Source organism: Phyllopteryx taeniolatus, chromosome 19 (genome assembly GCF_024500385.1).
Source record: "Phyllopteryx taeniolatus isolate TA_2022b chromosome 19, UOR_Ptae_1.2, whole genome shotgun sequence".
Classification (NCBI taxonomy): domain Eukaryota; kingdom Metazoa; phylum Chordata; class Actinopteri; order Syngnathiformes; family Syngnathidae; genus Phyllopteryx; species Phyllopteryx taeniolatus.
This window is the reverse complement of record NC_084520.1, coordinates 18402744-18524639: the sequence shown is the minus strand read 5'-3', so window position 1 is coordinate 18524639 and position 121896 is coordinate 18402744. Positions and strand designations below refer to the sequence as shown.

General features: G+C 49.2%; 13 protein-coding genes, 1 long non-coding RNA gene and 1 pseudogene across 46 annotated transcripts in view; 10 read left to right on the top strand and 5 right to left on the bottom strand.

Annotated features, from left to right (window-relative positions):
- The first annotated feature begins 356 nt into the window (after positions 1 to 356).
- On the top strand, positions 357 to 8383 carry trim16 (tripartite motif containing 16). Of its 2 annotated transcripts, XM_061757172.1 has the most exons (7): positions 357 to 647; positions 1761 to 2092; positions 3667 to 3996; positions 4893 to 5064; positions 6545 to 6640; positions 7004 to 7378; positions 7839 to 8383. In XM_061757172.1, exons 1-7 carry the CDS (start codon positions 512 to 514, stop codon positions 8060 to 8062), a joined length of 1665 nt encoding a protein of 554 aa, XP_061613156.1. In that variant the 5' UTR covers positions 357 to 511; the 3' UTR covers positions 8063 to 8383. The 2 variants fall into 2 exon arrangements, with proteins under 2 accessions (XP_061613156.1, XP_061613157.1); XM_061757173.1 differs by lacking the exon at positions 6545 to 6640.
- A 926-nt stretch (positions 8384 to 9309) lies between these two features.
- Positions 9310 to 11959, top strand: tvp23b (trans-golgi network vesicle protein 23 homolog B (S. cerevisiae)). 3 transcript variants are annotated; one of them, XM_061755415.1, is made up of 7 exons: positions 9432 to 9555; positions 9922 to 10001; positions 10113 to 10257; positions 10346 to 10435; positions 10514 to 10639; positions 11388 to 11516; positions 11606 to 11959. In XM_061755415.1, the coding sequence occupies exons 1-7, from the start codon at positions 9544 to 9546 to the stop codon at positions 11630 to 11632; spliced, it is 609 nt and encodes a 202-aa protein (XP_061611399.1). In that variant the 5' UTR covers positions 9432 to 9543; the 3' UTR covers positions 11633 to 11959. The 3 variants fall into 3 exon arrangements, with proteins under 3 accessions (XP_061611398.1, XP_061611397.1, XP_061611399.1); XM_061755414.1 differs by lacking the exon at positions 9432 to 9555 and adding an exon at positions 9310 to 9355 and having other exon boundaries at positions 10346 to 10639; XM_061755413.1 differs by having other exon boundaries at positions 9427 to 9555; positions 10346 to 10639.
- Positions 11960 to 12102: 143 nt separating this feature from the next.
- On the top strand, positions 12103 to 24816 carry exoc7 (exocyst complex component 7). 11 transcript variants are annotated; one of them, XM_061755352.1, is made up of 21 exons: positions 12103 to 12614; positions 12756 to 12821; positions 13902 to 14086; positions 14162 to 14267; positions 14709 to 14931; positions 15451 to 15618; positions 17787 to 17879; positions 18661 to 18729; positions 19742 to 19887; positions 20772 to 20924; positions 20998 to 21096; positions 21294 to 21356; positions 21429 to 21495; positions 21831 to 21869; positions 21987 to 22052; positions 22135 to 22255; positions 22342 to 22437; positions 23787 to 23850; positions 23927 to 23968; positions 24032 to 24165; positions 24648 to 24816. In XM_061755352.1, the coding sequence occupies exons 1-21, from the start codon at positions 12555 to 12557 to the stop codon at positions 24748 to 24750; spliced, it is 2163 nt and encodes a 720-aa protein (XP_061611336.1). In that variant the 5' UTR covers positions 12103 to 12554; the 3' UTR covers positions 24751 to 24816. The 11 variants fall into 11 exon arrangements, with proteins under 11 accessions (XP_061611336.1, XP_061611335.1, XP_061611342.1 ...); XM_061755351.1 differs by having other exon boundaries at positions 18658 to 18729; XM_061755358.1 differs by lacking the exon at positions 17787 to 17879.
- Positions 24817 to 26144: 1328 nt separating this feature from the next.
- Positions 26145 to 29458, top strand: LOC133469646 (uncharacterized). The gene is made up of 3 exons (XM_061756942.1): positions 26145 to 26165; positions 26414 to 26754; positions 26844 to 29458. The coding sequence occupies exons 1-3, from the start codon at positions 26145 to 26147 to the stop codon at positions 27295 to 27297; spliced, it is 816 nt and encodes a 271-aa protein (XP_061612926.1). The 3' UTR covers positions 27298 to 29458.
- A 5928-nt stretch (positions 29459 to 35386) lies between these two features.
- On the bottom strand, positions 35387 to 40610 carry kcnj2a (potassium inwardly rectifying channel subfamily J member 2a). The gene is made up of 2 exons (XM_061755390.1): positions 40352 to 40610; positions 35387 to 37541 (listed from the first exon to the last, which is right to left on the bottom strand). The coding sequence occupies exon 2, from the start codon at positions 37376 to 37378 to the stop codon at positions 36146 to 36148; it is 1233 nt and encodes a 410-aa protein (XP_061611374.1). The 5' UTR covers positions 37379 to 37541; positions 40352 to 40610; the 3' UTR covers positions 35387 to 36145.
- Positions 40611 to 41158: 548 nt separating this feature from the next.
- kcnj16a (potassium inwardly rectifying channel subfamily J member 16a) lies at positions 41159 to 45050 on the bottom strand. Its single transcript, XM_061755395.1, is given in 3 exon segments — positions 41159 to 41620; positions 41623 to 42689; positions 44746 to 45050. Coding segments are annotated over 3 exon segments (1161 nt in total). The 5' UTR covers positions 44780 to 45050; the 3' UTR covers positions 41159 to 41560.
- An 8960-nt stretch (positions 45051 to 54010) lies between these two features.
- Positions 54011 to 61238, bottom strand: map2k6 (mitogen-activated protein kinase kinase 6). 3 transcript variants are annotated; one of them, XM_061755391.1, is made up of 12 exons: positions 61004 to 61238; positions 58889 to 58952; positions 58289 to 58337; positions 58095 to 58208; positions 56826 to 56945; positions 56637 to 56753; positions 56513 to 56564; positions 56313 to 56440; positions 56156 to 56233; positions 55930 to 56069; positions 55803 to 55848; positions 54011 to 55722 (listed from the first exon to the last, which is right to left on the bottom strand). In XM_061755391.1, exons 1-12 carry the CDS (start codon positions 61224 to 61226, stop codon positions 55642 to 55644), a joined length of 1212 nt encoding a protein of 403 aa, XP_061611375.1. In that variant the 5' UTR covers positions 61227 to 61238; the 3' UTR covers positions 54011 to 55641. The 3 variants fall into 3 exon arrangements, with proteins under 3 accessions (XP_061611375.1, XP_061611378.1, XP_061611377.1); XM_061755394.1 differs by lacking the exon at positions 61004 to 61238 and adding exons at positions 60257 to 60452; positions 60533 to 60984 and having other exon boundaries at positions 58289 to 58952; XM_061755393.1 differs by lacking the exon at positions 61004 to 61238 and adding an exon at positions 60257 to 60984 and having other exon boundaries at positions 58289 to 58952.
- Positions 61154 to 62107, top strand: LOC133468958 (uncharacterized). Its single transcript, XR_009785589.1, has 2 exons — positions 61154 to 61292; positions 61386 to 62107. It is a non-coding gene; the product is annotated as an uncharacterized LOC133468958 (long non-coding RNA).
- A 121-nt stretch (positions 62108 to 62228) lies between these two features.
- On the bottom strand, positions 62229 to 67774 carry btbd17a (BTB (POZ) domain containing 17a). Of its 2 annotated transcripts, XM_061755381.1 has the most exons (4): positions 67524 to 67774; positions 64940 to 65228; positions 63989 to 64691; positions 62229 to 63271 (listed from the first exon to the last, which is right to left on the bottom strand). In XM_061755381.1, the coding sequence occupies exons 1-4, from the start codon at positions 67624 to 67626 to the stop codon at positions 62900 to 62902; spliced, it is 1467 nt and encodes a 488-aa protein (XP_061611365.1). In that variant the 5' UTR covers positions 67627 to 67774; the 3' UTR covers positions 62229 to 62899. The 2 variants fall into 2 exon arrangements, with proteins under 2 accessions (XP_061611365.1, XP_061611364.1); XM_061755380.1 differs by lacking the exon at positions 67524 to 67774 and having other exon boundaries at positions 64940 to 67516.
- On the bottom strand, positions 67656 to 70746 carry LOC133468942 (E3 ubiquitin-protein ligase TRIM35-like; annotated as a pseudogene).
- Positions 70747 to 70926: 180 nt separating this feature from the next.
- Positions 70927 to 75952, top strand: gprc5c (G protein-coupled receptor, class C, group 5, member C). Of its 4 annotated transcripts, none has more exons than XM_061755383.1 (5): positions 70927 to 71082; positions 72269 to 73292; positions 74312 to 74415; positions 74518 to 74655; positions 74824 to 75952. In XM_061755383.1, exons 2-5 carry the CDS (start codon positions 72290 to 72292, stop codon positions 74857 to 74859), a joined length of 1281 nt encoding a protein of 426 aa, XP_061611367.1. In that variant the 5' UTR covers positions 70927 to 71082; positions 72269 to 72289; the 3' UTR covers positions 74860 to 75952. The 4 variants fall into 4 exon arrangements, with proteins under 4 accessions (XP_061611367.1, XP_061611369.1, XP_061611366.1 ...); XM_061755385.1 differs by having other exon boundaries at positions 74749 to 75952; XM_061755384.1 differs by having other exon boundaries at positions 70930 to 71082; positions 74827 to 75952.
- Positions 75953 to 82014: 6062 nt separating this feature from the next.
- Positions 82015 to 83907, top strand: oxld1 (oxidoreductase-like domain containing 1). The gene is made up of 3 exons (XM_061755419.1): positions 82015 to 82197; positions 82734 to 83047; positions 83690 to 83907. Exons 1-2 carry the CDS (start codon positions 82147 to 82149, stop codon positions 83028 to 83030), a joined length of 348 nt encoding a protein of 115 aa, XP_061611403.1. The 5' UTR covers positions 82015 to 82146; the 3' UTR covers positions 83031 to 83047; positions 83690 to 83907.
- On the top strand, positions 83747 to 88369 carry pde6gb (phosphodiesterase 6G, cGMP-specific, rod, gamma, paralog b). Its single transcript, XM_061755420.1, has 4 exons — positions 83747 to 84391; positions 86054 to 86236; positions 87100 to 87140; positions 87733 to 88369. Exons 2-4 carry the CDS (start codon positions 86091 to 86093, stop codon positions 87807 to 87809), a joined length of 264 nt encoding a protein of 87 aa, XP_061611404.1. The 5' UTR covers positions 83747 to 84391; positions 86054 to 86090; the 3' UTR covers positions 87810 to 88369.
- A 2728-nt stretch (positions 88370 to 91097) lies between these two features.
- Positions 91098 to 105227, top strand: nploc4 (NPL4 homolog, ubiquitin recognition factor). Of its 3 annotated transcripts, none has more exons than XM_061755365.1 (17): positions 91098 to 91281; positions 93240 to 93320; positions 95028 to 95137; positions 95219 to 95485; positions 95824 to 95872; positions 96179 to 96273; positions 96869 to 96992; positions 97762 to 97941; positions 98321 to 98407; positions 98494 to 98565; positions 99913 to 100039; positions 100124 to 100284; positions 100354 to 100425; positions 101661 to 101753; positions 101822 to 101938; positions 102018 to 102120; positions 103119 to 105227. In XM_061755365.1, exons 1-17 carry the CDS (start codon positions 91267 to 91269, stop codon positions 103280 to 103282), a joined length of 1917 nt encoding a protein of 638 aa, XP_061611349.1. In that variant the 5' UTR covers positions 91098 to 91266; the 3' UTR covers positions 103283 to 105227. The 3 variants fall into 3 exon arrangements, with proteins under 3 accessions (XP_061611349.1, XP_061611351.1, XP_061611350.1); XM_061755366.1 differs by lacking the exon at positions 91098 to 91281 and adding an exon at positions 91332 to 91745; XM_061755367.1 differs by lacking the exons at positions 98321 to 98407; positions 98494 to 98565.
- A 3490-nt stretch (positions 105228 to 108717) lies between these two features.
- The window catches only part of cep131 (centrosomal protein 131), a 22090-nt gene continuing 8911 nt past the window's right edge, over positions 108718 to 121896 (top strand). For 8 of the 12 annotated variants that reach the window (XR_009785587.1, XM_061755338.1, XM_061755333.1 and 5 more), the window contains exons 1-17: positions 108718 to 108877; positions 109792 to 109987; positions 110064 to 110155; positions 113250 to 113337; positions 113421 to 113536; positions 114305 to 114652; positions 115273 to 115390; positions 115488 to 115595; positions 115947 to 116115; positions 117023 to 117096; positions 117174 to 117302; positions 117742 to 118029; positions 118138 to 118302; positions 119299 to 119481; positions 120251 to 120391; positions 120475 to 120600; positions 121728 to 121844. Coding sequence is in view for 11 of the 12 variants with exons in the window: in XM_061755338.1 (XP_061611322.1) it covers positions 109793 to 109987; positions 110064 to 110155; positions 113250 to 113337; positions 113421 to 113536; positions 114305 to 114652; positions 115273 to 115390; positions 115488 to 115595; positions 115947 to 116115; positions 117023 to 117096; positions 117174 to 117302; positions 117742 to 118029; positions 118138 to 118302; positions 119299 to 119481; positions 120251 to 120391; positions 120475 to 120600; positions 121728 to 121844 (2457 nt within the window). In the remaining variant the exon portion in view is untranslated. The remainder of the gene's footprint in view (positions 108878 to 109791; positions 109988 to 110063; positions 110156 to 113249; positions 113338 to 113420; positions 113537 to 114304; positions 114653 to 115272; positions 115391 to 115487; positions 115596 to 115946; positions 116116 to 117022; positions 117097 to 117173; positions 117303 to 117741; positions 118030 to 118137; positions 118303 to 119298; positions 119482 to 120250; positions 120392 to 120474; positions 120601 to 121727; positions 121845 to 121896) is intronic. The other 4 variants (XM_061755340.1, XM_061755339.1, XM_061755334.1 and 1 more) reach the window with 2 other exon arrangements.

Genomic DNA, 121896 nt, shown 5'->3' with positions numbered 1-121896 from the left:
AAAAATCCCGACTGTCCCTGAAGGCAACATTGGGATGTGGAAACAGTTAAAAAAGAAAAAAATACTTTGGTGAGCCAAAGCCACAAATGTTTCTTAGCCGTCTGATGCTAACCTCAGCTGTGAATGAAACAACCGTCGTCGTTTTGGGTTGGCGTCACAGCCACGCGATGATGTCACCGATGAATGAGGCCTGCTGGGCGTGGCTCAGACAGGAAGTCGAATTGTCTTCACAAATATCTGCGAGTGGATGGGCGGGGCAGCTTGGAGGTGATTGCGGTACTGCCAGTGTGCGTGTGTGCGTTCACGTCTCTTCCACACAAGTACAGGAATGCGAGTGGAATCTTCTCAGCTGGTTTGGCAGGGCCGGCTCCACCAGGGGCCGCAGAGGAGGAGGCGGGCCGGGCCCAAAGGCCCCCCACCTCCTCTCTGACTCACTTGTTTGAGGTGTGGCTCCTCGCTAGCGAGTCAGGAAGGCAGAAGCGCTGCAGACAGCCAGCGGGAGCGCAGCGACATGGAGAACGCTCCGGATGAGCCCCAGCAGGAGGACGCCGTCCCCCCAGTGAACCCCGGAGGAGACCCTCAAGGAGGCCCAGAAGGAGGCCCTGAGGGACGCCCCCGAGCGGAAGAAGCTCCCGACAAGGACCTGGGTGAGGAGCAAGAAAGTGCTAGTGAAGGCGGAAAACAGGAGGACTATGCATTTATTCCATGTTCTTCCTGTCCAGCTTTAGCTCCATGTACTAGTACAAACTAGTAGAACAACTCCGTCTTATTAGTCATGTTTTTCGACTACTGTTTGCCATTTCTGTGCTCTGGTAGGACAACTTTGGCATTCGAGCACGACAACTCCGTGTTACTTAGGAGGCAAAACTGTGCACTAGTTGACATCTACACGGTACATTTACAATTTCTCTAATAGTACTCGTTGGAGCACGCAGTTGTCAACTAGTGCAGTTTTGCCTCGTTATGAACATGTAGTTGTTCTACTTGTATCCCAGAAGCCGTTTTACTAGAGAGTACAAGGAGTGTACTAGTACATGGACCTTAAGCTGGTTATCAAGGATATGGAATGCACACTTATACAACAAATATGTATTTCAATATTTTCCACTACGAGTGCAGCTTTTGGCCTACTAGTCCGGAAATCAACCGAACTAGTAAACTACTACGCTGCACGAGTAACAGTACTAGGCCCCCGCTGGTAGGCATGCATCACACACTCGTAGCCTCTTTTGAAGGCAATGCAATAAAGGGTTTCAGTTTCCTTGATGTGCAGCAGAGAGTCCGTGTACTAGTACACGCTTAGTCCTCACGAGACAAGCCAAGACAATTCAGTGCACCAGTAGAATGACTGTTACTCTTACTAGTAATGTTTTTGTCCCCACTATATGACATCACTGCACACAAGTAGGACAACTGAATGTTACTAGTGAGACACAAACATTTTGGTGCTACAAGTCGGGTCCAGGAGGCTACTAGTGCATGAGTCGTCTTACTCATGCAGTTGAGTTGAATTGGGTACTAGTTGGCCAAAGGTGACACTAGTAGTGGACACAGATGTTCTTCTAGTGTGGCCCAGTCATTCTACTAGTGCGCTGTTTTGTCTTACTGGGGAGGACAAAGAGTGTACTAGTACATGGACTTTCTGCAGGATATCAAGGGTATCCAATACTATTTGAGCGTTTATTTGCAGCGCACTAGTTTTGCTTCATTGTTCATGGCACTAGTAGGATATGGACTAACGCCGGGCGGTGTTTCCGCAGAGGCGGCGGCGCGCGACCAAGTTTCGGCCGAGGACGCGGTGGTGTGCGACTCGTGCATCGAGAGCCCGCGGTGGGCGCTCAAGTCGTGCCTGACGTGTTTGGTGTCGTACTGCGAGGCGCACTTGCGCCCTCACCTGGAAAACGCCAAGTTCCACAACCACCGGCTGGTGGAGCCGCTGCGCGACATCGAGAGGCGCACCTGCGAGATCCACAAGCGGCCTCTGGAGCTCTTCTGCGACGCCGACGCCTGCTGCCTGTGCCGGGACTGCGCGGGCGAGGAGCACCGCGGGCACAACACCGCGCGCGTCGCCGAGGCGCGCCGCCGGGTCGAGGTAGGTCGCACGCGCACGCGCGACAACGGCCACGTGCCCTCAAAAGGAAAAAAACCAAAATATCTCAACACCAAAATGTTCAACCAAACCGTATCCTGTCCTCTAACCGAGCTCCGCTAGATTAATGCTAACACATAATGTGAAATTCTATAGACAGGCTAACAGAAAGTAGCATCGAGGTAGCAGTAATGTTAACCCTTCAAACTACTGCGACTTCAACAACACGTACCAACGGAGCATACCATCGTACCCACTGGCAGATTCTCTCTGCCACATGGGAACGACGACGAACATGCCAGCTTAGTTGGGGACCTTTTCTGTCTCTTCTTCTTGCTGTTAGTTAGGCCGCATGTTTTCCAGTCGAGCGCAGTGCTGCCTGGCATGTTGTGGCTCCGCGTGGTACTGCGCTGAAGGAACACAACTCCAAATTTGCGTTTGCCCGTACAATGGGGAAAGAAATCTGCGATACGGCGAGGGCGGTCCACTGTCGTAAAAAGTTCCGCGACAAAACGCGCGTACCGACAAAGCAAACAGAATACAATAGCAAGTCTTTATTGTCATTACAAGGGGCAGAAACAACAGAAACTCCAACTTTGTGTTTGCAAAATAAAAAGCCGTGAACACTATTTAAAACGCGACACTAAAGCCAAACGACATTATGCAGCGAATAAATGAGCATGAAGGCACGGTGGAAGAAGAAGAAGAAGAAGAGAAGCTGAAAGAGAAGACAAGAAAGAACAATTTGACTTTATCTTGTTTGATTTATTGTTCAGTGGATTGACGGCGTGATTGCGTTTTTCTTTGATTGATTGTTTGATTGTTAGCTGGAGTGATTGTTGAGTGCACGGAAGCCTCCGGTAACACAACCCTGCGGCTCACACGGCGAGATCGACCTTCGGCTATTTGCGTCCCTTCGGACGCTCGCTGACCTCACGTCACCGCCAACAACACGCACGCGCGCACACACAGGGTGGCTTCAATGAGGATTGTACCTCAAATTGTGTTGAATCAAAGTCGTTTTGATTCCCACTTGACATCATCAATTCACATTGCCGCCAACGTACCATGAAGCACTGCCTAAAAACCAAAAACAAAAACCCCCCAAAAGCGACAAAACGTAAGGTACAGCTGTGTTTTGCGTTCACATTTTCCGTGTTTGCAAGTTACGAGGAGCGCAAATGTTATCAGTGGGTGTGTTGTTGGTTTTTTTAAACCGTACAATATTGTTGAGTCCAATTTTTCTGCACCAAGAGGGTTAGGGTTAGGGTTTAGGAACAAAAGGAACTTTGGTGTTTTGTTTTGTTTCGCAGTGGGCTGCAACAGACTGACAGCATTGGCTCTCATTTCAATAGGGAAAGGCTGAGAAGATTGTGCCAGTCGAGGCGTCAGGAAGGGAAGATCTGGAAAAAGAGAGCGAACAAATACATTGAGCAAGAAACATGAAGCAGACACGCCTGGGAAAATAATGCCGCCAGTTTGAGTTTGACACCCGCGTTCTCGCCGGCGTGTCAGAGAGTCGCGGGCCGGCCACAGGCGGGGAAACTCGCTGAGGAATTCTTTTTTGTGCTCCGCAGAGGGAGCTGCGGGTCAAACGCGGCGACATGACCAAGACGGCGACGGCGGCGGAGAACGCCATCGACAAGCTGCAGCTCAACGCCGTTTCCATCCAGCAGTCGGTCACCGAGGTGCGCGCCGTCATCCGGGCCCAGTTCGAGCAGCTGCGGGCGGCCGTGGAGAAGGCCGAGAGGGAGGTGGGCGACATCCTGGAGGGCGAGGAGAAGCAGGCCCTCGGGCAGGCCGAGGGCATCCGCGCCCACCTGGAGCAAAGGTGCGCCGAGCTCAAGAGGACGCAGGCGCAGGTGGACAAGATCTCGCGCCACAAGAACGACGTGGACTTCCTGCAGGTAAGCGAGAAGCTCACCATGTCGAGAAGATTTGCATTTGCAATTTAGAGACCACCGGAAAATGTTCATTGTTTACAGTCGACCGTTCCAGAGAAGTGAAATTGCTTCAAGCTGTTTGCTATTGCTCACTCCCAGTTGACGTTCGCTGTAAAACGGACAAAACGAAAATGAAACATTGCATCTTCAAAGACCAAACAAAAGTCTGCTATTGCGCTGGCGATCGGTCTGTACAAGGAGACCAGACCATCATGCTTCCATCTATAAACAGCCAAATGTTTCATTCCATTCACTCTCTCATTTCGTCGAACGCAAGTACGCTAGCCTAATGCTAGCATAGCATGCAAAACACCATAGACGAGCTAACAGAAATGAGCATTGACGTGATGGTAAAATCAAGCGCTACTTTAGCACGCACGGAGTGGAACCAACTCCTCTGACTGGAGCTGAGGCGGGGCCCTTCTCTGCCTCTTCTTCTCGCTCTTAATGACGCCGCACGTTTCCCAGTAGAGCTCAGTGCTGCCCGGCCTGTTGTGGCCCAACTCCGAAATGGGACGTGCCTGGATCTTTTGAAAACCCGCGCAAAATAATTGTCACCGTAGCAGATACACGAAGGACCAAGCGCAATTTCGCTTGGAGTCGCAATGAGAAAAACATTCAAATGAGCATTAAGTACAATCTTGAATGCGCATTTCCGCATTCCCGCAGTCGAGTTTCCACACTCAAGCACAATGTTTTTCGTCTTGATGAATTTCTTGGCCTATTTCTCTTAGGAATTTACACACGTCATCTGCATTGCGTGGGTTTCTCGAATATCCGTTCTCGTTGTCAACACCCCAAAAGAAGAAATCCAGAATTTGACCGAAGAAGAAAAACAATGTCTCTGACTCTCTATCCAGGAGTATTCCGAGTGGAAGAAGGACGCGTCTGACATTTCCTTGCCCGGCGTGTACATCGGACTGATGGATCGTCTCAACTCCGTCGGCCGCGTGATCGCCGACGCCACGCAGGAGCTGTGCGCCGCGCTGGCCACGTCCTACATGGACAAGGTCCGCGAGACCTGCAACACCGGTGAGTTTGGGCCTCGCGGGCGCAAAGACCGACAAAGCACTCCTGACGATATTAGTCGTTACTCGATGAATGGTTTCAGCTCTAGAGTCAACTACTGCATGTAGAAATCCTTGTCTAAGGTTTAGGAAGTTAGGCACGAGTCGGTGATTAGCAACGCGGCGATTATTTAGTTAGACTCCCTCGGCTTTATTGTCCATCATTCGATTCGTCGTCAAATATGTCGTCCGTGACATTCCAATCTCGACAATGTGATCCAAGAGTAGGAAACGAGTGAATGATCATTCAATCACTATTAAGGGACTTTTTGGGAACTCACTCGATCTGCGAAAGAGAAATCCTGACCTAATGATTACGGCATTGGGAATGATTCCGAATGCAATTCCCTCATTGCTGACTCGCGAATCACGACAAAGGGATATCTCGTGGAAAGGTTGTGATCCATCTCGGTCCCCGATATACAAATCCCCGTCTGGTGTTTTGGGAAGAAGCGAGTGATTCCCAACACAGCTTGAACCTCTGCAGGCGTGTTCTCACAAGTGTGGAATGTTCCGCCTGCGTGTCACGGGCGACGCTCGGTTGTCCAAAAATGTCTCGTCGCCCCGGTGAAAAAGCAGGAATGTTTCCTCGCGAGATTGCCAGCCGTCCAGGTCACGGTCATTGGCAAAGGTTGAATGGAGGTCAAGCGGAGCCGAATTTTCAGCTGCGTTCATTTTGGCCCAATCCGATGCCTCTGCAACGCCTGAAGAAGTTCTCCGTAGTACCCAAATGCTCCTTTGGCTTGTATGCATATGGGAAGCGCTTGTGGGTGCGTACGCACTTTAAAATCATGCTTTTCGATGCTAATTTGACAATTTAGCATCCATTGTGGTGCCAAATTGTACCTAAAAGCAGTCCAAGTCCAAGCCCAAGAAGCATTTGGCTACCTACGATTTAGCACCACAACGCGTCACGGAAGTACCATTTGGCACCTATTCTGCTACTACAATCCGAATGCCAACCAAGCCACCGTACCGCGTGGAACGTGGGAATGAAGAATATTATGTGACGTTACGAAAAAAACATGGCGAGAGACAAGTGCTGGACTGTTATGAGAATAAAGTTGGATGCTTTTCAGTCAATCAAAGATGTTATCTTTGCAAAAACAGAAAATATATTTTGGGGGGATAGTTGTGCTTTTAAAAGAATCAAGTTACAATATTAGGATATTAAAGTCCGAGTTTAAGAAGGAAAGGAAGACATATTTTAACAAGTGGATTTCAAAAATACTACGTGAATATTAAGCTTTGTCACCTGGAAAGGACGCCTTACTTCTCTCCAAAAATCTCACGACATTCTCTGAAAAATAGGAATCATTTGCAATCGTTTTCTTGTAGAAAAAGAAGAAAGACTTGATTGATTTGGGGATGTGATAATATGTCAGCTTTGCCAGAAGTGTCGCGGGCGGCGAAAGTGTGAGCGTGCGTGTGCGCTTGCTTTTCAGACAAGGTGGGCATCAAGACGACGGTCCAGGCCATCGTCTCGGCCGGACACGACGCCGGCGTTCCCGAGCCCGTCACGCGGGCCGACTTCCTCAAGTGTGAGTGTGCCGCAGCGAAGCACAAAGTTGGCGAACAACAACGCCAACCATGAGGCGGAAGTGCAATAAACACAAAGTGGAGAGCGAAGAAGCCAAAGACGGCTGTGTTTTTTTTTCTCTCGGCTGTCACATTTCACCACTTTTCATGTTCCACATGAGACTTGCGCTTTCTCCCATGGGGCCATTTTGACTGCGAACATCGTATATGAAATCTGCATACAGTCAGCTCGTCGTATCCTTATATATCCAGCGCCTCTGTCTTGATGGCAACGAGACGCTTCTGTAGCTCTCTACTCCTAATATTCAACATTTCAGCCAATGTGACAACAAAATGCTGTTGACAATTGTCGCTTACGCCCGTAGATGGCGCTCAGGTGAGCTTCGACGCGGACACGGCTCACGTCTTCCTGCGTCTGACCGAAGACAACCGCAAGGTGACCAACACCACGCCCTGGCAGCACTCCTACCCGGACCTCCCCGAGCGCTTCCAGGATTGGCGGCAAGTGCTGGCCGCCGAAAGTTTCTACCTGGGCCGGCATTACTTTGAGGCGGACATCGGCGGCGAGGGCACGCACGTGGGCCTCACCTACAAGAGCATCCAGCGCAAAGGCGGCGACAGCAGCAGCTGCATCACCGGCAACAACTTCTCCTGGTGCCTGCACTGGAACGGCCGGAACTTCTCCGCCTGGCACAGCGGCGTGGAGACGCCCCTCAGCGTGAGGAAGTTCACGCGTGTCGGTACGTATGGAAACACAAACACAAACACAAACACCTTGCGCCGTTGCCGCTACAGATACACAGAGATTTGATAGACGCACACGCATACATACGGTGGCCGACGGGTTAGCGCATCTGCCTCACAGTTGTGAGGTTGCGGCTTCAAATCCGGCCTCGCCTGTGCGGAGTTTGCGTGTTCTCGCCGTCGTGTCTGCGTGGGTTTTCTTCCACATCCCAGTAACAGGCGTGTGCTAGGTTGATGGAAGACTCTAAATAAAGTGCTTGTTTGTTTCATTGTGTCCTGCGGTGTGCTGGCGACCAGTTCACGCACACTGTCATGTATGCCAATCGATCTTTGAATATTTGGTTTTGTTCAGGACCAAGAAAGGCTCCATTTACTTCTTTTAGTCTTGAATTGAGATCCCACTCGTAAGGTGGACATCGAAACTATAACCTAAATGCGCCACCTTGTTTTCCGCAGGCGTGTACGTGGACTCCGCCCGAGGCCTCCTGGCCTTCTACGGCGTGGACGAAGTCATGACGCTCATCCACCGCTACGAGGCCGAGTTCCTGGAGCCGCTGTATCCCGCCTTCTGGTTGTCCAAGAAGGAGAACGTGGTGGTTCTGGTGCCGCCCGGCGAGCCCTTGCCCCTCAAGAGCCCCTCTCCTCCCGCGTCCCCTTCTAACGGCGTCCCTCTTCCGTGAAGGCGAAGCGGCGCCATTCCGTCTTCCCGGAAGCTTCCAGCCGCGTGTGACGCTTATTGTGACGGGGCGGGAAGCGTCCGTCCAGTTCTATCCTGTCGCCGCACGCCCAACGCTTTCTGCGTCTCTGCGTGGAATTGCTGCGAATGCGCATCCGTCCGCAAACCTTCAAGGACAAACAAACTCAAGAAATTAAGAACGCGTGTGCATATAAACATATATTTGTATGTCAGTGTTGACATGGCGATGAACAGAGTCAATAATTGTTTGACGTTAACATACGTGAACCTGGAATGAACTCATTAAATAGTTTACACTGCCAAATGGATCTTTATTCATTTTTAGTAAAACAGCTCTTTTTTCCAAATTTTTATGAATAAAAGAAAGATTCAGCTTCAAGATGACACAAACAACAATTATACAGCGATGACATTCTGTACTTTTAGTTTCTTGATGAACTCATTATGTTCCAGCATCTACAGAAGTCATCAAAGTCTCAGTTAATCACATATTGTATGTAAGCGAGACGTGACCAAAGACGGGCAAGGAGGCGAATATCGATTCATATTTGTGAATTCAATAACAATGTAAAAAGGTTTTTTTGTTTGTTTTTTATTTTTCATAATTAGATATTTTTTAATATATTTTTCTTTTTTTATATAATTAGAATTATTGTATATGTTTTCTTTTTAACTTATTTTGTTTTATGTTTTTTAAAATTGTTTTATTTTATTTTTTGTTATTTAATTTTATAAACATTTTCACAGTTTAAGTTCATTATCCCAATAACTTTAGCACGCAAAGGTCACGTGAGCACGCCGGTATGACAGTAATCGACATAACACTACACACGCCCCGCGCTGTAGCAGCTGGGCTATCCAACGTGCCTACGTAGCGGCCATGTTGGAGAGGTCGTCATTCCTATAGAAGGAAAAGTATGGACACTAAAATTAAGTCGTGGTAACGTGCTCATTTCTCAACCGATTTTCATTAGCACTACTGTTTTGTCAATGCCAAAGCGTACGCTATTAAGAAACGCAATTGGTAAATATAGCATAAAACTTTAATACTAATACTTTTTCATGTGAAAGGAAGTCCCAGTTCCCTTGTACCTGTACGGCGTTTTACACAACAGTATGCTTCACAACGTACCGCATTGCATTCTTGGTCTTTTGGGTTCATTGTCGTTCACACACATGGAATGCGCTGACGACTTTGCCCTCCCTAGCTTAGCGTCGCCGTCGGCATGGAACGTAACCAGGAAGTGATAGCGCGAGTCTCAACATGCAAACAGACGTAAGAAACACGTTTTGTGTTTGTTTTGAATGAAAACAGGTACAACATAAAAATAATATTTTCCCACAGTCTATTTGGTCGTCCGTCCGTTACTTGAAAGTACGTAATTCACGCGCAAGTCACGTGACGTCGTCTAGTGACGTGTCCTAATTAGCATGTAAGCAGGAAGTGTTAGCTCGACTGTCAACATGCTAACAGACGTACGTGAGCATTTAAATGTTTCCGAAGAGAGCTTGTGTGTGTTTTTAATGAAAAGCGATGGTTATAACGTTTTGAGGAGATTGACCTATTGAAGAAGCTCGTGAGCTAGCGAGCTAATGTTTATTAAACGACGCAACATAACGTTAGAAAATGTCGTGTTTTGAATTCTGCTTTCTAAAACTCGAGCTTGCATTTTTTTTCCAGAGTTAAAAAAAACAAAACAATCGTTTGGTCATTCAACTTGGATGTTTCTTGTTTGAGAAAACGGGGGGCAAAATGTAAAAATGCCTTATTTGGGCATGCAGTGAAGTTGTCATGATGTTTTTCGAGCTGATTTGTGTCTTCCTTCCTTTTTGGTCCCTCAGGAGAACAACGATGAAGATGTTTCTCTGTTTGACGCCGAGGAGGACGCCGGCCAAAGATTGCCCAAGAGGACAAACATGAAGTTAGTCACTTTGCTTGGTCGAGAAGGGATGGGGATGATGATGATGATGATGATGATGATGATGATGATGATGACGATGACGTGACGTGACGACGCTGCTGACGTTTCCAGGCATCCGGTGGCGTCCTTCTTCCACCTCTTCTTCAGGGTTTGTGCCATCTTGGTCTACTTGCTCTGCGAGAGGATCAGCAACGGGTTCATCGGTGGCATGGTGGCCATCATCCTGTTGCTCTCGTGTGACTTCTGGACTGTCAAGGTGGGGGCCCGTGTGTGCGTGTGTTTGCCCGTTTGTGTGTGTGTGTGTGTGTGAGTGAATGACGCGTCAATGGTGTGTGCGTGCGCAGAACATCACTGGCCGACTGATGGTGGCGCTGAGGTGGTGGAACCAAGTGGACGAGGATGGCCAAAGTCACTGGGTGTTCGAGTCCCGGAAGGTGACGATCGTGATTGCGAGCACGCCAAAAGGTCACGAGCGCTCTCCGGCCGCTGACGACATTTTTCCTTTTCTTCAGGGGATGAGGAAAAGGCAAAGTTCAGACTCGGAATCTCGGATCTTCTGGCTGGGTCTGATCGTATGCCCGCTGGTGTGGGTGCTCTTCGCCTTCAGCACCCTCTTTCAGTTCAACATTAAGTGGCTGGTGAGGAATGCCACGGCGGTATTACGGGGGCGTTTATTATTTTTGTGAGTCTGCGGATGGGCACGCACGGCCGCTAACTGTGCCGGACCCGGATCGGAACTATTTTTTTTAAAAAAGTATTTTGTGTTACCGTAGCGACGACACCGTTTCCCAAAAACTACGTATAAACTCCCATTGAGAATAAACGGGCTGCCCACGAGGTCCACATTCAACACTTTTCACATCATTTCCTCCTCCCCCAACATTAATTGATCGAGTCAAACGCTGCAGCTCATTCTCATTCCTAGGGCTGCAACTAACCATTACTTGAATAATCGATGAGTCTGCATAAGCGCTCTAGAAAGTGAAAGGGGTGGAAAAGGCTAAAATTAAGAAATGTTTTATTTTTACCTGTAATTACCACATTTCTTGACAGATTCAAACCATTCCAACTTCAAACTGTTCAGCTCGTTCCCATTCCAACAACTGTGCACATTTTCAAAATAAAAGCTGAAAAACGGTAATTTATTTATTTATTTATTATTTTTTTTACACACATGTACATTCTGTACTCATTTGAAACTAGACAATCCAAATACTTTCCTTCTCATTGAGAACAAAGTTTAAAATAGTTCCACAGGGCCAACGCAACTGCCCATAATGCGGCCTTCAGACTTGCAAGCGTCGGGAGGCCCGTTGGAAATTCCCGCGGGAAGTTGTTGTCGTTGCGGTGATGTAACTGATGGGAATGTGTCGGTCGTGCGTGCAGCCTGTGGTGCTGATGGGGCTGGTGCTGCAAGGAGCCAACCTCTACGGATACATCAGGTGTAAAGTGGGAGGGAAGACGGACTTCAAAAATATGGCCACAAACTACTTTGGCAGGCAGTTTCTCAAACAGGTGATTGGTTGATTTATCAATTAATTGATTTACATTTTTTTTCCCCCTTTCCTGTAACAAGTTGACCCGTGTGTTTGTTTCCACCGCAGACTCTGTCCAAAGAGGAGGAATCTTAAAAGTGTGGCGACTCTTCTGCTTCGGAGTTCATTTCCACTACAAATGCAAAACACAGTTTTGGTTTTGATTTTAATTTCTTTTTTAGTTGTTTATTTGTGTTACTTGTCTGATGAAAATATCCTTTTATTTCCTCATGACTCCAACGCTTCAGTGTGTATGATAAAGTTGTTGTGTTGTTTATCAGGACATTATTTATATAAAAACAACAACAACAGTTTTGTGCATATACCTTTCAGAACTTTATTATTTATGAAAATCGTAGTAATATGATTCAATGTCTTACATTGTGTTTACGCCGGCATTAAAAAAATACCGAGTTGTTTGCATCTACTTTTTATACATGACCATTCGCTTGAATTGGCGACCCCATGTGGAGGAGCTGCTTACTGCATGCACAGTCGGAATTGTACACGATCGTATTTGAGTCGCTTTTACTATCATCTTATCACTAAGCGACATAGTTAAAACTAATGTCAGCAACTTATGTTAGAGAATTATTTTTAATCGTTTAAAATGTACACAAGAGCGTAACATGTCTGAAGTAGAGAAACGCTTCCTGTCGGAACAAAGACCATCATTGTTCTTTCAAAATAAAATTGGATATAAACACGCTACAACAATTAGAAATGCCTGGTCACAGATAATGAATCGTACCAGCAGTTTCTTCACTTTTAATTGAAATCAGTTAATTAGTTAAAGCAATTAAGTAGCGTACCATAATTTTCATATCAAACAAACTTGTTTGACATTGAAGTTGAACCCGGAAGCGTCTCAAACTCAAGCTAGCTTGAGCTGGCTAGCCAATCACGACGCAATCTTCGGAACAAATATTGTGGAATTTAGTCATCTCAGGGGACAAATTTGTCGCTTTTAACCGTCAGGTGGTCTTCCTTGGAGGGGCGGGGGGGTGTTGTTGCCAAGATGATTCCGACCGAGGACGCGTCCGCCAGGAAGAGAGAAATTGAGGAGAAACTGAAGCAGGTCACACGCGCTTTCTTGGTTCTGATCAGACGCAAAACAGACAGACCCCACGTCACATCTGGGGACGACTTCACTGTTTAGCTTGTAGATTTTGTGCATTTTACAAGCTAAACAGACGTGACTCCGTGTCTTGTTGTACAGGAACAAGAGACGCTGTCATTCATCCGCGAGAACCTGGAGAAGAGTGATCAGCTGACCAATGGCATGGTCAGACACACACACACACACACACACACAGCACAACTGCTTAACTGGATCTTTTTGCGGAAATTGCACGGTGTCCTAGCGGTGAGCACGTCTGTCACACACTTGTGGGGTTCATGGTTTGAATTTGTCCGTGTGGAGTTGGGTTTTGTGCCAATAAGTTTCCGCTCACCCTAACGTGATGGTAACGACGGCAAGTGCGCTTGAGGGGGCAAATGTCAAATTTGGCGACCAAGTTAATGTACTTTCTGAAAATGTGTCTGTGTGCGATGGCACAACGTGACTAATTAACATAATAACCACGCCTCCGCCCAGTTTCTCAGCCAATGACTTGGCACCAAGGGCGGACGTTTCTATTGGTCAACTCGAATCCAACCGGTCGCCCAATATACCCGTTTTTCAACGGGTAGGTGTGGAAAAGGGTCTCGCTCAGCTTGTATGTGAAATTCAAGCTTCGGGATCACTGTCATGACGAACAGGCGTCAGTAGATGGCGGCGTTGTGCCGCTTTTGGTTTGAGATCAGCGCAGCTTTTAAGGAGACGATGAAGACTCGGCGGTGAATCGTCGATAATGAGGCAGAGAAATGCCAACACGTTTGAAGTCGCACAAATTTAGGCTTCTCACACCTGAATAGAGTGCACAGACATGTGGTTTATAAGCAGTGTATGCGTGGCGGTGGGTAGTAGAAAGTGTGTCGCAATCGTGAGAAAAGATGACGCAGTTCGTGGAGTGAATGAGGAACGCCACGTAAAGAAGACCACGCACGTTCAGCTGGAGTCGTGCGCTGAGTCAGCGTTGCTCACCAGTTTCAGTTTCTTAGTGGTATATCTGTAAATAAACAATTGTTATTCTGCCATAAAAAAAAGCCAAAAATACCAAGTTCACTTGAGATGTTACTTTTTACAAAAAGCTTGTTTTCGCCGCTCAATGTTTTTGTGTTCTCACTGGTGCTTGCTCAAGAACGGAAAAAGCTAGAACAATTTTTGTTGTTGTCCCAGAAGACAATCTTGTGCGAGCGGGTCTTGACGGATCCGTCAAAAGGTGTAAGAGCACGTGCGTGTGGTCTTTGCGCATTTTGCCAGGTGTCCATCCTGTCGTCCTTCGAGAGCCGCCTGATGCAGCTGGAGAACTCCATCATTCCGGTCCACAAGCAGACGGAGAACCTGCAGCGTCTGCAGGAGAACGTGGACCAGACGCTGTCCTGCATGGACCACGTCATCAGCTACTACCACGTGGCCAAGGACACGGACCGCATCATCAGGGAGGGGTAAAGGGGGTGGGGGCTCTCTCTCGGGAGGGGGCGGCTCTCTCTTGTCCCGACGCCGACGTGTTTGCGTTCCAGACCGACGGGCCGACTGGACGAGTATCTGGCCTGCATTGCCAAGATCCAGAAGGCCGTGGAGTACTTCCAGGACAACAATCCCGACAGCCCCGAACTCAACACCGTGGTACGGCCAACGGCGACCCTTTTTGTTAATGGCTTCCAGTTTAGGGCTTCTTTTGTTGTTGTTGTTGCGGTTCCTGACAACGCAGACGTTCGGTTGCCACAAAGTCTACCCCTTTATAGTCGCACATTCACCCAGAGGAGTAAAAGTAGTGCTCTGGTGCCGTCGTGTGGTCCATCCATCCATCCATTGTCGGTGCCAAGGAACAATGTTGGCGTTGAAGAGCTTTATTTCGACTAAAGTAGTGCTTTGCCACCGTCGTCTGGCATCTAGAGGAAAGAAATCCAAAATCAAACGTTGTTTTGAATTGTCTTTGTGTGAAGTGGTAAAACATGGATTCCGAATAATACTTTATATTTTGGTGATAAAACGGGAGTTGTTATTTTAAGGCGAGCCGTAGTAGAATGTTGCGTAAACGCCGGCGTGGGCGTGGTCCCGCCGCAGAAAGGCCGCTTGGAGAAGGGCAAGGAGCTCCTGGAGGCGGAGTTCCGCAGCCTGCTGACCCGCTACAGCAAGCCGGTGCCGCCCGTCCTCATCCTGGACGCCATCGGCGCCGACGAGGAGCTGGACATGCAGGAGGACGTGGTGCTCGAGCACCTGCCCCAAGCCGTCCTCCACGACATCATCTGCATCGGCGGCTGGCTCGTGGAATACGGACGCAATCAAGGTTCTCCTGGTGTTTTGTTTTTTACCCCTCCTTGTCTTCCAAATCCGCGTATCAGTCGTTCTGTCCGTTTTCTATTGGCAATCGAAAAAGTGGCTTAAAAATATGGAGTTGAGAAAATGGGCACCGGAAGTGATTTTGAATCTTCAATTGAATCTTCCTCATGAATGCCTTCTGTTTATGCCGAGCAGCAGTTTGGTAATGAGCAGTAGCGACGCCACGTTAGCTTGTTTAGCACGCTTCGTGTTCCTGGCGTCGGGCGGAAACCCCGTATCGCCAAAACCAATTTTATAGGATGTCACAAAAAACATCGCGTGGCCAACGAGATTAAGCCATTTTCAAAACGTTAGATTGGTCAATCATTTGAAAATATGTCAGACCCACATGGTATCCATGAAAAATAGGAAATGAACCAAATTTGGACATTCGAAGCGAAAAGATAACAAAATAAGAAGTCACTTTTGGTTTTTTCAACTAGCATTGGACTTGGACTTATGCATGTTGTTTTTCTTTCTCTGGCAGACTTCATGACAGTTTACTTCCAGATCCGCTCCAGCCAGCTGGACCGCTCCATCAAAGGTCTGAAGGAGCACTTCCGCAAGAACAGCGCCTCGTCCGGCGTCCTCTACTCGCCCGCCGTCCAGGCCAAGCGCAAAGACACGCCCACCAAGAAGCTTCCCAAGAGGCCCGGTAGGACGCCGGCTCGTCCCGTGCCGTCCCGCGACGCCTCATCTCGCCGTGTTGGATGTGGCGGTGGCGGGCCGTGCGATTGGCGGCAATGCCCACGGCGGGCCATTTGAGCCTTTATTTCATATCCTACTCGCGATGGGTGCGCAACAGTCAGTCCTGGGCCGACACCGGCCTTCTTTCAGCGTATCCGTACTTGTGAAGGCTGCCGATGGCAGCCACCGATACTTAAAAAATCTGATATGGAGTAAGTCCTCCTCGCCGGTAGTTGGCGCCACGCCGCGGCCGTTTTGACATGTCGGCGAATCATCGTGCGCGTCAGAAAGAAAGATAGAAAGAAAGGACTCGGATCACAATTATCTGTCATTGTGATGATTGCAATTGTATGTCTCAACAGTACTAGTGCTATCAGTAATCGGTATTTGTGAGCACCTGTACTGGTATCGGTCTGAAACAAAGTGCAATCAAACGTCACCATATCCTACTTTTGCGCTGAATTGCCCATGTAGTAGTACGCTCTTTGTCCTCACTAGTAACCCAATTTAGCGCACTCCTAGTGCAACAAGGGTGCGCTCGTACAACTCCATGTTACTAGTGAGACGAAGCTGTGCAAAAGTTGACATCTGCTTGCCAGTAGTACTACTAGTGAAGCACTAGTAGTTAACCCGTAGAATTTCTAAAATCACCAGTAGTGTGGGCGACCGCTTAGCACATCTGCCTCACAGTTCTGAGGTCACGGTTCAAATCCGGCCCGGCCATGTTCTCCCCGTGCCCGCGTGGGTTTTCTGCGGGTACTCCGCTTTCCTCCCAAATTGCCTGAAGGTGTGAATGGGAGTGCCCACGGTTGCCCTGCAATTGGCTGGCGACCGGTTCAGGGTGTACCCCGCCTCTCGCCCGAAGATAGCTGGGAGAGGCGCCGGCACGCCTGCGACCCGCGTGAGGAGAAGCGGTATGGACAATGGATGGATGGATGGATGGACCGGGAGTGTGTCAACTAGTGCACACTTTTGTTTCACTATGGCATTGATTCCATGTCCTACTAGTGTGCCGAATTGCCCATGTACTAGTGTGTTCGTTGTCTTCACTAGTAAGACAATTCGGCACACTAGTAGAATGACCATTTCTTGCTAGTGATGTTATTTTTTTACATTACAGCCTTCCAGTGCTGTATGAAATTTCTGCGCACTAGTAGAACAATGACGTTACGAGTGAGGCAAAGGTGTGCAATCGATGACATCCGCTAGGGACACGCTCGATGTCAACTAGATAATTTTATAATGCCACTGGTAGCAGTTGTCCCTCGTGCAACTATTGTGCTACTAGATGCAGATGAATTGCTGCATTTTGCCACATCCAATACGGCGTTGACGTCTAGTTTACGTACTGTATAATTGTTATGTTGTGTGTATGTGTGTGCGTGTTGTAACCATGTAATTAACCCTCGGTGCTTTCCTCTCTCAAGCGTGTTGTGGAGTCGGACGACGCTTGTTTGTTGCTAGGAGACCACCTCAGTCGTCATGGTGACGACGCTTTTTGTGTGCGTGCGTGCGTGAGTGAACTGAAATGGCGCTAATAAGAAATACAGTGAACCCCCGCGATATCGCGCTTATATCGTTTGCTGCATCGATTGCAGATTTTTTTCCGCCCAGTGTGCGGCCAGGTACGAATTTGGACTTGTGCGCCTCGGTGTAGTACCACGTTGTGCTCTTCTGCTAACGTGTTTTCCGGGTTTGGTCACGTGACGTACGCAAACATCGTGGGTGTTGTTGTGAGGTTAATTTCGCTCGCCAGCAGAGGGTGATAGTGGAAGCGGAATGTTTTTCCTTGGTTTCTCTATATTGCGCATTTTCACCAGTCCGGCGGGTCTGGAACGTACCCCCGCGATAAACGAGGGTTCACTGTAAATGAGTCATCGTCCTTGTCGTCGTGAAAATGAAAAGTTAACCGTACAGAACCTCGCGCCGCCACTTGTGCTTGAGTCTTGGTGCGGTGGTGTTGGCGGCATGCGGTCGTGTTGGGCTATTGCGGTGTTGTGTTGGTGTTCTTCATCTCTCACTGGGCGGCTGTGCTGTCTCTACTTCCTCTTCTTCCTCCCCCTGGCTGTCGGGACCCTCCTGACCTTGCTGACCTTCCTCCTCCTCCTCCTCCTCCTCCTCTTGGGGTCCCTCCAGGGACCATTCGCAAGGCTCAGAACCTTCTGAAACAGTACTCACAGCATGGGCTGGATGGCAAAAAGGGGGGTACCAACCTCGTACCCTTGGAAGGTAACCGACCAGTGCACTTCTTCCTCTTGGTCCTCTTTCTTCTTCGGCTCTCTTTCTTCTTCTTCTTCTTCTGGTGTTATGGTGTCGAGTGACGCCTCACGACAGCGCTGACTCGGACGTAAGACTCAAACGCTAAGACTCAGACACAAGGCTCGGACGCAAGACTGGAACTTAAGACCGGGACTTAGGACTGGGACTTGAGCCCCTTTCACACCGGCCATGAAGACGACTTTCCTGTGAAAGCGGACCGTCCGATTTGCTCGCGTCTGACGTATGTAGTGGCAGTGATGCAACAGAGCCTTTTCCTCACACTCCTCTTCCCCCTTTCTTCCTTTCTGTCCCTCCTTTCATCCCTTGCTCATTCCTTCCTCCACCTTGTCCTGCTCTTCCTCTTCTCCGTACCATTCGTCCTGTTCCAGCTCCTATTCCTCCTCGCTCCCTCTCTTCTGCTCTTTCTTCTCGTCCTCTTCTTCTCCTTCCTCCTCCCCCTTTTCTTGGTCTTGCTGTTTTTTTCCTCCTCTTCGTACGATTCTTCCTCCTCCCCTTCCTCCGAATGCCGTCTCCACGTTCAGCTTGTGACGGTCCCTTTCCCGGTAAGTCGAGGTGAAAGGGGCTTAGGCGGTGTTGCGAAGCTGTTGTAACGCACCTTCACATTAGCCCTGCCCCCCCTCCCCCGGCGGGCCGTGTTTAGTTTTGCCCCGTCAACCCCCCCACCCCCCCCCCCCCCCCTCCCCCGGGACCTCGTCGCGCCGGCCCGGTCTGACGAGGTCCATCTCAGCAGGTTACGATCACGACCCGCGGGTCAGACGCACCACTGACGCTCTGGCCGACAAGCACGGCGGCCCCCCAGGTGAGTGGCGGCCCCCGGCGGCCGGCCTACCCTACTTTCGTGCGAGACACGCGTGGGCGAACGTTGGGGCTCGAGGGCCACGTTGGCGATTCAGAAGAAAACAAGTTCAAATGAGTGTGTCAGCAATTACTCCATAAATCATTCCAAATAATTTTGTCTTTACACGAACTCACAGCGTTATTCATGAGATCAATTGAATGAATGATTTGAAGGAGTGAATACTAAATGAAAAAAAATTCATCATAAAATCATTCTCATTTCTAAAGGTATTATTTATAATCCAGTTATGATTAACCAATTATTTAAAATGTGTCAAATTTATATGTAATAGTGTTAATTTTACAAAAAACTAAAAACAATGAGATGACTGAATAACAAATACACGTAAACTGTTAAATCATTTATTTGAATACAACAATTCCTTTTTTTTTTTTTTTTTTTTTATCGTATTACAGATTTATCATCGCAGTAAAATCTTGCATATTTTAAGCCAAATCTGTAAACCATTTAGTAATAAAAAATGAATTCAAATGTGTTAAAATTGATAAAGTAAAAACATTACAAGACTAAAGAAGGAAAAGTACCAACAAAAGTAAAAACATGTTGTGTTATTGTAAAACAGATGATTTAGAATGATATTTATTGATTTGGGAATGGTCGTTTGTGTTCTATCTGCACTTCAAACGATTCATATTGGAAATTGAAAAGGCTTTTGGCGAGGTGGGAATGACTTGTGTCCTTTTTTATGCTATTTGTGGCAGAATAAAAACAAACAAAAGAACAAATACATTGGAACCAAGCATTTGCGGGGGGGGGGGGGGGGGGGGGGGAAACGCGTAAATGTCGCGAGCAATATCTCGGGACTGTCGACAACGGAAACGCTCGGCGCGCCCGATTAGAGAACGACACGGGCTCCGGCGCCGTACTTCGTCCGCCGCACGCCCGGCGTACACGCGTACCCGCCGCGTCGGATACGCGTGTACGCCGCTGAAAGTTTCCGTGTGCTCGTCAGGTAAAGATGACGCTCTGGACGTGGAGATGGACTCGTACATCCACTGCATCAGCGCCTTCGTCAAGCTGGCGCAGAGCGAGTACGCCCTCCTCAGCGAGATCATCCCCGAACACCACCACAAGAAGACCTTCGACTCGCTCATACAGGTGCCCGCCCGCGCCACCGCACCGCACCCGTCGCCGACCGCTCGTCTTCCGCTTTATTGCGCTTCACCAACCGAGGCCCGTATTTTGCCGGACATGCGGCATCACACAAATCGCCGCTTCCACTTTTGAAGCGTTTTCACGGCTTTGCCACCTCACGTTTCGTGATCCATCTGTCGCAGGAAGTCCTTTCTCATCTTTTTGATATGCGGTGTCTCCCCGTCACGCATGTGGAATTTATCCCCACGAGGTTCAAAGTAGTTTTAATACATCCGGGAAAAAATGCGGTAGCGTGATATGTGGGTAATCGCGGGGGTTCGAAAGCCGAAAGGTCGCCTTCAAGCATTTATGGTATCATTAACATATACAGTGGAGCGCCGCTATCGGCGAGGCATAGCGACCGGACCGGACCGGAACGGGCAGAAATCGGCCGATAATTGACGGCCATTATAAGTGCATTGACTTTTTTGTAACCCCGAAAATCTTGACTAAGCGGGGATAAACCGACACTAACCCTCTTCGGGGTCGATTCCCTCCAAAAAAACGGAAAAACTATTGAAAAAAAATCCACGGATCGGTGAGTCCGCGGGTGCCGAACCGCGAGAATCCTGGCTTCCGCTCTCGATATGAAAGTTGCGTGCATGCGCCGCCATCACACATGCATGCGAAGTGCACATCTCGGTTCGGGGTCGCCGTCCGCGCATTCGCCACTGTCGTAGCCGCGAGCGTGAACACGCCGTGTCCGGTCTGTTGAGTCGAAGAGGGCGCAATTTAGCGAGGGGCGGCTGGACTGTGTGTCGAATCTTTGAAATCGCCTGTGGAAAAGGATCAAAGTGAAGCGCTGTGACCAGTTTTCAGATGCACTTGACGTGTTGTGGCGCCCGCAGGAGGCCCTGGACGGCCTGATGGCAGAGGGCGACAACATCGTGTGCGCGGCCCGCCGCGCCATCCTGCGCCACGACTACTCGGCCGTGCTCACCATCTTCCCCATCCTCCGGCACCTCAAGAGCAACAAGGCCCACTTTGACGCCACGCTGCAGGTGGGCGGCTCCGGCGCTCCGGTCGGCGCTCCGGTCGGCGCTCCGGCTGACTCTGCCTGTCGCTCGTTGTCAGGGTACGGCGGCGAGCACCAAGAACAAACTGCCCGCGCTCATCACGTCCATGGAGAACATCGGGGCGAAAGCGCTGGAGGAGTTCGCAGACAGCATCAAGGCACGGCGGCAGCCTGCCTTCATCAGCTCCTCCCCTTCTTCATCTCCATCTTTCCTCATTCTCTTCTTCTCCATCCTCGGCCTCCCTCGTTCGTCCCTCTCCTCTTCTCTTCCCTGCCCCTATTCTCCAGTTCTTCCTTCTCGTTCTCCTGGCCCTGCCTCCTCCTCCTCCTCATCCTATTCTCTGTGCGTCGTCAGAACGATCCCGACAAGGAGTACAACATGCCAAAGGACGGCACCGTGCACGAGCTGACCAGCAACGTAAGCGCGACCGTTGTCCCGTCCGCTTCCTGGCCGCCCGCTTCCTGTCCGTCCCTCTGTCTCCCCCTGCAGGCCATCCTGTTCCTGCAGCAGCTGCTGGACTTCCACGAGACGGCCGGCGCCATGTTGGCCTCACAAGGTACGCGCGTTAGCAACTTTAGCATCCGCCCTCTGCCGCCCCCGTGTGGACAAACGCGCGTGCTGCTGCGTGAACGCGCTTCAGCCGCCACAAACTCGTCGACTTTTGTGTTGACGTGCCGCTTTCTCTTGCTCCTGTTTTTCTTCATCTTCTTCCTCCACAAACTCATGACGTGTCGTCTTTTTCCGCTCGCTGCTTGGCTTCCTCTTGCCGCATGCCACTTCCTGTCTGACGGGCGGCCGTGACACTCCCCCTGCTGATGTTTCTACTTCCTGTGCACTAACATCTTCTTCTTCTTCTTCTCCTTTCTGTCGGGGTGGGTGCCCCCCTTTTAGTCCTGGGGGACACTTACAATATCCCTTTAGACCCCCGAGGTAAGCACGCCCCCAGAGGCCTTTGTGGTACCGCAGCAACATGGGTCGTGGTGACTGAGTGGGCGCGGCGGTTACCGTGGCAACGGCTAATGCCGTGTATGTGCGTGTGTTTCCCAGAGTCGACTTCTTCATCCAGCAGCTACACGTCGGACTTCAACAAGCGCCTCCTCAGCGCGTATATCTGTACGTACACACAAACGCACGCACGGGTGCGCGCACTCGCTGACGAGCACGTGTGCGTGTGTGTGTGTGTGTCGCACGTTAGGTAAAGTTCTGGGAAACCTTCAGCTGAACCTGCTCAGCAAGTCCAAAGTGTACGAGGATCCCGCTCTGAGCGCCATCTTCCTCCACAACAACTACAACTACATCCTCAAGTCTCTGCAGAAGTCAGGACACGTGCACACACACACGCGCGCACACACACACACACACACGTACGGCGTGATCTGCATCTGCGCATTTGTGCGTGTAGGTCCGATCTGATCCAGTTGGTGACGGTGACTCAGAAGCGAGCTGAGACTTCATACCGAGAACTCATCGAGCAACAGATTCACGCGTACCAACGCAGGTACGAGCAGCAACTCCTCCTCCACCTCCTCCTCCTCCTCCTCCTCCTCCTCCTCCTCCTCCTCCTCCTCCTCCTCCACCTCCTCCTCTCCTCTTGGGCGCTTATGGAAAAAAGAAGAATCGAAATGATTTTGATTGATATTGAAATTAGGATGAAACATGACTATTCATTGATTTTGAAACTCCCAAAACTCAACTTGAAATATAACTTGAATGAATTATCCATCCGTCCATTTTCCGTACCGCTTCTCCTCACGCGGGTCGCAGGCGTGCCGGAGCCTCTCCCAGCTATCTCCGGGCGGGAGGCGGGGTACGCCCCGAACCGGTCGCCCGCCAATCGCAGGGCACATAGAAACAAACAACCATTTGCACTCACATTCGCAGTCTTCAGTCAACCTCGCACGCATGTTTTGGGGACGTGGGAGGAAAGCGGAGTGCCCGGAGAAAAGCCACGCAGGCGCGGCGAGAACATGCAAACTCCACACAGGCGGGGCCCGTGATCGAACCCGGGTCCTCACAACTGTGAGGCAGATGTGCTAACCGGTCGGCCGCGGAAAATATATTAGCGGCAAGTAAAATAAGAATATCTTGAAATGATAGTGAAAAAAAGCAAGGCGGCACGGTGGCGGCGGGTCATTGTAGCCGTCCCGCTACCTCGTGAGTACCGTGACGCATCGCCAGCAGACGGTCCTCCCGCTCCAGTCTCTGCTGAGTTCAACCGGGGGTCCTTCTCCTTGTCTCCGCTCACACGAGCCCTCCGCTTGAAAATCAAGCCCATCTTTTCCAAAATCAGGAAGCTCGGGTGGGAAGAATATACGCCAGTGAGTGTTTGTGTGTATGATGTTACGACAGCATTTGTGTGCGAGTATATTTGTTATTTGAAAGGAAATCCCTCTCATGCTAATTTGAGCTAGCCTGTCGACAGGGTTTTCCATTGAGTGTTAGCATTAAGCTGGCGACGTTTCGAAAACAAGCTATGTCTTGTTTTCCAATAGACAATGTGTGTCATTGTTTGAGTTGTGCGTTTAGTTTTTGAGTCGACTCCAACGGGGGGGGGGGGGCAGAAGAACATACGGCACGCTGCGTTCAGGGTGCCTTCGCAACGTAGGAACTTCCGCACGCACGCCACGCCCGCCCGCCGTTTGGCGCGGTCAGCGTTTTTCTTTCATGAGGAGCTGAAATCAAATCACGGTGACATTTGGATTCATGGCGCAGTCCAACCTCCTTGTCTTTCTTCTCCTTTTCCCGCTTGTCTTCTCCTCTTCCGCCGCTCGATGGTCTTCGTCGTCCTCGCGGCCCCGGTCTCCGCGCTCCGCCCGGACTCTGGTCTCCCGCTCGCGGTCCTGTCAGTTGGCAGAAGGTGACGGAGCACCTGAGCGAGCGAAACCTTCCCGTCTTCCAGCCCGGCGCCAAGGTCGATAACCGCGCGCGATACGAATCGTAGGAACGATTGCCGCGTTGCCTTGGTAACCGAAGCCGTCTTCTTTCAGCTCAAGGACAAAGAACGGCAAGTCATCAAGGACAAGTTCAAGGTGGGCGGACCGAGCGCGGGCCGTGCGTGTGCGTGTGTGACAACGCGCGTGTGTGCGCGTTAGGGTTTCAACGAGGGTCTGGAGGATCTGTGCAAGATCCAGAAGGGATGGGCCGTGCCCGACAAGGAGCAGAGAGACTTCATCCGACTCGCTCAGAGGAGAGAAGTCACGGACGCCTACGCCAGCTTCCTGCGCAGGTACGCGCGCGGGCACGTGACACGCGAACGACACACACTCAAACCCAAACCATCGAAAAGACTTTTTACTCGACTCGACAACATTTGGGACTTTTTCAAACTTTTCTTCACGTTCTTTTCCTTCCACTTTTGAAAACATTTTCATTCTTTGAACATCTTTGAAAACTTAACAAATATTTCTTTTGACACCCTTTGATACTTTCCCATTTTTGCCTTTTTGTAGATTTGAACCCTTTTGTCACACTTTCGACACAATACTGTTTTCTCTTAAAAAAAAAAAAAGCAACCAAAAACTTTTCGACCATTGTTTAGAGAAACAATTTCCCCATTTTTTGAAGAAACCTATTTTCAAACGTTTGCCACCCTTTTTGGACCAATTTTACGGCCTTTTAAATACACGTTGAAAAGCTCCTTTTTCCTCGTCTGCGAGGCGCTTCTTTTGCCACTTTTGACGGCGTTGCGGCGATGACCTCGCGTTCCAGATGCGCCAACCTGTCGTTCACCAAGAACCCGGAGAAGTACCACAAGCACCGTCCGGAGGAGGTGGAGGACATGATCGACAGGCTCTTCGACACGTCCGCTTGAGCGGCCGCCGGCCAAATAGCGCAAGAATCGCATGTAAGCATTAAAGCAAATGTCCTTTCACTTCTATCCAAGTTGCTCTTCATTCATTGGCGCGTTGATCATTTTGTGTTCGCTGCTTTGGTTGTCAAACAAACATTTCAAGAGTATCAAGTCAAAAGATGCGATAGTTTAATCACTTGAAATACTACATTTAACAAAAAAAAAGAGCGTAAAGTGGACGGGTAAGTAAAGAGTGGTTCAACAAAAGTAGTTGTCAATGTTCGAATCGTAAATCACGAGCGCTCGAGAAACTCAAGACAAAAATAGCTGTCATCGCTTTTTTGCACTTTTTAAATGCTTTCCGCACACTTTTTCAAAATACTTTTTTCGATGATTTGAGACTTTTTTTATAGAGCTAAAAACCTTTTGCACACCTAATACACCACTTTCACATATATTATTTCATTGGTACACTTTTGAAGAACATTTGAAATATATTTTTCTTCTATTATTTCAGTTATTACTTAAGTAATAACAATAAATAAAATACATTTGACTTTTTTCACACTTTACAATGTTTTACCGTTCCACGAGACGACGGCACTCGCTTCAGCAACACGGCAAACCTCAGCGCAACATATTGGCTAGGCCTTCAAAATAAAAGCCTTGCAGATTTTTGGGATGACAAATATTATGTGTGTGTGTAAATATAGAGAGCGAGAGAGAGGAGGCGGCCAATGGCGGGGCACATACAAACAAACAACCATTGGCACTCACATTCACACCTACGGGCAATTTGAGAGTCTTCAATGAACCTCGCGTGCATGTTTTTTGGGGATGCGGGAGGAAAGCCGCGCAGGCGCGGGGAGAACATGCAAACGCCACACAGGCGGGGCCGGGGATCGAACCCGGGTCCTCAGAAGCGGGAGGCGGTCGTTCACCGTGCTGCTGTAAGAAAACAATCCGAGGAAAAGGTCATTTTGTGTTTTGAATGATCTGCAGACGCCGCACAATCTTTTGGGACTTTAGATTCAATGAAGAGATTTTGGGTTTGTTTGTCCAACGGTCGCCACCAGATGTCAGAAAGTCTCCATCCTAAAAAATTGTACTTTGAGTGCCAAGGGTGGCAAAATTCACTAAAGAAATGAAGTATTTCATTATTTGAATATTTATTTATTCCAGTGTTCATTTCTTTCTTTCATTATTTCCAGATTGAATTCTTTCGCTATTTCGAGATTCCAGTATTTAGTTATTTCAAGAAGAATTGATTTCATCGTCTCACCGTCCGTGTTTGTTTCATGAAATTATTTCAATATTGCCTCATTCCACGCACGATTTCTTCCGGTCATGAATTGACTGCTGGCTATTGTTTTCGGCGTTTACCCAAGGCAATTGAGAACAGATTCTCATTTGCAATGCCGATCTGGCTGCAGACAGTTTGCTTGTTTCAATATGCTATTCAATTATAAATAAATACAATGGAACCATTTTTGCAGTGTGTATTTCAGTGTTCAATTGATGTCATTTTGATTGTACTTCAATATACAATCAATGTGTCTTGCAAAGCGGAGGGATTGATGGAAGTTGTTGGGAGTTCTTTCGGTTCTCCCTGAGTTAAGATCTTGAGATCGGAGAGCGTTTGTGTGCCAGTTTGGACCACAACACGCCCGGCGTTCCACGTTAGCCACCTCGGAGCAGCTCAGCACTCCCCAGTGAATGTTGGAAGCTTGTCTTCTCAAGGGCCACGGCCAGCCACATTAAGGAGCCTCTCCGACTTCCGACCTGTTCGGAGATCTTCAAAGGTCCTGTCTTGCTGCCGTGTGGTGGCAGCTCGGCGGTGGTGGGAGGAGAAAGGAGATCCATCGCGTCCAGTCTGTGGGAGAAGGTGCAACCTTTGAACTTGGCACTGAGGAATGTGTGTGAGGCCTTTACACAAGCCTCAGTGGAGTCCGAGGACATCTGCAGCTTGCGCGAGGAAAAACTGAAACTTGGACCACCAGGAGGTCGTGAGCCTCGTCTGCAGAGATGAAGACATTCATGCGTTCCCTTGAAGGAGTTGCGAAAGGTCACAGAGAGAAACTTCCATGAAGACTGGAAGATTCGAATGAGATTAGAGACAACTGCATTGAACACGCAGAGTCCATCAAGGTCCAGAGGGAGAAGGTTGAACGCAAGATTAGGAAGGATTTCGAGGAGCTTTGTGGCTTCCTGCAGGTTGAGGAGGAGGCCAGATTGTCTGCTGTGAGGGAGGAAGAGCAGGAGAAGAGTCAGAGGATGAAGGAGAAGATGGAGGCTCGCGACAGAGACGCGGCCGCGATCGGAACCACAGGGAAGCAGATCCGAGTTCATGTGGACACGACCGAAAGATCCATTTCATTCTCTGAATATCATCTCGCAAACACCAGATTAGGCAACATGGACCCTTCCATTCACAACATGAAAATGTTTCCTCACTTATGCACAATGGATGAAAGTCCCCTGAATAATAATCATTCCACTTCCACTGCACCACGCTTGCCCCGTGCCGAGGGCCAACCGGCGACAACTTGCGGCACGTGCTCAAATTAGCGGCTAACTGGTGAAAGGCGCCGTCGTTCACAGCCGACGTGATGGCCGTACGGCCTCCGTGCAGTAGAGCGCACGCGGAGTGCAGGCGTCCGACGTCGAGGCGAGCGCAAGCCATTTAATCCAGGCGGGAACCCGCGGAGGCGTCGACGCGACCGGCAGCCGCTCAAGCCCCAATCGCCGTGAAAATGTCCGGAGCGTGACGTCATCCACGCAGCTAATTGGCAGCTAGCCTTTCAACTTGAGCGCGTGGCATTAGATAGCCGTTCAGAAGTAAAAGAAGTGACGGGGCCCCTTGGCGCCCCCCTCTGGCAGTGCTAGTCGCTGAGTGCACCTGCGTATGGGAAAGGGAAGAAAACAGGATTTGAAAGTCTAACAACATCCTCTGAAGACACACACGTGCACACACACACAATAACAACAATACACACAGAATTCCCATCCATTCATCTTTTTCGTCACTTCCTGCTTCCTTCCGTCACCGAAATAGTCGTCGACGACAAAAGTGCTGAGTCAGCTTCTCGCCGCGACTTTGGGCAGGAAATCCCCTCAAAATAAAAGTGGGAAAAAATATTGTGGAAAAGACTCATCATCATGTTATCAGGTCGCCGCTAATGTTAGCATATTGTGTTTTTGGTCCGTCAGTCATCAGAAGCGACACCGTGTGAACAATTACAAATGTAGCCGTTAACTTATGACCCTTTTTCTTTCGGAACAAAACGTCCACTCCGATACACTCCAATGGATTCACGTAAGCCACTCATTTCCACCATTCTGATTGCACTTTCCGCGTTAGATGTTTTTGTCAATCAGCCTAATAATAAGTATTTAGCGTGCGTATGTGTGTACTGTGTGTGTGTGTGTGCAGTTTTCCGCCATGTTGTTGTTGCAGTTACAGGAAATAGAAGTTGATGAAGTGTGTGTGTGCGTGTGTGTACGTCCAGCACTCGGCTAGTAACCTTTCCGCGTCGTCTTCACACTCCAACGCTTCCTGTCTGAGAGTCACTTCCTGTTTGCGAGTCCCTTCCTGCACGGCGTTGTGTGGCGAAGTTTCACACGCTCATCGCGGCGCGTAAAGTTACACGAAGGTTGACAGCGTTCGAATGGCATCTATGGATTTAAACGTCAACTATTTCATTCTCATTTGTGGCTCGCACTGCATGCTAATGCTAGCAGCTAAGTGATGACACACGTTAACGTTAACGGCTAGCAAACTGTCACCGGTCAGCCTTGGCACGTTAGTTATGTGTCAACGGTTTAGCCGCTATCGTAAGCACGTGTCGAGGGTTAGCCGCTAACGCCAGCGTGTCGTCAGGTTGTCAGTATGTTTTCGTAGGTTAGCCGCTACCGTTGGCATGTCGCCAGATCAGTGAGCATGTCATTGGTTAGCCGCTAAGGTTAGCGTGCAGTGTCAGTCAGATCAATTAGCACGGTTCATCAGTTAGTAGCTAACAATGCATGTTGGAGGTGTAAATGCAAATAATGATAACAATGTTAATATATTTCCAGTATGTGCTGTATTTATAAATATCCATTTGGAGAAGATCTCCTCGGAAACCACAAGGTGTGTGCGTGTTGCTCGGTTTTGTTAGTCCGGAAATAGCCCGACGGCGCTCCTGTTAAGGCCACCCGCCTCCATTTTGAAGCGCTGCCATCGTTAACATCAGCCGAGGGACTTGGAGCATCGTCGTTAGTTTTGGGTCAGCGCGTTCACCGGGATCAAACCGAAGCGTGGCGGCTAATTATAAACAGGATGAGGATGAGGACGGCCTCCGGATTTGACCGCACGCACGCAGGAAGCGGATGCTAGACCCAGGAAGTTCGAGTCAACGGGACTTGGGAGTTCAGATTCGCTCGGACGGGTCACGACCCTCAAGGTGAGTAAAACTGCCATGTTTGTTTAGGAAGTCATCGAGAAGGCTCCTCGAGAACTGAAAACAAAATGAGAACAAGAATGATAAACAACAACACAAGAGCAAGAACAAAAACCGGAACGAGAACAAATATGATCAAGAACTGCAACAAAAAACTCAGATGAACCAGAATGACAGAACAACAAACAAAAGCAAACAAAAGAGAGAACAACACCAGAAGAAGAACAAACGAACACAAAACGAAAATCAACTAGAACGAGAGCAAAAAACAAAACCAGAAAAAGGTTGAGGACAAGAACAAAAAACAGAAGAAGAACAACAACAACAACAAGAGAGTGAAAAAAAAATCTAAAGCAAGAACAAATGTGACCAAGGCGCAGAAGAACCCGTCAGTTGTCTTCTTTCTTTCACTTGCCGGCCGAGCCAATCAGGTGTTTGGGTCTCCGGCGTAGCGGTCCGTTTGATTGACAGGACACCCGGAGGGTCGTCCTTCCGCAATCCGACCGCCTCCTCGTCACGTCGGCCAATGACGGCTGAGCGGAAGGGTCGGGGCTGTTGCGGCGGGCCGACGCCCGCTCGCCGCAAGACGCAAGCGTTGTTTATTTACATTCCGCTATTTACGGTCTGTAACGCCATTTTTAACGGCGGCCATTTTTACCTGTCAGCACGTGGGACGGCTGCAGGGGGTCGTCGGGGGTCGTCGGGGGTCGGAACATGGCTACGAATCGCGGGAGGTCGGCTAGCGTTGACAGGAGACGATTGTTTATTCGACCCCGTTCATATAAGACAACATTCGTGCGATCACGTGTGCCAACTATAGGCGACTATATAAAGATGACTACATGACAATACAGTACAGGAACACCCCCGTGAATTCCAATATGGTAGAAAAGTCCATTTATTTCAGTACGCATACATGATATAGAGTCAGCAAGAAATGATGAAATATTGTCAATGTCGACAATGATTTTCACCTAAATTAAATTTGTAATACTATTCCAATTTACTGAGACGTGTATATGAATATGTACTGTAGGACAATATGATGACTATGTGTGGATACATATATATATATATATATATACATATATATATATATATATGTATATGTATATGTATGTATGTATGTATATATGTGTGCCCCGCCCAAAAAAACGTGCATGCTAGGTTCATTGACAACTCTGAATTGGCCGCAGGTGTGAAGTGAATGTGAGCGCGAATGGTTGTTTGTTTCTGCGTGCCCTGCGATTGGCTGTCGACCAGTTGAGGGTGTGCCCCGCCTCCTGCCCGAAGATAGCTGGGATAGCTGGCTCCGGCACGCCCGCGACCCACGTGAGGAGAGGCGCTTCGGGAAATGGACGTTTACAAAATGAGTACGGTTGAAAGGTAAGGATTGTAGCGCTTCACCAAATCATAGCGTTCCTAGAAACAAGCTAGCAGGCGCAACAATTTACGGCAACTAAATGGCGCAAACTCATTTCAGAATCTGGTCGGCCTTTGCACGAATCAGTAGCCAAGTAGTAGCGCCTTTGCTGTAAAATTCTGGTGAAGTGCAGTTGGACCAGGAAACTTCTACTCAACACAACCGTGCTTCTTCGCACTTTGACTGACTGGTAACGCCACAAACAAACAAACAAACAAACAAACCAACGCACAAACATCTTACCAAGAGCAATGTTAGCGCAAGCACACGCTAGCATTGAAATAGGCTGGCGCTTGATCAAATCTATTCAGCGTCAACTTGCTGGACAACAAGGAGCCGAACGGCAACGTTGAGCCACGGAAAGCTCCGAGGTCTTCCGCTGACAGCGAGCCCGGTACCGTTGACCAACCGTTAGGCCGACTCTTGCTCTCATTTTGATTTGTTGGTCCGTTCGTGGATCAAACGGCGAGTTGTGCAAAAAACATCGTGAAACTTTCAGCCGTTGGACATTCAAAAGCTCACACGAGGTCAAATGAAGTTCGCCCGGAAAGGTGATGCAGAACTGCGTTGCCGTCCAATTTTGCACATTTTGAAGTCATCATCTTTCTTTCTATTGTTATTATTGGAAAAATCTGAAATTCAGGTCGCGCACCTTGATTGTAGTACCACGCTGTGCCACAACATGCCAGGCGGCGCTGAGCTCAGCGTAATTAAGAGCGGGAAAAAGAGGCAGAGAAGTTCCCCAACTGAGCTCCAGTCATATTTGTTGTTTCCACCGAGCGCAGAGAATATATTCCTGTGAGTATTGTTGTACGCTCTGTTTGTATGTGTTGCTGCACCGTGTGTGTGAAGCAGTATTTGTTTGAAGGCTTGGAATTGCCCTGACGCCGATGCTAAGTTCCGTTACCCTGTCTGTGGCATTTCACATTCTATGTTAGCATGGAGCTAGCGGACCTTTTTCAAACTAGATTTGTCAAACTACGGGCCGCGGGCCAGAACCGGGCCGACGGGGACCCTTCCGGCCCATCGGGATAGAGACTTTTCGGTTGTTGTGGATACCTTCTGAGGCCTGCGTGAATTTTCTGGTCCGCTTGAGATCAAACTGGGCTGAAAGTGGCCACGAAATTCAAAGGAGTTTGACGCACTTGCTTGAAACTCACATTTCACCCAAAAAGCGCGACAGCCCAAACGTTTCGGGAGTCGTTCGCGGCTGATGCGCAAGTTAGGGTTCGGGTTAGCAGCTGGTTCCGTTTATTGTTCCTCGATCCCGGGGGAGCGTCACCGTCGGCCCCCGGCTCCTCTTCCGCGGATCTGGACGCGCTCGCAGTGCCACTTCCGCGCCGTTAGTCAGGTTTTTGTTCGGACGCGAAGCTTGTAACGGGAAGTCGGCACGGAGCGGCACGCGTCACATCCCGTCTGGCGTTCGGACGTCGTAATGCGAAGACGACGGGCGGCGGGAGCTTCCCGACATCTCGGCCGGCCCGTGACCGACCTCGCCTTGTTTTCCACACGTGGAGGTCACTGTGACAGGAAGCGCGCGGCCGGCAGGATGCGAAAATCTTTTTCCTGCCGCTGGTGTAAATTTAGATCGCAGCTGTCAAAGGTGGAAAATATTCAAGTTGAGCCGCTCCGGCGCTTTGTGCTTCCTCGTCAGCGGCTCGTATTTGCACCGCAAACAAATCCCATTTAACGCCGCAGCATCCCTTCATCTCCTTTCGATTGTATCCAATTGAGACGACGATAGCGATACTCGGCATGCAAGGTCGGAAGCTGCAACATCAAGTCAAATTCAATCCAGATTGAATTTAGCACCGGCAAGCCCGTTCAATCCGAGTCAATGTCGACCAATTTTGCATCGCGTATTCGGGATCTGAAGCTGCAACACGAAACCAAATCTGATCCACTTCGGATCTAACCCTCACAATATGATCGAGTGCTCACGTCCGATTTCTGTTTCGGGGGTCAGAAGCTGCCATTTGAAGACAAATTCCATTCAGATTTGATCGGATTATTATGATGATTCTCCACTGACAATCCCATTTAACCTTTCAAATGCAATCTGATTCCCACTACATGTGCACGGTGCAGGGCCAGAAACTCAATTTTGATCGGGATCGGATCCACTTTGAATCACTTTCTCCAATTCGTCTACCCTTCTGAGGATGTTATGTTATGGAATCAGTAAAAACAAAACAAAAAACGCGTATAACCACATTTTGGGGAGAAAATATTTGTATTTCTTTTTTCTTTTTCCACAAAAAAAGTCACCAATTTACCAGAGTCAAGTTGTTTCTTCCCCAAAAAATCTGAACAATACGAGGAGCAAGGATTTTTGTAGTTTGTTGAATATTACAGGAATAACATGATTTTTTTTTTTTTTTGGAGAGAAATGTATGAGAATCATCTTTGTTTGAGATTAAAGTGAGATTATTTTGGAATACGGGAAGTTTTTGTTGACATATTTTTAGAAGGACGTCCTTAAAAAAAGAATGTTGTTTTTTTTTTCTCTAAAAGTGGTAATCTTACCAAAAGGGGCAAAGTTTTTCTTAGAATAAAGTCATTCAACAATACGAATAGTACGAGACTAAAGTTGTTAGTATCAAATGTCACTTCTTCTTCTTCTTCTTCTTCTTATCATTTTGTGGCATCGAACCCACAGGCAGAAGATTGCAGGTTCTGGTGATTGTCAATATGCCGCTCTTCATCCTGGCAGGGATTTCCCACACTCCACTTGATTATTTCCAGCCGAGCGCCGCAGTTGTCCGAGCAGCTGTGAGGAGGCAAAGGGGCGTGGCGGCGGCGGCCAACAACAACAATAAGTACTTTTAACCCCCGTCCACTTTTAGCGCCTCGTTCCCATGCGGAAGACGCCCAAAGTGTTTGGGTGCGCGCTGCGGGAAGGGGCGGGGCCGAGCAACGTCCAGAGGCCGCCCAAATAACGACAAGGTCGGCCTGGGATGGCGCTAAACCAAAGCCTTCCTGTCATTGTCCGAGTCCTACGCAGACTCTCGACGATGTCGTGACGCAGCAGCCGATCACAACGCTCACCAGAAGAACCGAAAGAAATATCATCATATTTACGACCGGGAGCACACAAGGAGAGCAACCGGAAAGAAATGGTGACATCATCGCCAGTCGGCGCCGGGTGAACCGCCAGGAGAACCACGAGAAAGAGCGGCCCAAGAAGCCGGCCACACCAGCAAAAGTCCGCGTTGGGCACCACAAGCAAAACCAGAAAGAGAACCGTCAGAAGGGCCGTCAAGATTCTGCGCTGAATTGCGCCGCGTTTTGTGCAACTTGATCCAAATGTCAAGTTGGAAGTGGAGAAGGCAAAGCGCTCAGCTGTTGTTTTCCCACCTCGCCGACACGCTGGTCACAAAACAAGCTCGTACCTGGCACCGGCGCCGGCGGGCCTGACCCGACCGACTCGGTCCGACCGCCGTCGCGTCCCGATCGCGCGAACCGCCGACGAGCACATTGAAGATTCGAATTGTACTCCGCACAAAGGCAACACAACAATAACATGACGAAACCATCAAACATTGGACGAAATGAAGTCCCACTCGGCAGAAGGGCAAATGAGATTTGGAAAACAAAGTGCGCAGATTGCTACGTGATGAGCACGATTTGCTGGGCAAACTTGTTGTTGTGGAAAACAAGAACTTCCCTACATCGAGGGCCAGTCGGCGGGAATTTGATCGGCCATCGTTCCTACGGCCGATCGAGTTGAGCTTCCCTGATTTCGAAGGATTAGATTGACAGGCTGGAAAAATCCTGACGTTCGGATGCGCGGACTGAAAGAAAAGAGAAGCGTGACCCAACTCCTTTTTGTTGCGGGCCACAAGCGTTGTTATGGTTTTACAATTGTGACTTCACACCGACGTATAATCACCTCACCGCGTGCCGTAACCTCGAACCTTTTAGGCCCTTAAATGCAGGTTCCACTGTACACAACCAATTGATGATGAACTACTTTTGAAATGGGAAGTCGAGGAAAATGGTTTAAGCATTGTTTATTTCAAATAGGGCTTTGCTAACCCCCAAAATGCAATATGCAATTTTGGACCCCATTTTGAGTTGCACACTCGATTTGCTTCGGCGGGGCCACATGTCACGATGCGGCGGGCCGGATCTGGATCCCGGGCCTTGGGTTTGACAACACAATTTGAGAGGGAAATCGAGTTTACCGACGTGGCGGGCGGGCGGGCGGCCGTGGTGTCAAAGGAGGATCACGCGTGGAATTTGTTGAACAACTTTTGTGCTCGATGGCGTATTTCAAAACAAACACACGGGCCAGCTCAAAAAGTTCAAGTGGGGAGGAAAAAGTCCCGATGTGGCTCATAATAGTCATTCCTTTTTTTTTTGGGAATAACATCATTAGCGAGTGCAAGTGAGCCGTGAGGAGCGCTTCCATCTCGTCTTGGTAGTTTGCGCCAGAGCGTTTCAGCCGCGGGCCTTTCGCCTTTCGAACTGCTGCAGCGCCCCGAAGGTTTGAGAAAACCCCAAATAGTTGTGAAACCACGAGACAGGACTCGCTTGGGAAAGTCAAGAAAATGATAACCGCAACACTTCCACGAGCTGAGGTCAAAGATTTGCACATTTCTCGCCACTGTTGTTCCCAAGTGAAACTCCGCGTTAGCGTTAGCGAGCGCCTCTCCTCGGCCGAGGTGGTCCGCCCGCCTGACGGGCGCCGAGGGGTTCGGCGTTCGGCTGCCCGCCGTCAAAGGCCGCTCGAAAAGGAATCCTATTGAAAGGAAAACTTTGTTCTATTTCGACCGCTTCAAGTCAGCTCTGATCAAAAAACATCATTTGGGTTTTATTGAAGAAAAAAAAAAAGGCAATACAATAATAATAATAATAAGAAGAAGAATAACTACTAATGTCTTGGCGGAAAAGTGTGAATGCAAGACTGCGAAGATATTTCCACGTGGAAACGCCTCCTGATTGGAGTTGGCTGCACTTCAAGGTTTGTTGGATTGTTTTTTTTGGGGGGGATTTGATTTCTGTCCACCCGGGATGAACGTTGAGATTGCAAAGTTTGTTAGAAAATTGCGAGAAGCTTGAATAATAAATCCTGCAAAGACTTCCGTCCCCGAATAATGTGTCTGATCCAAAAGCGTCTCCACGGCGGAGATGACGAAGTGACGTGTTTGTACCGTTAGCAAAACAAAAGAAGAAACACTGATCTGGTTATTCGTTAGCAATAGGAATCATCATCCGTAGGTTTTGGGCACGCTGGCATCAGGCGAGAGGAAGAAGAGGAAGAGGAGGAAGAGGAAGAGGGCAAGATGGAAGACGAGGAGAACAAGTCGGAGGATGAAGAAGATGAGGAGAAGGAAGCCGATCGGAGACAACAACGCGAACGTACAACATCGATTGGGAGCCACCGACACGGCGGCCACCGACGGCGTCTCCCGCTTGTACCGTGGCTGGACACGCCCCCTTTGACAGTCACGTGAGCGGCGATCCCGCAGCGTGGCGGGAGGGGGCGCCGTTGCCTCTTCAGTTCGGAACTCAAAGTTCCGAAGTGGCGGTCGACCGGCTTGCGTACGGTTCATATCTCCGACTCTCGTCTGAGCGGCGCGGTCGGCGCGGCGGCGGCGGTCCGGTCGCGCTCGGCGTCCTGGACGGCGTCGGGTCCGACGCTGCCGCCGTTGCCCTCGTCCGTGTCCTCCCGAGCGTCCGTCGCCATCTCGTTCTCGTAGCAGAAGGATCCCGAGGCGGACGGCGTGTACTTGTTCTGCGCCAACTCCCGGGCGCTGCACTGCGGTGTGCCGGGCACCTCGTAGGTGGCGTGGAAGCGTGCGTAGTCCACCTTGTAGTAGTCGTTCTCCTCGAAGAGCACGGGTTGGAAGCGATGCCCCCACAGGATCTCGCCGGCCACGTAGGAGCTGCGGCACTGCGTGGTCATGGCGGTGGCCTCCACCATGCCCTCCAGGATCACCACCACCTCAAAGTCGCAGGCGCGGAGGTCCTGTTTGCCCACGCCGTAGAAGGGGCTGTCCTCGTCGATCACGTGCACCACGGTGATGGGCGACACCAGGAAGATGCGATCCACGCCGCTATCGAAACCCACGTCGATGTCGGTCTGGTCCAGCGGGATGTACTCGCCCTCGGCCGTGGTGCGGGAGCGCAGGAGCTGCGCCCGTACGTGAGCCTCCACCAGGTGACTGCGCCGCAGGTTGCCCACCCGCCACATCAGGCACAGCTTGTTGTCCCTCATGGCCACCGTGGCGTTGTGGCTGAACGCCAGGGTCTCGTTCCTCTTCTTGGGTTTGGCCATCTTGGCCATGATGGCGCCGATGACGAAGGCGTCGATGACGCAGCCCACGATGCTCTGGAAGACTACGGCGAAGACGGCGGCCGGGCACTCGTCCGTCACGTAGCGGTAGCCGTAGCCGATGGTGGTCTGCGTCTCCACGGAAAACAGGAAGGCGGCCGTGAAGGTGTCGACGTTGGAGACGCACTTGTGCTCGGCGTGGACCTCCAGGTCGCCGTGGAAGATGGCGAGGAGCCAAAAGACGCATCCGAAGAAGAGCCAGGAGAGCAGGAAGGCCGAGCAGAAGATGAGCAGCATCCAGCGCCAGCGCACGTCCACGCACGTGGTGAAGATGTCGGCCAGGTAGCGCTGACCCTTCTCGCTCACGTTGACGTAGCGGACGTTGCAGTGGCCGTCCTTCTTCACGAAGCGGCTCGCCCGCTGCGGACGCGTGCGCGCTTTGCCGTGGCCGTCGGCCGGCTCGGTGCCCGCCTCCTCGGAGGACGCCGTACCGCCGTAGCGGCCCATGGCCCGGGCCCGCGGTCGCGGTTTGCGCAGGAAGCGTCGCAGGAACACTTTGGAGGCGCTCGGGGAACAACGCTCGCTCGGGAAAATGATGCCGCCTGATCGCGGCGGGAGGCGGGAGGCGGGAGGCGGGAGGCGGGACGCGCTCCTTTGTCGCGGGTGGTGTCTGAAAAATAGGACGACGCGACATTAGAAAGCGGCCGCGAGCGACTGGGAGCGGAGCTGTCATTTCAGAAGCGGCAGGTTCCGAACTTAAGGCCCTTTCACACACACGCCGCGCCACGCTTGCTTCTCGCTGCCGTGAACGCCGGCGCTCCGGCGCGAGCTCGGCCATATTGGGGAGCGGTTACTTAAGGCCCCACGACTTTGGTGACTTGATGGCCACTCCAGTCTCTGCTGGTGTCTTTGTCTCGCGGAGACCGGCCGGGTTGCCAGGCAGCGGCGGTAAATTCGTACGGTTTTTCATTTTTGGATTCGAGCCGATCTCGGAGACGTCGCCGCGAACTCCCCGAGACCTGCCGGAGACCGAGGAGAATGAAGAGACGTCGCGGAAATGTCTTTTGAGACAAAAGTATTGCTTCGCCGCTATTTCTCGGCAATCGTGGACGTCGACTCTTTGCGGTTTCCCGTTATCGGCGGCAGGGTTCGACCCCTGACCCCCGCCGATGACGGGGCCACGCGATGGTGACTTCCTTCATCCTCCGTGAAAGCAGACGAACCATCTCCGAGTTTCGGTCAAAAGAATTGACGGGCATCAGGTCGGCTGAAGAAAAATGATCGTCAATGGGCGGCGGGTGTGGAAAGTGGGCGGGGCCTCACATTTCGGAGGAGGTAGAAAAACGATTGCTGGCGTCGATTGCTGCCGGAATACGCGCGTTACCCGAGTTCAACGAAACGCTCGCACCCGAAGTCGTCTCCGCTCCCTGAAATGAACGCGAAGACGTTCCCGCCGGTCCCGAAAATAAACGAACGTTTTCGTACCGTGCTTTTGAAAAACGTACACTCATGACATCATTCGCTCGAATGTAAAGAAGCGAAACGTTTCTTTGCTTCGACACGATGGCCATTGTGCCGCTCCTGTGAATTGGCCACCTGGGGGCAGTATAGGACAGACAGACGGACAGACGGATATAAGTGCAAATGGGAAGAAAGAAGTAATTAGTGTCGTTCTTGACAGAGGATAAAGAATATATGCCTGTGAGTGTTCCTATTTTAGCTGTCTACAAATAGCCGTTAGCCGCGGAGATGCTATGAGTTAGCTTGTCTATGCTCTCTATGTCCCATTAAGGGTTAGCGTTAGCCTACGTGATTGTTTTAAATGCCGATGCAATTGTCTGGTTTTGGTTTTGGTTTTGGTTTTGGTTTTGGTCGACGTTTCACGTCAACAAACGCCTCGAAGCCTTTTTGAAAGAATCGTTCACCGGGCGCCAAATCTTTGCTCACAAGTCAAAGCGAAAACTCTTCAACGTGCTCATATGCGGAGGCAATATTCCGCAATTCGGTTTTGGGAGCTTCGACACTTCCCGTCGAAGGTGTGAGGAGGAAGAGGACGAGGACGAGGACGAGGAAGAGTAGCTCGTTGACTGCCGAACCCTCGGAGGATTCGCTCATTCGCGTCGGCGTCGCCGCGGCGACACGCCTCTGCTCGCTGAAGCCAAAACGCGGGGCTCCGAGCGAGCTTCCCCCGCTGAGGTCATAACAGCACGTGCTCCGTATCAGAATAAGGAGCACGTGCTGCTATGTCCCAACTTTGCGCCGCACTAGTAACGCAATAAGGGAGCGCGACTGTCAGACCCACTACTAGCACCGCTTTTGGCCTACCGGTACGCAATCTCAGTAGTCAGCCTCGCTCGTAAACTGCGCTGCACTAGTAACATGACTCAGCTGTACTAGTAGGCATGCGTCACACACTAGTCGCCTCATTTTCAAGCATGTTAAATGCTCATGGGTTCCATTTCATTCGTCCTTGAAATCCAGCGGAAGGTTCATGTACTAATACGGTGTTTTGTACTTAATAGTAAAACAAAATCAATGCACTAGTAGAACGACTGTGCGCTACTAGTCATGTTAATTTTCTGCTAAATGCTGTTACGGCTTTATGGGAAACCTTTTGCGCATTGCGTCAATATCCTTGAAATCCAGCTTAAGGTCCACGTACGCTACTCGTATGTGCTGACTAGTAAGACAATTCAGCGCACTCATAGATCCACTGCAGGGCGCACTAGTAAGTTTTGGTTCCACTTTACAAGTTTACGCCGGACAGAAAAGATTTGCATTCAATTCTCGAACGACTTCATGGAAATCTGTATCCTCAAGGCCCATAAACGAGTAGACTAGTAGCCATTTCCCACAAGTACGTGGACTTTAAAGTGGCTAAGGAAAAAAAACCAGCATTGATTTCATATCCTCGCCGTCCATGTACTGGTACGCTCTTTGAGACGTGTGACTAGTGCGGCAAAACTGGTGCGCATGCTCGTCGTCCCACGAGTGACATTGTCCAACTCGTACTCGTAGCACGTAGGACACGGAGACGACGAGCAGAGTCTTCCTCTTCCGTTCTTTCTTACTCAAGTCGACACTTGTGACTTTTGGCTGGCGCGCTCACTTGACTGCGATATTTGCGAAATGTCGTAGTGCGCTTAAAGGCAGTAGTGGACCAAAACGTTACCGGTGCGCCCTGTAACACTGCGAACGCTCGATCGGTTGACTTGGAAAAAAACACTTTGCATATTTTTGCAGTAAAGTCACGAAGTGAGACTTTCATTGAAGTCCCCCACTTTTTTGTCCTAAAAGTAGTAAGTCAACTTTTACAGTGTCAGTGGTCTCCTAGTGAGTGCACTAGTAGCCACCTCGACTGGCTCGCGTCCTGCACGTGCGCGTCGATGCGCAAATGCCGGCGACAAATGTTGAACAGGTGCGCGCGCGCGCGCCATCCACACACACGCACACACGCACGCACGCGCCACGAGGACTCACAATTTGGATCGAAAAGTTGAGTTTGCTCGTGCACGTCAAACTTCATCCAGCATCCCGGCGGCGGCGAGCTTCTTCTTTTCTTCTTCTTCTTCTTCTTCTTCACAAGCTTCTGGTTCTGAAAGTTCGCGTCATCCGGGTCCTTGGACCTGACCCGCGCGAAGAGTGTGCGTCTCTGTGTGCGCGTGTGTCACGTGTGTGTGGCTGCGTTTTGCTGTGTCTCGCCGGTCCGGGCCAAAGCGTTTTAAACGCAAGACGCGGACTGGGCACGCCCCCCCCCCGCCCCCCCCCCCCCCCCCCCCCCCCCAAACCCAGGGCACCCCGCCCGTCCCCAATTGCACGCACACGCGCACACACAGCCACGCGCGCCCTCGTTGCTGCTCGACGTGCACGCGACGCGCAGGCATGAATATTCATCTGCAACTTTTCTGCAAAATCTAACTTTGCTTCGGAAGCTCCTATATTCATAATCCCGATTCTGATTCTGATTCTGATTCTGATTCTATGAAAATGAAGGCGTGTCAGAGCTTTGTTGAGCTTTATTGTCTCTTTTTTTTTTGTTTTTTTTTGGTTCTTCTCTTGTCTATATTTAGCTCAAGCAAATGTGCTCCCACCGGCTTTGCGTGTGTGGCCGTGTGTCGTCACGGCGTGTGCGCACGTTAGCCACGCGGGGGCGCAGTTGAGTGCAGGAAGTTTGCAGGTCGCTGACCCTCTCGCGCACGCATGTGTGTTTTCATGTTTTCATATCAACTGAGTTGCGTTTTAGTGTCAACACGCGCGATTGTTGTGAGCTCACAATGAAAGTTGAACTTCATTTCAATCTTTATCAACTCTTACTGAGGAGGATTTCAAAATAGGATTCTGGAGGAGACAACAAAGAGCAGCCAGCGAGAAACAGCCATTCAAGCTTCGATGTTGTCACATTTTGGCATTTTTGGTTAGTGGAAGTTCCTTTTTTTTAGTAGAAGTTCCTAAGGGAAGTTGCCGGTTCTGGTAGAAGGTTCGAGTAGGAGGTTTGAGCAGAAGGTTCCTATAGAAACATCTAGTGGAGGTTTTCTGGTAGAAGGTCATAGTTCAAGGTTCCATCAGGAGGTTCGAGTAAAAAGCTTCTCGTACGATGATCTCGCTTAAAAATCATCGACATGCGCTGGCCGCTAACTTGTTTTCTTCTTGGTCGCTGAGCTTTGACGTTGTCGCATTTTAGCGTTTCAGCTACGTGGTGTCAGGATGTTGTCCGTCGTTTAAGGGGGGCTCGGGACCTCGTCGGGGCGACAACCGCGCGGCGAAGGCCGCGGCCGCCGCTTGAGCCGATAGGCCTCGGCGCTGATCGCGGGCAGCGGGACCTTGGCGGTCTGGTTGAAGAGCACGTAGTCGACGGTGTAGCGCCTCCTGCCGGCCCGGATCATCTCCTGGAAGACGTGACCCCACAAGATGTCGTCCCGCGTGTAGGACGTGCGCGTCTGGTGCAGCGTTCCCGTGCTGTCGTCGGTGTACGTGAAGGACACCACCACTTCCAGGTCGGAGGCCCGCAGCTCCGCCGGGCTCATCCCGTACAGCGGACTGCCCTCCCGGATGCGGTGGCAGATGGTGGTCGGCGCCACCAGGACGATGTCGGGCTGCTGGATGACCAGATCCCGGTAGGCGACGTCCACCCTGCCGGTGGCGTGGGCGTCGGCGCGCACGATCTGAGCGTGCGCCGTACCCTCCACCAGGTGGTTGCGGCGGAAGTCGCCCACCCGCCAGGAGAGGCACAGGTGGCCGTCGCGGAGGTTGACGACAGCGCAGTTGCTGAAGCCCACCGTCTGCGCCCGCTTCTTGGCCGAGGCCATCTTGGCGACGGCGATGCCGATGACGAAGGTGTTGATGAAGCAGCTGACGACGTCCTGGACGGTCACCACCGCGATGGCCACGGCGCAGTTCTCCGACATCCCTCTGGTGCCGTAGCCGATGGTGGTCTGAGTCTCCAGTGAGAACAGGAAGGCGGCGGTGAAGCTGCGCACCTTGTAGACGCACGGCGCCGTCTTGTGGTCCTGGACGTCGCCGTGGGCCAGCGCGATGACCCAGAAGAGGATCCCGAAGAAAAGCCAGGACAGGATGTAGGACAGCGCGAAGATGAGGAGCATCGCCCTCCAGCGGATCTCCACCAAGGTGGTGAAGATGTCGGTGACGAACAAGAGCCACTCCTCGGGAAGGTGGCGGAAAACCACGTTGCAGCTGCCCTCTTTGCGCACGTAGCGCTGCTTCCGGCTCCCGGGACTCTTCTCCGTCTCCGCCGCCGTCGCCGTCGCCGTCGCCTCGTCACCGCGCTCGACGCTCTGGTACGACTTCGGCATCCTGGCGACTGACAAACACAACGCACAAACTCACGAGTCACACGTCTGCACTCAAACTCCCGGACAGCAACGCTCAACGCGACCATCGCCGATGCTACTGTGTCAGCGAGTTGTAGCGTAAAAGCTCGTTCGAGGTTTTAGCGGGAGAAGGTTTTGTATAGTATCGCCGAGATTTCCGAGCAGAAGTTTTTTTAGAGCTGAATCTCGTCGATGGTTCAGAAGTTCCACGTTCTACTACGAGGTTTTAGCAGAAGCTTCTAGTATAAGTTTCTATTCTCATTTTTCTCAGAGAGGTTTTTTGGTAGGAGGTTCTGGGGAGAGGAAGTTTTGTCGTCATAGGTTGTAGTTGTAGAAGGTTCTAGGAGGAGGTTCTACCACAAAACACATTGTCGGTTCTTGAGGATGTTCTGCTGAAACGGTGTTGCGGAGATTTTCTAGCTGACCATTCCATCGGAAGGTTCTTGCGGAACGGCGGTTCTGGTACAATGTCAAGTTGCGATGTTCTCGAAGGTCTCATCTAAGGTTCTATTAGCATTTTTCGACTGGGAGGGTCTCACTTTACATTTGGACAATTTGTACCACACGATGTACAGTATTTGCACTACACTCTATATTTCCATGACACTTTTGTCAAACACTCCACGATATATTTATGCGACACTGTCTTCGTACCTTTTCTACTATTTGTGCGAGACTTTTTGGTGTGAAATTGTAGTCGTGAATGCGTCCGCACGGCAATGTGCTGTAAGTTGAGTACGAGGGCGCCGAGCACCGGGTCGCCCCCGGGGCAAGGGGGTCGCACGCACGTCGCCGCACCAGGATGCGGTCCTGTTTTCTCCACACGGCAGCGGGCGCCTTTTGACCTCAAAGCCGCCGCCGCCGCCGCCGCTGTGTACAAAACACACGCTGACCTTCGCCGCAAACTTTCCACTGCGACGTTCTCCACAATCCCCGGGGACGCGGTCTGGGAATTGCGCGATTCCCTCAATGACGACGCCATTACACGCTCTCTGAGTGCAAGTGGCACCGTGACCCCGCCCCCCCCTTCGTGCCTCCTGCCATCCTTGGCCGACTGCAACGCGAGCTGCTCGTTAGCCCGCGGCGGGCGACGTTCCGGGACGACCTTCAAATGGTTCTTACGAAGGCCGAGCGTCACAAAACATCGTTACGACGCTCGTAGCTTCACGCGCCGCCGAGCACGCGAGCTGTTCACATGCTGTTAGTATGCTCCTCGCGAGAGGTCGCCATGACGACGGCCATCAACGTGTTCACGGATGTGTTTTGGACATAAAGTCCCTGACAAAGCCAAAACTTCTCCTGGCCACCGACGCAAACTTCCACAATATTTATTCCTTGACGAGCAGAACGTTCAATCGGAAATTTCTAGTGGACGTTTTCTCGCAGAAGGTTCTTGCGGTAAATGGAAGTGTAAGACATTAAGTTGTAGTTAGAGGTTCTAGCAGAGGTTTTCTAGTAGAAGGTTATGTTCAAATGTTCTATTAGTGCGGTTTTACTGGAGGTTTTCTACTCGAGGGTTGTAGTAGAAGGTTAAGACATGAAGTTCTACTAAGACATTCTAGTGGAGGTTTTCCCGTCGAAGGATGTGGTAGGAGGTTCTACTAGAAGTTTCCGAGTAGATGCTTCAAGTCAAGAGTTCTAGTAGAAGTTTTCCAGTCGAAAGTCCTGGTCGGAGGTTTTCGAGGAGAAGGTTGTCGTCGAAAGTAAAAACCCGAGTTTGCATTTGTGTTGCTTTTCACGGAAAAGGAGAGAGAGGCAATAAATAGAGTCATTTGTGGCAAATCATCACATTTGACATTTTGACATTCAAAGTCCGAAAAATCTTTGGAATGAGAACAACCTCCGATCAGTCAAATGGATTGATTACCAAAGGAAATTCCTCGTTACGCGGCGGGTTACGCTGGTGACATATTGTCGTCGGAATGCGTAGCGGGCGTTTCGGTCCAAACGTGACCTTGAATGTCAACCGAGACGCAGTTCGTGAAGTCGAGGCCCTTTTCACAAAGGCGAACGAACAAACAAACTTCGACGCAGGTGTTCACTTACCAGCTTGGCAACGTTCTGCGACAAAACGCAACATCTCGGCAGAAAATCAAGAAGGAGAAGAGGGCGGGCGAGCGCTACCTGAGGTTTGCGCGTGCCTCCTCCTCCTCCTCCTCCTCCTCCGCCTGCGTGCGTGCGTGCGTGCCGGAATGAAGCGAGACACCTGTCACGGCAAAACACGGCAGCGCGACGCCTCCCGCGACTCAGGTGACCGGAAGCGTTTAGCGCTGACGCGCCCTCGCCGGCTTTTCAAAAGAAACCCGAGCGCCTCCAAATGCGACGGCGGCGATTGCGCGCACCGTTTGCCCTTGTGACCTAACCCATTAGCGGCGTCGCGTGCGCTCCGAAATCAGCAAAAGCGCACGTTGACGCTCTGGCGAATGACTTAACAGTTGACGGCGGCGAGGGGGCGAGGGGGCGCGGGTCCGTAAGTGTCCGCTTATTTCCCCCAGAAGTTTCATGTGCGTGTTAACAGGCGCAGAGCGGAAAACAAATCTTCTGTTCCCAATCAAAATGTCCGCAGCGCCTCCCAACGGGCAACGGGGGCTCGTGGCCAACGCGCCGCGACTTGCCAATCTTTCTCTTCTCTTCCGCCTTCGCGCCGATCAAGGCCCGGCAAAATCCTTTGGGTTCAGGGGTCACGTTCGCCTCAATTGGATCTCAGGTGCGCCGACTTTCGGTGCCGATCATCATGTCTACGTGCCGACAGTGTTTACATGCATTGATTATTATCCAGCGGCACGGCGGGGAACGGTTAGCACGCGTGCCTCACAGTTGTCAGGTTGCGGGTTCAAATCCCGTCGACTACCGTTTTACGATATTCCACGTCTATTTCTAAGTATTTCTACACGGCGTCGATTTATTTTCACAGACGTGGTACTCGTCACAGCAGCGAGGTGGCGCGGCATTTCTTAGGAAGCGGACTTAACTTTGCTCTTTTCGGCTTCACAAGCGCGTCAACACGCGGCAAATGGCCAAGTTCTCAAAGTCATTTCGGTGGCCGTCAGCGCGCCCTCTGGTGGGCAACATTGAAAATGTTGCACTGATTGTGCGGGTTCCGGCCCTCGGGCGGTACGCGCGACGCCCCTGCTGCGTGTGCCGAACCCGGTGAAGATCGACGGCCGTTCGGGTCCGCGATTCAGCGGTCGTTGGTTGTGGCGTTTTCTGACGCCTGTGCAGGTCGCAGACCGACGTTCGACTTGTCAAAGTCATCATTCAGCAAGCATTCGGAAGATGCTCGATGCAACAACGTTCCGACGATCACGTGCTCCCCAAATCCTTTTGCCGCCACGACGAGTAATCGCTTCATGCGTCCATCGTGTCCATCCCAAGACAAACCCATTCTGTAGCTAGGCAACATTGTTCCATGCATTTGATTAAATAAGGACTTCGTGCCAATAGTTCAATGAGTTCATGTATTTATTGTCAATCATATAGTCAAATAATTCACATTTAGCAACGATTTGTTTGTGGTATTAAATAATGATTCAATCATAATTACATTTTGGAGTCAAAAAATACATGATTTTCTAAATAAACCATTTGTAGGTTTTTGAATTCATTTCGTTAAATGATTGGTTACTCAATTCTCATGAAATTATTGAACACAATACAAAATTAGAATGCATTTTATTATAAAAAAAACAAAACTGGCACGATTGATTTTATTCAATAAATATACCGTTTAAATGATTTGTAACTCATTATTTGAGTCATTAAAATGCACTTTTAATCGAAATATTTCTTTTTAACTTTGCAATTGTTTTATTGTTACGTTTTCTTTTCTTCTTTTCTTACGTTCAATTTGAGTGTTTTGTGTGCGCGCGATCGTGTTTCAGTCGCAGTTGTTGAAAGTGTTGTGTAAATAAAGTTGCGAGACGCGACTCGAAAAGTATTGGTCATTTGTTTACAATCATCAAGTGTTTCATCATCTCCGAACGAGCTTGCCCATTTGTCAACTTGAAAAGTCCCAAGCTCGAAGCTCAGTGCTGGTTTGGTTTTTTTCTCCCAGGATGCACCTGGGCGAGGGCTCATGCCCACCTCTCATCCGCAGCCAAGCTCAAGCAACGTGTGTGTGTGTGTGTGTGTGTGTGTGTGCGGGCGTAGGCGCGCTCGATTATATTGTTACACTATTGCCGCCATTCCAGCCGCCTGTAACATTTTCCGATGCTCTAATATTTTCCATGATATTTTCCCAGCGCGGCTGCAGGCGCTGTCATCGCGTTGCGTCGTCCAACATTACACGCGCGGCCGCTTTTTAACGGGCTTGTTAACCTTTTCAAACGCAAACGAACGCACACTTTAATGAGGAGCGTTAGCACGTTAGCGCGCGCTCGTTAGCGTCCCGCGATTCGCGGCGGGCGGGCGCGGTGAAACTCAGGTGCGCCGCAGCAAGGTCACGGTGACCTTGAAGCCGTGACGCAGAACGCGCTGGCGCCGCGAGCTGCTCGCCGTTCCGTGCTCGGCGAAAGCATTAACACCTCCGAGACGTGCATAATTAACACAATTCGGTTGTGTTCATATTGAACATTTCTTGTCTGGCTTATAAAAGAAACCATTTGGACTGTTTTAAGTTTAACCCCCCCACACACACACACAAACCAAAACCAAAACCAAAACAATCATCATAAGAAAACTGACTAAATAGATCGGGACGCAATGGATCGCAACTTGCTCCGTTCTGCCATTTGGCGTCACGTTTTGAAATGTCGATGCTTGATTTGAACAAAGTCAGGAATCCAATTCAAATCTGCCGGAAAAATCCCAACGAGCCCGACAACCAAAAATGAGGAAAATAAGCACTTTGTAATATTTTGAAAGAATTCAATGATTTTTGTCACACTTTTTGCTCCTTGTGGCGAACCAGAGGAGACGTCACCGCAACTTCAGCCGCAATATTAGTCGTTCTTCGCAGAGGACAAAGAATATATTATGTTGCGTCGAAATGTCCGTTGCTCCGAGGGTCGTAACACGGCCGCGAAGACGCCGTTCGTCAGCCTGTCACGTGATGTGTTCGCATGAAGCGAGTGGAGGCTACGCTTTGAGGGAGCAGGAAGAGCTCACCTCACACCTGATTCCCACACTTGCGCGTGGAACACCTCGACTTGCGCGCCTCTTATTATTTGCAGCTGCCGCGCGCGTGTGCTGTTTGGCGCACGGCGTGGGTGAATGTTGGCGCCGAAGGACGCGTCCTGCAGTTTTGCGGGAACGGGCCAATCCAGACGCTCCGTGGGACGTTCAAGGACAGAAGCCGAGCTGGTCCATGCGTGTCCGGGCTGTTAGCGTGCTGCTAACGTGTCTCAAGGCGTGTGCGTCGAACCACTTGGTTGACGTGCGATGCGTGTCAGCAGGGGTATTGTGTGCGTGCGTGTATGACTTCCTGTCACCTAAAAAAAAAATCACAAATGAAGACTAAGAAGAACGTGTGTGTGTGTGTGTGTGTCGCACACATGGGCCACACGTGTGGCGCTGTCACAGCGGCGGCGGCGGCGCCGCACGCACACGGCGTGACCGTGGCAGCGTGAGAGCCGGCGCACGGCGCTGATCGGCTCCAGATGCGAGCCCGTGCGCGGGTTAAGGTTAGCCTTCTCTCGCCGCTCGCCTGGCGACGACCTGAGTGACGTCGCCGCGGCCCAAAGCAACACCAAACGTGTCACGCGTGCATGTGTCCGCGTGCGCCGTGTTGCGCCCCGCTAACGTGCTAGCTGCTCATTACAAGCCGAGCGTGCGCGTAAACGTTACAAAGCGGAACGAAAGCGGCCACTTTTGTTTATTTGGCAACTGTGTTTGTTAACTTGTTTACTAGTTAGCAAACTAGCTTCATCCGCTCAGCTAAGTAAGTGCATCTCATTATCATCTTCCTGTGTGTATCTGTATTCTGTGTGTGTGTATGTATGCATGTGTGTGCGCGTGCACAGGGGTGTTGTGTTGTTTGCTGGTGTGTGTATTAGAATGTGTGTATGTGTGTGTTGTGTGTCTGTCTACCAATGCATTTGCACAAATATGTGAATGTGTGTGTGTTGCATGGATCTGTGTGTGTGTGCATGCGCATATGTGGCATGCGTGTACGTGCGTTTTCCGTGTGTGCGCACGCATATTTGTGAGCACGTAAATGCGTCTGTGTGCGCTTGCGTATTTTGAACAATCGTGCGTGTGTGTCTTCTGCTTCTCGTTTACGGCTTGTACTTCCTGTCCCTTCGCACACCTGTGTGCTGACTTTCAAAATAAAGATTCCAGAGTTTATCCGTCCGCGTTTATTTGTTTTTATTTTACGATCATCATTATTTGTTTATGACGGCCCGCTGGAAGCTAGTTAGCCGCGGACGCTAATTACACGGCAGACGGCACGTTCGAGCGCTTACGGCCTCGTAAAACGCACCGACGGCGGTCCGGCTCCCGACGCCGTTCCTCGGCGGGAGAGAGGCGAAACAGAGTCCGCGCGACTGCAGAGGCCGTGCAGATACTTGAACTCCTCCACTGGAGGCAGGACCTCATTCCCGACCCGGAGAGGGCACGCCGCCTCAGATTCGGAGGATCGGGATTTTCCTCCCGGCCGCTCCAGTGATAGTCGAAGATCGCGGCTCGATGAAGCCGACGAAACCACATCATCGGCAAAAGGCAGTGAAAACCATGCTGAGGTCGCAAAAACCGGACCCCCCCCCCCCAACACCTCGGCTGCCTGTCCGTAAAAGTTCCCAACAGAAACGGTGACAAAGTTCAGCCTCGGTGGAGTCCAACCCTCACTGGAAACAAATCCGACTACAGGGATAGAACAGTTCACATCGGGGGGGTCTGGTACGCGTACTCCGGCGACAACTCCGCCCTTTTGGAGGTTCTGCTTCTCAACCAAACCACCTCACACTCTCTTGGGAACCTCTCCGGCGAGAGCTGACCGCGGCTCGACGAAGCCAACAAAACCGCATCGTCCGCACGAGGCAATGCTGAGGTCCCCGAGCCGAAGCCCCTCAACACATCAACGGCGCCTATAAACGCTGTCCATAAAAGTTCTGAACGGAATCGGTGACAAAGTTGGGCCTCGGCGGAGTCCAACGTTCACCGGATCCTGTTTCCTACTCCGACCACGGTCACGCAGAGACCGAACGGCCGCTATCAGGGGGTCCGGTGCGCCTCCCGGGGGACGCGGTGGGTCACCTTCGAGATATATGTCCGTAGACTGATCGGACGAACTCCCTCGCGCCCTCCGGAACCCAGAAGCAGAAACCTGCTGAGGGTGGAGAGACCAAACAAAGACATCTGAAAAGAACGAAGCCAATGAATGCGAGCAGCCGCGTTAGCCACCTGACCTCCATTTGACTTCATGAGCATGATGATGATCTTCAGCTGCGGTGTGTGTGCGTGCGCTCACTTTGCAGGTCAATGAAAAAACAAGTTGCGTAAACGTGAACTCGGACCGCGCGCGTGTGTGCGTGCGTGCGTGCGTGCGTGCCGGCCGACCGGCAGTGAGTCAGGAGCCTTCAGATGTCTGACATGCGGCTTCCGACCATTCCGGCCTTAAACGTTTTCCTGTGTATATGCGCTCTAAACTCGACTCGACTTTGTGTGTCTACTTCTTGTAAATGTTTATTTGACGCACACGCGCACGCACGCACGCACGCACGCACGCATAATGTGATGAATGTGAATAGAAACGGCCAGTGTTTAGATTCCCCCACCGCGGATGTCGTCATGGCGATCCCATGCGGTGTGAGCGTGCGTGTGCGTGACGGCGTGCGATTGTTGTGATCCCTCACAGCCGAGTCTCTCTCGCTCACGGCCGATAACAATAGTTGAGCGATGGGATCAAGATGCGTGGAAAGGAGAAGCGGCGAGTAGCCGGGGTCAAGTTTTGCGTGCGCCCGCGTCATTCCGACACTTCCCGTCCGGTCGCCTGCGTACCGGACCCGGTTTCCGCACGGAACGCGTTAGGTAAGCCGCTTTCCTAAAAGAGTGCCGCGGTAGCAGTGACTTTTTGTGGCTGCGTTCTGGGCAACTCGGTATACGCGCAAGCGACTTCCGCATCGGGCGAAACGGGTCGGAGAGTTTCCGACGAGGGGCCGTGTTCAGGATTCGCTCTCACGCTTACTATTCGAATTCGAATGCTTTCACACACACACAAACTACTGAAACACAACTCAAACTCGCTCTCATAAGGACTTCTCAAACATTCTCAGTAACACGACTCAAACGCTTTCATTAACGCGACTAAAATGTGTTCACGCGAGCACGTCGATCACATTCTCACACACGTCGCTGGCATTCACGACTTCATGTCAATCATGCTCACACGTGAATAGTGGGACTCCTTGATTAGCTAGTTCCATTCAAAAGGTGAAATTAGAGCGATGCGCTGCACACTGCACACACTCGAGCGTGAAGTATTTCATATTTCAATGAATTTCTTCAATTCTATCTTAAAATAAATAAGGATTTTTTTTTTTACAAGCATGTACGCGAACATTTGAGATGGAACTGTGAAAGGATCTGAGTAGATTTGAGGATGCCATGCGAACAGATGTGACAAGTCCGTGTGAGCGCCTTTGAGGTGTGTGTGTGTGAGCGTGTATTTATACGAGTTGAAAAGGAAGTGGTTTCAAAATCAAATAAAGTACCATAAAGTACAATAGTAAGCCTAACGTATGCAGTAGCGTTACATAGCATCACACTGCATAGTACATGCGTATATATTTTGAATGTATATATGTCGTATACTTGTTGATTATTGTGTTACAACGACGCTTTTCCTCATTGATTTCAAATGGCTCTCTCTCTCTCTCTCTCTCTCTCTCTTTTCTTTCTTCCAGGAAGTTCTCACGGTCACGTTGAGGAAACTGCGCGCCGATTCCCAGGCCGCCGATTGGCCCGGCGCCGCAATGCATCCTGGGAAACGGCCCGCTCTCCATTGTCCGCACGGGCGAGCGTGTTCCTGTACGCAGATCGCCACCCGAGGAGTGTGTGTGAGTGTGTGCGATTGTTTCTGAGTTAGCATGTGACGCCTGCGAGACAAATAACGACTGTCATCGAATCCTGCTGCGTCTCGGGCAGAAAACGCCACGACGTAAATCTCGTGGGAAACGTGTCGACGCGACCGGATATCGCCGTTGCCGTGGCGGCGCTAGTTTTGATTGTCCCGTCAATCCGATGGGTTGATGTCGGAGGTTCTCGTTCGTATGTCGCACGACGCGAAAGAGCATTTTCTCCCAGGGGAAGAGTCGCAACCATGAATCAATGGAGAAGTCGTGAAAATTCATAGAAAACGACTTTTGATAATTGATTGTTTTTGGGAGGTTTGTGTTTATGATGTTTTTGAATTGTGTGTTTTTGATGTGTTTGTAGCATTCATGTTTTTGGGACGGAATGTTTCCGATGTGGTTTTGAGGTTCGTGTTTTTGATGTTTGCGACATTCCTTTTTGACCTCCGCGTTGTTGACATTTGGACCTCGTTGCTTTTGACGTGTTTTTAACGTTCATGTTTTTGACATTCATAGTTTAGTTTTTGCCGTTTTTGTGTATTTGATGCTTATGTTTTTGACGTTTATGATCATCACGATTTTTACAGTCGTGATTTTGACGTGTTTTTTGTTGTCGACATGTTTTTGCCGTTCATGTTTTCGACGCTTGTGCTTTTGATATTTTTTTTTATTTGTGTTTTTTTGTTTTTAACGTTCGTGTTTTTGATGTTCATCTTTATGAAGTTCGTTTCTGACTCGCTCGGTGGGGATGCGGCCGGCGGGAGCCCGACGGCGCGCCGCTCCCAGCTGGAAGGGGTCACGACCTCCGGGCGGACAGGCCGGAGGCCTCCCGGGCCCCTCGGATTCCGAGGGGCCGCCGGAGGCCGGGCAACTGAATCAACACCGCCCGCGGCTCCGCGGCAGGAAAACACGACGGGTCGCCGCCCGTGACTGCGTGCGTGCGCACTCGCCGACTTTATCGAGATGACCGACGCGCCTGAAGCAGCGGGCGAGAGCGGGCGTGACCGGCTCTCACACGCACGACTCAAATGCGCTCTCACACGCGACTGAAAACGTTTCGCTCACGTGACCCTGACAACCTTTCTCTCCATACCACGTTTCTCGACGGCTCCTGCGGGCCTCGGACTTTCCGTTTCCTGTCGGGTCGACCTCGGGTCGCGCTCGCAGCTTCCGTGACGGCGAATATTGACGAGCGGTTCGGGTCGTGCGCATCTGAGCGTGTGTAACAATGCGTGCGCGCGTGTGTTGTGATTGATTTTCAGCCTTTGTGGTTTTTAGAGCGTCCGCACGAATTTTGGCAGCAGACGCTCGCAGACACAACATTCCCTCAGCTGTCACGCTTCCAGAACTTTCTTCCGGGAGGAGCCCCCGAAAGATCGAGCCCGGCGACTCGCCGGCCTCACGCGCCAACGACTCGACGTCCGCCGTCTTCGTTCGCCCGACGCGACGACTTTCATTCGTCGCGTGCTGAGCTCGAGCCCAAGAAGCGGACACATGCGTGCACACGCACACTCGTACACAACATTCACACACGACACGTGTGCACAGTGCAGTTGTTGCGCCTCCTAGCAGGGAACTTGTGGAATTACACTTTCACCAGCCACTAAGCCAGGAAAGCCTTTCGTGATTATTATTATTATTAGTAGCAGCAGTAGTAGTAGTTGGAGCCGACGTTTTACTTGACCATGCTCTTGCTTGAAGTGAATTTGAAATGAGCAACTGCGCCACCCGGTGGCCAATTTCTTTGTGATCTCGTGTGCGCGCATGCTCGTTGATTGGAGCACGCGCGCTTGCCGCTGTGGGGTCGTCGCTGCGGTCTTCTTGTATGATCGCGGATTGGTCGCGAGTCGTTTGAACGACGCACGCACGCACGCACGCACGCTGGAGCCCTGCAAACAAACTCAGTAAGTCGAAGAAACTTGCACGGAAGCGGCATTCAATGTGAATATTGCTGGCCTTATTTGTTACCTTATGATTGCCATCTTTTGTTTGCTGCGTGCAAAATACTTTTAACTACAATTTGTGCTCACTTTAAATTCAACTGTTATGGATGAACCAATTTTATGAAAAATGTGTATTGTTTATTTAACTTAATCATTTACAACAAATTTTAAAAAATCCAGCAAAAAAAAAAAAAAAGAACCAAAAACTGCAATGCCCGTACGTTCGTTAGAAAACATGACAATTGTTTGATGTGGAAATCATTTTGGGGGAATCGTGTGCTTCGATTTCTCTTTTACCGCAACGCTGCAAATTGGCAAATGCCAAAGTGAGTTGTATTGTTCCTGTTACAGTGACAATAAAGCTCTATTCTATTTATAGCATAAATACACATTTTAAAAAACAGCAAGATACGTCACGTACACGCACAGCATAACTTCTAAATCTCGCCCGTGTGGAAAAACGATAAAAAAAGGGTTACTTGTATTTAAATGAGGTGAAATGTTGGCGTCAATGAGGCTTTTTGGGTAAAAATGACATTTGAATTAGAATAGTTATTTTTTCTAGACCACAGTTCACACGCACGAGTTCTGAGAGCAATCGACGAAAAGAGGGAAAATGCATCAAGAGTCTTGGGAACGCTCCGCACACGCAACAACAACGACAAAACGACATCGGAAGTCACACAACAAAACCGATGCGAGTCGCAAACGCAACACCGGGACTCCCCGGGGGGGTCGCAGACGCCTCGGGGGAAACGGAACCAAATTCCGTCTGTGCGTTTTCGACGGCGTTAGGGTGAGCCGGCGGGGTACGACCTGGACCGGTCGCTAGCCAATGTGCGAGCGGCGAAACAACGGACCGGTCACACAGATGACAAACCGGGAAAAGATCACGAGCTTATGGACTTTTCTGGATTTCTGCATCGATCGCTCGTGAAACGATGAGCACGGACAAACATTTGTCTTTACCGGCCGCGCCGCGTCATCGCGAGACCTGGCCGTTTCTCCGCCGCAACGGACTCGCCGGCTTCTTTTTGTTGAGAAGAAAGACGGCGCTCTCCGCCCCGGTATCGACTACCGCGGACTCAATGACATCGCCGCTTGCCCTCATCGCCCCTCCGTGACGCCCAGATATTCCCCAAATCGGACCCGCCAAATGCCTCCGTGTCGGAGAGGGGGATGAACGGAACACTTGGAATACCAAGTGGTGCCGTTGGGATTAACCGAAACCTTCATCGACGACGTCCTCCGCGATACGCCGAACAGCTTTGTTTTGCTTTCATTGTCCTTTTGTCCCGCTCCCCTGAAGAACATCGCAGTCACGTACGCCGAGTTCCTCCGGCGCCTCCTTGAAAACCCGCAAAATGCGAATTCCACCTCTCCTCCGCACACTTCCGAGGCTACGTCGTCTCCAACCGACAACTCCGACCTGAGCCTGCCAAGAACCGGCCCACCCCCACCAACCGCAAGGAACTCCGTTCCCTCGGATTCGCCGACTTCTACGGCCAAGTCGCAATCCGTGTCAACGGACCCCGGCGGCATCCCGAGCCTTCGACCGACTCAAGACCCTTTTCGCCCGTGCTCCCGTCCTCTCGCCGTCCAGTCCGTGGCGGAGGTCGACGCCTCGGACACCGGCGGGACACCTCTTCCCATAAACTTCATCCCTGTGCTTTCTCTTCCCGTCGTCTATCTCCCGCCGAACGAAACTGTGACGTTGGCGACCGAGAGCCGTTGGCCATCATACGGGCATCGGAAGACTGGAAGGGGGACTGGATTACTGTTTATTATCTGGACTCATCACAAAACTCTCGCGTACTTTTTTTTTTGTCATTCAGACAATCGATCAATCGGTAAATCGAAGCTTCCTGCAAGCACGACGAGTAACGAGTAAGTAAAACAAACGTGATCGACGCATCCCGATGGCTTCCTGGAGGACGGGGGCGGAGTCTCGCGGGTAGAAGGGCTGCGATTGGTGACGCCCGGTGACCTCAGCGGTCCCCCAGGATGACCTTGACGAAGGTCGCCACGTCGGTGTCTTTGGCATCGTGAGACGTGAAGAAGCGATGTCGCTGAGGAGGACAAACGGCGTCAGCGGCGTCAGCGGGCCCGAGCGCCGCAGCGCCCCGCGGTGGCCGAGACGCGCACTCACCATCAGCTCCGCGTAGGTGGGTCGCTCTTCGGACACTTTCTTCAAGCTGCGCACGCGCAACAAGGAGACAAAATAGACTTAACGAGATCGCCGGGCAACGGAGAAAAAGGAAGACGACGCGGCGCACCAGCGCGAGGTGAAGTCCACCAATTGCGGGGAGAACTTGTCGGCGGGAAGCTGCGGAGAAGGTTCCTCCACGACCTGCTTGAGCTGCTGGAAGGGCGTCCCCCAAGAGTCGTACGGGAAAGCCAGGGTGGCCAGCTCCACCTGCGCGCACACAGTGGGCACGGACGCCGGTGGGGGCGGAGCACCGGGCAGAATCGCGGCGAAAGAAGAAGAAGAACTTTGGTTACCATGGTGATTCCCAAACTCCAAATGTCAGACTTGACGTTGTATCCTTTCTGGTTGGTTTCGGGGTTGATCCTCTCCGGCTGAGGGAGGACGCGACAACATCGTCAGCGCGTGACGTCATCCGGCTCGCTCGCTCGCGCGCGCGCGTACGTCGCTCACCGCCATGTAAGGCTTGCAGCCGGCGTCCATGGTTTTGGCCACCGAGTCCACCAGGTAGCCGCTGATGCCGAAGTCGCACATCTTCACTCGACCTTGAGTGTTGATCAACACGTTGGACGGCTTCACGTCTGCGTTACGAAAACGGGCGACATCACGACAAGGGTGGCGATGAGGACCCGCGCGCCGCCGCCGGGACTGACCTCTGTGGATGACGTGCAGGTTGCTGTGAAGATGCTCCAACGCTTTCACGATCTGAAAGCCAACAGCAAGAGGGTGACGCGTGACGGAGAAAAAGGAGGACACGCCGCCAGGGCTGACGCTCACAGAGACGGCGATCTTTCCCAGGATGTCCTCGGGAATGGTGAGCTCCCTCTCCGTCACCAGCTTGTAGAACTTGTCCAGGGACGTGTCCATCAGCTCCATGCAGATCCACACGTCGCCCTGGCAACCGCACGTTTACACACAATATCCGGCCGCGCGGCGAGTGTGTGTTTGCGTGCCGGTCGGAGGCACCTCTCTGAAGAGCGCCCCGTAGAAGGTGACGGTGTAGAGGCAGTCCACGGTCCGCATGGAGATGTCCAAGTCCATGAGCAGCCTCTTCTGCTCTTGAGTGTTGACGGTGGCGCGGATCAGCTGACGACGACAACAAACGGCAGCGTTTTCTTTTCGCGCTTTGCCCACGCGGGCGACCTTGTGACCCCAGGTAGGCGCTTCCACAAATAATAAATCCTAATTTATTCTAATCACACAACATCCATTTGATCTTGTCCACGAAAAGAATTCTACTTTCTCGTGCTTCCTGAGCAAAACCGTCATTTTGCGTTTCGAATGATCCGCAGGCTTTTTCTTCTTTTGTGACGAACCGAGTTTGGAGATGTCGGAAGTTTCGTATTTGTATTGAAGGCTATCAGTGTAACTAAATGCGCAGCATATTTGGAATAAATACATTTGAGGGAAAAGATGCCTTTGTTGTAGATCCCATTCAACATCCCAGCAAAACGATTCTTGTGGCGCCAATAACTTTGTGCTAACGCCAATACTTCGATTCAATTGTGTCGAAAAGCTTTCGAGGAGAAACTGTCACGATGCCTTTCAAACATAGCAAATAAAAGAACATTTGTGGCCTCGGGGCTCGCGATAGCCCCGACTTAATCGCGTGTCGCTAATCACTCGCAATGGATATCGCTGCCGCCGGCGGGCCCGACGCAAAATCCATCGATGCGGGCAAATTCCGAGCCGGCCCCGAACGGTCGCAAAGTGTGTCGCGCCTTTGCCCGACTGCCGTCTTTGGAAGACTTTGTCCGCCTCGCCAGTTCGATGCAAATCCGCACTTCTTCATCGCAGTCTTTGCATTTTTTTCTTTGTTTTTTTGTCTCAATTCAATTATGCGGAAGCCGTTTCTCTTGGAGGGCAACGACGGAGGAGGAGTTCGAAATGAGGTCCAAGTTTTCGGGGTTTCCATTATCAACGCAAGCAATTGGCAACATTTCCAAGGGGCGGAAACTTTGTGCGCAAGTTTGCAAGTTTGCCCCCCCCCCCCCACCCCCGGTTTGCAATTGAATATTTTTGTCAAAATGAAACTCCTCAACTCACTTCAGCAGCATTCCAAGGTGCCAGTACTGTTGTGTAAAAGAAGCTCCCCAACTCACCGCCACATTCCCTTTTTTCTGTAAGCGGCGTGTTTTTTGTTTTTGGGGGGGGGGGGGGGGGATGAAACGCATGTGAATTTGACTTTGAAGGCGCAAGCGGCAGCGCGCGTTTGCCGATGAGCGCTCGGCCCACCTTGACGGCCATGATGACGCCGCTGGGCACGTGCCTCATTTTGTCCACCACGCCGTACGCGCCGCGGCCCAGCTCGCCGATGCGCTCCAGGTCGTCGGCCTTCACCTCGAAATTCTGCCGGAGAAACACCGGCGACGGGACCAAATATGAAACCGGGGGAAGCGAGGCCGGCCGGGGGAGACGCAGGACGTTACCTTGTCGCCGATGGTCACGCACGCTTTGGAGTCTAAATCTCTCGGCGGGCTGAAACGCACAGAAACAGTTTTAGTTGTCATTCGTCGACAAGTCCATCTCATGAGGGCAAAAGTATTGGGACGTGTCCCGCCAGTAAAAAAGGCCGGCGTTCAAAAAGCGTCCACTTTTTCTGCAAGATCTTCAAGTGCGTCTGTGCTCCCAAAGTTCCCACAAAAAAAAAAAAGAAAGCGTACAATTGTATTGCTAAAACTCGGATTGATTGATTGATTGATTGATTGATTACTAGCTGTGCTCGCAGGGGTCACACCGACCCCCCCCCACACACAATTACTACCATGTATTTATTCTATTCATAGATACATTTTAGAAGTGTATGCATAATACCAATACAAAATAGGCATATGGGGTGCACATATTATTTTTGTCCACTCGGGGTCGCCGTCGTCACGTTGTACACTGTAGTATCTGTGACTCGGAAAGCGTGCGACTCTGAAAGGCGGGGCCCGGAGAGCGAGGCGGGAGTGGACCAACGAGAGCGTAGACTTGGCCAGCGGCGCGCCTCGCTTTCGTTGTCGTGAAAAGCATCCCGATGAGCTCACAGTGCGGGAGGAGGCGCTTGCTGGAAGACTTCCTTGGGGAGCGGCAGGACCAGCTTCCTCTTGCCTGCGAACACCAAAGCAAACGTCAGCATCAGCAAAGTCGCCCGTCGAGGTCGTCGGGCCGCCGGCACGCCCGTGAGTCAGATTAGGAACGGTCGTCCGCTCGGACACGTTGCGATATCCTCGTTTATCGCGGGGGTTCGATTCTGGAACACCCCCCGCGATAAGGGAAATCTGCAAATTAGTAATAGTAGTAATTCTATTTTAAAGCTGTATGAATGTCCCCAAACTCTTAACATCCATACCGTACTCTTAGAAACACTTTCTATACTCCTCAACACCTTTTCAACTCTTAAACTTACAGTAATGCACAGTTGTACTGTACAATATGTACATTTTATGCCTTCTTTTTCTTTTACAGCTAATTATTCAATGCTGGGGGGGGAAAAAAAAAATTCCCCACGAATAATTACAGCATACACTCAAAATCCCTCTTTTAATATGAGAAAAAGTCCACAATGCACTGAATCCGAAAAGAGGTGGAACGCAGCAGCCAATCATATCGCAGCGGGGCATGTCCTGCCTAGAACACGAGTGGGATTCCTCGTAACGCGTCATCAGACGTGAGAACATGCAGCAGAAATGTGGAGCTTGAATCGGGAATGTTTGTTCACAAGAGTCAAGATGGACGTTATCGTTCCACAAAGCGAGAATTTTGTTCCGGGCCGCAGCCACAACACAACACCGAGATGAACCAAAGTGCAAAACATGCTCAGATGTAGTGAACGAAAACAAAAACAAACTCTGAGTCACAATTTGGGGATTCCAATGAAAACCAATCAAAGAATAAAATACGAGGACAAAAGACTGCCCCGCCTTTCGTTTTACGCCCGCCGCCATTCTGACCTACTGCACATATGCGCAGTTGTACAGTAGCTTCTGAGTCCGGTAAGCGATCACGAATCAGCGCTGACGGAGCCGCCTCCCCCCGGACGGTCATCCTCGCAGAACGATGAGCTGCACGGACGTTTTTTAGCGCACCGCGACCGGCGTGGGGCGAGGGATCCTGCTTAAGGGAAGCCATTTGTAAGTGAAAAGAAGCCTTTTGCGTCAGCGTACCCTCTTCCTGGTGTCCTGACAACATCTGCGACCCCCCCCCCCCCCAGATAGAAAAGCTGCCAGGAGGCTAGTGATAGTTTTCAAATGATCAAATCGGATTTTTCATTTGTTGGTTAACGACACGTCTTTATTTGGGAATAGTACAAGGAGTACCAGTTCGAATGTGATTCGTTCCTGGCAATGCGAATCGGGATTCAGACGGCGAGTCCCAGATGTTACGCAAGGCTAACACACGCACGCCGTGCAAACCTTTTCTTGCTGAGTCATCACAATCGCGGCGAGGGTTCAAATGCGAACCGATTGGCGAGGCGGCAGCCGGCCGACGCGACCCTCACGACAAACGATACGACCAAAATTTGCAAGGCGGACGCCGACGACGAGGAAGGAAAACGTTTGACGTTTTCCCAAACACTTCGCATCTGCGTTTTTGTGGTTAGTCCAACATCTGTAAAATAAAAATGGCATTAGCATCAAATGTGAACAATTCAACTGTGATTGGATGCACAAAGAAGGGGCGGGGCCTACCTGGTCACTTCCTGCATGCCGGTGCGTTCGTGTGTGTGTGTGTGTGAGAGATGGAGTGAGTTGAAGCGTGAGATTGCGCGTGTGCACGCGTGTTCATGTCTATGTGTGAGCGTGTGTGCGTTTGTACGTTCACTTGACACACACACACACGCATATACGCGGTAGTTGTGCAACAGTTGACGTGTGCACAAGAGGGCGCGCACGCGTTAAGCAGTCATGTGCCCCCGTTGACCCCCCACCACACACACACAAACACACACTCATGCACACGCACACTTCAATGCGCCACAAATCGTGCACGACTCGTGCCCACTTCCAGCACTCGTGCACGCGAACGAACGCCGCAGCAGTAGCAGGAAGTGTACACGCACAAAAGTGTCAGCAGACCGGAAGTGAGTGACCTGCTCACGCGCGTGCACGGACCGAGCGAGCAGGAGCTGCAGCGCGTGCACGACACAACCGCGCGCTTACCTCCCTTGTTGGCTCTGCTGGGCTGGGGCCCCCCGGGGGCAGGGGGTCGGCCGCCCCCCTCCTCCTCCTCCCTGGAGCCTCTTGCGGCGCACATGCGTGCACGACGATCCGCGTGCACGAAGGAATCCTGCAGAGAAGCTGGCGCGCGTGCACGGGGGCTTACATGGCTGCCGCTCCCCTCGCCTGCGCGCTGCTTCCTGCTCCGACGGGCGCAAGGCATCATGGGACACGGAGTCCTGACTTTCTGCCTGTGCGCCGAGGCACGCTCCACACGCACACTCGCGTGATGGTGATCCTAATCATGATCTCTAAAATTCAAATGCATGTTTTCATGTTACAGTTCTGTTACGTTAAAACAATGTTAACTTTAATTTCTTTTCAGGCCGATACCAGTCCGAAAGTCCACTCTTGAGGACCGACCGATACCGAGTTCGGAATGATCCAGGAAACTCCAGTGAACGCACTGACGGCTCATTGCGACCGAAAACCTTTCTTTCTTTCTGACGCATGCGACGATTCGTCGACGAGGAGAACTTACTCGACGTCGGCGTTCTGGCCTTAAGTATCGGCGGCCGGTGTCGGCATCCTTCACGAGCACCCGATACATTGAAATGAGGCCGCTGTTGGCCCGATACCGATACCTGGTATCCGTATTCCACCGTCCTTAGTAATGTTTTTTTTTATTATTATTATTAATCTCACACTGAGATCCAATGGAAGTACTTCATCGGTAAATTGTCTTTTGATTGACAATTGGAGATGCTTTCAAGTGTAACGTTTAATCAATAAATGTAGAACGAGTTGAAAGGAGCACATCTGCAATGAAGTCACAAATAAATAATAGCACCATAAGTTGGAGTGGCAACACAACGTCGACGTGGCGGGAAGACGACAACAAAACAACGCGCGCAAAGATGCCAATCGTCAACCTTTTTCTGTCACATTTACTTGTATGCAAATGTCCTTTTTTTGAAGCAGAGGAAAGTGATGTCGTGTTGCTTAGAGTACACGGGGTGATATTTCCTTGACGCGTGCTTCGGTGGCTTGTAATTCTACACTTGGCCTCCCAGGTGGCGCCACTTAAAGGGAAGTTTGCAATTTTCAGCCTGATGTCACATTGTGTTTTTTTCATTTTCCAGAGGTAAATACAGTATTCCGTAGTCATCAAAGCTGCTAAACACATCATCCATCCGTCCATTTTCTGAGCCGCTTCTCCTCACTATCCCGGCTATCTACGGGCAGGAGGCGGGGCACGCCAGCCAATCGCGGGGCACGTACAAACACTCACATTCCCACCTAGGGGCAATTCAGAGGCGTCAATTAACCTACCATGCCAGCGCAAGGCAAATGACTGCCACCTTTCTCTGATTGGATGATCTGACTCGGGCGAGGTGGGTCGTTGAAACAAAAACTGCAAAACCCTCTTTAATTCTAGATGAAAGAAACCGAAGCGAAACCGCAAAGGTGCAATGGGGGCAACTGGACCGCGTTGTTGAACACGTTTTGTCTTTTTATCCCAAAGGTTTCTTTACTTCAAAATGTTCTCTGGTGGGTGGTCACAACAGGGGTCTCGTCATCGTCGTCATCGTTGTCGTCGCTGCGAGCGGGTGCGGCTGATGAATGAGCGTTTTGTTTCTCTGTCACTCTGGAGAGCGCTGGAAGCGGACCGTAAGCCATGTACGTTTGGACGCCATCGCTTTCGGATGTTTGTATTTCGAAGTAAAGCTGTCTTTCGGATTAAAGTCGAGACGTCTTCAACAACCAGGAAGTGTCCGGTTCCCTCTGCTGAACGTTTGCGGCTTGTCGTGACCTGGATGACCGACGATGTACACGGGCGTAGCGCGAAGACAATAATAGACAGGGGAAGGTTTGGTTACGATTGGCACGGGCGGGTGATCAGTTCTTGCCGGCGACGAGGCTCTGGTACACGGGTTTGACGACCACGTGGAGCATCAGCGACCCGTCCACCAGGTACTCGGAGGTCCGGCGGTGTAGGTCCGCGTCGGCAAGGAAGTCTCCGTTCTCCTCGGTGCTCTGGTGGAAGTCGTACACGTGTTTGACTATCAGCCGTCCCTGCTGCTGCGCAAGAACCAGAACCGTCTTCTGGAAGCTCACGCCGGCAAAGTCGGCGCTGGAGGTGGCGGGAGTGATGATGATGCGGGGGCGCCCGCCCTCGACCCGCGTGGGCTGCATGGCGCCCGCCTCTGTGTACATGGGCCTCATGCTGAGCGGAAGCCAGCGGGGCGAGAACAGGACGTTCCAGGTAACCTGGACATTTACATGAAGGTGTTAAGTTTCAACTCATCACTCCTGTAGGCAGGAATGTAAGCAGACATTACTTTGGTTTGGGGACATTGATCCCAAAAGGGGGAATACAGGTACATGCTAAAACCTTTGGATGTACCCAGGCTGTACTGACCTCTTGGTGCGAACATGTTTACTCAGTGAGCTTCCTTTTAAAAGGATTGTTTTGATTTTCCAAATGTTTCCAAGAATGGGAGCAGCTTCCCCCCAAAATATTTGTGAGCATGTACAAATAGCGTTTTCAGTTAAAACATCTCCGGCTGCCTCGTCTGCATCTTATCGGGTCGTCTGTTTATCCACGACCAGTATGCAACGCTAAACTGGTTACCCGATGCCTAAGGCAAAAGGACACGAGAACCGGCTCCAACGTCCAGCGGTACCTTAACTATCATTTTTGCTTTGCGTTGTGAGTCAACATTTGAGATACAAGTGAGCTTCGGATACGCCGACACTCGAGGGATGTGAAAAAAGCTGCTGGCAGCTAGACCTTCCAGCAGTTAGGAAGTTACCGGTGATTCCGCAAAAACGTAAAGATCCAAGAAGGAGGGAATTCTTCACTGATTCGCTTTCAAAGTAGTCAACTGGAAACTGCGTTACGGTGGGAAGAAACGGCAAAAGGAACCAGGAATATTGGAAACTAGCAGACGGGTAGCCAGACAGTAGACAAAACAAGTAAGTTACCCGCTTGTTGGCGTCATGACCGCTGGGCCCGAGCTGCGTCTGGAAGCTGGTGCTGCGGTCATCCCGGGTGGGGTTACCCACCACCCAGGAGGACCCCCACAGCGGGGCTAGGTAGTTCCTGGGCACGAAGAGACTGCAGTTGACGTCAAAGTACTTGGCCATGTGCACGGGGGAGGCGGCGTGGAACTGGTAGGACATGTAGAGCAGATCCCGAACCGACTCCCTGTAGCGGGCCAGGACCGCCGACTGGGTCTGGAGACGGAAGAGCTCTCGGGGCGGCACCATGGCGTAGCGCACCGCCCTCAGTGCGTTCTCTGCTGTCAGTCCGTCGGGCCGGTTGTGTGAAATCCACTCCTCCAGCCCGGCAAAGAGCTCCATCTCGCTGTGTAGAACCAAATCAGACCGGCGCAGTAGCGTCATGAGCAGCTGGGAGCTAAGACCGTTCCACTCGTCGCTTTGCAGAACCGAGGACAGGTTCCAGGCCATGGACTGGAGGCAGCCGTCCCGCAGCACCGCGTCGCCGGCCTCCACCGCGTACTCGTACCATCCCGCCACGTGGCCCGAGGGTGACTCGCGGGCCAGGTTGAGCGTCATGTAGCGCGTGAGACCCTGCTGCAGCGCCACCACCTGGTACTTGGTGGCCAGGCGGTGCAGGGGGGTGGCCTGGTCCAGTCGCAGGGAGAGGTCGCCACAGTACAGGTACCTGCAGTCTCACATTCCAAAAGCATGTTAGCGTCATCAAAGACTGTCAATTGTTCGTAGGTGTGGATGTGAGTGCGCCCTGACACCGACTGGCGAGCAGTCCAATGTTTTTGTGTAAGGGCCCAGACGTTGGCTGGCGACCAGTTTATTGTTTGTCTATTTGTGTCGTGCCAGTGGGCCGGCGACCAGTATGGGTGCGTGTTTGCGCGTATGCGTGTGTGGCGTGGCTCGTCGGACGGTCGGTCTGACCTGATGAACTTTTCGAAGACGCCGGCGCACTCGGAGCTCTCGCGCAGCGTGAGCGTGCTGCCATTTCGGTCCCGCAGCATGTCCTCCAGGACCGGACTCTGCAGCGACAGAACCAGCGTGTGGACCGCCATCAGCTTCACCTCGTCGGCGTTGGGCGTCTCCACCCGCAGTGTCACGTCGCTGCCGTTGCCCTGCAGCAGGAGCGCCTCCAGACGCTGAACTAGCGCCAGAGAGTGGCTCAGGGTGTCCACGCCGCCGCCGTCTGGGCCGCCGTCCACCTTCAGGGGGCCTGAGCCAAGGCCCGTCAAGTTTATAAACCCAAAATGCATTGTAGAGGGAAAGAAATAATGCTTGGAAACAAAATGGAAATCAAGATGAAATAAAAGCTGGATAAACTGGAGAAGGCAGTGGAATGCAAAAAATGACATTCTTCACCTCGGACAAGTACTTTATCAGGACTAGGAGCTCAGAACCTTCCCTTAGGAATTCAACCTTCGCGATGGACTAGAACCTTCCTCTGGAGTAGAACCTTCACTTGGGACTAGACCATTCTCTTTAGACTGGTACCTTCTCTCAAGACTAAAACGTTTTCTCTGGGCAAGAACCTTCACTTGGGTCTAATCCATGTACTGTACTTGGAACTAATACCTAATCTCGAGACTCGAACCTTCACACTTGACTAAAAACTTCACTTGGGACTAGACCATTCTCTTAGGACTGTTACCTTATCTCAATACTAGAACCTTTACTTGGGACTAGACAATTCTCTTGCAACTAGTAACTTCTTCTCAAGACTAGAACAGTCTCTCTGGAAAAGAACCTTGACTTGGGACCAGACCACCTCTTGGGGATATTACCTTCTTTCAAGATTAGAACTATCGGCCTGGACTAGAATAATTACTTGGGGCTAGACTAGACCATTCTCTTCTTCGAAATGAATCAAAGGAAGCCAGTGTAGAGAGAGATTTAGTCCCAATAGTGCAATGTACAGAAAATGAACATGTGAAGCAGCTTTTTTGCGTCTTGCTGGGATAGATCTTTGATTCTAGCGTTAAACTTGTGTTTACACTCCCACATTTTGTGAAACCAGTACGCAACCAGTCTCTTGCTTTGCCTTACCCCCCTGCCATCTGGATTTTGGCTTGTTTTCAATAGTAGCTTCCTTGTTTTGAGCTTTTCCTTGCTCTACTCGACCAGCTCTGCCTGCTCAGGACCTCGGGGCCAGTCCGTCACCCACCTTTGCAGTACCCTCCAGCCATATAAACCTGAACCTGTATTTGCTCCAACGATTTATCTGTAAGTCCCTTCCCGCCTTCTTGTTTGTATTGGATTTGGATTTTCACATCTTGGACGAGTGAAGTTGACGATAGATAACTAATGACTGTTTTTTGGGTCTGGCTTGAAAATGGCTTTCGGATTCGGATTGCATACCACAGCTACTGTCACCTGGCCGATCACGAAGCATCGGGGTGCGTGTCTGCCTCCAGCCCACCTGTTCTCCCGAATAAGTGCCTCATCAGCCTGTGCCACATTTCAACTGTTTCAAGGGCGCTTCGGTCAACAACCTCCTCTCCATCCACCTCTTGGGTCCGACCAACATTGAGCGATTTGTATTATTATTTTTTTCCATTTAATGCACCTTGTAAATGAAAGATCTTAAGCTTCTCTTGTTGTGCTGCTAACTGCTACCGGGACGACATGATTCTTGAGACGCTGTTCAGATAGATGCTTATCAGCTGACTTAGTCCCATCTTTTAGGTGGCTTTTAAAATTCAGGTCAGAGTCAATAGTCCCACCAAAACCTCATTTAATTTGCGGCTGACCTACTAACTGCACTACCGGAGACAAATCCCTCGTGTGTTTTTTGGACATACTTGGCAAATAAAGATGATTCTGATTCTGATTCTGATTCTGACCTGAAGTCAAGGTGATGGCCAAAAACATTGACTCGTGTCTTTTCTGCATTGTTTTTTCTCGTCGGGAAGTGTTGAGCGTGAAGCTTCTGCCGGCTGTTACGAGGGCAGTCATTGGGTCATCGATCACGATGACTGATGTGGGTCACATTTAATTAAAAGTCAGCCCCCTGTGTAGTCCAGTTATTGATCCATTTCTCATAGCTCGTCGCCGTGTTCATCATGTTTCTATAGCTCCGTCGGTTCTACAGGCTCAAATGGTTCTTAATGAAATACTCGAAGTCCGCCTGGTGGAGAACCCCAATTATAATCCGTCCGGCCACTCATTTTATCGTCATTAAGATTGCGGGCGGGATGGAGTCTATCCCGGCGGACTTCGGGCGAGACCAGTGGTACGTCCTGGACAGCTTGTCAGTCAGTGTCAGGGCACATAGAGACAAACAATGAAGCTAAGGTGCTAACGTGTTTTTGGAATGTGGCAGGAAGCCGGAGTAGCAGGAGAAACCGTGCGGGTTTTCCTCGGGCACAGGAGCAAACGTGAACTCCAACCCCCGGCTTCAGAACTGTGATGAAGCTTTTGAGTTCCAACTGACTTTCAGCGACAAATCTCGCCGCTGTCACTCATTCATCATCGGGACGCGAGCGTTTAGAATTTGAAATCTTTGTCGTACCTGCCGCCACCGTCGACGCACACGCGGCCTGAAGCAGCAGCAGCAGCAGCGGCAGCAGCAGCGGCAGCAGCGGCGGCGGCATCGGCGGCTTCATGGTCTTCATCTTCTTCTAACTTCTCGGAGCGTCCCGACGGCTGAGTACGACGATGCGGATGATGATGATGATGATGATGATGATGATGATGAAGAAGAAGACTTTAGAATGCGGGTCACGGGCCGTGCCCGCTTCCTGGGTGGAGCCTGCGCTGGGACGCCGCCCTCCACCCTGCAGTCGATCACGTGACTCGAGCGCATGTTTGGGCTTCAACAAAAGAACTTCTCAAAGGGCCGCAAAGTGTGTCAGTGTGTTTGCGTGTGCGTGTATTGCATCAATGTCTGTGTCGTGTGCGCGTGTATTTGTGTGTGTGTGCCTTTTGACATGCTTTCGTGTGTATTCTGTGCACGTGTCGACGACCTGTGTTTAGTTGTGGTTTTTGTGCATCTCCGACGTCCTCATCCAGCTTCCCATCCTCCGGTCCTTCCCTCCTTTCCTCCTCCACCTCGCCGGGTCGGCCGCCCCGCGTCCTCCCGAGGGCGCCGCTAACGAAGGCGGTCGCCGGACGTGACGGTGAACCTGCGACGCGAAACCACTCCGATGTTCGCCGCGGCATGTCAAAGCCCAGCGTAAAATCTTCAGAGGAGTTCTTCAGCGAGACGTACGCGACTCGCCGAAGCTCCTGAAAAGTTCTTAACGAAGAGTAAAAGTCCGTCTGCTGTTGTCCATTCCGTTTGTGCTTGCTGTTCCTCTCAATCGGTCTGCACGAAATATGAAATTGTGAACGATTGGAGTGTTGGGGACTCAGGATCATTTCGACAATTGTTATGCTTGAGTAGAAAATCTTCATCATTTCTTGGTCTGCAGCTCCACTGAATCTCCAACAGCATCGTTGACTTTGAGTCATAACGTCAGGTGTTATTGTCAAAGGAATTTGACCCTTTGTGTAAAAGTAAGGATATATTTTCATCTCAGCAGACAAATTGCGCTTCTTTTTGTATATTTCGGTGTTTGTGAGAGATTCCGAGAAAGAGAGACATGTTCTGTTGGTGTCCACACCAACTCTGATCCTCTGCAGTTTCACTGGCGGATTCCAGGATCCATCTGCTTTTGAAGGCACTTTGTATTTCTCAGAATAAAGCCCAATCCTCGATATGCACATTCCATCTGGAAACCGCGAGTCCCCGCACGCCACCCCCAGTTCCCAGTTCTGCGTTGTCTCCCACCTCAACGTCCCACGTGTGCTTCCCGAGTCCAAAGCAGAACCGAGCACAGCGTTCCATCGGTGAAACCTCTCTGGAGTCTGTGGACGCCGCTGTCCTACTTTAGAAGCAACGCCGGTCAGCTCTTCAGACAGACCGAGTTCTGGAATTGCCGTGTTCGGGTCCAGAATCACCGGACCGCGGGAGACCATCTCCGTCATTCGTTCCCACACGTCGAACTTGAGGTTACCCGCACGTATGGCTTCGTCCAGCAGAGCTCCTGGGACCGGCTCGGGTTTGTCAGGCAGCTGTTGGATTCTAGTCATTGCGATCTTGAAGTTCATGAAGGAAACGGGTTCAGACGTCAGCTGCTCCTCTGCGGTTCTGATCCCGTCCGAGAGCGCGGCCGCGTCTCTGTCGCGAGCCTCCGTCTTCTCCTTCATCCTCTGACTCTTCTTCTGCTCTTCCTCCCTCACAGCAGACAATCTGGCCTCCTCCTCCTCAACCTGCAGGAAGCGACGAAGCTCCTCAAAATCCTTCTTAATCTTGCTTCCAACCCGCTCCCTCTGGACCGTGATGTACACCGCTTGTTCAATGCAGTTGTCGCTGATCGGAATATAATCGTCCAGGTTTTCTTTCACTTTCTGCAGGGCTTTCTGGACTTTCTCTCTCTGATCTCGTGCAGCTTCACCGAGGGGACAGAACTTGTGGCCAGTGTGGATTTCTGCCTCTCTGCAGATGAGGCACACGAGCTCCAGAAGAGTTTCAGTTTCTCCTCGCGCAGCCTGCAGATGTCCTCGGACTCCACTGAGCCTTGTGAAAAGGCCTCACACACATTCCTCAGTGCCAAGTTTATTGGCGGATCCATCGAGCTGCACGCTGTCCTACAGACCGGACACGATCGACCTCCTTTTTGCTGCCGCCACTGCCGCACGCACGCACGCGCTACAGAAGCTGTGACTACACGGCGGCAGGACGGGATCTTTGAAGATGTCCAAACATGTCGGACAGCGGAGGTCCCCCCCGGCCCGGCTGGGCGTGGTCATTTTGAAGAGGCCGGCTCAGTGGACTCGCTTCCGACGTTCACTTGAATGAAGCAACTCAAACTTTTGGTCTGCCGGCCGGGTTTTGTTCAGTGACAAGTGAACGGTGTCTTTCTGGCGTTGGCATCGGGAGGTTCACCATGTCTGCCAAGCAGATATTCCAGTTGTTCGTCGCTAATTGTTCAACTTGAAACAACTTAACCGCTAAAGATGCGGGACAGGCTGACATGTTGTTGGTTGTTTTTTTTTCAGTGGCCCCCAGAAAACATCTACGTGGCCTTCACGAGTAAAAAGCTTTTCACGTTGAACAACGTGGCACTGAAAGCAAAGGTGTTATGCTGTTAGTTTGTGCTGTGCCACGCACTTGTTGCCGTCGTCTGCCGGTTTTTCTGTCTGTTGCGGCTTCCTTGGGGCGTGCCGGTGGGCGGAGTCTCCCGTGTTGCGCTTGCTGGCCATCTTCGTCAGCGGCGAAGATGGCGAGTTATTGTCGCGAGCTCGCTTGTCGCCCTTTCCTCCGCAGGGTGTCGGGCTGTTTGCTAACCCTGTCGCTTACATTTTGGCAGCCCACATTTTATTTTTCCATTTTGAGAGAAAATCTGTTCTGGTTTTTCTTCACTTTTTCCAGCTATTACAATCATTTTGTTCACTATATCCTCCCTTAGCATGATTTGAACAATACCATCCGTTAGGGTTAGGGACCGGGCCCCACAGCAAATAGTGAAAATCCACGCATAATTGACGCTCATTACAATTGCCAGGATTTTTGTTTCTGAGAAAAAAAAACGAAAATAAGAACTTTGCACATGCAGGTGTCTACTGTATATTGTCAGAAGATATTTGGTTGTCACTATTTTCCATTCCGATTTCTAATTCAATTTGATCTTAAAAATATACAGACTAGAACACTAAAAAGAGATGACTAACATGATGCATGTTTACATAATATAATGCGCATATGTTGACGAGATTACTTACAAATAACGTATTTGCAGCAGTTCAGTATTATCATTTGAAACAATTTGTCCAAAATGTTGGGACATCACATGTGGGCTTTTCGCCACCAGGCGTCGCTACACACTGCCTCGAGCGTGTGCGCGATTGTGCACGCGTGCGACTTGTAGTACAGTGCTGGTGTTTGTGCTTGTGCTGCATTCAGGTGTCTCGACCTCGCAAAGGATTTTCTTGTGTGCCACACAAACGGAACTGTGGTCAGTTGCACGTCTCGTTTGTCCAACATTTTCCTCCTGCGTTGACTGATCTCATCGCGTGAATCTGATCAGGTACGTGAACGCATCACTTTGGCTCCATTTGCGCTCTTTCACATGACCATCTTTGTGTGCATGTGTGTGTTTTTGTGTGTACACACACTATGATCATCGTTACTTTGAATGTATTTGTGTAATTGGATGGTTACTTCTGACTCTTTATTTGTACTTGTAACATTTCGCAAAACACCAACAAATGACGCTAACAAGTAGATCTCACTTTGTAATGTTTATAATTTTTTTTGGGGGGGGGGTTGTGCAAGGAGCATTGTGTGGTGTTCATATCTGCGAGCTGCATGATCATTATCGTTTGCATTACCGTCGCGATGTGGATCCTTTCGAAATGCCAATCATGCCAAGGTGCGGGGCACCATGGCGACCGTCACAGAGACCTTGTTGCTATCACATAGCCGTGACTGACGCGAGGTCGTGTGACGACACGGAATTACACATCACAACGCAGCGCAACACAACATTACGCTGCAATAAAGTACACGGAGCAACACTAAATTACGCGGCACTCCACTGCATTTCATCACAACACTAAAGTACACGAGAGTACGTTACACATCGCTTCACAACTTGGCTACACGATCCTACGACTCTAAAGTACACTAAACGGCACAACGCCAACCAAAAGTACTGTCAACTCGACTGAACAACGCCGCACTAAACCAAACTACTCAACACTACATCACAAAATCACACTTCTGTGAAAAACGATACTTGAACAACACTTTGTAATACTAAACGACACGACAACTCACTGCTGTACAAAGACACTACCCAACACTAAACTAAATCACACACCAATACACAACACTATGCTAAACTACAGTAGACACACGATTGCAATCGAGGCTTAGAGCGAAAAGCCCAAACTCGGGGTTCCTACAGGACGTTTTGAACATCTCGCCCGTTGAGTCTGTCCGCGGGGACGTTCGTCCCCTCGTCAGGCTCTTCTTCCACACCATTGTGGAAATGGACAGAAATTGAAAAACCGTGGGAGCGTACGTCCCGTTTTGCGTGTCACGCCGTCAGTGCGCACGTGCGCTAGATTTGCGAGACCTTCCCAACGGCATTTGTGCACTTTCACCCACGTGAAAGTTGAAATATTTGGCTTGGGTTAAACATTAACGTGTTTCTCTCACCTCGTCTCGCAGCTTCCAATGCCACTCTGTCCATGTGTGTGTGTGAACAGGAAGCGGTGCTGGCGAGGGCGATGGCGTCCAACGTGAGCCGACCCGCGGGCTGCGGTCCGGCGGTGTCGTCCATCTACTACAAGCTGTGCGACCTGGACGCGGCGTGGGGCGTGGTTCTGGAGGCGTCGGCGTCGGCCGGCGTCGTCGTCAGCCTGGTTCTGTTCACGGCGCTGCTCGCCAACGTGCCCTTCACGCGGGACCCCAACCGCAGGAACGCGGTGGCCCTGCACGCCCTCTTCCTGGTGTGCACGGCCGGCCTCTTCGGCCTCACATTCGCCTTCGTGGTGGGGAAGAACTTCTCCACCTGTGCGTCGCGCCGCTTCCTGTTCGGCGTTCTCTTCGCCGGCTGCTTCTCGTGCCTCCTGGTTCAGGGCGTGCGGCTCAACGCCCTGGCCAGGACCAACCGTGCCCCGGGGGCGTGCGGCTCGTGCCTCGTCGCAACGGCCCTGTGGTCGGTGGAGGTGCTCGTCAACGCCGAGTGGCTGATCATCACGGTGGCGCGCCACCCGCCGGGGCCGGGCATCTCCGCGGACGGGGTCGAGGGCGGCGGCGGCGCCACGGCCGTGCCCTGCGACGTGGCCAACGCGGACTTCGCCATGGCGCTGATCTACGTGATGGCGCTCCTCGTCGCCGCCCTGGGCGCAGGCCTGGGCGTCATGGCGGGAGAACACAAGCGGTGGAAGAGGGAGGGCGCCCTCATCCTGGCGTGCGCCCTCCTCTCCGTCGGGATCTGGGCGGCGTGGATCGCCGTGTACGTCCACGGGAACTTTACGCCCCGGTGGGATGACCCCGCGTTGGGCGTCGCCCTGGTGACCAACGCCTGGGTCTTCCTGGCGCTGGTCACCGTCCCACAAGTGTGCTGCTCGGCCGGGGACGGAGACTGCGACCCCGACTTCGGGGAGACGCCGTACCCGGGTCGGGGGGGCGTCGGCTATGAGAACATCCTGAAGGAACTGAACCCTAACAACGTCTTTGCGGAAAACATGGACAACAAAGCCTTCTCCGTGGACGAGCCCGCACAAGGTACGCACACGCGACTTATTCTTAACAAACAAGCGAGAAAATGGAGGGCCAGCATGTTGATCTTGTGGTTAGCACACCCGCCTCGCAGTTCTGAGGTTCAGTGTTCGAATCTCGGCTCCGCTCGTACGTTCTCCCTGTGCTCGCGTTGGTCCCATGTTCCAAAAACATGAAGTCCAGTCTGTTGTTTGTCGAGTTGAGTCCAGACCGCCACTCTCGCCTGAAGTCAGCTGGGAAAGGCTCCGGCTCGCCCCGAGAGACCCGAATGATAGAAGACGGATGGATGGATGGAAAATTCAGCTGGAGGTGATAGCGCCACCTGCTGCCTGCGCATGCACTTGATTTGACATCTGTGCTCTTGGTGATTGTTTGTAACCTACATGAATGTTTAACGTTAGACAAAGTTAAACCTTCTCCTGGGGGGAAAAGTGCGCATTGAGTCAACAAGATGGCGTTAGTTTCCACTTGGGAATACGGAGCTTCCCGTTAATGTGTGACGTTAATGTCTAACCGCATCCCCGAGCGCCCCTTCACATCCCGGCACAAACGTGTGCCGCCTGTGTTGACCTCGTCTCCATAGTGACAAAGGCATGGCAACCTTTTCCTCCCCGTTTGACACCTTGGTCACACCACACAACACAAAAGTGTGCAAAATTCACTCCAGAGCATCAGGGTGTTCCAAACAGTTAACAACGCAAGGCACCCACAGTGAGACAGTGAAACAGGCCAAAATCCACATGTCAGAGGCAATTTGCATACTCGGTGTGGTTTCATTCAATGCAAGAGTGTAACAATGACTCTCGAGTCCAGTTTCTAAAGAGCTGCCTGCTATAATTGACACAAGTAGGCTATTGCGGAGAACTGGAACCCAAACAGAGAATCCTCTCGGACTTGCCGACTTCTTTTTAGCTCTCGAAGTTACCAACAGATCGGCGAGTTGCGATCCTAAGTCTCAGGATGGAACTAGCGTAGCGCCAAGTGCTGACTGTTGTTCTGCGTCGACTGTTGCCGTGCGGTTGCAGGCGCCGCGGCGGTGTCTCCGTACAGCGGCTACACGGGCCAGCTGAGGAGTTGCGTGTACCAGCCCACCGAGCTGGCCCTCATCGCCAAAGCCCGCGCGGCCGCCGTGAGTACGCCACGCTGACGGGATCCAGACACGTGCGGCCATCCCGGGTGCTCCTGCGTGCGGCGTCTACGAACTGTTCCGATTTGCTTTCCCACCCCGCAGAATCCCCCGGAAGCGTCCTACGACTCCGTCATTCCTCGAGCGTCGGCCCGTTCTGAAGCCGGCAGCGTCGGCGTGCGCGCCGCGAACGCCGCGGACACGGCGGACGTGGGCAACGCCTCTCACGGAAACGGAAACAGCGTAGGTCCACGCGTTCGGTCATTCCTGTTTGATGTTGCCGTAGTGTGTGTGCGCGCGTGTTCGTTCATACGTTTTTTTGCGGAAACAGCGTAGGTATCCCCCCGCATACTTCCTGTCTGATGTTACCATAGCAACCACCGCCTCTTGTTCTTCTTCTGTGCGCGTCAGCAGGCTAACGCGTCGCACAGGACGCCTCAGTGGTGAAGCCGCCGTCTCTGCCCTGATGATCGTCTGGAGGTCGCCACACGGACGCCCTTTGACCTTTTGACCTTCTCTTCTCTCAGTCGGGATGAGGCAAGACTGGAGAAAGGAAGGCAGGACTTTTCATACTTTTCTTTTTCCCATGTTTGATACACACGCCCTTTATGGTCATGTGCACTAGTGTGTCCAAACGACACAAGACACAACACTATACAATCTTAAACCACACTGCACTATACTAAACTACACAGCACACCACTACACTACATTGTACTCGATTATAGAACAATATACAACACTACACACAACTACATGACACTGCACTGCATTACGTTTTACTACAATACACAGCACTACACAAGACAACATACGACTAAACCTCACAACACTACAGTATACTACATGGCACTAGATTATGCTACAATACAATTTGCAAGGACTAATGAAGCTTATTTGATCTTAGTAAACAACACTTGAGTACATAAATTCACAACACTTCACCATACTAGACAAATGCTTGCGGCGGTGTGTCTTGCTGTAATTATAATTATATATATTTATATGTGTGTGGGCGGCACGGTGGCCGACTGGTTAGAGCGTCAGCCTCACAGTTCTGAGGACCCGGGTTCAATCCCCGGCCCCGCCTGCGTGGAGTTTGCATGTTCTCCCCGTGCCTGCGTGGCTTTTCTCCGGGCGCTCCGCTTTCCCCCCACATCCGCAAAACATGCGTGCTCGGTTGATTGAAGACTGTAAGTTGCCCGTAGGTGCGAATGGGAGTGCGAACGGTTGTTTGTTTGTATGTGACCTGCGATTGACTGGCGACCAGTTCCGGGTTTACCCCGCCTCTCGCCCGAAGATATCTGCGATTGGCTCCAGCATGCCGACGACCCGTGTGAGGATAAGTGCTACAGAAAATGGATGGATATATATATATATATATATATATATATATAAAATGTGTTAATGCTTCTACATGGAAATGCAATGTAAATATGTAAGTGTGATAATATTGAATAGTTGAAGTGAGTTTTGCGCATATTATCGCTTTAAGGTCCGTATTTCTTCACAAAGCTTTTCATTTGTTCGGTTCTGCAATAAAAAGACATTTGCTCATTTCCTGCCTCATTTGGTGTTGTCCTAACGAGTCTGCAAAGCCTCATGGGAATTGGAGTCCGTCCGGCGTCGGCCTTCCATCGTAGTCCCGCCTGAGGAAAGTGGCCAAGGTCGTCAGAGGACATTGGTTGGCTGCTTCCTGTTGCCAAGGGACGCCAGCTAACATCTGCAAACTGTGTTGCTCTGTGTGTGTGTGTGTGTGTGTGTGTGTGTATATGTGTGCTTGCCCATGTATATCTGTATGTGATTATGTCTGTGCCTGTTTGTCTGTGTGTTGTTGCACATGCGTGTTCGTGTAGGTGTGTGCGCGTCTCTATGCGTGCCTTTTGAGTTTCTATTTGTGGTGTGCGTCTGTGTATGTAATTATTTTTGTGTGCGTGAGCGTGCGCGTATCTGTGATGCCAATGAGTGTGTGTGTTTCTGTGCTTGTCTCTCTGTGCATGCGTGTGAGTCAATGTGCATGAGTGTGTGTTCAACTGTGTGTGTGTGCAGGGCTGGCCCCAGCCAATGTGGCGCCCTAGGCGAAATTTTATACGGCGCCCCCCTTCATCAATGATTTAAATAAGCTTTCAAAAAAGTCCAAACATGCCACACAATTTAAACTATAAAATAGAACATTTTCTTCCAGCATGCCTGTGACCCGAGTGAGGATAAGCAGTACAGAAAATGAATGTAATGGATGGATGGATGGATGGACGGACGGACGGACGGACGGACGGACGGATGACTCTCGTTACTGCCAAACGAATCACTCGAGTAATGGCTGTTACGACAGCTAAGGGGACAAAGCAAAAGCTGCAACAACTTGACCTGTCATGCTCCCATTGCTCCCTTTTTTTCTTCTTCTTCACTGTCACTTCTGGACAGTTTTGGTCATTTTGACGTTTGCAGAATTCTCTGGGGTGACGTCAATAAATGTTCCCCTACCCCAACAGAGAGCGAGCAGTATACCAGTCAGCCAGAGGAGGGAGTATTTGCTGTTATCATTTGTAATCATTTTGATTGGGCATTTCCTGACATTTGAATTTATGTTGTCTATGTTTTTCCATGTTAAAAGTTAGTTGTCACGTTATTGCAAATAAGTGCCGCTTTCATCTGGATTTTACTCACTGACCAAGAAACATTTTCCTTTTGTCTCATTTTAATTTTGCATTGAGTAGTTTGGCAGTTCCTCAAGAAGTTTCATTGCTTACGTTTGTCTCTCGCAATGAGGTGCTTGCAAGTGCATTGGCATCTGCATTTTAATTATATTTAGGATTTTGAGAAATATCTACAAAAATACCAGAAAACATGTTATTGTGAATAAGTAGTTACGAGAGAGAGCTATTACACAAATTTGTCATTTCTGTCACATTCTAGCCTTAGATGAGGACGACTGCTCACCCGACATTAGCGTGTTAAGCTAATGCTTACTTTCTTTCAAGCTAGCTTGCTAGCTAAAAACTGTTCTTTACACAAAACGATATTTTCAAAATATGTTGACAAAACGTTACCTTTATATTTTGATTTCTTTTCCTCCTCCGCTTTTCTTCTTTTGCGGAACTGTGCGCCCGAGGGCTTAGTTGTCCTTTCATTATGAGAAAACAAATTGTAACTCAAATCACTTGTCCTCTCCTCTTCAAGTTCGTTGACCCCACGTCATGTGACATGACTTTCCAAGTGACAAACATAGTTACTTTAGCTTATTTTGTCATTGTATTTGTTATTTTCAAGACAGAAACGTGGAGGGGGCGCCAGTGGAGGTTTTATGATTTTATTGAAATATTTTTCCCGAGGAGGAGGAGGGCGCTGGCATTGCGCCCCTCCAGCAGATGGCGCCCTAGGCGACCGCCAAGGTCGCCTATGCACTGGGCCGACCCTGTGTGTGTGTTCATTTACAAGCACGTCAGAGCAAGAACGTCTCTCGCTTTTTTTCTTTTCGGTTTTTGTTTCCGATGCGACTCGTTCAGTGCGACATCGTTAGAAAAACCTTCTCAACACGTTTACGAGCACGACTCGCGCGTGCGCGTGGCGTAGGACAGCGTTTGCTGGTCTGCCTGTCACTGTACGTCGCTGGCACGGATAGATGAACAAGGATAGATTTGTAGTTAAGAAAAAAATGATTTTCAAGTGAAATTGGATAATTTCCTGGATGATTTCTCATCACAAAATCCTGCTTGGGAATTGCTGGTGGGGCTTTGTTTTTTTGTGTCCTGTAGTCTACTTCACTTTGGTGTAGTGGAGTGTAGAGTTGTGTATCGCCGTAAAGTTTTGTGTTGCGTTGCGTAGTGTGGTATCCTAGTATCCTGGAATGTAGTGTTGTGTAGTTTAGTTTTGTACTTGGTATAGTTTAATTTAGTGTTGTGTGGTTTATTGTTGTGATGTTTAGTGTATTGTAACGTGTAGTGTAGTTTAGTCTTGTACTGTGTCGTGTACTATAGTGTAGTCTAAAGTTATGTAATGCTGTATAGTGTATTGTAATGTTGTGTAGTGTAGTTTGATTTATTGCACAACGACATTTAGTGTTGTGTTGTGGCACGGTAGAAGTGTTGCCATTTTGTGTTGATGAAAGTGTTGTTGTGTTGTTGCTGTCACTGGGTCCACGTTATCCATATTGACACCTTTACACGCACACACGATGCGTTCATGGACCTTCTGGGCACTGACTGCGCCTGACCTTTACCCAGATGGAGATGGCTGTTGCTCCGGTAACAAGGGAGTTTTTGCCTTCGTGTTAGTTGCGCTTAGTTCTGTCACTCATTAGCGCCACCAACAGGCTCCTCCTCTTGGTCTGATCAACACACTAAAAGCCATCGCTGGGGAACTTTTGATTTTTCAACAAAATGCATGTTACTTGGAGATGAAGTATAAAATCCAGGTAGTTTATCTTAAAAGTTGAACCAGAGTCCTGTACACATTTGTAAATACATGAAATATGTTTGAAAGTAAATGCTGAAAACGTGCAAAGTCAGAACAATATGGTACAGAATTGTTGAGCTATAAATTCAAACTCTTTTGCGCCATCTCCTGTAACTGAATTTTGGGGCCCGCGGGTAAAAGCTAGCCCCGTGACCGCAACGGGTAGGTGTGTACTTTCTGGCGCTATATGACTAACGAGCCCCGTTTATGGCTATTCGCTGGAATTTCGAGTGACTTCGTAATAATAGCTTGGCCATTTCAAGCACAACTACGTCGTGCAGTTAGCCAACAAGCTCTGCCCGCAACCCAAACAAAGTGTTTTGTGTTCCTCGGGCTTGCGTCTCTGTTGTAGCGACGGCTTCACTACCAATCGGCTTGCTACTAGCGGCTAGGCGACTACGTATTAGCCGCTAGCGGGCTCCTGTAGCGGTGTCGGCTCCATCCGGTACTCGCCAGCCTCGCGCCATGTGCCACACATAGATCCGCACAACATAGAAAATTATGGTTTTATTCTCTCTTAATAGTATAGTTTGATTATGTATCCTGTATTATATTAGATGTATTTGACTGCTTTTTGACATCATGGCCAGGGGACTACAGATGAAAACTAGCCTTCTGGCTAATTCGGGCTTTTTTAACCATGTGTACTTCATGTGTTTTATGAAATTGCATTGTCCCCTTTCAAAAATAAACTGATAGACACTTGAGTGAAAGCTAACTTGTTATTACGTTCGCTAGCCCGCGAGCTAATGAGCGCGCTCAACCGCGGCGGGGTCGTTTAGTACGTCAGCGCCTCGCTTGAGTTGTTGCGTGTGGGTCTCTCCGCACAACAGACACGCGGGAAAGTTAACTATTTCTTAAGCACAACCACAGCGGCGCGTTATTCGGCCAGTAGCCGACGACAGCGAACGTAGCGGACACGCCCACGCAGTCCTGCAGCTCGAGGGTGGGCCTTCTTTTTCAAGACTTCGGAGCCTTATTTTACACGTGGTCATTTCTTTAGTCATTCACATTTTGCAGGCTTTTTAAAAACTCTTCTTTTCTTTGTGGTGTGTCAAATTTACAAGATATTTTTTGGGCCGCGATAGTTCATCTTGAATAATAAAGGAATAACCTATTCTCTGGTTTGAATTGTAATTCCCCCCAACATTCCAAAAATGACATATGCAAGCAATTACTGTACACTAATAGGCTAAAAGAAATGTTTGACTATTTCAAATACCTCAATCAACGAGTGATTACGTAACAGCCAAAGTGATAAAACAGGTTTTGCTGGTGAAATTCAACACAGCGGCGTCGTCATTCCTTTCACCACCTCAGGGCGGCGACAGAAACAGTTCAGCATGAACGCTTTCATAAACGATCTTTTAGCACAAAACACAACAACATCAGAAGTGCAAGAACGTGGAAAACAAACTTCTCGCTTGCATTTCCAACTCGACGCGTCGCTGACGCTGCGGAGGTTTTCGGTGCGCTCGCAGGAGGAGGAACGACAACATCGGGCACAGGGTTCTCTTTGTACGCTCGGGACAAAGACGGCGCTGTCAGGAAACCTTCGGCGGGACACCTGAACGCCACATCTGCACACGATACACACAACACATAACACACACACCACACACACTACCCTACAACACACTCGACTGCATGACCCAATGAGCGTGTGACGTTGTTTGTCAACAGACGCTCGTCGGCAAAAACGGCTGCACACGGACGAGTGCGTTTCGGCAGTGTGTGTGTGAGAGTGCGTTTCGGCAGTGTGAGAGCAGCTCCCACACACGCTGCTGAGGCGATCTCACGCTCTCTCGCAAACACCACTGAAACGATCGCTGCTGAAATGCTCTCACATTCACACTATTGAAACTCACACACGACTGAAACGCTCTCTCATAAACGCATCTCTTCTTTTCTTCTCTACTTTGTTGTCTGAAGCGCACTTTCTCTTCGCTCTCTCTCTCTCTCTCTCTCTCTCTGTCTGTCTGTCTCAATTTCCCTCTCTTTCAGTCTCTCCCTCTCTTGATTTCTCTTTCTCTGTCAGCCTCTCTCACTCGCTCTCTCTCTTCAGGACACGTCACGGCCCACCACACCGCCGCAGTCCGGGCCGGGCGGTCGTCAGGTTTGGTTTCCGTGGACGCAGCTTACAAACTTACTTTGTAGTCGGAGCCGCTCGAGTACGACAGCAGACAGTCAATTGACAGAGAACACTTTGAGACATAAAGACATTGACAAAAAACAGTCACTGAGCAATAAAGGGTTGCTAGTTATCTGGTAATGCCGGTACATTGTTTTTTTTTTTTTTTTGGACAATTGTGCAAAAAGATGCAGAGTCCTCGAGCACTTGGAGCAGTTCGAATGACTAATCTCGCGGTAGTCCGGTGCAATGAGCATTGTGCAAAGGGCGCCGAGACTTCAAGGAGTGGATGCGCTTTCAAGTGACGAGCAGCAATGTCGATTGTGCAAATGTTGCAGATACTCCTCAGTCGGTGTGCAAGTGGGGCAGATGCTACTCTGGCACGAGTGGCCAGTATTGGTCAACAACAGATATGGCAAATAGTGCAGCGTGGCGAGACTACCGCAGCGAGTGCGCGAGTAATGCAGAATTGGCCCGGCAGAAATGTGACAACAAACTCTTGACAAAAAATAAATTGGCAGCATGTTGCAATGGAATTGTAGGTTAGCTGTTTAAGAAGTTGATGGCAAGAGGGAAGAAGCTGTCGGAATGTCGTTTGCATCGATCGGTAGTGTCTACCTATAATTATTCCATTATAATTATTTCTCCAAATGTATCTTAGTTCATCTAAGTTTCTATGCCGGTGATGTATTGCGACAGACAGAACAATGACTAACTTGACACTAAATGGCAGAAGATTCATACAACTAAACAAGTCCGCCTTTCACAGAGTGAATACATTTGTAAGTACATTGAGACGAGAACATGATTATTTGCGTACATTATGTACATTTAGTGACATTTTGGGTGATTGGGAATCCGCTGGCAAATACGTGCGTTGGTTGAATACAGGTTAGGAAGCAATGACAAACGGCACGGCACTGACCTCTGCTGGATGTTTGTGTCAACGCTAGCAGTCTTTGTTACCGCCCACACGGTGTTCCATTGGTGAACGTGGCAAGCATTCCTTTCTGATTGCTTCAAATATTGTCCCTCGCGGCCAATCGTTGCGGCGTTTACACGTTTTTGCTTCCGGGATAAGGAAAGCACCTGGAAGCTTTTCTTTTTGACACCATTTTGGAGAACATTCGCTTGACTCGGTTCCCGCAATGGTTTATTTGGCTCTAAACGTGACGAGGTCGTCCGCGTCTCTACGAAAGGTCGGTAGGCAACCACATTGCATTGATAGCTGCTACGTAACCGATCCAATCGCCTTTCTACGCCGTCCGTGATTGAAATGCGATTTATGATTTGTGTTTGGATGCGCTCAAAGGGCGATGTGGCGGTGGCCGAAATCTCCTTCTCCAGGTTTGTTCTTTTCTCCCAAATGAAAGTGGGGGGGGGGGGTTGCAATTTGTGCTTGCCCCCTTTGGGTGTTTTGGGTTGCAGGAGGTGGAACAAATGCACTTGACTGACGGGAAGAAAGGCAGGAGAGAGAGAGAGAGAGAATAAAAGAGAGCTCTTTTGACTTGACAAGAGTTGCTGTCACTGTTAGGAGTTCGAGAGTCTCTTGTTTGTTCATTCTAAACGTTAAACCAAAAGCGTCCATCCTGGCCTAGTGGAGTTTTGTGATGAACCCAAAGGTCAGCAGCCTTCCTATGCATCCGTCTGCCGGCCAACGTTTACAAGCTCAATTCAAAATGGAACATTCTGGAGAATTGCAGCCGACTAACTTTGCTCACGTTGTGTTTTCCAGCTGTGCGCGATGTCACGGAGGCTCAACGGGAACGTCCGCGGACGGTGCGCGGACGCGGGTTCTGGCCCCACGCCGGCGGCCCCCCCGCCAGAGAGCGGCGGCGGGCCCCCCGCGGCCCCCGCCCACTGCTGCATGAGCGGCTGTCACAACTGCGTGTGGATCGAGCACGCCGAGCGGCTTTTGGCCTTCTACAACGACGGAGGCGAGCGAGCGCTGGCCGCCGTGGAGGAGAACGTCCTTGACGACAACCTCAAGGCCTTCTTGAAGATGGAGATACGACTCCTCAACAAGACGTGAGCGCGGCCGCGGGCGCGGTGAGTCAGTTGGGCGGACCGTCATCGTCCCGCACCCGCCGATCGCCCGACGGTCGTGCCTCGCTCCGACACGGTTGACTTTTTGAAATCGGAGAGAGGTGCGACCATGAATCGACGACTAATGGATTATTAAATTCATCGATAACCATTTTTGATCATTGATTACTCGTTTAGAAAACTTGTTTCACCAAATCTTCCAAATTCCAGCTATTATACAGAATTGGATTTGTTGTAGTAGTAATAAAGCAGTAAATAGGAATCATTAGATTTATTATAATAATAAAGCAAACTGCTTATTTTAGTGTTTTGTGAAAGTAAGACATTTGCAAACAATTTTCTGATGGATGTTGCGGACCAAAACCATAACTGAATCATAATCCATTTGTTTTTGCATTTCCCGCACTTTCAGTTGGAAATCATTTCTTGTTTTTGAAAAAAAAGGGATGGACATTTTGAAAAGATTTTTTGAATCCCGAAAGATTTCTTGAGACGATTCCGTGTTCACGGCCAACTTCTGTCTTTAGCGGAAAACGAAATCACCTTTTGTCTAAATCGGAATCAACTTGAATTGTATTCGGAGTCCCGCGAGAAAAACAACAACAACAACAACAACAACATCTGTCCCGTTTTGCGTGTGTGCAGAACCTTTCAGAATGAAGACGACCGAGCGCAAGACTTTGGAGCGTCTGAGCGTCAAACGTTGTCGGGACGAGACGGGCGGACGGGCGGGATTCGCGAACGCCCGCTACGACGCCGGGACGATGGAGCGCTCGCCATCAAACGCATACGCGTTCTTACTATGATTATATGCACATATTTATCCTATTGACGCGTTGCCAATTAAACGCTGCCAGATCCGACTTGTCTTGTTGTTGTTAACCGCTCGTCACCACGGTGACGTGAAATGTCGCAGTCCACCGGGATTGCGGCGCGCGCGGTCACGCTTGCGTCGGGGTTCCGCCGCCGCCGCCGAATACGGAGTGACGGAAAATGACAGATTAGTCACATCCTCGTCAGGGGCTCAGTCAGGGTTACTTCAGGTCATTCCGAGCCAGTTGGCGTCCTTCACTCCCCTCTTACGTCCATCCATCCGTCTCGCTCCATCTTATCTTTTTCATTTTGTCAACAATCCCTCTTTCTTTCCATCCGTCCCGTCTATCTCTCCATCTTTCGGTCTTTTCTATGCATCTCCAGTCGCGCTGTCTTTCCGTCCATCGATCGATCTGCGAGAGGAGGCGTGTCGGTCCTAATCCCGGCCGTATAAGAGCGTCCCCGTCAGCGTGATCGCGTCTCGTCGTCCGCCGTCTTCTCGTCCGGCCGTCCTTCACGCAAGCGGAGCCGCATGTGAGTAGAACACGTCCGCCCGGAGAAATTCGGGAAGGAACGTCGCGGCGAGCGTCTCCCGCCGGCCTCCTCCGAGTTCCGGAAGAGTCGCGCGGACCTCGCGTCCTTGCGCGCGCTCGTCAGCCGTCGTCCGCTCGTTGACCGTGGAGAAATGGAGGGCAAAACTCGATTGTCATCATTAGCGGACGAAGCTCACGCTTTAGGATGAATACCGCTCGTGATATTACCGATCAAATGCTTTGATGAAAAGATGGCGCTCGAGGAGTTAAAAACCAAACTCTTCGGATGTTCACATGTTCAAATGAAACACGGCCCACATCCAAACTAAAACGTTACAAGTGAGTTTTGGGAAACTCTAAATAAAAATGGAACAAACCTTTTATTTAAAATAGTTTGTTTAAAAAAAAAGGTTACAAATGTAGATTCACTGTTTTCACATTTTCAAATTGAATGTTAGAAGATGTCACATTTTATTTTTAGGTTTTAAGTGTAAAAAAAATTCATTTCCAGATTTTTTTACATTTGAAATTGTAAATCAACTTTTATTTTCAATTCCATCCATCCGTCCATTTTCCGTAGCGCGGGTCACGGACGTGCTGGCGCCTATCCCAGCCATGTCCGGGCGAGAGGTGGGGTACACCCTGAACTGGTCGCCAGCCAGCCGTAGTTTCAGGAAAATTTCTCACGATTTCTTTTATTTCAAAATAGGAAATATCAATATTGTAAATGTTGAAAGATATTACACTGTATTTTTATTTTATTTCTATGCATTTAGGCAGCACGCTGGCCGACCGGTTAGCACATCTGCCTCACAGTTGTGAGGTTGCGGGTTCAAATCCGACCTGGCCTGTGTGGAGTTTGCATGTTCCCCCCGCGCCTGCGTGGCTTTTCTCCGGGCACTCGGCTTTCCTCCCACGTCCCAAAAACATGCGTGCGAGGTTCATTGAAGTCTCTAAATTGCCCGTAGGTGTGAATGGTCTGTCTGTTTGTATGTGCGTGCCCTGCGATTGGCTGGCGACCAGTTCGGGGTGTACCCCGCCTCTCGCCCGAAAATAGCTGGGGTAGGTGCTAGCACGCCCGCCACCCGCTTGAGAAGAAGCGGTACAGAAAATGAATATATGGATTTATTTAGTGAAAAATGTTCTTTTTTTTTTTTTTTTTTTTTCCCATTTAAACATTGAATTCAAACGTGTACACTTTTTTTTTGTACATTTACTACATCCCACTAATACAACTTTTTGAAATGGTGCATGCGTGCCGTCTTTCTGTTGTGCACTGCTTGTGTTTTCCTGCTGCTGCTGCTGTTGTTATTGTTGTTTTTATTTTTGGTGCGGTTGTCATTGAGGCGTGCGACGCTTAAAACCAGGACTGCGTGCTCAGCATTTGTGCTTCGTCCTCACTAACCAGATTAAAACCAGATTAGTAACACGAGCACCGGATTAGGATTAGGTCGTATCGGGGTCATGCTGACGGCATATGACGTCATCGCTTGCAATGGCAAGGAAGGACTGCGAGTAATCCACCTGGAAGAAGATTACATACAAGTGTGCGCCTGGCTGTGTGTTTTTGGCGCACGCATGCATTTTGTGCTTACGGGTCTGCATGTGTGTGTGTGTGTGTTTCTACGTGGATGTTTGTGTGCACGCGTTGATGTGTTCCCAGACAAGTGTGGGCACACACACTCGCCAGGGTGGTGGAGATGAATCTGGAGGCGCCCAAAGCTGAGATCAAGTCGGCCACGCGGGTGAGCGGGGGCCCCGCCACCCCGCGCAAGGGCCCCCCCAAGTTCAAGCAGAGGCAGACGCGCCAGTTCAAGAGCAAGCCCCCCAAGAAGGGAGTGCAGGGGTGCGACATTGCCACACACTTCGCTCTCGCCGAACGGGATTCGGCCCGAGGCGCACGATCCGATCAAGCGCCTCCTTCGCAATTGTCTTCTTACATTTTGATGTAGCGGACCCGCAGAGTTCCGAAAATGTCCGCTGAAAAACGAGTGAATGATTCCGAGCAAAATCGGACATGCGCTGCAGACTCCCACCGCTAGATGGCGCCGCCGCACTTCGCGGCATCTAGCCACCGGCAATTCACGTTGCTTTCCTTGCAGCGAATGGTGGCGCTAAAGCTCCATGAAGCGCTGCCTCCCCAAAACAAAGACGGACAATACATTAGGTACAGGCGTTCTGTGGAGAGCTAATATTATTAGGGCCGCGCGAGTACCGACGCCGCCTGTTACGTATCGAGTCCCTTATTTCAATGTATCGGGTACTCGTGAAGGCTGCCGATACAAACAAAATGTGGCTTTGAGCAAGTCCTCCTCACCAGTAGTCGGCGCTACACTGCGGTAGTTTTGCCATCCGGCGAATCATCGTCCTCTTTTTTAGCATTTGGTTCATTGAAACTTGGAGCAAATATGCGAGCGATATCGGTTGTTGGTATCAGTATTGGTAAGTACTCAAGAGTAAATATACTGGAATTGGTATGAAAAGATGTATTACTTAGATTTTTTTACAGTTAATTCTGTTCCATCTGAATCATCATTGTTGGCCAAGTACAAAACATTTGTATCCAGTAGTCGAAGCCACCCTAGTACTACAGCAACTACAACTGCAAGTAATAGTTGGTTCCTGTCGAGTGTTTTGCCTTTTGGTAAAAACAAAATGCGATTTCGCCGGGCCAGCTCGCTGATGTCACTTGCTGTCGTTTGTGCGCAGGTTCGGTGACGACATCCCGGGAATGGAAGGATTAGGAACCGGTGAGTTTTCCACACGCGCTGATGTGGGTGTGTGTGTTTATCTGGGTATTTTCTTAAGAACCTCACAGTTTGATTTGGATTCATTACATTGGGATGCGTAATGATTCTTTAGGCTGTGATTCAAATGTTTTGATATCGATTCAGTAGGAACGTTAATTTTCACGCCTGGGTAAACCGATTCTAATTCGAACATCTGCTATGTCACCTGAAAGTTTTGAGGAATAAAACATCTGAACATAAAAACGTGCATAATAATAACCTATTTCTCACATGGAGTACAGGCAAACTTAAATAATATTTCTTTCCTAAAAAAATCTGCCTGGCAGAGCTGCAGCGTATTGCAGTTCACCGCAATACGCCCAGAGAGTCGCGTTGACTCGTCTTCTTTAATTGTCTGCGCGACTGCATTATACTGCCCCCCGGTGGCCAAGGTCGGCACACGAGAGGGGGCAGCACAATGAATTGAAGGAATTGCAGCATGAAATCACGATGTGCAAACGGCGATTCTTTTTATTGTTTCTAAAGTAGGGTATTATCGAGGCTTGGTGAGGCCGCAATGGATGAATGGCATTTGCTGGTGTGCGTGTTTCAGACATCACTGTGATTTGCCCGTGGGAGGCCTTCAACCATCTGGAGCTGCACGAGCTGGCCCAGTACGGAATCATCTGAGCCCGCCCGGGCCGTCAACACTCAACTGGAACATACCCACGCACACAAACAAATGTCCAAAAATAAATAGAAAAAGACAATGTTTTATATATATATATAATTTTTTTTTTGTATCTTGATCTTGTGACACAGCATCTGCTCATGTTTAGGGTGTGATCTTCTGCGTGGTTGCCATTTGTTTCCCAGCATGCTTTTCTTCCCCGTGCGACGGCCGCCGTGTCCGCCGTGGGGGAGAAAAAGGAAATCCAAATGTCCGGTATTTGTTAGTGTGTATGGCAGGCGTGGCTAAGCATGAGAGTCCTGTAATATGTGTTACTCAAATACTGTAGGTTCATAAAAGGCTATCTGTAGTCTTTTTTTTTTTTTCATTCATTTCTCTCACTGTAATAATTAGTTAAATGAATTATAATAATACTGTGTTAATGTGTAAAAAAACAATTTTACATATACATTTTTAAAATCTAATTGTAGAAATCAACATTAGTTTTGTAAAAAAATATATACTGTATTAAATGTTTAATAAGTCATTTTAACTAATAAATTGAAACATGATAAATATATTGCTTGAGATTTTTTTTATGAATCAATTGGTGAGAAATAAAAATTGTAAATAATTTGTTCATTCGTTACATTGGGAAATGATTTACTTCTGTTTTTAATATTATTAATCATAAGATCAACATGTTAATAGCTATTTTTGATGATGTTAGCAAATGAGCTGGCCCTTGTGCCCATTTCAAAAATCAAATCCGTCCCTTAATAATAATAATAATAATGTGACAAAAAAAGAAGGGGACGTCACCTTTAGGATTATCACAGTGATCAAACATTCGGTCATACAATTTTCATGTATTATGCCATTCATATACTGTATGTATATCACACCGGCTAAAATAAAGCCAACACAATGATAACTAGAGCTGCGAGCAGCTATAATCGGGCCCTCGCACCCCGGCCACGTTAGGGGACTGGCGGGTTGGGGTATTGCCACGATGATACAATAATGGGGGATGGCCCCCAGGCCATAGGTAGGACACCACTGCTGTTGGTCAAGTGCAAACAAAACTTTTGCAAAGGTTACATTGAGATAATGCAGGTCACACAATAACGGGGGATGGCCCCCAGGCCATAGGTTGACACCACTGCTGCAGGACAAGTGCAAAAGTACGACCCGTGCAAATTTTGCAAAACGATCCGGCCGTGCAAAATGAGAGGACCGGCTGCAATTGACCCCTGGGCCATACGTTGAACACCACTGCTGTTTGAAGCGCAAAGCAGTGGAACAAGTTATATTGAGAAAATGCGGCCCATAGAATAATGGGGGATAGCCTCCAAATGGCCCCCAGGCCATAGGTTGACCCCACCCTAACCCTACTTTTCAAAAGTTACAAATTCGAGGTCACATTAACGGTGGGAAAAGTTTTCAAAAGATTTATATTGGTCAAAATTCACAAAAACTTGGCATTTGAACAGGGGTGTGTATACTTTTTATATCCACTGTAGCCTTCTTCCTGTTTTTGTAATCGGCCCGATGAGCCCACAGTTTTGTGCTGCTTAGCAGGTGGAAACATGGACTTCGTGTAGCTGAATTTGCCTTAGTTTGTTATTTTACAAATATTTGATTGATTATGTTTTAGACTAAGTGATATTGTTCAGCAAAATCTGAACTTGCACATATTTTGAGTTATTTTTATTTTAGTTGACGTTCATGCTCAGATTTAAAAACAAACACAAAAAAACAATCAAGTTAGCAAAGCAAACAAGTTATTCAGTTCTTGATTAGTTATTTCACTGAATACGTTGTTACTTTTGCTCACGTAATTTTTAGGAGGACTACTTTTTACTTTTATTTGAGTCAAATTACTTCCAGATGTCCAAGTCATGCACGTTGTGTCAAACTGTTAAACTTTGATAATGCATCATTGCCCAACAACCCTTTGAGCTTTTCGGAAATATAGGTCACAGTCTTCAGATGTTTTCAATGTTGAATGGAATCTAACATCACACAGTGCCCGTAAATAAACGCAGTAATACCGTTCAAAATGGAGAGTATTTCCTAAACAAGTGAGAGAGAAGTCAACCAGCCAGCTCTGCGTCGCATGATGAGAGGCTGTAAAATGAAAACAGCACACAGTTGTTGACGCTGTGGCTCCTTCTCCTCTTGTGGTCCCCAAAGTTCGTCCTGTCCTTCTTGCGCACATTTTCACAACACTTTCCACGGGCGGAAACAGAATGCACGTTCATCGGAGAGCCGCTACCGACGACAACTCGCGCCAGGCACTCCGCACACGGACTCAACATCAAAGGACGGCCATCGTCTCAATGCCGCAACGATGGTTGGGAAACGAGTCAGTTTCCGTTGCGTTTAGGGTATCGGTTGTAATTGCAATTTTGTAGAAGACGGGGTAGTACACGTACCTGCCAAGTTTGGTAGCTGTAGGTGTGACGTACCACCAATAGCTCCTTGATGCACCGCAACAGCGAACCTTACGATTACGAAGTCGCAGGTCACCTCCTGTTGGGTTTAGGGTATGCGTGTCTTGGACGTTTTTTTGTACGTCTGGGGTCGATACAGGTGTCGGCCGATTTTTGAAGCTCTACCTGACACGTACAACGAATGAGACTTTGATTAAGTTTAGGCATTTTAGGTTTTGTCGCGCAATGTGGAATGAAACGTTTGAAGGCCCGCCCCCGTCAAATAGTTCATCAGATTAAAAAGATTTTGATAACCTTTAATGGCCCATGTCTTGAGATGATACACACCGAGTTTGAAGCGACTCGGACGAAAGCTGTAGGAGGAGTTCGCAAAAGTATGAGCCCTGAAAAAAATGCCCAAATTTCACACCTTTTTCCTTCAAAAGGTCATAGGTCACTTCCTTCTGGAGTTACAATATCGCTCACACTGGACTTTTTGTGCGTCTGGGTCCCCTTTCGGCATCGATCTCGGGGGCGCTGTCGAGCCATTTTCTGGAAATTTGTGAAATTATCCAATTTTTCCGCAGACCCGACGTGCATGCCGAATTTCGTGAGTTTTCGTGCACGTTTAGTGCCTCAAAAATGGCCATATTTGGAATGACTCAAATAATAATAAGAATCATTTCTACAGAAACAATAGTGACCTCGTAGGTCGACCTGTTCGGCCCCTAATAAATAAATGTATTATTATTATGTATTGCAAAGGAGGAATCGCGTATGTTGAATAAAGGCGTGTTTTTCTTTTATGTATTTTGATTGTATTTTATTTTTTTAGGAGACAGGCAGAACCTTTGAATAAAGGTGTTTCCGGGAGGCGGGTTGTTTGCGGGGACGAGCTGTTCGGTTCCGCATCGGACACGAATGTTGGCTACACTCGCTGTGGGATGGAGTTTCGTTGACAAACACACCGTCAAAGTGCGTCCGTTATTCAACCTGTAGCGAATTTGGCTGACAAGACGACGATATATAGTAGCCGAGCACCATGGCGGACACTATCGTAAGTGCAAAAGAAAGGAAAAGAAAAGTGGCGTTTGTTGCTACCCCGGCTCGGCTAAGGCGAGCTAGTTAGCCTGTTAGCACCAACTCGTCGTAGTGATGAGGCAGCACAATTAGCTCGCTAGCCGGCTAAGGTGACGGCCCGTTCAAAGTGGACGGCCACAGCCGACTAACCGGCTAAAAGGAGATCAGTTCTTTTGGACGAATGAATGCCATGAGTGACACAAATATCACTTCGGCTGAGTGCTAAAAGATGATTTTGAAATATCCTATTGTTGTGTTCTGTAAGGCTTATGAATTCTTCAGAATGCGCTGGAACACTCCGCTTTTGTAAAGTTGTTTTTGGTTGCATTTGGTGTCATTAACTGTGAACAGCCCGTCAAAGTAGTGACCAAACTTTTTTTTACATTTTTTTGTATTCTTTTTTGGGCCACTGTCCTCGTTTCCAGCCTGTTGGAGTGCTGGGTACGCTTGTTTTGACTGACTCTTCATTATTATTATTTTGTAATTCTATAGTTTCATTGGTATTTTAATTTATTCTTTCTCCTGCTTGCCCTTCTGGTTGTAATTAGGCTTTACACGGTCAGGATTTCTGGGGCCGATCAGCGACCACCAGCACACGTTTCCCCCCATTTTGTTCTTATAATATAGTCAGCGCGATCCAGTCTTGTTGTCGTCGCCACGGTAACGCGTGTATCCGATAAAGCCCAGTGATCGTAAAAAAACGGGATGCGGTGGTATCGGAATACAAGATTTTATTGCAGTAGTCTGACAGTGCAATCGTGAAAGAGCAAATTTGTCTTGTAGTCTGATTTGGGCATTACGTGTTGTCTGTCTCAGACGTGTTGCCTGTTCCGCACCGCCGACATGTTTTTTTGATTATTATTTTTTAAATAACTTTATTGGCCGTCAGATATTTCCAATATTACGTCAAAAGACGTGCGACAAGGCTAAAAATAAACTAGCTTTTGGATTCAAATATACTGTGCACGATGGCGAGGCGGAGTAAATGTCTTTTGGAGAGCCGATCGATGACGTCATTGATCGGATCGGCGAATTATGACATTAAAGCCGATCAGCATAAGATGCTCATTATCAGCTGATACCGATCAGCCCTAAAAAATCGGTGTAAAGACTAGTTGTAATACACCAGCGGTGTAAAACTCATTTTTGTGGTTTCCATTGGAGTGCCACTATGACTATGAACCCATTTAAGTGTATGTTCACCGGCTCATATTATTACATATACTAGTTTTAAAATCAGATGCCAGTGAAGTATTATTCGGTTTATTTTAAAAGGGGTGTTTGTAACTAAAAATGCTGTAATATGTCATCGTTTTTACAAGTGAAGGCAATTTGTAATTTTGGACTTTTACTGAGAAACATGAAGTCGATGCACATGATCTTCTTCCGCCGGCCATATAAAATGATGTTCTGGGACGGATCTGACACCTGTTTTATATGCGGCGGCTTTAAGAACGTGTTATATAAAGTTCTACATCTCCACTTGTTGCCGATGGTGCTGAAGATTTTGCTGTAAGAATAATATTATGCCAAGGTACCTCTGCAGCACCAAGGTAACGCGATGCCCAATCCACCATTGTGGTTGTAAATGTTGGCGATGTTCGTCCGCGCACGGTCGCACGAGAAGTGGGACAAACGTGTCATCTTCTCGGGAAAGATGCGTATTGGATTGAATGGAGTCAGAGCTTCCTTCCAGTGGCCAAACATCGCAAGGACACCATTCTGCGGGACACTTGACAGCATTTACTGTTTCATGAGAAATTAAGAATGTATTTAATTGGCAAAACTGCGGCCGATTATGGTGATTTTGAAAAGGGCTAAAATTCTATGATAAATTCCGCCGAACCAATGAATCGGTTATTTTAGGATAAGATAGGAAATGTGTTGTACGTCATCAGATTATAGTAAAATAAGTTGTTTTTAAAATGTTTTTAGATCATCAGGGTACAGTCCCCAGATGGCATGAAGAAAATCTCTTCGACCAAGCGGGAGACTGCTGCTGCCTTTTTAAAGAAGGTACTGTACTATTCGTACACTACATCACGTTTGTTTTTCAAAGGTGCTACTATTCATAATCCTAAATCAAATGTTTTTAAACAAGCTACTATTCCAGAAAATACTCTTGTCGAGTCAAAAGAGCTCTTTCTCTCTCTCTCTCTCTTCTCTCTCTCTCTCTCTCTGTGTTTGTGTGTATATATACAGTGATCCCTCGTTTTTCACAGTTAATGGGGACCGGAACCCCCCACGAAAGGTGAAAAATCGCAAAGTAGGATTTGTCCCCATCCCCCCCTAGGAAGTTTCGTGTATGTGGGTACCAGAATGTTTAAAATATGTCAGCGGTATTTATTTACATATTTGAGACAGGCGGCACGGTGGACGACTGGTTAGAGCGTCCGCCTCACAGTTCTGAGGTCCGAGGTTCAATCCCCGGCCCCGCCTGTGTGGAGTTTGCATGTTCTCCCCGTGCCTGCGTGGGTTTTCACTCCGGTTTCCTCCCACATCCCAAAAACATGCACGGTAGGTTAATTGACAACTCTAAATTGCCTGTAGGTGTGACTGTGAGTGCGGATGGTTGTTTATTTGTATGTGCCCTGCGATTGGCTGGCAACCAGTTCAGGGTGTACCCCGCCTCCTGCCCGTAGATAGCTGGGATAGGCTCCAGCACACCCGTGACCCGCGTGAGGAGAAGCGGCTCAGTAAATGGATGGATGGATGGATATTTGATGGTGTCGCTGGGGTTTTACCTTGGAGAAAAAACATGGTGATGGGTGGTAGTTGTCTTTGTTTTTTCTTTTGGGTCAAAATTCCACCGTACAAGGACATAACCTTGTCTCTTATTACGCGGAGTTACCACACGTTTTGCTTCCTTATTGAAGCAAATTTGTGGATGGTTGCTTCCTGTTTCTTGACGTACCGGACTGTAGATTCATTCACGCCATAATGGCGTGCCACAGATGCAGAACTTCTGCCCCCTTTGATCATATCTAAAAGTTTCACTTTTTCGCTGATGGTCATCATCATCTCCTTCTTCTTGGGCAGGGTGACAGCGCTTAGGCGGCATTGTAAGGGCTTAACTAATCCAAAAAAAAGTTATCATGAACACAACACTAAGATACAGTATGCGAGACAGTCAACAACGTGCACGAGACTGGCGAGACACAACAAGGGAAGATGCTGGGTGAGGTTGCGATGATGCGCAGCCAATCAGCTCACGGGATAAATCCACTCGTGCTCTCATTGGTCGATGTCGCGCCGGGAACCAATCACGCGCCTTGTATGAGTGCCCGTACAGTACAGTACAGGCGTGTACAAAGCCTCTGAGTCAACTCATCTCTTTGTTTGGCATGCAGGGAAACCTTCTCTCTCGTGCATCAACATGAAACAACGCGTCTTCCCGCAATATGGCTGCCAATATGGCTGTATTTTTTCATGAATTTTTTTTTTTTTTTTTGATGAATACGCATTTTGGAAAAACCTGCAAAGCAATGAAACCGCAAAACGTGAAGCGTGAAGTGGCATGGGAACACTGTGTGTGTATGTGTGTGCGTGTGTGTGTATATATATATATATTTATATATGTGTGTGTGTGAGTAACAGAAGGCCCATTTGTCCTTCGACGGTGTATTTCAACTCTTTGTTCATTGACAGATTTTTTTCCCCCCCCCCCCCGACTCACTCGTCACGTGCGAACTTGTTTTGATGCTGTTGCCGTCGTCTTCGCAGGTGGCCAAAGAGTTTGGCTTCAACTCCAACCGCTTCTCGCTTTATGTGAACCGCAACAAAACGGGAGAGATCCTCTCCCAGAACAAAAGCCTCAGCCTACTGAAGATCAAGTGAGCAACAGCCGAGGGAGAAGTCCCCCGCAGAAAAGACAGGAAGTGATGTCACTAAGACGTTTTGTCCGCTCTCCGCAGGCACGGCGACATGCTCTTCTTGTTCCCGTCGGGTTCGCCTTCCTCCTCCTCCTCCTCCTCCTCCGGCGGGGAGGTGATGGACACCGCCGCCCCGCACTCGTCCTCGACGTCGTCGTTGCCGTCCACCTCGTTCTCGTCCTCGTCGTCCGCTTCCTCGTCCTTCCTGACGCCCCGCCCGCAGTCGGCGCCGCAGATCCAGGAGGACAACATCGACCAGTATCTGACCAAGCAAGACGGCAAGATCTACAGAAACCGAGACGCGCAGCTGTGAGGAGACTCACTGCACACGCCACGCTAAGTCCGCTAGCTTAATGCTAACATATAATGTGAAAAGCCATAGTCGGGCTAACGGATATTAGCATAGCTGTTACAGTAATTGTAAACATTCAAACAACTGTGATATTTAACACAAAGAACAGCAACTCGTACAAAAAAAGCCTACGACAATACTTGCAGGCATATAATCTCGCTACACTGTGGGAAGCAAACGAAACACCTCAACTCACTTCAATATAGTCGCGTGACACCAAGATGGCGACAAAGCGTTACTTTTGTCCGAACGAAACTCCTCAACTCAATGAAGTCGCCGCATTTTCTTGTCACAGATGTCGCCATGGCGCCCTGGGGAAATGTGTGCACTGTGTACCGTTAGAGGTGAGATTCTTCTCCTCCATTTTCTTCTCTGCCTCCTTTTTCTTCTTCACCTCCTTTTCTTCACTTTTCACTTCACATTTTGCTCCTTTTCTTCCTCTACTTATCTCTCCTCTTTTTAGTCGTCTTCTCCTTCCCTTCTCTTCCTCCCCCTACTCCTCCTCCTCTTCAACTTTTTTCCTTGTCTCCTTTTTTCTTTTCCCGCTTCCACCTTCTCCTTCTCCCCTCCTCCTCCCTGTCTTTCTTTCCTCCTCCTCCCCCCTCGCTCGGCTTGAGTGTGACGTGGACTCGATGCGTCTCTCCTCACAGCCTTTCGATGAAGACTACCTGAACCACTTGGACCCGCCCGTCAAGCACATGTCCTTCCACGCGTATCTGCGCAAGCTGACCGGAGGATCCGACAAGTAAGCGCATCTGCCATTTGATCCATTCTTTCATGTTTTTTATGCCTTTCTTCTTATATCGCCCAGTTTTACTCTGAGGCATCTACGATGACGTCATCAATAAGCGGTCTTGCAATTGGTCGGTAGAGTCCAAATCTACATCTACATTTACATTAAAACATTTGAAATTGACAGTGCAGAAAATGCACCGACATGAATTGATTCTTGTTGAGTTCCTGGTTTGGTCCCTAACATGTCAGAAAATATCTTATCTTGAAAAAAAATGCCAAGATAATCGTTCTGCTTTTGTGGAGGAATATTTACGATTGAGAGGGTAACATTCCGAGCATTTGGACAACTTAAACAAGGTCGCTAAATGATTAATCATTTCTCAAAATAGTTTTCGATTAATCGATCAATTGTTGCACCTCTATTTCTGTTTGCACGCCAAAAACCCGTATCGTAAACCATATTTCCCCATTGAAATTAATCTAAATTCCATTTATCAGCCTCCCCGCCAAAAACTTTTTTAGGTATTTTTTGTTTTGTTTTTTTTGTTTTTGTAACGTACTTCAACTAGCAGCCCGGTTGACTGTGTTCTTTTGTGGTGTCACAGGGGGAAGTTTGCCGCCCTGGAGAACATCAGCTGTAAAATCAAGTCTGGCTGTGAGGGCCACCCTCCCTGGCCGGAGGGCATCTGCACCAAGTGCCAGCCCAGCGCCCTCACACTCAACAGACAGGTATGTACCACACTACGGAAACACCGTTCAGCATTGAAGTACATATTCAGCAGTTACTGCAAAATATGGTTTTTACGCACCTGGCTTGCTCACCTTTCAACTGCGCACATTCCCCCGTCCAGACCTGTGACACACCCACCGTCCGTAAACTGGAAATTTGTGCACAGCCACCACAGAAGCGTGGCTCATTGAAGTCTGAGGGAGGCTGTAAATCAAGGAGAATGGAGTTTTGTCATGGAAATCCATTAGGAAAATATAGCAAACTAAAAATCTGAACTTAACTTCTGTAGCGGATGTCGTTATCATTTAGATGTGCTCAAGCTGCTCATCGCTCTGTCTAACGCGCTAAATTCCAAAGTCAGTACATGAACATGAATCAATTCCACGTTCCACACTTTTCCAAGAAACTCCCAAGAAAGAAAAAAAGTGCTTCTCCCTGTTCGCACACCTGCAGCTCATTACTTGGAGCTTCCGATTTGTCCCTATTTGGGCTTTTGCTCCACCTTGTGTTGAAGTAAGGAATTACATTACATAAATACTGTAAAATGGCTCCAGCATGTGGGCTCTGTCACAGATAATCTTTTAAGATTTGAAAAATCCTTATGTGTATACCAGGACTGGAGTCCACGGGACATTTTCCAGAGCATAAAGACAGATTTGCGTTGACGTAGAAGGTGCACGACAGTATGGGCCTAAATGCTAAAAGGGCTTTCCAGACAGCATGGGCATCCCATCGCTCTTCTCAGGCGGCCTTTCTTTTGCTCTGCAGAAATACCGACATGTGGACAACATCATGTTTGAGAACCACACCATTGCCGACCGCTTCCTGGACTTCTGGCGCAAGACCGGCAGCCAGAGGGTGGGATACCTGTACGGCAGGTACACAGAGCACAAGGACATCCCGTTGGGGATCCGAGCCGAAGTGGCCGCCATCTACGAGCCCCCCCAGGTGATAGTAGTGCTCGTTTGAAGATTTATCCATGCAAACTGTTGCATAATCATATTTGTGAAAAAATTGTTCATAATATTTTGGAGAAATCGTACATGTGAATGTCTTCAATTTGTGCCTTGAGTTGCGAGTTTCATTTGTTTAGTGACCGCACTCGTAACTTGGAACAGTGGAATCTCAATCGTCTGTCCCCATTGAAATGATTTTAAACAACTGCACGGAGCAGAACGTACAACAATACTCACCGGCTTATGTTTCTCTGCCCCGAGAGAACGACGACTATTAGTTGAGCACCTTGTCTGCTTGTTGTTGTTGTTGTTGTTCTTAATGACGCTGTCCGTCTCGTTTGGCTTGAGCTCATCTCAATTCTGTGGTTCAGAACGCGACTCAGAACAGTCTGGAACTGCTAGAGGACCCCAAAGCCGCAGCGGTGGACGAGATCGCCGCCAAACTTGGTCTTCGTAAGGTCGGTTGTCTCTCTGTCGACGCAATGGCGCCTCCTCTTGACGAGCCGTCTCACTTCGTGGACATTTTTTTTTTCGGGGGAGGCAGGTGGGCTGGATTTTCTCCGACCTGCTGTCCGAGGACACCAGGATAGGGACCGTCCGCTTCACCAGAAACCAGGTAGGGTTCTGTAGACGTGGGGCGGGTACCGCGGTGTTTACCGTAAACCGTGGTTTGAAAACTTTCCCCTCCCGTCGTTGGTGCGAGCAGGCAGTGAGCCTGACGACTTTTCCCCTCGTTGACAAAGTCGCCTCTTTGGGAATTATTCCGGTTCTTGGGTACTCGGGTACTTTTTTTTTCAATTCGGTGTTCTGCTTTTTCTGGTGTGCTCACCTTGGCCATCAGGGGGCAGTATAATATAGTAATGCAGACTAACGAAATAGAACTGGAAGTGACTCAGTGAGATGATATAATATTAGTTTATTTTTCATAGAGGATAAAGAGCATACGTCTGTGAATATTTTATTTTCTCCGTACATGTATTGCTCCACAGTTTGTGTTGAAATATCAGTTGTTTGAAAGGTCCTAACGCTGCGACTAGGACGTGAGTGGCATTTTCCATTATGTTAGGATTACGCAATCGGCAAAGGTGTTTGAAATACACATGTAATTGTCTTTGTTTTATGTTGAGTTTTGGAGTAAACTTCAGCTGGGAGCGGCATTGAATAATTTGAAGCCTTCTGCAACTTTTCTTTGGATTTAATTTCATTTCCTTGATTTGTGCACAGATCGTCATTTGCAGTGCAGACCTGGCTGCGGACAGCAGAGTAAAGCAAAATGAATAAAAATAATGAGTTATTGTGAGGTGGCACCAGCCAGTGAATGACAGCTCCTATCTTGAAAAGGTTGTTAGTCGGGTTACTTGTATCTCAAGGCACTGCTGTACTTGTACTGTTGTGTAACTTGGATTTTATTTACAGAGATTGTCTATTTACTTTTTACAGAGCATGTTAATTGAAAAAAAAAAAAAAAAAAGTAATTTTCCCAAACATTTCAAAATAATAGATTGAAGAGCTTTAATTGCAATACTGTGACATCTCGATATTTTTCTCCTCACAGTTACAATAACTGATACTGGACCGCGCTTGGGTCGGCTTAATCAATAATGATCAATTTCACATCCCGATTATGACCTCAGTTAGTTATGTCAACTTGGTAATGTTGATTTCTTTGGACCCCAGGAAGATTAGTCTTCACCTTGGGGATCCTAATACACTTCCGATCACTTACAGCGGCCTCGTCAATTTATGTTTGTGCATTTTCTACTCTGTCAATTTGAAATAAAGTCCTGTTTTTCAATACAGGGACGGAAATTAAAAAATGTTTTTATTTCCTCTGATTCATTGATGAAGGGCAAAAAAATGTGACAACTTAATCGATTAAAATGATGAATGAATAAAAGACCTCACTGTAGGGCGACGCGTTTCTGGTCAATCAGTGGGCTGATTTAGGGTTCTTTCCCAACAGGATTCTCACTTCCTGAGTGCGGAGGAGTGCATCACGGCGGGCTTCTTCCAAAATCAACATTCGAACGCCTGCAAACTCTCTCGCGACGGACTCTTCGGCTCCAAGTTTGTGACGGTGGTCGCGACAGGTCAGGCCACGGTCGCTCTTCCCGGCCCGCGTGTCGCAGCGGCGGTCTTCGTAGACGTTTGTGGATGTTTGCGCTGCTTCTCAGGTGGTCCGGACAACCAAGTGCACTTTGAGGGCTACCAGGTGTCCAATCAGTGCATGGCCCTGGTGAGGGACGAGTGCCTGCTGCCCTGCAAGGACGCCCCCGAGCTGGGCTACGCTAAAGAGTCCGGTCCCGAGCAGTACGTCCCGGACGTCTTCTTCAAGGTAACGCCCGCGCCTCGCGCTTCCCCTCGTTCGGCGACCGGCAGTCAAGGTGCGGCGTTTCGTCAACAGGACAAAGACAAGTTTGGAAACGACGTCACCTTCCTGGCGCGGCCTCTTCCCGTGGAGTATCTCATCATAGATGTGAGTTCCTCCTTGCCTCGTTGCGTACTCCCACTGGTAATGGAAAAAATAATAATAATAATGACTTGGAACTATACCGCAGGCAACACGGCGCACAAGTGGTTGGCACATCTGCCTCACAGTTCGGAGGTTGCGGGTTCTCCGTGAGCCTGCGTGGCGGTTTCCGCCCACGTCCCAAAAACATGCATACTAGGTGAATTGTTGACTCTAAATTGCCCGTAGGTGTGAATGGTTGTTTGTTTCTATGTGCCCTGCGATTGGCTGGCGACCAGTTCAAGGTGTACCCCCGGCTCTTGCGATAGGCGCCAGCACGCCTGTGACCCGCATGAGGAGAAGCGGTACAGAAAATGGATGGAAGGGTGGATTTAAGTCGCGGCTTTCGAGGAGCCCAAAGATGCTTAACAGTAACTCACGGCAGTAATTGAAATGTGTTATTGCTTGGTCGGTTCGCTGATTTTAGTGAGTGTGTGTGGGTGATAAGAGTTAGAGTTAGTTACTAAATGTGTCTGCGTCGGTTATGAAAGGAATTGTTTGGTTAGTTAGTAAATGTGTGTTTGTCCCGCCGCACAGCGAGCCACGTGGCTGGACCCGACTGAACTCCCGTGCGGCGCGCAGGGCTCGGCGACTAGTTTGTGCGAGTGGCCGAGTGATCAGCCAGCGGTTTAATCGCCGTTTCTCCATGGAGTAACGTCGCCCGTTACACAAACTGCCACGTATGCTAAAAATGCACTTCCGGGTTTTAAGCTTGCGAGACACTGTCAAGCCATACGAATACAGTACAAATGTATTATACAGTATACGTATATTGTTTTACAACAGTACTTAACTATTAGAGCTCCGAACAAGTGGTTCATAAGTTGAGTCAGTTCTCGAGGTACAGAAGAAAAAGAACACAGAGTCCGAACGAACGGCTACTGTACAACTGCGCGGGCGCAGCGAGTGGAAACGGCGGCGGACGTAAACAAAGGAAGTCGCTGCGTGGCCTCCCTGCATACGTTCTCTTGTCGGAATGAAATGCGTACTTTGGTTCGCTTTCATTCGAATGCAAAAACGAAGAGTTGGGATTCTACTTTTCAAGTGAACTGGTGGGTGAATCCGAATTGGCGCTCGTTTGTTGGTGGTCGTAGTAAACCGATGTTGCGTGAGGAGTTTCGGAGAGCGACGGCGGCCCAGGTTGGAGTCGTCCGTCCCTCCTCGTTGTTTTGCATTTTCTCCTCCTCTCGTTTGCTTCCCAGATCACCACAACATTCCCAAAGGACCCCCAGTTCACCTTCAGCTCCGCTCAGCGCTTCCCCATCGAGAACCGAGAAATCTTCGGAGAGACGCAAGTAAGGACGCTTGCCTTTTATTTTGAGAGAAAGAGTCTTCAATTTCCCGTGTGCGTGTTTCTCCTCAGAACTTCCACAGCTTAGCCACGTATTTGTCACTGTGCGCCTCCACGTCATTCCTGGACATCGTGTCCGACTTCCATCTGCTCCTCTTCCTGGTCACCAACGAGGTCATGCCTCTGAGGGTGAGTCCGCATCGGTGCACGCCGCGACCGCCGCCGCCGCCGCCGACCGTCTGACTTCGCCCGCGTCCGCCTTTTGCAGGACAGCATCGGGCTGCTGCTGGACGCCGTCAAGACGTCCGACGAGGATCTGGCGGACGCGTGGAAGAAGTCGGAGCAGTGGGCCACCATCGAGCAGCTGTGCGGTAAGTTCCTTCCGTCTTCAGCTCGAGCTGAAACCCCGGCAACGTTTCACATCGGGACTATTTTGAGCGAAATGCCACACAGTCGCGTGTCGTGATGATATCAAACCAGGCGTCAGTCATTTTTTCATGGGCCTCATCGTACTTGTGGTTTCCCTCAGAGGGCGATCATCACTGTGTGTATGCAGTGGAACCGCCATTTAATGGACTGAGAGGAGGGAGGGGCTCCTCCGTTAAATCCGATTTGAGCTTTAAATTGAAGGCCTAAAAACATCCATTACAGTACTAAATGATTGTCAATAAATATAAAAAAAGCTCAGAAATGTTTGATTAGCTTGCTGGTGCATGCGCGGGGGCGTCCAGTGAGCGGTTCCAACTGGACGCGATATGCAGTCTGCTAAATCGAGATTCCGCTGTCCATGTAGAATCTTCTCAGCATTTGATTACACATACACAACAAATTGGTGGAGAGCTAAGTCAGAAGTTTGATCAGATTTCAAATGGGATTTGCTAACAATAATTCTTGCAATTAAGGCTGCAACTAACAATTATTTTGATAATGTTTCCAATGAATTGATCAATCGTGTTTTTTAATTTCCATCCCCTCATTGCAAAAGCAGGACGTTATTTCAAATGGTTAAATTGTTCACGATTCGGTTCCTGGTTTGGTCTGTGACAGCCGTCGAAACGTCGGCAAAGATGTAAAAGCAGGTGTTTGTAAATATTTGATTTGGAAAAAATTGATTATTAAAATAGTATTTGCGACAATCTCATTCTCTTCTTAAAAGAGTAATAAAAAAAAAACAACATATATATATATATATATATATATATATATATATATATACACACACACACACACACACACACACACACACACACAATCAATAAGGACAATCGGTTTTCAGCCAAACTGGGCAAAGTCCCGTTTTAAGTGCAATATCGGTCACCGTGACGCGTTTCCGTCCCGTCAGAACTGACGCGCGTCTCCTCCCCCGCAGGCACGGTCGGGGGGCAGCCGTCGTCGGGCCCGGCGGGATTCGACGGCACGGCCGACCCGTCGGCACCGCCGTCCTCCTCCGCCGTGTGGTCGTGCGTGCACTGCACCTTCATGAATCAGCCCGGTACCGAGCACTGTGAAATGTGCAGGCTGCCCCGCAGTTAAAGAAGCCCGCCCTCGAGCTGCCTCGCGCTCGTGGCGTCCTTTCCTGAGGGAGGGGGGGGGGTCCAGCAGCCCCCCATCATACACCCCCTTTACTCTCTAATAAAAGATGATCAGTCCTTCTACTGTCAGTATTGAGCGCCTCCTGCTCGGATGGTTTGGACTTGAATGTGATTGGACGGCAGTCGTCCCCCTCTTCTTCATCTTCACTCAACTGGTGTTCGCCACTTCCTCGCCTGACTTTTTGTTTTTTTTGCAAAACAAAAACAAAAACAACAACACGTGATTACGGAATCCGAAAGACCGCAGATACAAATTTGATTTGTTCCCTGATCTCGATTTGCCTCCAAATAAAATAATGCAAATGCCCTTAATCTGTTCCAGCCCCCCAGAAAAAAACATTCAAAATAAAAAATAAAAAATAAAAAGTACGTGTTTTTGTACAAAATATCTTCCTCAGCCGCGTGGTAGTGCATCAAAACACACAGTCGTAACATTTTCTCTCCACGTGACCCGCCAACACGCAAAACACCCCACCACACCACCGACCGCCATTGTGAACTGATGGTGGCCGGATGTTGTCAAGTGCGCTGCTGCGCGAGGAAGCATCTCAAATTTTGCTCTTATCTCAAGACAATAAAAAAAATGCTCGAGGGACGGCTTGGCTCCGGAAAAACTCGCAAGTCGAGGCACTCCGATCTCGAGGCGCCACTGGGAAGCGATTCTGGAATAATGAAGGATTCCAAATTCCTGAATTGCCATCCAGGTCCACGACCTAAAAATCCATGTATAGTGATTTGATCTTATTTTCTGTGTGTCACACTTTACGAGTCTCGCTCGCAATCTCAATTTATCAAGTGTCAACGACGCCTTATGTATTTTGTCCTCGCACTCGGCCCTTCGGTATGTCGCCGGCGCAGTTTAGCAAGTCGCACCCGTGCCATTTGCGTGCACGCGAGAAATGACTAAATTGCACTCACGAGATGAACGCACCTGTCCGACCCACGAAATGACGCTGATTTGACGTGAGATTTGTCCAATGCATGTGCTTTACAAGTTACACAAGGCAAGATGCAAAATGAGTGCGTCACTTACTAAGTTGCGCTTGCGATATTCGAATACAATTCAGTTAATCGAATGACAAATCTCGCAGTAGAAAAGCCGTACTTGTTTGCGCAAGATTCATAAGTCGCTTCCGTGCTTTGCGAGTTACGCAAGACGGCCATTGCGGCGGAACTTCCTAAATTGTGCTCACAAGATGTTGAAGGTGTGTGCAGTTTACTAAATGTCACTTGGGAGATAACGAAATGCGTGCGACTTACTGCTTTCCTAAGAAGTAAGAGTTACTAAGAAGCGCAAGCAAAATGCGTAATGTTCACGTGCTACTTACTAAGTTGCACTTTGGAGATTTTTAGGCACGTGTGCCCTGTCCTAAATTGTCCCTGCGAGATACGAACCGCACGGATGCGACTTACTCGATGATCTTTGTGACATTCGTAAAAGTTACAAAATTGTTTGCGCGCCACATAAAAAAACCAAAAAAACACGGCTCGCTCGATGAAGAAATCCTGACTTGCGAAGAGTGGGCTCTCTGACTCCATGGCGCCCCCCTGAGGAACACAACACATTTCCGAAACCAGGACGGACACACAAAGTGGACACACTTTGACGGAACTTTCCGCAGTCGAAATGCGGCGTTACTGACGGGCGCTTGTGTCCTGGCTATTTATGCTTCTTTAGCAAAAGTCTATTGATGATGTGAGAATATAATATTTTTGAGTCGAGAGGATTATGGAGGATTATGCTTGTTTGGTTGGTGGGTTGTTGTTTTTTTTTTGGGGGGGGGGGGGGGGGGGGGGGCGTGTGACTTCTTGAGTGGTTATCTGAAGTTGCTTCCTCTCGATGTGACCTGCATTTGAAGTGATAAATAAAGAAGAATTCCAAATTGTTTTGGTCTTCCTCTTGAAGTGTTGTGCGTAATATCATATTTAATCCATATCTTAATTATGATGCCAGGGTGGGTGGGCAAAGTAAGGCCCACATTCTCCGGTTAAGCATTTTCATTATTGAGAGGCCAGACGTTTTTATTCAAAGTAATTAACATAAAATACTCATATTACAAAAAAAATTGACATTCATTGTTCTACATAAATGGGGGAAAAAAAATGTATTCAAATATTTCTTTTACATAAAATGGTCAAATCATTAGTCAAATATGCATGATTAAATGATTGGTTAGTTACCATGAAATTAACAATACAGCATTCATGTTAAGTCAATATAAAATTCAGCATCTGTCTCACAAGTCCAGAGTTGGAAGTCAAAATAAAGATGTCTTCTCGCCGTGGTCCGCTCTGTGTGACCCAAATACACGGAAGGGCTTCCCAACTCGCTTTTATTCCAAAATGTGATGAAAGGACAGAATGAGCGCTTGCCATCGCATATCCCGTTCTATTAACGATTCACGCAATCGCACGCTATGTGACACGAAAGAGAAAGCGATCCGTAACTGAACCACATCCCAACGCTACTGACATTTCAAGCCTCGAAAGAAACTTTTCACGCGTCTCGTGGGAGGATGAAAGCAGACTGAGCGGAGACGCGTTTCACAATACCGCCGGTCTCATTGAAAAAGAATCCAAAACAAGGATTTTGTCCAAATCCGTAGAGTCACAAAAGGAATCCCATGTTGTCCCCTTGCTGACGCCAGCATGGGAGCTGCAGTTCCAACTCAACGCTAGTTTCTGTCCGTTAAATCCCAAGTCTGTTCAATCGAGGTTTCGCTGTATATTGAAATAGATTTGATCTTAATACAGTCGCAGTGATGCTTTGAATTTGTTTTGTTACGGAGCCCCGGACATGACAGGACTAATTACAACTCGTTAAGTGCGCGTGAAGTAGTTAGTGCGTGCGCACGAAGAAGCCGCGGCGCCGTACTGGACTGGAGGGGAACCGAATCGAGCGCACTTTTACGGAAACTGCAAGACGCATGCGGCGGCTTCAGGGAAAGTTTATTTTCTTCTCATGTTCTAGTCAATATCTTATTCGTCTACATTGAGGCAGTTATTTGATTGGGTCTGTGTTTGCTACTTTGTTACAGCGAGTCGTAGACTACTCCTTGCGTGTTTGTCGGAACTGCCGCTCTGCCTCCACTTTCAACTGCGCTCGATTTCCTTCCCCTCCTGTCCAGTATGGACTTCGTGCACACCCTGTCACTATTTCGTGAGCACAAAGCACTTCTTCGTACGAGTAGAATAACTATTCTATGCGCACAAAATAGTTTGTTATAGTAGTTTATGCACACAAAGAAGTAGACGAAATAGTTTTTTCACCCAGTCTGGGGCTCTGTATTTTGTGACCACCTTTGTAACGCAAAACCACTCGTCGTCTTCCAGTCCGGGAACGAGGAGCCATGGGCCGTGTCTTTACCACCGATCAAATGATATGAAAATGAGCCATATGTTTGTGAGTCCTGATGGATTATTTGTCTACCTGTGTTGCACCACTGTTTGTGATCAAATATCCGTTGCTTCTAAAATTGCAACTCTCGTCGCTAATCCTTAGCGCGTCAATGGCGTTTTTCTTCGCACGTTAGCATGAAGCTAGTGTGGCCCTCGTTTTCAATACAGAACGTGTAATTCTATGTTTGGCACTAAACTCGAGTTGGGAGTGGCAAGTCAAAGCAACAAAATGACAGCTCGCATCGCGAAAGACGAGTGAGTCGGATACGCGCTGGGATTTCAAATCAACTATTCTATGTCCAGATTTTCATTGGATGTTTTTTTGCCCCGTGGAGTAATGTTGTGCTTTAAAAGTCATCTGTGTCGCTTGCGTTTGCGCAGGCCTGTGACGCTGCTGCAAATGACAAAAACGCGCAAGTGTGTCGATTCTATTGTGGCTTTGGGTCCAAAGGAATCCTTTCATTCTCCACGTAGCTCCTATCAAAGCGTGCCCTGACCCCCCCCAAAGGTCACCATCTGCCAGTTGAATTTGTGATGTGCAGCTGGCCAGCAAACCCTCTTCCTCCTCCTCGTCATCCTTCCGTCACTGTAAAAAAAATGAGTTTGGAGCGTGGTAAATATAATCCATGAAAGTCATCTAAAATTGACATGACTATTTTAAAATGTGGGTACATTTGACCTACATTACCTCTTTGAGTGTGTCAGGTAAGGTTAACAGACTGTATGTACATTTCATTTATAAAACCGTGTCTGCGGATTGTATGGAAAACAATGATTTCCCGCCCATGGAAAAGTCATTTGGCGATACACTTGCTTCGAAAGACTTGTACGAAGAGAGAGCACGGATGTTGAGGAGCACAAAGAATACGAGGCCCCACCTCCACTCCGGCCCTGTGGTTGAAATGTGTGGTAAACTTCATCCAAGTTTCCTAAGCATTTTATCCCGACTGTCGCCCAAAGTATGTGTTTGAAATTTGTATTTGGGTCAATTCTATTGGTTGTTTTTGCCAGTGCTGCTGTCTCCAGCCTCGCGACCACCTGACACACGCTCTCTACCTCTCGAGGATGGAACATAAATGAGGGGAAACAATTGAAAAACACTCGGACTCAAAATCTGACTTCAAATCCAACTTTTGTGCTCAAGGACCACAATTCATTTTGAAAAAGAAATGATGAAAAGATGCGCCAGCTCCATTTAAAAAAAAAAAAAAAAAAAAAAAAAAAGTTAAAATGTGTATGCAAAATAGTTGCCTTGAACAATACAATAATTAAGGTAATTCTCATTTTTGAATTGAATCTGGAATTTATTTTATTATAATTATTGAAATGTTATTGCATTGGTTTAATCGGTATATAAAGTGTTCATTTTACATTTACGTTACCTTTCTGGATTTCATTCGATTTTTTAAAAGTTTTATAAATAAAATCATGCACATTTTAAATCATTTTGATATAGCCCTTAATTACAACAAAATCAAAGGCTTTTAAATTGTATTTAAAATATTTTTTTATTATAATTAAACTATTATTCCATAAAGCACGTTTTTAAAAAAATCTTTTAATTTCCATCAATTTTTTTGTTGCTTATCCTTTTTATTACTTAAAGGTAGTACATTTGAATATTAAATTAAAGTGTGCGCTCCAATTTCTCTGTTTTTGCCTCGCACACTGGAGAAATACCAACACGTCTTGCGAGCTTAACTTTTTTTAGTCAATATTTGTTTTTAGTTTGCCCAAATTGGCAAGAATTAATTCCGTTTTTCCGATGAATGGTATACTTTATTTAATTTTTTTTTTTTTATGAGACGACGTTTATCTGAGCCGTCACGCCTCCTCAGTCAACTGTGTGGAGAGACAACCGAACGCACTTTGGGGCATATCGACTGATAGGTGAGATCAGCCAATCAGAAGCAAGAATGGGAGGCGATTTCTAACCGCGAGCCAATAGGCTACCTGAAGAGGCGGGACTTGAGCGCGTCTTAGTGATGAGCTGATGTTGACTTCCAGCGTTGTTTTTTTTTAATCAGTATTTTCTGTGTCCCCGTAGATGGACGGAACACTTTGATTCGGCGCCATCCTCAAGTACACGTTCAAATTGACATTTCATCGGAGAGTTAGCTTCTCTTCACACGCTAAAGTAAGGTCTGTCGACGTTTTTCGGCACGGAGGACGCGTTAGCTTGTGGTAGTTGGCATTTTGTTGACTAAAACCTGGAAAAGGTCCTGGCGGAAGGTTGTGCTCGACTAACGTCTCGGCTCACTTTCTTAGCCTCGCAGTGTTGTCGTCGTAACCTTTTTCTCATCACACAGGCTTGACTGGCTTTGGACGTTTCTCCTCGCACTTTAGTACTGTGATCGATTGTTCATTCCGTCGTGGCTGCAAAGGTTTCGAGTGGTTTGGCATCCTCACCTGCTGCGGTCAGGAGCTCACGTGATCCACTTGTGTGCGCGCCTCGCTACTCGCGAACCAAGAACCAAGAACCAATAGCAGCAAATGCTTTGAATTGCCCATATTCATCGTCCGAACACTACATGCTCCCCAAACTCTGATCTGAAACCCGCCCATTCATTACGTAGTGGAATATTGTCTCTGGCAAATATAGCAATCCGCTTCAAAAAGTTGAATCAAGCGGCCGTATGTCAAGTGACTTGAGTTGAAGAGGCACGCTGGGTGACTGCTTAGCACATCTGCCGCCCACTTGTGAGGTTGCGGGTTCAAATCCCGCAGTTTGCATGTGCTCCCCAAAAGAGAGTCTAAATTGCCCCTAGGTGCGAGTGGGAGTGCCAATGGTTGCGACCGGTTCAGGGCGTACTTCGCCTCTCGCCCGAAGATAGGCGGGAGAAGCGGTAAAATGGATGACAAATAGGAAGGATTGGAAGTTCCCTGCTTTTTGCCGATTGCTGATTTTTGTTACGGTATGGTTTCAGATATCAGTACGGGGCTACTTTATACAAGTGAAGTATCGAAAGTCAGGATTTCGGTGACAGCTCGCGTTTGTCATTGGTCGCCGTGGTGATGACTTGTTTTCTCCTTCCCGCGTGTGCACTGAAGGATGCGCAGCGCACGGAGCCCCCCGTCCATCTCGGCCACCCCACCGGGGGACGCGCCGGACCTCAGCTTGTCCGGCTCGCGGCTCTCCTTCGTCTCCGAGAGACCCGGCGGCTGCGGCGACTCGCCCGGGAAGTTCTTGGCCCGCTCCGTGTCCGTGTCGGCGCCGTGCGAGCTGCGAGGGAAACGCAACACCTCGGTGAGGAGTCGCCACGGCGATGCCACCGATGAAAAGTCGCTCGTGCTCTCGTGAAAACGTGCGTCGGTCTCTGCAGAGCGACGCCTCGGGAAGCTCTCGCTCGGTCAAGAACCTGCGGCGCTCCAACAGCGCCGCGCACGTCGACCGGCAGGCCGACGTCGCGCTCAGGTACGTACGCGAGTGCTGTCGCGTCACCTTACGTCGCGCCATCTCTCGTCGTTACGTCACATCACGCCACGTCACGTCAGGTTACATCATGCCGTCCCGTGCCGCGCCGCGCCGCGCCACGCCACATTTCATCACGCTATGCCACACCACGTCACATAACGCCGTCACGCCGCGCCGCGCCACGCCACGCCACGCCATGCCACATCACGTCCCCTTGGTGTTCACGTCTTTCTACTTCATTTTGTCAAATAAAAAAACAAGAAAACAAAGTCTTACAAAAATATTTTTTACAAAAAGATTTCAGATTTGTTTTAAACAAAAAACATTTGAGATTTTTGAAATTCTGAATCTATTTTTATGAAATGGTTTTTTTCTTTGACCAACTCCCACAAAAAGGATACGCCTTTCAAGGCATTTATTAAAAGAACACATTTTTAACAAAATAGCTTCACATTTGACTAGTTTTTCTAAAATGTATATTTTTACAAAAATATATTTGTACATTTTTTCTTTTTACCCCCACCCAAAAAACCTTTTACCTTTTACAACAACAACAACAAACAAATCACCCTGACAAATGAAAGGGATGTAAAAATTAAGTTGGACTTTCTTTTCTTTTCTTTACTTTTCCATCCATTCATTTTCTAGCGCTTATTCGAGGTCGGGTCGCGGGGGCAGTAGCTTCAGCAGGGACGCCCAGACTTCCCTCTCCCCAGCCACTTCATCCAGCTCTTCCGGGAGGATCCCGAGGCGTTCCCGGGCCAGCCGAGAGACTTAATCTCTCCGGCGTGTCCCGGGTCGTCCCCGGGGTCACTTTCTGGCGGAACGTGCACGGAACACCTCGCCGGTGGCGTCCGGGAGGCAGCCGAATCAGGTGCCCCGGCCACCTCATCGCCGCACCGATCCGCCTGTCGAGCTCCCGCTCCGTTCTTCCCTCACTCGTGAACAAGACCCCGAGATACTTGAACTCCTCCACTTTTAAATTCTGAATATATTTTTTTATCAAAACTATTTTTGTTTTAATTTTTTTAAAAAATGAGTCATACAAAAGGAATGCCGTTTTTAAAAAAATAAAATAAAATAAAAAAAAGTTCTGAAAAACTTTTTTTACATTTACAGAAAAAAAACAAGTCTTAGAAAACATAATAAAAAGACAGTTTTTATAAAAATTTAATATTTAAAAAAAAATATATATATATAGGAACTATCCATTTTTAACCCTCAAAATAAAAAAATATAAAATATCTTTTGTTTTTAATTATACATTTCTCTTTTACAATTTTGTTAACAAAAATGAAGTCCCACAAAACAGTTTTTCTCGCTTGCATGGAAATCTAAGTTTTGTTTTTTTTACATTTTGCTACTTTTATTTAAAATACAAAACAAAAATACTCTTCCCAAAAATATATATATGTACATTTTTCTTTACCCCCCCAACAAAGAAAAAAAAAAAAAATCATCTTTTACAACAACAACCAATGAACTGGGTGAAATGGATGACCCTGCCACTCCAGGTGGGCAAGAACAGCTGGCGGGCATGAGGCCTCCTCACACGTGACGACAACGTTCAGCGCCCGTGTCGCCGGGCGGGCGAGCGTTTGTGTGCCAACATAACGTTACCACAGCCTAATAATAGCATTCGGGTAACAGAACGGCGACATAATGAGATGCCGCGGGGGGCGGGCTCCGAGGGGAGGGTCGCGACCTCGGTGTCGTCTCGCCCCCGCCTCTCCCCCGAGGAGCGAGCGAAGGAAGAAAAGCGTGCGCTCGGCGCGTCCATTGTGCGGCATCTTTTAACACCAGAAGCCCCGCCCCCACCCACTCACACACACACACACACACGAGGAATGTGCGGCGGCCGCCTGAACGCTGAAGTGGGTTTCCCCTCCCCCAAAATGTCAACTTGGGGCTGCTAGAAATGCCAAATCACGTCAAAATGTTATTTTGTGATTCACTGATAAATATTTTGAAATGTCCATCCCTTTATTAGAAACAGGACATTATGCAGAAAAATGCAGAAAAAGCACAAACATTCATGGATTCTGATTCAGTTAATGCGTCAGAAAACCTGCACAAATGTGTCCGAAGTAAAAGGAAATGTTTGTAAATGTCTTATTTTAAAAAAATCATCATCATCATCATCATCATCAGTCTGCTTTCACGGAGGACGACCGAGATCGGAGAATATTTCCCGTCCAGAGGATGACGGCAGAGGATTCGGCCAATTGGAAGTTCAGAAAGGTCTCGAAACCATTCATCCGTTCTCGAAATGGTCGTCGAGTCGTTCGATCGTTTGCTCGAATTTGTTGCATTCAGAAATGTTTTCAAATTGCTTCATTTCAATTTATGTATTCATTGGCGGAACGGTGGGAAAACTGGTTCGAGCGTCTGGCTCACAGTTCTGAGGACCCGGGTTCGATCCCCGGCCCCGCCCGTGTGGAGTTTGCACGTTCTCCCCGTGCCTGCGTGGCTTTTCTCCGGGCGCTCCGCTTTCCTCCCGCTTCCCCAAAACAAGCGTGCTCGGTTCATTGACAAGTCTAAATTGCCCGTAGGTGAGAATGTGAGTGCGACCGGTTGTTTGTTTGTATGTGCCCTGGGATTGGCCGGCGACCAGTTCAGGGCGTACCCCGCCACTCGCCCGAAGATAGCCTGGATAGAGGCCAAGCACGCCCGGGAAAATGGATGGTTTTCATTTAGTCATCATTTATTTCATAATTTTATTTGAAATAATAGCTGGGTGTTCGGAAACCAAAATATACAAAAATATGAGTAAAATGGCAATTTAATGAATATTTAGGTAAATCGAATTGTAAATACGACAATCACATCATTATTAAAATACAGTATTTTACAGAGACATTTTACCTTTCTTTTGAGTTCTCATTAATTGTTATAAAAACCTCTAATTTCAACGTGACAATGAATTATGTTGCATTTGAATTTCTTTCTGTTTTAAAAATCAAATGTGCACAAATGTTTGCCGAGCCGTGAAGTAGGCACACGTTGCGTTGTGCGCTCGGTGTGATTTGCGTGTTATTAATGCGTTGCGTGTGTGTGTGTGTGTGTGTGTGTGCGTGACCCGCATTCCTCCCAGTCCCGACCAGAGCGGCGATTACCTGACCGCGTTGGACAGCGGCGTCGACGGCCCAAAGAAACCGGACGGAACCACCTGGAACATCTTGGTATGGACACGCTTGCGCAAACACCGCGGACGTTGCGGCGTGCGTGAAACGACTTTTCACACGTGTCCTTGCGCTGACGTCAGGACGAGCGGCCTCGGGCGCCCGCCGCGCTTTACGGCGCGCGCCGCGGCGCCGGCCCGGACCCGCCCGCCGGCTCGAAGGGACGAGACTCCGCCGCGTCCTTCACCGCCAACAACAGGTTCCTCCTTTCGCCTCCGAAGCAAAACGTGTCGGGCAGACGAAGCTTTAGAAAGCCTTCATAGGTTTCGAACACTCGCGTACTTCGGCTTGCTGTCGATGAGTGTTACGCCAAAAAGAAAAAAAAAAAGCATTTTACGTTTTTATTTTTGTACAAAATTTTAAAAATCTGTTTTTACAAAATATTTTTTCACAACAATTTTTACTTGCTGTCCATTATTGCTCCAAAAATAGATTTTTTTCATTTTCATTTTTTGTTTTTGCATAGAAAAATGTTGAGGAGGGACATTCCAAAACATTTGATTTTGAACCCAAAAATTCAACTCTCAGTTTTTGTATTTTTGCATTTTTTGTTTTCAAATCAAGTCTGTCAAATACATCTATTTTCACAAAAAGATATTTGAAGAAACTACGACAAATCTATTTATATGCAAGCAATCTGTTCTTACAGAGAAAAATGCATATTTAATGGGTGGGAAATATTTGTACCCCAAAAAAACTTTTTCAAATCACAACTTGCTGTCAATTCTTCGCCCCCCAAAATCTATTTTTACATGCTTCGATTTGGTTTACATTTTTTGTTAAAGTCGTCAAGTCTGAAGAGAAAAATGCGTTTTTATTTGGGGGGTGGTTGGAAAAAATGTATTTTTACCGAAAAAGAAAAAAAAAAAAACCAACCCCTGTGGCTCGTGAGCACAATGTTTTCCCAGGCCTCAGCTGCCTGCGGGTGGCGCTGTCTCACAGCTTCCTAACGCGTCTTCTCGGTCAGGAGCAACAAGGGCGCCGTGGGGAACGCCGTCACCGCCATCCTGCACAACAACCACGGCGAGAAGCCGCTGACGCCCAAAAGCTCCAACCAGAGGCCGCCCTTCAAGTACGTACTTCCGCCCCCGGACGGCCACGCCTTCCGTCTGCTCCGCCGCGTGCCGCGGGACTCCCGCTGCGTTTCTTTCAGCAACATCTTGAAGGCCAACGACGACGTCTCTCTCGAGAGCGCCTCCCTCACCAAGTCCCAGAAGAACTTCTCTTCCGCGTCGTCCAACGACAAAAGTCCGGCCGGGCGAGGTCGCCCGCTCCCGCGGCGCCGTGAACAAGTCTCTGAGCAGGAGGCGGAGAGGTATCGCCGCCGCCTCTTTTCGCCGATACGGCCTTAAAGTCAAAGCTTCCTTTTTTGCCTGGAGATGGCACAAGGTGGCAACACATCCCCTATTTTTGGCTCACACAAACCAAGTGCAAGCCCGATTCCAATGAAGTTGGCACCTTGTGTTAACCATCAATCAAAACAGAATGCAATGATTTGCAAATCATATGTTGAATTGAGTACACTACCAAGACAAGGTATTTCATGTTCAAACTGATCGACTTGATTGTTTTGAGCAAATCCTCATGAACTTGGAATTTGAGGGCTGCAACACGCTGGGACAGGCTCACGTTTCCCACCGCGTTACGTCGTCACCTTCTCTTTCAACAACATTCCAGAAACGTTTGGGAACTGATAATTGTTGAAGCTTTGTACGTGGAATTCTTTCCCATTCTTTCCCATGACATACAGGTTGAACATGATTTGCACATCACTGTATTGTGTTTTGATTCGTTTAACACAACGTCCCAACTTCATTGGAATTGGGCTTGGACATACTGAGCACAAAAACAGCAAAATGGGAAGTTTTTCAGTGACTAAGGAAGATGGTTTCCAAAAAAGAATGAACCGTTTGCGCGCGGCCGACGTGGTCGCAGGTTCATCCAGCAGGTCAACCGGGCGGCCGTCACCATCCAGCGCTGGTACAGACGGCACGCCGGGAGGCGCAGCGCCAACCGGGCGGCACTGCGACACATCCTGGACAGCAAAAGAAAGGTTTGCTTCTCGAATTCAATATCCTACGCTCCATTGGCTCACCTTAAGTGGGATATGAAGGATATGGAATGAATGCGTTCGTTTGCTACGGCGGTAGGAGTGGCGGGAGCGAGCGGAGGACGAGAGTCGCCCGGAGCCGCCCCGAGACGACCGCAAGCTGATTCGGGAAGAAAAAGCTCACCGGGCGCGCTTGGCTGCTATCCAGGTCATCACAATTCTGGCTCAGTTCACTTTCATTAATTTGCCAGTTGTACAAGAAAAATAACGTTCATTTGTTAAAATATGCTCAATCTTTTGCAGTAAATCAATGAAACCATGATTTAATGACAAAAAAAGAATACAAAAATGTAGGTTTAAAATCCATCCGTTGTCGTTTATCCTCATCAGAGTACATTATTTTGCATGGAAAATAATTTAGCTTTATCATGACAGAATAAATTCTTTTTATTTGATTATTGATGATGAATTTCACAATTTTTTAACAGAATGAAACGTTTGTTTTCATGCTGTGGCCGTGAGGCCTTGCACTAATGTCTCCCTCTGGCGGTCGCCGAAGGAGCTGCAGCAGAAAAGAGCCCATCATCATCAGGGCGCGGAGGCGGAGCATCGGCGGCCAGGCAAGAAGTCGCCCAAGATTTTCTCAAGCAACACCGTGCCAACCTCACCTGGCGGCAACGTCACAACTGCCATCATGTCGCCCACGCACGCCAAAGCCAACAACACAGGTGGAGAAACACGTGGCACGTTATTTGATGTGTGTGACATGTGACACACAAGCATGTGTGACGTGTGTGTGTGTGTGAGAGAGAGGCGTGTGTGTGTAATACAAGTACAAGCCCAATTCCAATAAAGTTGGGACGTTGTGTTAAACGGAAATAAAAACAGAATACAACGATTTGCAAATCATGTTCAACCTATATTTTATTGAATACATGGGTAACTTACACATCCGTGAAGGCACCATTCATGCTGAAAGTTACATACAGGTTTTGGAGAAAGATATGCTGCCATCCAAGCAATGTCTTTTTCATGGACCCCCCTGCTTATTTCAGCAAGACAATGCCAAACCACATTGTGCACGTGTTACAACAGCGTGGCTTGGTAGTAAAAGAGTGCGGGTACTAGACTGGCCTGCCTGCAGTCCAGAACTGTCTCCCATTGAAAATGTGTGGCGCATTATGAAGCGTAAAATACCACAACGGAGGCCCCGGACATCGAGCAAGAATGGGAAAGAATTCCACCTACCATGCTTCAACAATTAGTGTCCTCAGTTCCCAAACGTTTATTGAATGTTGTTGAAAGAAAAGGTGATGTAACGCAGTGGTCAACATGAGCCTGTCCCAGCTTTTTGGGAACGTGTTGCAGCCATCAAATTCCAAGTTCGTCATTATTTGCTAAAAACAACAGTTTGAAGATGAAATATCTTGTCTTTGTCGTGGATTCAATGAAATACAGGTTGAACGTGATTTGCAAATCACTGGACTTGGGCTTGCCCATACATACTCACGTGCGTTACATACACTGTGTGTTGTGTTACGTGGGTTTGTATGAGTGTGTGTCGCGTGTGCGTTCCGTGATGAAAGTCGTAATGACGTGTGCCGATGCGGTCTGACTTCCATCTGAACGTCGCAGCAGACTTGAGCGAAGTGAGCTTCAGGGCGGCCTCTCCGACGTCGTCCAACAACAGAGCCTCGCCGTGTGCGCAGGTATTCCGTCTCCTGCGTTTTGCGCCGGCCCCGCCCTCGTGCTTCCGCTGTTTTCCTCACGTCTTTTGTCCTCGTAGGAGCGCGACGCCGTTGCCGTGGAAGAAAATGTCGGCTCGGTGCAGCATCGGGACAACGACGGGAAGTGGACACGTCAGGCGAGACCTCGCTTGTCTCGCCTGACGATCCCCGAGCCCGACACTTGTGACGTACGTGCGGCGTAGGAAGCGCCATCTTCACGTTTATGCCGGCCGTGGGCACAGTACGGTCCCGTAAGGGGGCGAGTACGGAAACCATGTCTAGATTTACATCTAATTTGGGATTCAATATATTTCATAAAGTAAAAGGAAAAAAATGTAAAAGCAATTTTACAAAAAGGTAATTCAATGATGATTCTGGTTCTTAAATAACAAGTAGTAAATAAAAAAAATATATACTTGCTAAAAAGAAATTAAATATAAAAATAACATCTGTACATGAAGAAAAATGCCTAATTCGTGTAATTATTAATGTTGCCTTTAAAACCTGAGAATGAATTATTATGAATATTAAGCGTGTACAAATGTGAGCACGAAAGTTTATCCACTGTCCCGTGTTTACGCTACGTGTGCGCACATGTAAAGAATATCCGCATTTGCGTGGATTCAGGTTGTCACAAGTATGCTGATTGGTCCAATGGCGCCCCCTGTTGGCGGTGTTCTGTCGGACCCGCAGCGAGTCGCGCCGCCCGAGCCGGAAACCCCGAGGCCGACCTCGAGCGGCAAGTTTCCCCCGAGTCCTCCTTCGCCCAGGAACATCAGCCCCGTGTCGGCGGCCGACGTCAAGGCCAAGAATACAGAATCCGGGCTGAACTTTGCGCCCGACGTCTGCGAGCTGTCCTGTTTCCGAGCCGTTTCGCCGTCCTTGTCCAGTTGCAGAGGGTCTCAATGCTCCCAGGTACCCGGCCGCAACAATTCCCCCCGCCGCTACGAGCCCTTTTGGATCTTATCAAACAGACCTACGGAATCGATCGATGTTCACCGTCCCGTATTCCGCGTCCTCCAGGAGCTTCGTCGCAGGTATTTGAGCGGCGGTGACGACCGATCCTGCGTGGCGTCGAAGTCCACCCTCAACGACCTGCTGGACACGCTCAAACTGCTGGAGGAGGAACCGCAGCGCCTCACCGAGCCCAAGTGTTACAACAAAGACAAATACGCTTGGCTCGACGAGGTGAGAGCGTTTGAACGACGGCGTCTTATGGCAGGCTCACGTTTGAATGTCTGCGAGTAACGTACGCCGCCGCCCCAAAAATGTTTACAATTGCTTATGTTATTAACTCACTGACTGTCAGCTGTTTTCCAACGCACAGTTGCCCGTATTGGCAGCCATCTTGGAGCCTTTTGACTGATCCGTCAAGAGCCACCCACAAAATATCGTGGGCTTCATCTTTTCGCCTGATCGCGACACACACTCTCTACTACTTCCATCCCCTTTTTATACCATCATGTTCTGTTTGAGCGTCAAGTGCCCAAACTTGTCCGACTTGATTTCTCTCCCTTGATTCCGGTTGTGATAATCGACTTGACAAGCCGAGATTCAGCCCCCAATCTTTATCTTCGACGCTGAAGCTGTGCTGATCTCAAATCCGAGGCGGCGCAGCGCCGCCATCTACGGGGATCTGTTCATCATTACGGTGCTTAACAAAGCTGAATTTCACTGACAAGCCGGGTGAGACCCTCACCCGTCCATGAACGTACCTGACAAATCGATGAGTTCGGTAAACGACTGCAGTTGACGAATCGAAATGTTAATGGTTGAAACCCGCGCTTCCCAAACATGGCGCTGTGCCGGAAATGCTCCAATACCCCAAAATGATGATTTACGCAGTTCCAAAATATGTTTTTATGCCAGCAACGGATAGTGGACAATTCAATGCCAGAAGGTCCAGCGAACCTGCGTATCCGCCTGTTGCCGTTCATGCAGCAGAATAATAACTCAGGCAGGTGCAAATGTACATAATATTAAGACATAATCATCATTACTCTAGTACAACGCCGCATTCATTCATTGACGCGTGCGATTCGGTGGCTTGGCGATGCAATCTGTAAAAGTATGTCGGATTCTCGGGCCGTTTTGCTGAAAGCATGCTCCAGACAATTTTCAAGACCCCGGGAAGTGTTTGAAAAGAGAAAAAAACAAGAACGGTACTTTCTGTCTCCTCGAAAGGACGTCGATGCGGACTCTCTGACGGCTGACAACCTGGAGCGTCACGTCCGGCTCAGCCTGCCGGCGCCTGCGGACGGAGCGGCGCTGCTGTCGGAGGCCAAGCTGCAGAGCATCATCAACTTCCTGGATGAGATGGAGAAGTCGGAGCAGGAGCGCCCGCGTTCGGCCACCTCGCACAGAGAGGTTCGCCGTTGCTCTCCCCAGTCTGAGGCAAACCGGCGATACACGCGGGCATGTCTTCTTTATCCTCTGTGAAGAGTGCGGCTCGCTGAGGACTGAGGAGTCTCGTGTCTATCCGTCTGTCTGTGTTATACTGCCCCCAGGTGGCCAAGGAGGAGTGACACAAGGTCCCTTCAATTGAAGCAAAACATTTTATTCTTTGCATTCTATTTGATGATGTCATTGCTTTTAGAAAGTATGACAAGAGAGAGTGCTATTTTCCTCATTAAAAAAAACTCAGCAGTTGGATCTCCAATTTTCCAATCTCGCAAGTCGAAGCAAAAATATCTTCGCAATGACTGCTCGGGTCTTCGGCACCTGAAGGCACCAGCGCATTGGCTTTTTGGTGAACGATATTGTATAAAATGCCCACCTTGTGATTGGGGAGTAGGGAACGAGCGAAAGCGTTCGAAATCATTCGCTCCTTCCCTACCAGTGACGAGATTTGTCCGAAACAACAGGCTGCCCAAATGCTGAATCCGGTTGGAGTGGCAACTTCAACTTGCAGCTCTAGTTAGCCCCCCAAAATGTCCACTCCAATCCCTTAGCAGTGATTAAGGGAGAAAGGAATGAGTGAAAGATTCCGAACACTGTTGCTGCCTGGGCGATCGTTTACGCATTCCCCGCTCCCTAAGCACTACAAAAAGGATCTGCGGTGGAAGTCCAAGTCTTAAGTCCACCGTATGCAAATCCCAGTATGGTGACGCCGATGTTCCTCTTGGCGCGTCGTCAGGCGCCGTTCTTGGAGGAGGAGGCGGCGCCCGTGGCGGACCAGGCTTCGGCCACCGCCGCCCAAGTGTCTGGATCCATCATGAGGATCAAGATGGAGCTGGAAGAGAAGAAGCGTGTGGTGGAAATGCTGCAGAACGCGCTGGTGAGGCTCACGGCAACGTGGGGGCACCTGTGGCGTTTGCGCCGTCTCCGTCCCTATCCTGGTTCTTCTCATCCTCCCGTCAGGCCCAGCAGAGAGAGCTGACGGTGCAGCACGTGAAGGAAACGGAGAAGGAGCTGAGCCGAAACCTTCAACTGCAGAGGGACCAGTACGAAGCTACGGTGCAGAGACACCTCGCCTTCATCGACCAGGTAGACGTCCATTTCTTCAATAGGTGAACATTTGCGAGAGGCGAACCATAATAAACAGCCGCAGGGCAAGATGTGGAAATGCTCGTACGGCCACTTCAACCTGAGTCAAACGCACAGGAATTCCGAAAAATCGGTTGATGGGTTCCAGGGAGATTGAGTTTTTGGGTGTGTTTTTGGGTGATAGGGCCCTTCGAAAATCTGGTCAAGATTTGTCTTCAAATAAACGGAAAACGGTCAAACTTGATCGAGGCTGCAATTAAGGATTATTTTGATCATCGATTCATCGGTCGATTCTTTTTGTCCATGAATTGGGTAAAACGATTTAAAAAATGTCCATCCTTTTATAAAAACGGGGCATTATTTCAAATTGACAGCGCAGAAAATGCAGATACATGAGTTGATTATGATTCTGTTTGAGCCATAAAATTGTTTGCAAATATCTTATTTTGATGCATTCGCAAAAGATTTACAGTTGAGAGGATTTGGACAATTTCAAGTTAAACAAACTCTCCAACGATTAATGGGTTCTCAAAATACTTTATCCATTCTTTTGATCATTGAGGAGTTGTTGCAGCGCTACTCCAAACGATCCGTAGGTGTGAAATGTAAGTGTGTGTGTGCTGGTTTGTCAAAATGCGCCTCGCAAAAGGCTGGCGGCCAGTCCGGGGTGTGCCCGCCTCTCGCCAGAAGTCTCCTCCTCACCCGCCGCCCAAGTGAGGATAAGCGCTACAGAAAACGAACTGGTCGATGTTCAACCAAAATAGAATAACAAAGCGCTGCTAGCTCCGCTTTCCTCCCGCATCCCAAAAACCTGCGTGCTAGTTTGATGGGAGGCTCTAAATCGCCCGAAGGTGTGAACGGTCGGTTGTTTGTTTGTTTGTGTGTGGCCTGCGATGGGCTGGCGACCAGTTCAGGGCGTACCCCGCCTCCCGCCCGGAGATAGCCGGGATAGGCGCCGGCACGCCCGCGACCCGCGTGAGAAGAAGCGGCACGGAAAACGGATGGATGGAGTTCTGCTAGCTTACTGCAAACTAGCATAGATGGGCTAACGTAGATTAGCATTGCCGTTCCATGATTTCGTGTATTTATTTCATCATTTTGTCAAGCGTCCGTCTGTCCTTCCGCAGCTGATCGGCGACAAAAAAGCTCTGAGCGAGCGATGCGAGGGCGTCATCGCCGAGCTGAAGCTGGTGGACCACAAGTACACCAAGAAGATCTCGCAGATGCAGGAGCAGCACGAAATGGTGACCACCGCCACCTTTCAGCATTTATTACATCTCTTCATATCCAGCGACA

Bases quoted from the DNA above. Each gene is read 5' to 3' on its own strand.
- tvp23b (XM_061755414.1), top strand. The intron at 10,258-10,345 runs GTGGGGGCCCGT...GTGCGTGCGCAG, and splicing joins GTGACTTCTGGACTGTCAAG to AACATCACTGGCCGACTGAT. The intron at 11,517-11,605 runs GTGATTGGTTGA...TTTCCACCGCAG, and splicing joins GCAGGCAGTTTCTCAAACAG to ACTCTGTCCAAAGAGGAGGA.
- gprc5c (XM_061755382.1), top strand. From the start codon at position 72,290: ATGGCGTCCAACGTGAGCCGACCCGCGGGCTGCGGTCCGGCGGTGTCG. The intron at 73,293-74,311 runs GTACGCACACGC...GTGCGGTTGCAG, and splicing joins CGTGGACGAGCCCGCACAAG to GCGCCGCGGCGGTGTCTCCG. The intron at 74,416-74,517 runs GTGAGTACGCCA...CCCACCCCGCAG, and splicing joins CCAAAGCCCGCGCGGCCGCC to AATCCCCCGGAAGCGTCCTA.
- map2k6 (XM_061755391.1), bottom strand. From the start codon at position 61,226: ATGATGCCTTGCGCCCGTCGGAGCAGGAAGCAGCGCGCAGGCGAGGGG. The intron at 58,209-58,288 runs GTAACGTCCTGC...TTTCTCCGGCAG, and splicing joins GCGTGACCATCGGCGACAAG to AATTTCGAGGTGAAGGCCGA. The intron at 56,234-56,312 runs GTGAGCGACGTA...GTCCTCCCTCAG, and splicing joins GCTGCAAGCCTTACATGGCG to CCGGAGAGGATCAACCCCGA.
- oxld1 (XM_061755419.1), top strand. From the start codon at position 82,147: ATGGTTTATTTGGCTCTAAACGTGACGAGGTCGTCCGCGTCTCTACGA. The intron at 82,198-82,733 runs GTCGGTAGGCAA...TGTGTTTTCCAG, and splicing joins CGTCCGCGTCTCTACGAAAG to CTGTGCGCGATGTCACGGAG.
- nploc4 (XM_061755365.1), top strand. The intron at 98,408-98,493 runs GTCGGTTGTCTC...CGGGGGAGGCAG, and splicing joins CCAAACTTGGTCTTCGTAAG to GTGGGCTGGATTTTCTCCGA. The intron at 100,426-101,660 runs GTGAGTTCCTCC...TTTGCTTCCCAG, and splicing joins TGGAGTATCTCATCATAGAT to ATCACCACAACATTCCCAAA.
- btbd17a (XM_061755380.1), bottom strand. From the start codon at position 65,367: ATGTCATTTTTTGCATTCCACTGCCTTCTCCAGTTTATCCAGCTTTTA. The intron at 64,692-64,939 runs GTCAGACCGACC...GTGAGACTGCAG, and splicing joins GTCTTCGAAAAGTTCATCAG to GTACCTGTACTGTGGCGACC. The intron at 63,272-63,988 runs GTAACTTACTTG...GTAAATGTCCAG, and splicing joins GTCATGACGCCAACAAGCGG to GTTACCTGGAACGTCCTGTT.
- LOC133469646 (XM_061756942.1), top strand. From the start codon at position 26,145: ATGCCGATCTGGCTGCAGACA. The intron at 26,166-26,413 runs GTTTGCTTGTTT...GTTCCACGTTAG, and splicing joins TGCCGATCTGGCTGCAGACA to CCACCTCGGAGCAGCTCAGC. The intron at 26,755-26,843 runs ATGAAGACATTC...GAATGAGATTAG, and splicing joins CGTGAGCCTCGTCTGCAGAG to AGACAACTGCATTGAACACG.
- trim16 (XM_061757172.1), top strand. From the start codon at position 512: ATGGAGAACGCTCCGGATGAGCCCCAGCAGGAGGACGCCGTCCCCCCA. The intron at 3,997-4,892 runs GTAAGCGAGAAG...CTCTCTATCCAG, and splicing joins ACGACGTGGACTTCCTGCAG to GAGTATTCCGAGTGGAAGAA. The intron at 7,379-7,838 runs GTACGTATGGAA...TGTTTTCCGCAG, and splicing joins GAGGAAGTTCACGCGTGTCG to GCGTGTACGTGGACTCCGCC.
- pde6gb (XM_061755420.1), top strand. From the start codon at position 86,091: ATGAATCTGGAGGCGCCCAAAGCTGAGATCAAGTCGGCCACGCGGGTG. The intron at 86,237-87,099 runs GTGCGACATTGC...GTTTGTGCGCAG, and splicing joins CCCAAGAAGGGAGTGCAGGG to GTTCGGTGACGACATCCCGG. The intron at 87,141-87,732 runs GTGAGTTTTCCA...TGCGTGTTTCAG, and splicing joins AATGGAAGGATTAGGAACCG to ACATCACTGTGATTTGCCCG.
- exoc7 (XM_061755351.1), top strand. From the start codon at position 12,555: ATGATTCCGACCGAGGACGCGTCCGCCAGGAAGAGAGAAATTGAGGAG. The intron at 12,615-12,755 runs GTCACACGCGCT...CTTGTTGTACAG, and splicing joins TTGAGGAGAAACTGAAGCAG to GAACAAGAGACGCTGTCATT. The intron at 20,925-20,997 runs GTGGGCGGCTCC...GCTCGTTGTCAG, and splicing joins ACTTTGACGCCACGCTGCAG to GGTACGGCGGCGAGCACCAA.
- kcnj2a (XM_061755390.1), bottom strand. From the start codon at position 37,378: ATGGGCCGCTACGGCGGTACGGCGTCCTCCGAGGAGGCGGGCACCGAG.